At 46.3% G+C, this 141,157-nt stretch overlaps 4 protein-coding genes across 14 annotated transcripts; 3 read left to right on the top strand and 1 right to left on the bottom strand.

The window, feature by feature from the left end:
* Positions 1 to 4,200: 4,200 nt before the first annotated feature.
* Positions 4,201 to 12,204, top strand: LOC133220482 (endonuclease domain-containing 1 protein-like). Of its 2 annotated transcripts, none has more exons than XM_061368659.1 (3): positions 4,201 to 4,350; positions 8,038 to 8,356; positions 10,524 to 12,204. In XM_061368659.1, exons 2-3 carry the CDS (start codon positions 8,075 to 8,077, stop codon positions 11,067 to 11,069), a joined length of 828 nt encoding a protein of 275 aa, XP_061224643.1. In that variant the 5' UTR covers positions 4,201 to 4,350; positions 8,038 to 8,074; the 3' UTR covers positions 11,070 to 12,204. The 2 variants fall into 2 exon arrangements, with proteins under 2 accessions (XP_061224643.1, XP_061224642.1); XM_061368658.1 differs by lacking the exon at positions 4,201 to 4,350 and adding an exon at positions 6,309 to 6,457.
* A 6,802-nt stretch (positions 12,205 to 19,006) lies between these two features.
* Positions 19,007 to 35,835, bottom strand: LOC133220480 (interleukin-2 receptor subunit alpha-like). 2 transcript variants are annotated; one of them, XM_061368657.1, is made up of 8 exons: positions 35,424 to 35,835; positions 24,109 to 24,294; positions 23,766 to 23,891; positions 23,320 to 23,547; positions 22,074 to 22,115; positions 21,022 to 21,069; positions 20,145 to 20,208; positions 19,007 to 19,098 (listed from the first exon to the last, which is right to left on the bottom strand). In XM_061368657.1, the coding sequence occupies exons 1-7, from the start codon at positions 35,482 to 35,484 to the stop codon at positions 20,165 to 20,167; spliced, it is 735 nt and encodes a 244-aa protein (XP_061224641.1). In that variant the 5' UTR covers positions 35,485 to 35,835; the 3' UTR covers positions 19,007 to 19,098; positions 20,145 to 20,164. The 2 variants fall into 2 exon arrangements, with proteins under 2 accessions (XP_061224641.1, XP_061224640.1); XM_061368656.1 differs by lacking the exons at positions 21,022 to 21,069; positions 22,074 to 22,115.
* A 19,067-nt stretch (positions 35,836 to 54,902) lies between these two features.
* Positions 54,903 to 70,697, top strand: RBM17 (RNA binding motif protein 17). 4 transcript variants are annotated; one of them, XM_061368655.1, is made up of 12 exons: positions 54,903 to 55,047; positions 56,795 to 56,935; positions 59,095 to 59,211; positions 60,534 to 60,700; positions 62,561 to 62,655; positions 63,919 to 63,975; positions 65,806 to 65,947; positions 68,044 to 68,195; positions 69,226 to 69,299; positions 69,640 to 69,738; positions 70,220 to 70,292; positions 70,413 to 70,697. In XM_061368655.1, exons 2-12 carry the CDS (start codon positions 56,813 to 56,815, stop codon positions 70,514 to 70,516), a joined length of 1,203 nt encoding a protein of 400 aa, XP_061224639.1. In that variant the 5' UTR covers positions 54,903 to 55,047; positions 56,795 to 56,812; the 3' UTR covers positions 70,517 to 70,697. The 4 variants fall into 4 exon arrangements, with proteins under 4 accessions (XP_061224639.1, XP_061224636.1, XP_061224637.1 ...); XM_061368652.1 differs by having other exon boundaries at positions 62,558 to 62,655; XM_061368653.1 differs by having other exon boundaries at positions 55,002 to 55,054; positions 62,558 to 62,655.
* Positions 70,698 to 82,218: 11,521 nt separating this feature from the next.
* On the top strand, positions 82,219 to 124,999 carry PFKFB3 (6-phosphofructo-2-kinase/fructose-2,6-biphosphatase 3). 6 transcript variants are annotated; one of them, XM_061368650.1, is made up of 17 exons: positions 82,219 to 82,373; positions 109,795 to 109,920; positions 110,253 to 110,349; positions 110,823 to 110,889; positions 111,013 to 111,087; positions 111,395 to 111,451; positions 113,429 to 113,553; positions 114,335 to 114,542; positions 115,062 to 115,208; positions 115,542 to 115,646; positions 116,610 to 116,739; positions 116,946 to 117,008; positions 117,166 to 117,230; positions 118,648 to 118,818; positions 119,904 to 119,926; positions 121,778 to 121,828; positions 122,778 to 124,999. In XM_061368650.1, exons 1-17 carry the CDS (start codon positions 82,358 to 82,360, stop codon positions 122,782 to 122,784), a joined length of 1,533 nt encoding a protein of 510 aa, XP_061224634.1. In that variant the 5' UTR covers positions 82,219 to 82,357; the 3' UTR covers positions 122,785 to 124,999. The 6 variants fall into 6 exon arrangements, with proteins under 6 accessions (XP_061224634.1, XP_061224630.1, XP_061224629.1 ...); XM_061368646.1 differs by lacking the exon at positions 82,219 to 82,373 and adding an exon at positions 104,364 to 104,802 and having other exon boundaries at positions 121,781 to 121,828; XM_061368645.1 differs by lacking the exon at positions 82,219 to 82,373 and adding an exon at positions 104,364 to 104,802.
* Positions 125,000 to 141,157: the final 16,158 nt, after the last annotated feature.

Raw genomic sequence — 141,157 nt, 5'->3', positions numbered from 1 at the left:
ACATAGATCGCCCTGCTTTGAACACGAGGATGGACTGCTCTCTTTAGAATCTGATAGTAAGAAAACTGAGGTAGGTATCGAGAGAACATCCTCAAAGAGAATCCAGATCTGCATTTCAATACACTTTCCTTTATAAGGGTTGCAAGTTACATGTCTTTTCAACTATGACATGGAAAAAAATATTGGAAGCACTTCATGCACAAATCTCTGGGGTCCCAACTGGGAGAAGACTGGAGGATCCAATAGGATTTTTCCATGAATGACCTTTACAAGTTGAAGAAATGGAGGTTTCTCTTACAGGCCGGACCACATGAGAGCTGGCCTGCAGGATCCCTCATTCAACATCACTAACATCACCTTTCGATGCAGAAGGTGCACATGTAGGCACAGCCTACACTGATATGAAAGGCAGAATAGTGCCAGTTACTAAGCATTAAAGCACAAATTTTATACAGATCAGTGAAATGGAAAACCATGACCTGGTAGAGCTCAGGAGAAGGATAAGTTCATGGCTTCTTCTGGTTATTTCTGGTTATAACAACCAATTCTTGGTTGCAATATTCCTGGACTCCTGATGCCAATATTCCTGATGCCAACCTCATGAAGTTTAACCATGCCAAGTGCAAGGTCCTACACCTGGGTCGGAGCAATCCCAGGCACAGCTACAGGCTGGGCAGAGAAGAGATTCAGAGCAGCCCTGCAGAGAAGGACTTGGGGGTGCTGGTGGATGAGAAAATGAACATGAGCCAGCTTCAGTGTGCGCTTGCAGCCCAGAAAGCAACCGTATCCTGGGCTGCATCAAAAGGAGCGTGACCAGCAGGTCGAAGGAGGTGATCCTGCCCCTTTATTCTGCTCTCGTGAGACCTCACCTGGAGCATTGTGTGCAGTTCTGGTGTCCTCAACATAAAAAGGACATGGATCTGTTGGAACAAGTCCAGAGGAGGCCACGAGGATGATCAGGGGACTGGAGCACCTCCTGTATGAAGATAGGCTGAGAAAGTTGGGGCTGTTCAGCCTGGAGAAGGCTGCGTGGAGACCTCATAGCAGCCTTCCAGTATCTGAAGGGGGCCTATAGGGATGCTGGGGATGGACTCATCATTAGGGACTGTAGGGTAGGACAAGGGGAAATGGGTTAAAAGTTAAGCAGGGGAAGTTTAGATTGGATATAAGGAAGAAGTTCTTTATTGTGAGGTTGGTGAGGCACTGGAATGGGTTGCCCAGGGAAGTTGTGAATGCTCCATCCCTGTTGGTGTTCAAGGCCAGGCTGGACAGAGCCTTGGGTGACATGGTTTAATGTGAGGTGTCCCTGCCCATGGCAGGGGGGTTGGAACTTGATGATCTTAAGGTCCTTTCCAACCCAAACTATTCTATGATTCTATGACTCTTATCTACATTTTACACACATTATATTTTTATACATATATATATGTATATGTATATATGTGTGTGTATATATATACTTAGGAAAGTTTTCCCAGATTAATTAAAACTGTGGACAAGTGGAAGAGTTTGGCTTCATTCCCAATGCTCATTCATTCACAACTAAACTGGACTCATTTTCCTCCACTTCCAAAAGAAAATCACCCACATAAGGATATTAAACAAGTTTCACTGTAAGAGTTAACCAGGGTCAGCTTTTATTGATGCCAGTTCCATGGGAAAAGTCCTTATTATCCAAGGCTGGCTTGCTGCAGATTGGTCTGCTTGGGAATTCACCATCAGGGCTTTGGAAATCTCTATGTTTCCATTGCAGTTTTGATATCACAGCTGCGTATTGATTGTATTATCTGAGCTGGTATCTGCTTTGGCTGCTTAGTGTTTCACTGTGGGTATTTTAAGTCCTTTCTGAAGAAACAGAAGAAATACGGTTTGATTGCCTGTCCTCTTCCTTTCTCTGTATATAACAACTCTTTGTGTGCAGTGCTCTTACCGTGATCTGATACTTTACTGTCTGAAAAGCCAACAAGGGTTGCCTGGACATCAAGCTCAGCACTTTGCTATTCTTCAGAAATACCCATCAAACGCTGTTTTAAACTAGAGCCACAGAATCCCATTGCTTCTATATATTGAGACATGTTTTCAATGGCCAGTCTTCTGCACTAACAGAATGTAGCAGTATCAGACCCAAAGAGAAAGGACAGAGCTCAGGGAGTGAAACCCAGTGCAAGGAACTGCTTCCCCTTGATGCTTTTACTGGGCTGCAGGAGGGAGCATTTGCTAGATCAAGAAAATAAACCCTTGTGGTTCAGTATCTAGGGTAAGATGCACAGCATGAGGCCTGGGGACTAGGCGTCTGTATAGAAATGCAATAGTCATGTTCCCTGCAGCTTTTAATCCAAGTGTATACAAAACACTGTCAGACCCCTTTATTCTAACGTGCATCTCAGGATAAGGGATCCTTCTTAAAGTCCTTGACTTTTGTCACACCCATTTCTGATGGTGTTTGGTCATAATTATTTGCAACCTTTAGTCCCATTTCCAGCCCGCTAATACTGTAAGAAACCAGTGTCTTTCATCCAGCTGTCCTTAGAGTGAATACAAAACAACCCTTCTCATTCCCTCTGCCCTCCGAGTTCATGGAGAACACCCTACCAAACCCTACTCTCTGTATCCATCCCCTCAAATCCCTTTTACGCATTCCTAAGGGGAGAAAACTGTCTTCACCAAACCTCCTTTACGGGCAGATTGGGATTCTATTTGAATCAGCAGTGGCTGTACTGGGATCCTGCTTGAACACAGGCTCAGCAGTGGCTGGACTGGGATCCTATTTGAACACAAGCTCATCAGTGACTCTGTTGGGATCCTATTTGAACACAGGCTCAGCAGTGACTCTATTGGGATCCTATTTGAACACAGGCTCAGCAGTGGCTGCATTGGGATCTTATGTGAACACAGGCTCAGCAGTGGCTGTACTGGGATCCTACTTGAACACAGGCTCAGCAGTGACTCTATTGGGATCCTGTTTGAACACAGGCTCAGCAGTGGCTGTACTGGGATCCTGTTTTAACACAGGCTCAGCAGTGGCTGTACTGGCATCCTATTTGAGCACAGGCTCAGCAGTGACTCTATTGGGATCCTATTTGAACACAGGCTCAGCAGTGGCTGTACTGGGATCCTATTTGAACACAGGCTCAGCAGTGACTCTATTGGGATCCTATTTGAACACAGGCTCAGCAGTGACTCTATTGGGATCCTATTTGAACACAGGCTCAGCAGTGGCTGCATTGGGATCTTATGTGAACACAGGCCCAGCAGTGGCTGTACTGGGATCCTATTTGAACACAGGCTTGGCAGTGGCTGTATTGGGATGCTGTTTGAACACAGGCTCAGCAGTGACTCTATTGGGATCCTATTTGAACATAGGCTCAGCAGTGGCTGTACTGGGATCCTATTTAAACACAGGCTCAGCAGTGACTCTATTGGGATCCTGTTTGAACACAGGTTCAGCAGTGGCTGTACTGGCATCCTGTTTTAACACAGGCTCAGCAGTGGCTGTACTGGCATCCTGTTTTAACACAGGCTCAGCAGTGGCTGTACTGGCATCCTATTTGAGCACAGGCTCAGCAGTGACTCTATTGGGATCCTATTTGAACACAGGCTCAGCAGTGGCTGTACTGGGATCCTATTTGAACACAGGCTCAGCAGTGACTCTATTGGGATCCTGTTTGAACACAGGCTCAGCAGTGACTGAATTGGGATCCTATTTGAACATGAGCTCAACAGTGGCTCTGTTGGGATCCTATTTGAGCACAGGCTCAGCAATGGCTTGTACACCAGCAAGAAGAGACTGAGTTGTGCCCCCAGAATCTGTAGCATGGCATTAACAACTTCAGTTACAAAGCCTTTGCAACAGACAAGGGAAAATATATAACCTGGCCATATTGATTTTACTCTGAGAAGCTGTATAAGAGCAGACTATGAACATCCATGTGTACCCAGAGACAGGCCAGAGGCTCTAATGCCACCAGAGATCTGCTGGGAAGAGAAATACAAGTGCATGCTGCAGCAGTTGTGGCAGTGCCCCACGGGGAATGGGGAAATAGAAGGGGAAGTCACCAGACACGGTTATCTGCCTCTGACACGTGATGCCGCAGGTCAGCCAACTTGGGAGAAATGCTGAGGAAACAGCAAACAGCAATTGTCACCCCATTTTGGGGCAGGCGGGAACAAACATCCCCTGAATAGCAGCAGAAACCCTCTCTTTTCTGTGAGTTTCCCTTTCTGTGTAAAGGGGCAGGTTGATGACGGGGTATAAATCACAGTGGGGCTCTGGAGGGGTCAGCCAACTGTTTCTTCAGGAAGAAGAGTGAAGCACCAGCTCAGTTGCTGGTCCTGAGACTCTGCTTCAAGGTAAGCTCTTACTCCTTTGTCACCATTGACTGCGGTATTTCAAGTGCCTCTTTAGCATCAGGATAAATACATCAAAGTGTGGACTGTAGTTGCTGAGCTTTAGCATCCACCTTCCAAGGAGAAAGTGGGAGATTTTGCATGCACCATGTTTTGCAGCTCTTTCTTTATCATTTTACATTAAGGAGGGCAAGGACAGAAGGAATAACTTGAGAAAGAAACTCAAGAATAGAAAAGTAAAGGTCTGGAGAATATGAGAGAGATTCAGAGGCAGAAGAGACTGGAAAAAGCTTGGAAAATGTCACCACAAGAGCTAATAATGCTCATGGTCTTTGAAAAAATTATAAAATCAGGTGGGATCCCAGAAAAAATAGCACTTCTGGTGATGCTTGGATCAAATTCTTAAAGAAGGAAGACTATTTCCAAAGGGAATAAACTACCCTACTATGAACTGGCACTTCCAGAAGCTGATGCCATTACATCTGAAGCCCTCAGCAGCTGGGGCAATGTGCCACACATGTGGAAATGTCACCGAAACCTGGTGGGATGCTGTGAAGTGGTGTCAGTGCTCCTGCTGCTCACCTCCTGTCCCAGACAGATGTTGAACCTGGCTGTGCTGGGTTCAGCAGTAGCAGTCATTTTTCTCTTTCTTGGTAGCTGGTGCAGTGCTGGGTTTTGACTTTTGGGCTGGGAACAAAGCTGATAACAATGTTTTGGTTTGGCCAAGGACTCTGTGGGCCTCATGCTCTGCCAGGGAGGAGGGAAGCTGGGAGGAAGCAGACAGGACACCTGACCCAAACTGGCCAAGGAGGTATTCCATACCACAGCATGTCATGCCCAGGAGGGAACTGGGAGTGACCTGGAAGGGCAGAGTGGACTGCAGGGTTGGAGGAGGTATCAGTCGGTGCTTGGTCGGGCTGGGGGGGCAAGTTATCGGTCACCTGGTGCTGAGGTGTTGTATTCTCTTCCCTTGTTATTTCCTTTATCATTGCTATTATTGGTGGTAGCAGCAGTGATTTGTGTTATACCTTAGTTACTAAACTGATCTTATCTCAACCTGTGGGAGTTGCATTCTTTTTGATTCTCCTCTCCATCCCCCCGAGAATAGGGGAGGGCAAGAAGGCGGGGGGGAGTGAGTGCACAAGCTGTCGGGATGGGATTAAACCACGACACTGGCCAAGGATGCTTCAGGAATGATCAGCATGGGAAGGAAGCTTTAGGAACAGATGCACAAGGAGGTGCCTGACGGTGAACTGAGATGTCTAAATGTAGGAAAACAGATACTGTCTTGCTGTGTTTTTTTTTTTTATCATTCATCTTGATGGTGGCAGTTTCTCCTGCCTGTCTTGAACATCAACTCGAGGATGAATTATTGCCCAGGCTCCAGCAAGGTCTTGTTTAGCTATGAGTGAACACCAGGCATTGCTTGTATCTGATGCACTAGATACAACCAGGCATCGGTTGTCTCTGAATACCCCTTCCTGCAGCACAGGAGTCTGCTAAAAGTTGTACAAGATGCACTGAAGATGCTGGGTGCAGTCCCCTCCTGCTCTGAGGGTGCAACCTGGCACTTCTCTACACCTGATCTGGCAACATCCCATATCTAATGCATTGCTGCCTATTGATTACAGCATGCACCGAGCAGATGGGAGTTGGGTTTGTCTCCTCTTCCAAGTACAACATTGGGAAAGGGTGGATTTAAGGTCTTCTTTTGGCCTATTGACAGAGTTTGACTCCAAGCTGTTAGGAAGACTTGATTCAAGGTTATCAGAAATAGCCACACAACACCTTGAATAATTACATTTCAGTTGCCAAGTCACCTGGAAAAGTCACATCCAACTGTTGAATAAGGGAGGGGGGAGAGGGGGGTTACTGAGTACCATAACTCCATCCGTGACCTTGCAAAAGACCTCTGGAAAAGCACGTGTCCTGGCTCCAGCCTTGGATAAACTCACTCTAACAACTCTGCCTTCCTGGGGACCATATATAAACTACCCTGAGGCCACAGCCAGCTTCAGTCTATAGCAGAGGCATTTGAATGTCCTGTTCCACTTTGGGGCTGTGAGCAGAGTCCTGTGAATAAAGCCTTTATGTGCTGCTCTTCCACACGGTAGGTTGGATTTTCTATACTTGTTATTAAGTTACTTAGATGTATTTTAAGCTCATGGAGGGGGTGGTGGAAAAGAAGGACTTTTCAGTAACTTTTCTTCCTGCTTTAGGGCAGATACAGTCATGTTCTGCAATGTATTGTGATAAACCACTTCTTGAGGTTCACTTTTCTGTTTTCAGCTTGTTGGTCATCACATTCCTAATCCAGAGCTAGTAAAGAGATAAAGGACCAGATGTCCTGGATTAGAGCAAGGGTACCCTGAATCCAGTGGAATTTAATAGATGAGGGTCAGGGAAGAGTATAAGAAAAGTGCAAACGTGCAAGGTAATTTTCCAAGCCTTCAGTAGTTCTCAGCTCAGCCACTTTCCCAGCTAAGATGTTCTAGAGGCCAAGGCTGCTTTCTCTCCCATGAATCCTTTTAGCTGCTAGTCCTGCCTTATTTAAAATGCTCATTATTTTAAAGCTACTCTGTAGCTTTAAAATGGAACTATCACTGTTACCCCAAAGTATCAGAGAGAAGATAAAGCACCCTGCATGGCTGCCAGCATCACAGGGAGTTACTCGGTTTTCTCCAAAAAGAAAGAGCTTGCTGACTGCTAAAAATCATTTCAACACCCAAGAAGGACAAAACAGGGCCTGCTTCTGTTGGAGAAATAGAAAATCCTGCCCCAGTGCCTTTTACAGTACAGGAAAAAGCAATCAGCAAAGCTAAAGATGTGGATCAGCAGAAATCCTGTGCAACCATGGGAAGAGCTGCCCCTTGGTATCTGCATTGCTACAGCAACAGGCAGAGTGCTGAGAGGACACAGGTGTCATCCCCTGTGCTTCCCTCATCCCCTTCTCTTTCTGTATCCATGTATCTGCAACTTCATTGTCTGGGGTTGGACAACCCGAAAATGCAAGTTGGGGTGAAAATGGCATTCAGGACCCCAAGCTGGACCCCTTTGGGTTAAACATCTGACCCAGCCATAGGGGAGATTAATCCTGCTGCAAGCACAGAAGAGCTGCCTCTCTGTGTGAACTTAGATGGGGCCTGAGACCTGTAGGAAGTGCAGCATCACTGTTGTTTCCCTTTCAAATCCCCGTGAGACTAAATCTCAGCTCAGCACTGTAGGTGGCTGAGCAGAGTATGTGCCTAGCTGCAGGTCCTCTGCTGTGAGCGGGTCCTCAGAACAAAGGGAGTGAGGTGGTATTCAGAAATAGGAGCTTCCAGCCCTATTTCTCCAGTGCTAACAGAAAAGTTGAGCTCTTGGCCAACAGAGGTAGCTTGGAAAAAGTGGCTTTGCCCCAGGACCTTGCCTCAGTTCCCTAAAAAGCTTTGCTGTGTGAGCTGATGTGACTTTGGATCCCTTCTTGGACAAGCTAAATGCTCTCACTGCTGCCTCCTCTAGGCACCTAAAACCTATTTTAGACTTCACCCTCATTCCCCTGTTGATGTTTCCATATCCAGGAGGGCAGAAGTTGTCCCTTTCTTGTTCTCTCCCCGTCCCCTCCTCTGCAACCATATCCCACAGGCACAAGTTACTCCAGGCCATGATGAGCCTTCCCCAGGTTGATTGTACCTCTGCATTGCCCTCCAGGTGAGCAAGAGCCCCTTCACTTGAAGTCCTCCCCGTGATGCTGTTGCTGCTGCTGCAGGTCTTGGCGAGCTGCTTCTGCCTGGGACACAGTGAGGTGGTGAAGTCCTTTGAAAGCTCATGCCCTCAGTTCTTCTTCCAGAAAACCCCCCCAAATGAAGCCCTGGAACCAGAGAACCCAGCCTGGATCTGCCAGCGTTACAAGAACCAGTATTATTTTGCCACCCTGTATGACAGGAGCAGGCGTATTCCCGTATACTCTGCTTACCTCTACCAGCCAGCAGCTGGCAAGAGACCCAACACATGGCTGGTTGAGCCGCAGGTGAGTGTTGTCTCTTGCAGCACATCACCCTACAGTCACTAAAAGGTCAGCTGCAGCAGTTAACCAAACACTTCCTTCTCCTCCCATCCACCCCACACACATGCAAATGGGACTGCTGGATGGGATTCGTCTCATCCGACTTCAAACACCTTCACCACATGGTTCCTCTGATGCATCTGAGACATGAGCAGGAGGATGAGATGAGTCATATCCTAAAACTGCCCATTTTGCCACATTGACCTCTTAGGAACATTAAGTCACATTCCATTGCATTACATTACATTACATTAAAGTCAAATGACCCCTGTTCCATAGTGTGGTGGAGACCAAGTAATGGGGCAAAGACATCCAACAGCACCTAAATGTGAGGGATGAACAGTGCTGAGCTCTGATCTCTTTTGCATCCCTGACATAGCTTATTTGCTTCTAGTTGAGTCATTCTTGCTTTGTAAGTGGCATGAGAGAAGTGCAATGAAGCTCAGAATAGGGTGAGATGACACAGTGCAAAAGTATAGGAACAGGCTTTCAGCACTGAGAGGGTTAAGTTAACACTGGGTAAATGCATTGAGTGATGTTTCAGGCAGTGAGAAGTGAGTAAGAATCAGCATCACTCAAGTCAGAAGTGCACAACCTCCATCCACCTGTAGTTGCCGCTTACCACCATTGCCTCAGGCTTGGTTCAGAAGCATCCACCAGACACAAAGATCTCTGCAAACTACAAAGCCCTCCCAAAAGTCCTTCTGACAGACTTCAGCCTTCAGTAAGAAAACCCAAGCAAGTTACAGAACAGAAGAAGAGGAAATTCAGGTCCTTGCTCAGAACACAGAAGCAGTAGGGGATTTAGGTGAAAATGAGCCACAAAAGAAAGCCATATGCCCTATTCCAGAGGAAGGCTAAATATGTTTCTTTAAATATGAAAAGGTGTTATGGTCATGAAAGAAATCATTTGCACTTGCTACTCATAGGAACTCAAGCAGCTAATACAGACCTGCCTAGGAACTCAAGCAGCTAATAGGGTACTGCAACTACTGCAGCCTCCACATTTAAGGTGGATAACACATTCTCTCTTTGCCTCCTGGACCATGGTCCCAGGCCATCTGTGAAATCTGGGAATTAGTTAACTTCCTGCAGAGGGTTTATGCAATATTTATGTTTCCCAGGTCTCCTGGGGTATTATGAGCTCCTTTAAGAGGCTGATCATTTCCAACTTGCTTTCAGTGCTGCTGCAGAAGGAGCACATCTGTTCTCCCTGGTCCACATTAGCCCTGAGACACACTGTTAGCCCTGCAGTAGTAGATCCCACTTGCATTGAGATATTTTCTGTTTGCCGAGTGAAAAAGCTTCATCTTTGCAATGCACTATAGCCCTTCCAGGGAAACTCACCTCTGGGACTGGTTTCTCAACGCATCTCTATGTGTATGGATATAGAGGAGGCAAACACTGGTGTTTCAGGAGTGTGGTACTGCAGCAGCAACCACACATAGTTCAAGTGAGGGGCAAAGACTGAGGGGCAAAGAGGAGAAGAAGAGAAGGGGCTGAGTCCTTCTCATCTCCCCTGTGGAAGGCTCCATGGCTCTTCTGCTCATCCGTGACCCATCCTGTCCACCTTCAAAGACTCCCTAAGACACGCAGTGTTCAAAGAGGGTATCTGTGTGCTTGTTTTCCCTGAGCTCATAAAAGACCAGGGTGTTGACAGATTGGTTTAAAAAAGGCATGAAAACCTTTCACAAAGCCTGAGCAAAAGGGCAGGACTGGTGATAGCCTGATCAGATGCAGGTGATGAAGGTTGAATGTGATTGATATGGGTGAGAGGCACTGGGGAGAGTCCTGAGCAGATGTAGGATGTGGAGATGGGAGGAAAGGGAACCAGATGTGGCAGGGGAGGTGTTTCACCCACATCAGCTTTCAAACCTGGGAAGTAAAAAATGCTCACTGTGTCATGCGTCTACCCACAGTCCCAGGTTGGATTCCAAAGGTCGCAAGTCAAATCAAGAGCAGTCAAATTCTAAGCTTGTGTCCTCAGGGAGACGCAGCTTTATGATTTCTCTCTGATTCAGGCATTTTCATACCCTGAGATGAGTGCTCAGCGCTCACAGACTGCTACTCCAGGGAAACCTGCTCCATTACTCCCAACACTAACCCTTTTTCCCGTTCTTTACCTCTTAAGCTGATTGGCCCAGCTTATCCCAAAACTATGGAAAGAGAGCGGACCCTCTTGAATGACTTCAACATCAGCTTAGAGGAGATCGGCAAGCACCAGGCTGTCCTCCAGGACTACAAGAACCTGACTGGTTTGAACCGGGGCCATTTGAACCCCAACAGCCACCACTCTGACTCCAACAGCAGGACAGCAACCTTCACCCTCACCAACATCGTGCCCCAGAACGAGAAGCTCAACGGTGGTGCCTGGAACAACTACGAGCAGCAGACGATGATCAGGAACACCCAGGGCTGTAACAACACCTATGTTGTCGTCGGTGCTGTGCCTGGGAACAACTACATTTCCAAGGGGAGGGTGAATAAACCCAGCTACATCTGGGCAAGTGCCTGCTGTGAGGTGAACACCAAGCATAGGAAGACTTGGGCTGTCATTGCTGAGAATGATAGGAATGAGGTGCAGCTCCTCACACTGGAGGAGCTGGAGGATACGTTGACCCAGCTTTATGGGAGAAGCCGGGTTTCTCTGTTTGACAGTGGCTGTCCCCGGAAATAAGCCCCACTACACATCCCAAGGCTTACAGGCATTGTCCACATGCCCTGTGCAGCATCCATCCTGCTTCCTTCTCCAGTGGTTTTCCAGCTCTTATAAAGGAGTACTTGCCCTGGCCACTCTGGAGGGGCAGGCTGGACAACAGCCATGGGCAAGGAGATCAGAGTTCTCACTGACCCTAGAAGAGCTTTGTTTGGGCTATTTTCCCCTTTATCTCCATGCCCATACACAGCTAATTGTTCATTCCTCTCCTTATTAGATATCACAGGTAGCGTGCTGCTGACTTGTCCCTCATCCCCTTAGGAAAGGTATGGGACTAGGACAGCCCAGGTTGCCCAGAGAGGTTGTAGATTCTTCATTGCTGGAGATACTCAAAACCCAAATAGACATGGTCCTGTTTGAGCAGGGGTCTGGATGAGAGGATCTCAAGAGGTCCATCCCAACCTAATGATTTAGTGTGAGGTGTCCCTGCCAATGGCAGGGGGTTGGAACTGGATGATCTTAAGGTCCTTTCCAACCCAAACCATTCCATGATTCTGTGATTCATCTTTAGACAAGGAAAGCAATGAGCCCGAGGATTGCTGAAAGTCTGTAAGGATGATTCTACAAATGCATTCTGACCAATAAAGCAATGACAACAGCAAAGGATAAAGGGAGAGAAGGTGAAGAAGTAACACAACTAAGCACAGGAGCAGCATTTCTCGAGGTCTGTAAATAAATAAAACATGGAGAAAGAAGGAAATAAGCTACATCTAATCACTGGGCTCTCTAACCCTGAGCTTACACAGACACTGTGTTTATGTATATCTATATGCTAGCTGGTTGTTGTTGGCTTGCTTTTGAAGCCTGCACCTTGAGAGCAGGAGCTGAGGTTATCAGCCAGCCAGGCTCAGGGATCAGATGTACAGCAAGCTTTGACCAGTCAAAGATACGTTTCTGTGCCACACTGGTTGGATTATTTTCTTCTCTGCACTCATTCTGAACCTTTCCTGCATATTTATGTGTAACTCACTTTGTTAAATGCATTCAATGGGTGTAAGGTCAATGTGTGCCATGTAATTTAGTTCCGGAGTAGTTTACAGCATGAAGTATTTGCTCCATTGCTGCACTGTAAGGTCACCTTATATATAAACTGTAAGTTAGACCCCTACATGCAGATGTGTCCGTGTGTGTTGGGTACCTGAGCTCTGCCCACAGCCAGCAGAGGTCCAGGAGTGGCTCAGCTGCATGAATAGAGGCATCCTGGACCACTTGAGATGCCCTGATAGCTGCAGCCAGAGGCCAGGCAAGTTCTCCAAGGGCATCTCCAGTGGCTCTGGACACCTGAGAGCAGGGAAGCTCCCAGCACACACCACTGTCAGCTCTCAGTAGTACCATGGACTCCTGTATCTCCAGCTGCTATGGTGAGAGCAGCAGTAGCATTCACTTGTGCCAGCTGTGCTGCTCTTAGGCACGAGAATGCTTTTTAGGAGAGTAACTTAGGAACATCACTCACACCCCCCTTTGCTGGGTGGCCCTTGTAGTCCCGGGCCCCTGCCCTGAAGCATTTTTGCTCCTTGGTTCACATGCTGCCACAGACCACTGATGGGGGGAAACTATCAAGTGCTACCTCCGTTTGAGGGACCTCTGCAGACACCACTGCGGTTGCTCATGGACTTCCTCTGACTCGCTCATCTAACTCCTCATGCCTGCTGAGACTTGAAACCACACTCATCCTCACCATTACCAGCCCCTAAAATCCCCCACTCCCCAACCACTTCCATTACTCACCCCTCCACCAGCTCCCTGGGCTCTCCCCAGGACCTTTTCACTCAGTGGTACCCAGAAATGCCCTCCCCTCCACAGCAAGCATATGAAATACATGAGAAGCCAAAAAAAACCAATGGATGAATCAGCTTGGAGGCTGCCTTCCAGCAAATAAGAGGGATGCTTCACACAGCACCTTAGCTTGGAGCTGAGCAGAAGGCTGCTTCAGCTCCAGGGGCATCCTTACATCCATGATTTCCTCTGGTTTCTGCTGACCCTGGCTATGAACGAGTAATAGGGATATCTGGAGAGCCCAGAGCCAGTCTATGCATCATGTGTGCATCTCTGGTGGGGTGGGAAGCTCCTCTGTCTGCTGCACTGAGATGGGAAGGTAATTCCATGTCTCTTGCTACTAGTGGATAGCTGAGATTTTAGAAAGGAAAAGTTTGTTTTCCCAGAGGCTATAAGGGGATGCTGGGACCTAAATCCTGTTAGCCCTGTTGCTCACTGCATCCCCTGCTGGGGTTGTTGGAATGGGTATGCAGCTGGCAGAGAGTCCTATCACTAAGTGCACTTCACTGCCATGGGCTGGATCATGCAGTTTATTTAGTCCTATTCCAGTGGTTCAAACGCCTTGAACTGAACACGCTGCCAGATCCTGTCCCAAAAGAGATGGCAACAAGAAAATCACTCAAGTGGCATCATCTGGCCTCTGCTTGAGAAAGCAGCTGGGCAAAACTGCCTTGATGCATCCAGGTTTGTAGCAGCTATAACATTTTGCCAGAGTAAATGCAATATGCTTATTTATAAATCCCTGCAGGAGCATCTCTGGCTGCCACATGGGGAAAGCAGGCGGGGAACACCTCACTGGGGCTTTGCCATCTCCATCTCCAGGTTCTACTGGGAATTTCCTGTCTTCAGTTAAATGTGGATCTATATAATTAATAGATACATATACAATATCCATTAACCTAGCTGCTTTATCTTGCCAGGAGCTATTAGAAGAGAGGAATGTTCAGCTTATCGAAAAGCAAACATCTCTATTTTCCCATGTATGCATTGCTATTGCATGGTTACCAAAGAAGCTGGAAAGCCTGAAGACCAGAAAAACAATTCTCCCTCCTGATTCTTCATCCAAACGTGAAATGTTATTGTTGAGGAAAGATAAATTGTGGATCTTTGCACCTCTACATCATCTTCTGTCTGATCTTTAGTGCCTTTTCTTGATTTAAAGGGCTAAAGTCGTGATTGGCAACTCCTAGAGCAAAACCCAGTGTGGGATAAAGAGAAGGGCCCCTGCACTAAAGGCCTTAGATAGCAGAAAGCTCTGTTGAAAGCTTATGAATATCTCAGATCAGATATGAAGGAATTAATAACACTTTAAGCTGGGGTAAGAAAGTTAACACTGACTTAACTGCTGAAAGGATTTGTGCTGAGCCTGTGTGATTTCACACCACTCAGGCTATTTGATGGGAATGCTTCTTTTTCACGTGCCATAATAAAGCTCATCTGGTTCTAACCCCCTGCCACGGGCAGGGACCCCTTCCACTGAAGCAGCTTGCTCCAAGCCCCTGTGTCCAACCTGGCCTTGAGCACTGCCAGGGATGGGGCAGCCACAGCTTCTCTGGGCACCCTGTGCCAGTGCCTCAGCACCCTCACAGGGAAGAGCTTTTTCCTTATATCTAATCTAAATCCACCTTCTGTCAGGTTCAAGCCATTCCCACCTGTCCTGTCCCTACAGGCCCTTGTAAAGGAAGACTTGTTTTAACAAACTGCCACATGTGCAAATGGGGGTAAGCACTAAATTACTCCTGGGGCTTTGAGATCTTACTCTGCATGTTCAGAGCACTGGACTGGGACTGACATCAGTTCACAAAGTCACCTCAGTGCCACCGTATCCAACCCAATCAAACAAAAATAGAGTTATCTTCCTTTCACTGAGCACGGTGACTTAAGGCTAAAAGGCGCAGTATAAACTCCTTCAATTTTGGTATTTGTTATCTTACACTGCAGAACTTTATGAAGGATTGAGGGAGTTCGAACAGGACGAACACAGTAAGAATTGAAGGAGAGAAACCTTTGGTTCTGAGCAGAGCAAGCTGGAAAACAGGGCTTCTTGTGCACAGGAAATGTTATTTCAAACTGTGCTTTCAGTCTGAATCAGAACAAAAGGCCATGAGCTTCCAAATTCCCCCTGAGATGGAAACTCTGAGAACGGTGGTGTGTAAATTCTGGAGCAGCGTTGTTGTGATACCCACCTCCCGCAATGTGATGAGCAAAATCAGCCTTCTCATCAGCTTGCTGCACGGCTACCACCAGATTCCCTGGTCGCGATGGTTTGCTGGAGGTGGAGGTTTCCTGAGGATAACTATGGTAATACATCCCTAGGAGCTTCCCTAAGGATTGATGGGGTCTAGGCATTGATCTAGAGCTCTCATCCTTACTGGATGCACAATTGATGCACAACTGGGTCCTGGCCATACATCATTTGCCCAAGGAAGTTGTGAATGCTCCATCCCTGGCCATGTTCAAAGCCAAGTTGGATGAAGCCTTTGGTGAGATGGTTTAGTGTGAGGTGTTCCTGCCCATGGCATGGGGGTGGAACTGGAGGATCTTAAGGTCCTTTCCAACCCAAACCATTCTATGATTATATCATCAAGTGGTTGAAAGAACTGTGTTAGGAGGATGGGGAAGGTGGAGGCTGTTAGCGGGGTAGAAGAACCAGTTTCCTTTCTTGGAAAAGGCCCAAGCCATTTATGCGTCAGCACTTTGCCCTGCAGCCATGGGCTGCACCTTCCTCCCACATGGACCTCCCCACTGTTGGGATGACACCTCCAGAGTCTCCCGACAGAGGGGGTCATAGTGGGTATGTATATGAATGACACAGCTTTACAAATGAAATCTAGTTAGGGAATACTTCCTTGAATTTCTTGGTTGCTCCAAGCCCCTGTGTCCAACCTGGCCTTGAGCACTGCCAGGGATGGGGCAGCCACAGCTTCTCTGGGCACCCTGTGCCAGCGCCTCAGCACCCTCACAGGGAAGAGCTTCTGCCTTATTCTAACCTAAGTCTCCCATTGAAGTTTGAACCTGTAGCCCCCTTGTCCTGTTGCTGCAGTCCCTGATGAAGATCACAGCAGATACCTATCTTTAGGCAACCAGATCAATCTGTAGGTGTTCCATGTGAGCTGCTGTCTGAGCAACCAGTAGTGTGAATGGAATCAATGGCTGATGCTGTTCATGGGATCTGGAATACTACCCAGCTTGGGTGGACATCTGCATGTGATGGTTGAATGTCTCTAGGCTCCTCTTATCTCCATTGTGATGGGATCAGCTCACATGGAGACACCTGTATGAAGGGACATTGAATGATGCATAGCATTGTGTAGGCTGATTCTTATAATGCATACCTCTGGAAAACCACATTTTCTATGCTTGTGTCCCTGGCCGTGGGATAGGAGTATGTGTATTTCCACCCTTTGGGGATGGTTAGGGTTAAGGGAGCTCCACTGCTCTTAGATTGTAAATATTGCTTCCATCACCTATTTTGGAGATACTGTTTGCCAGAGATCCTCTTGCCTAAGTGTTTTTAGTTAGCATTTTAAAGGTTAGCTGTGATCCTACATGTGTGAAGTGAGCTTTAGCACAGCTCTTTAGAATAAACCTTCCTGGGATAAAGTTCCTAAGTTTTTAACAGCTTTTGTAATGGAAAATAAGTCATGTCTTTTTCAAGGTGTAGATCAAGAAGAGGAAGAACAAGCTGCCTTTCAAACACCCACAACAGTTTATTGTTATAGTTTATTAGCTGTTCCATGCTGAGAAAATCAAAGTCTACAAACGAAAACATCAATCACATCTCCTGTAACATTAGTGAGAGCAGCCCTGGGAAAAGCACAACAGCGTTGGTGTCCCTTTGGCCACAGCCTCTCGTAGTGGTGGCCATTTGCTCTCAGGCTGGGTCCCCCTGATTTCTACTTGCTCTCTGCTTGTTGTATTGAAGGCTTAAGCCTCCGATGCAAGCATTTCCCTTAAGGACCAGCAAGGCCTATTCAGAGGTAAAGTATGGCTCAGCTTCCTGATGAAGTACAAATACAGCTCCCATGCTGGAGGTGACCTGGGCTCAGACTCCCTATGTACACATTAACAGCTAGGAAAATTGAACCCCACAATAGCTGCCCAGTCTCTGACCTGCTATTCCTTACCGATCCCTTACCAGCAGAGTGTGTCCCTTCATTCCCAAGAAACAAAGATAAAATGTGGAGAGAAAGCCCCTGGTGAGGAAAGGAAAAGCCACCGAGCAGCAGGAGCCATCTGACTGCTCATGTTACCTGCATAAAAATGTGCATGCTAGGAGTAAGTGAGTGAAATATCAGCATTGTCCAGCTGCAATGCTTAACAGAGGTATGTTAGCAATAAGTAATGTGCACTGATTGAATGAATCAAGGGAGCTCACTACCACTGCTTGCAGCCTTCAAAGCAGCTGAGAGGTGTGAAAACCTGTCGTCTATAGTGTAAATACAGGTTGTTGTTTGCTCCCATACAAACTAACCGCATGTAATAGGCCATTACACATCCATCTTTATAAAGATATATAGTACAAGCAAATTTTATTCCAGCAGGAATAAAAACAAAAAGCCATGGGAAGTATAAATATCAAGGCTTCAAAGGGAAAATAACTCAACAGGAATGCAAACCAATAAAACACACATACACTCGATCACAAAATAGGAAACTACACCAAGATCCCATGCCTCCTGAATTATAAGGAAGGGATTCATCTCATTTTGCTTTTGTCATATACCAGGTAAAAATATATACCTAATCTACTCAATATGGCTATCATTTAGGTTCAATGCAGAGAATCAGGTGCCTTTAGACCATAAGTCATTTGGCCTGTGTATATATCTATAGCTGTATACCTGTGTGTGTATATATATGTGGCCAGTAAGAATTTCCAGTTCCGTAAGAAACTGAACTTATGTGCAGAGGGTAAATGGGTTTGATAGCCTTTTCCAAGAGGATATCCAGTGATAGAAGGAGAAAAGAGTGGCTGCATTTTACTCATCTGGTAGGGATGGACAGGGACACATCAGGTGTCCAGCATCAATTTGTGGGCAGAAGATGGTGTGTGGGCTGTATTGATGGTACCATCACCTAACATGCTTGGGCAAATGGTCCATATGTAAGCCTGGTCGCTTAGGAAAGGCTGCAGTTATATTAGCAACACATCTGCTATATGGTAGGAGGAGGGGAGTGGTTTTGGGAAGCAGTTTCAGACAGGGCTCTTTCCCCGTCTATCATTGATGGGATGCACACACACACCCCACACCCCCAGTGCTCTGTAGGTGGAAAGTCCCTCTATCCCCATAAGAATTAAGCTGTGATATTTTCTGCCTCCTTCACATGGTGGAATATGAATGTTCAGGCTTCTTCCTTGTTTGCCAGTGCTGGTATCACAGTATCACAGTATGTTAGAGATTGGAAGGGACCTCAAAAGATCATCTAGTCCAATCCCCCTGCCGGAGCAGGAACACCTAGATAAGGTTACACAGGAACGTGTCCAGGCGGGTTTTGAATGTCTCCAAAGAAGGAGACTCCACAACCTCCCTGGGCAGCCTGTTCCAGTGTTCCGTCACCCTCACTGAGAAGAAGTTTCTTCTCAGGTTTAAGTGGAACCTCTTGTGTTCCAGTTTGTACCCATTTCCCCTTGTCCTATCATTGTTTGCCACTGAGAAGAGCCTGGCTCCATCCTCGTGACACTCCCCCTTTATATATTTATATGCACTAATAAGGTCACCCCTCAATCTCCTCTTCTCCAAACTATAGAGACCCAGCTCCCTCAGTCTTTCCTCATAAGGGAGATGCTCCACTCCCTTAATCATCTCAGTTGCCCTGCGCTGGACTCTCTCCAGCAGGTCCCTGTCCTTCTTAAACTGAGGGGCCCAGAACTGGACACAATATTCCAGATGAGGTCTCACCAGGGCAGAGTAGAGGGGAAGGAGGACCTCTCTCGACCTACTAACCATCCCCCTTCTAATACACCCCAGGATGCCATTGGCCTTCTTGGCCACAAGGGCACAGTGTCGGCTCATGGTCACCCTGTCGTCCACTAGGACCCCCAGGTCCCTCTCCCCTACACTGCTCTCTAACAGGTCGTTCCCCAACCTATACTGGAACCTGGGGTTGTTCGTGCCCAGATACAGGTCTTGGAGCCTCTGGTACAGTCAGGTTTCTTCTGTGTCAAGTCATCAGTTTCATGAGTTTGGATCTGAGCTCTGCAGTCTGAACTCTATAGCAGGAAAAAGACTTTACTAAAGCTGGGAAGAAGCACATTTTCTATGGTTCCTTCTATATTTACTATGAGAAACCACACAGTGCTTTTCTCAGAAGACACTACTTAGGATCTCAGTTACTATTTCATCTAGTATTGGCTATTTTATTACTTGCTCCACCACTGAACCAGTGAAATGTAGGCTATTCTTAACAATTTCCCGCCTATCATATTCCCAGAAACCCTACAATGGCCCAGGCAATCTGCACCATGTTTGCCCATCTTCACTAAAACATGTTTCAAACTGTTGTCTACACTTTCCATGGCTTTATCTGACTTTGAACTGAAGTAAGAACACTGCAAATGTGCTTTCACAAGGACTCCCCTTTCAAGCAAAATCCCCATTCAACTCAGAAGCAGACCCCACTACTAATTAATAGGGAACATGAAAAGTAATAGGAATGAGGATTAGCAAAGAACTCCCAAATGTCAAATAGGGACATCTTGTATTAAGTAGGCTGGGGAGTCTGTGAAAAGGAACAGCCTTGGTGTGTCTCAGTGTAGTAATAGAAACAGTGAGGAGGCTAAAATAAGTCTGAGGCACAAAGCTGTCATGACACGACTGAGAAATCAGGGGGATGAAGGAAGAAAAACTACATGGTCATGGTGGCAGATGCTCCACCAGCCTCCCCACAGGTTAGCCAGGGAGAACAAGACTGGTTGATTGTGTAATCTATCTGAAACCAGTTTATTTGCATGATTAACCTTAATTTCCCCATGGCATTCATTTTCCACCCATCATCTGAGCTGCCATTCTCAGTTCCACATTGGCAGGGACCGAGCATGCTTTTCTGATTTCAAAAGCTCTGATTCTCCTTTTCTTGTGCCAGTATTTAGTATCTGAACCAGACAGCCCAAAATCAAGGGTCATTTATTTAACATCAAAGAAGGTATTCAGAAATCTAAGTGGCGCACCAGTGAGATGGCTGATCCGGGTGGTAGCTCTTCCAGTCCTAAGGAATTTCATTTTAGATTTCCCATTTTCCTGGTTCCATCCCACTTACTGTATTCTCTGCTTGGTGAGTCACATGAAGACAGCAGGAATAACAGGCAGAAGAAAAAAGACAGCTGTTGAAACATAAAATCAACATGCTTAGCACATAGTGTCTCTGCCCATGGCAGGGGGATTGGAACTGTGTGATCTTAAGGTCCTTTCCACCTCAAACTATTCTGTGATTCTGATTCGATGGTGTTATCTTATTGCACTTAATACAACTGAGAGAAACAAGGGAGGCCTGGGATAGGGTCTCATCTTGCCCCTATGCCCAGAGGCAAGAGTTCTTCCATACTGTTCCATTGCTTTGCTCCCTGGGACAAACAGCACCCAGCCAGATGGGTTTTGGCAACTCAAGACTGACCACAGTCAAATAACCAGGGTCTACTGATGCTGCACTCTCTGGCATAGTTTGCAATATTCCTCCTTCCCTTCCTTTATTGCCCTCCTTTATTCCTCCTTATTATACTCTGCACTACAGTTGTCATCAGACTCCAGCTGGAATCAAGAGCCCTTGTGCAAAGTCTTGAGTATATGCTCAGTATGAGACAATTCTATTTTAGCAGCTAATGGCTGAATAGAGGATGGGGAAGGGGGAGAAGAAAAATCTCTTCAGACTGATCTCAATGCAGCAGTTCAGCTGTGAGGAAATATTTTATTTGCCCATCTTTTTTTGTAAATATAAAAGAAAAACATCATTTAAATATTGACATTTTTTTTTCCCCAGCTGAAGTTATTCACTGAATTCACAGAAAGCCTCAGAGGAATAATCTGAAAATTGCTTCATTTAAAAACTAGACTTTAGTGTGATCTATTTTCTTTTACATTGAATCAGAGAATTGTTAGGGTTATATCTCTTATAAGTCTTTGAAAACAAAATGCCATACCTGTGACTGGCAGTATCACAGACGAGGAAAAGAGTGGATGAGTAGAACCTGTGAAGACAGACAAAACCTTGAGTTTTGTATTGATTTGCTCTTCTGCTAAAGAGCATCAAAGCAGTGATGATGACGGAGTCAGGCAAGAGTCAACTCGCTCCAGCATGGAAGCAGCGATGAGGGTAGAGACTGACAGCTCTTCTCCCTCTGCACAGAAGGCTTAATAATTGCCATGTTTGTTTCTTGGCCATCAATAGATGTTTCCAGCCTGGATATCAATGTATGTGCTGAGCTGCTATCTGCTAATAATGGGCATGAAGTGAGCAGTATCTTCCAGGGAATGGGATCCAGCTAAGGTCTTTATTTCATATGAGACTGGGGAGGATGCCTTTCAAGGTGCCAAGCTAAGATTTGAAAACATAGCTTCAAACAGGACCTCTTTTTCCCTAGAATATAAGCCAAAAATCCCCTTGTGCAAGAAATTTGTGTTTTTCCCTTATCTATTTCATTGTATTTTTCTCTTATCCTGAAAGAAATCTCTGAACTTGAGCTACTATGAGATCTGGACAGTTTTTTTCATGAGAAGCCCTATAAGAGATGCCTCTTGATAAACCTCTTACTGGTGAATGCTGGTGGAAGAACTGAGAAAGGGGAGGACATTCCTTGTCCAGCTCCATTACAGACAACAATCGCATCATAATAATGAGAAAGGCAACATTTTGGGGGTGCCAATATTTGATGCACTGATCACAAAGACCTGATTTCGCTCAGGTACGAATGTATTTTTGCAGGGAAATTGAATTCTTGTTCTGTTGAATTAAAGGGCAATTTCATCATCCAGTTTCCTGTTCTTCATAAACCTAATTTTAAAATCTGAAGTATTTGCTATTTCTGACTGTTCAATAGGTTGTGTCATTTTCTAGGACTGGAATGTTGATAGGTTATTTCAATCATAGCAAGAATTGCCTTTATCCTGGTAGTACCAAGTGAAATGATCAATGGGGGGAAAATGAGTGTGGTGACCACTCAAAAAACCAAACAAGAAATTGTGACTGCTGTACCTGGAGCACTCTGAACCAGGCACCACAGGGAAAGAGATGGACCTATGAAGGAGAGAAAGTCCTGCGTTAATGCTCCAATAGTGTGTCCACTGAGGAAGGTGATTCATTCTTACAGTCCCCTCTGTTGCTTATGAAGGCAGCCCAACTCAGATGTGGGCACTTATCCAACACATGTCAACAGTTCTGCAAGATTTATTTCCCCTTAAAGTCCCAAGTACTGGTGGAAAACAGCTTTTTCCACTCTTTGTTGATAGGAAATTCCTCTTGCATTGACCTTGCATTGGCTCCCACCTCTAAAACTCAGCCCATTGCACCCCCCTGCCTCAGAGGAGGGTGGAAGGGTAATGGAAGGCTGAGGACTGTAGAGGTGATGGGCATCTGGGTCCTTTCACAATCAATAGCTCTGCCTGACTCCTAGAGAGAGCCCCAGACCATCAATGCTATCACAGATACTTGGGAAATGGGTCCTGTTTGTTCTCTGCATATTGAACTCCTGCACTGTAGAGTTAGGAGAGATGCCTTCAGAACAGGTAGATAGTTTGGGTGGAGTGGAGGCCATATAAAGGTCTGGCTTGGGTTTGTTTTTTTTTTTTCCATTAATACATCTAAAGGCATAAAAAAACAAGAGGCAGAGGTTCTGCAGCCTCACTTGAGAGGCTCCCCGAGCAGTGAAACTCAAGATGCCAGCCCACATTGGCACGAGTCTTGCTGACTTTGGAGCCATAAAGTATACAGTGCAATACTGGTGGGCTTTTTGCTGTCTCTTTGTTCAAAACAGTATCCTGGGTGCTAAATTAAGAACCAGTTTAAACATTACTCAGGTGTAGCTATGAACTATCTAAACTCTGGATCCCAAAGCCCTAAGCAATCTTGAAGAATGCTTAGATACACGTTTTGGAGTACCTTACTGGGAAGTGACAATAGACAATATAGCTCCCAGGATGAAGGAGAAAGAGAAAGGCTTATTCTCCTATTTTCTCCCCAGTATGTGACAGTGTGGCTCTATCTGCTCACAAATTCCTGCAGTTTTGCAGTTAGTATGAAAGGATGCATGACAAAGTAGGATGTAGCTGTATCATTCCTGGAGATGTCATCCTCATCAGTCAGAAATGCCATCTCCATCAGTGCCAGAGCCATGATGTCCCTGATTTCTCCATCCCAAACCCCAAGCAGGTTGTTCCTTACGACTGATGTGCTGAGTTGGAACAGGTCAAGCATAGACATGATTCCGAGGCAACTGTCTTACCTGGCTCAACAGTCTGTGGCAGCCACTCATTGCTGTCATTGGTGCATCGCATGTCAAGGGGGGTCCAGCTGATTTTGCCATTCACCTTCTTACACTCACGAGTGCCAGAGGTGGGAGGTCGCTTGTCGTACCCGCTCTGGCATTTGAAATGTAAGACTTGTCCCACATAATAATGTTTGCCCAGGCTTAAAGAGGCATGTGGAACAGTCTTGGGAGGACCACAGAAATCTGGTGGGATCACAAGGCAGCACACAGTTAGAGCAGCTAGATTTTTCCCTGCTGCTTTTGTTACTGAAACAACACGATCTGTGATCTTATAAAATACAGACTAGCAGGATATGTTAGGATACAGAATGCTCATTTGCTTGTACCACATCACTTGTCATTATTCTTACACTGCTTCCATGGAAATGGGAGATGTGTTACAGTAATGAATGGGCTCTTACCTTTCTGGTCAGATGCTGAAAGGTTTACTTGCTTCTGGGGTGCAGGGGTCTTCTGTGGTTTTCTTTCTGGTTTCTGTGTAGCATCTAACTCCATTGTGGGAGCCGTTGACAATAAAACTTTCTCATCTGTGGGAGAGGTCATATTGCTGGATTACAGCAGGACCGGTAGCAGAGCAAAGCCACAGCACCCAAAGTTATAGAGGCAGAATAGAGTTGCTACAAGTTCTAATTAGCAAGAATAAGCATAAAAGATCACATGTTAGAGTGATGCCCAGATGTGTCTTACATAAACTCATTGGAAAAACACCTCTAAAAGTGTAGGAAAAGGACAATCATCACTTACCAATGCATTCAAATTCCTTGTAGACCCAAGAAGCAACCTGCCCTATACTCTGACACTGAATTCCCAAGTACTGCCCTCTTCTTCTTGTGTAGCCCTTGTCACATTCATAGTACAGTTTGGTCCCCAGTGGATACCTTTCAGCAGTAACATCAGCAAATTCGGTTGTTGGAAGAGCTGGGCATGCTTCTGCAAACAGAAAGCTGAAAGTCAGGACAGCCTGTGCATTCACCCTGTTCACCGAGGACTTCCCACATTCTTCTGTCTTATCAATACCAGATCATGGCCAGAGCTCAGTGAAAGAAGCCTAATTCTGCTCCCGGCCACAGGGTTGTAATCACAGCAGAGGGATGAAACTGGATGCCATGAATGGAACATGAAGGTAGCAAAGCATTGTTTCTGTGGTTGACGCTAAACCAAAGAGTGGCTCTGAAAGTCTGGTGAAACTGTTAGTTACTTTAAGTGAACGTTTTCCATTTCCATTTTAGAAAAATCCCACCATCCAAAGACTCCTTCCCACTGGAGCTAGTTGTTGGCATTGATTTTCTAAATATAAATTTGCTCAGGCTGCAGAAAAACCCCTTGGGAGTGTCTCCACAAAGTGACAAGAAGCCTGCATTTGTCCACACTTCTTTAGTTAAGAGGGGCTGATTTGACTCCCTTGTGTTTCTTCTAAAGGAGAAAGGATGCTGGAGCAGGGATGCTCTACAGCAGCTGGGAGCAGTGGTAAAAGGCACCAGGTCTACCTGCCTCCTCCCCTGCATAAAGCAGGCTGTTGAGCCCTTCCTTTCTGAACCCAGCAAATGAACAACATGAAGCACTACCAACATTTTCTTAATTAAGCTGTACATTCAGTGTGGGGAGGCACAATAACGAAAACTAAGCCATTAAGACTTGCAATCATCTATAAGCAAACATTGGAGGGGAAGCAGACTCTCAGTTTAGTCTGAGCACACCAAAGAGCAGCTTGCTGTGAAAGAAGTTTGCAAACCTAAATATAACTCGTCCCAAAACAAGGACGTGAAGTGCTGTGTCATCAGCAAATCACGTCTAAATATACTTCTCAATCAGTTGTAATGAATTAAGTGAGATCATTTCAGTGCACTTGAAAAGCTCACTGAAACTGAGCTGGAGACCCAGAAGTTGAGAAAGGCACTACTTAATGATTATTTAAGGCCTAAAGGCTAAGAAATTAAAAGATAAAGCAGGCTGGTTGCATTAGAGATGGCATTTTGGATCTTTGGGTGCATGATCTGTGCCCCTTTATGCATAATAGTAACAGCTATTATGAGCAGAAATCCTTGGTCATCATGTTTTCACACCTTCTACAGCCATAACTAATGCAGCCTTAGCAACCAGCAAGAATGACTGCAAAATGGGCCTTGAATCCTTAATAGTTGTTCACCATTTGGCATCTGCCCTTGACTTCTAAAGTGCCTTCTCCTCGAAAGCCTTGCCAACAGCAACCCAATCAGTGACTCCCAGACCCAGTCCTGTGATGCCCTTTTCTTCCAGAAGACCAACCATTCTTCCAGAGCCACCCGTCGTTTTCTCACTTTGATGCTTTCTGCCCTTTCTACTTTTCATTACCTTGCTGCTTAATAAAAGTCACCAAGTTTGAAGAAGGCAACAACTGCTGTCAGCTAACCAGCCAAGCTGTGTAAGGGGTATGTTACTCCCCTCTTATCTTGGTGTTATCAAAGGATTTGCCTTGTAAACTACATCAGACTGTGGCTTCTAGAGATGTGACTGTACCCGAAATAGTTAACCACATGGTTTACCACAGACTGTCGGGTGATTAGAATTGAAGGGTTATCAGATTAGCAGCACATTGAGATCATGTACTCTCACTTTCCCTGAAAGCTAAAAGCATGTTTCCCTCAAGACTTCAAAAGCCTCTTTGAAGCAGACTGCAGATCTGAATCTTAGCACCAGGCACTCAAGTCTACAACTCTTTGGTCTCTTCTTAAGAAAACCCACAGCACTGAGTCTATTCATCATAAAGGGCACCTGTTGTTTTAACCTATGAACAAATGGAGTTTGGGTTCTTCTGAACTTGCATGTCAGGTAAGGATTGTGCAGTAGTGCACATGGGTGACAGTGAGCAATACCCCTCAGGCTGATGCTCTTGGATCAACTCATCCATGTTGCAGCTGGATCTCACGCAACACTTCTAGGATCCAGCTTTGTCATTTCATCCACATCATGCAAATTCTCGTCTTCTCACACCAAGTGAGACTGCAGTATCTACTTCTTTGGCCTTTACAGCCATATTCCTGTCTCTGATCATCATCCGGAAAGATGAATTTCCTAGGTCTACATTGTGACCTTCTGCTTGCTTCCCTCTGTTGACTTCTAACTGCTTCACTGATCACTGGGTATTTTTGTTTGTTTTTTTTTTAGAGAAGAGATTCAGAGCAACCCTGCGGAGAAGGACTTGGGGGTGCTGGTCTATGAGAAAATGAACATGAGCTGGCTTCAGTGTGCGCTTGCAGCCCAGAAAGCAACCGTATCCTGGGCTGCATCAAAAGGAGCGTGACCAGCAGGTCGAAGGAGGTGATCCTGCCCCTTTATTGTGCTCTTGTGAGACCTCACCTGGAGCATTGTGTGCAGTTCTGGTGTCCTCAACATAAAAAGGACATGGAACTGTTGGAACAAGTCCAGAGGAGGCCACGAGGATGATCAGGGGGCTGGAGCACCTCCTGTATGAAGACAGGCTGAGAACATTGGGGCTGTTGAGCCTGAAGAAGAGAAGGCTGCGTGGAGACCTCATAGCAGCCTTCCAGTATCTGAAGGGGGCTATAGGGATGCTGGGGAGGGACTCATCATTAGGGACTGTAGGGTAGGACAAGGGGAAATGGGTTAAAAGTTAAGCAGGGGAAGTTTAGATTGGATATAAGGAAGAAGTTCTTTATTGTGAGGGTGGCGAGGCACTGGAATGGGTTGCCCAGGGAAGTTGTGAATGCTCCATCCCTGGCAGTGTTCAAGGCCAGGTCAAACGAGGCCTTGGGTGACATGGTTTAGTGTGAGGTGTCCCTGCCCATGGCAGGGGGGTTGGAACTGGATGATCTTAAGGTCCTTTCCAACCCAAACTATTCCATGATTCTATGATTCTATTCTAATATTTGCTCCCATTTTCAAGAAACTTTCCCTTATCAACCATCATAACCTTTCAAACATTGGCTTCTCTTCCATGTTATACCTCCTCACCAATGCCTTTGATATTAAAATCAAAATAAAAATATTAAAATCAAAATAAAAAGTATTAGAATCAAAGTAAAAAAATACTAAAATCAGCTTTGGGGTTTATTATGGAATCATAGAATGGTTTGGGTTGGAAGGGACCTTCAAAGCTCATCCAGTCCAACCCTCCTGCAGCAATCAAGGACATCTTCAACTAGATCAGATTGCCCAGAACCACATCCACCTGGCCTAGAACTTCAGGCATCCCTGTTGTATGGATGACAAAAGAGCCAAGAGATGGGAAGAAGTCAGGTGTCCTTATTTCAGCTGAGATAGAGTTCATTATCTCCCTAGTAGCTGGTGCAGTGCTGTGCTTTGGATTTAGTCTGAGAACAGTGCTGATAACACCAATGTATCTTCATCACTTTTTGCTAAGTGATGCTTACTTGAAGGGATTTAAGGAACGACTTTGATTGTAAATTGAAGACCTTTTTACTTCAGATTACGAAGATTATATACGTTTTAGATTATGCCCACCCTCAGAGCTACAATGTGATTGGTTAGTTGCTGCTGTTCACGTGCGCAATACAAGCTCTTAATAGGTTAGTCTGCCTTTTTCGACACCTTCCTTTCAACCTTCTCACTTCTCAGTTCTTTCTTCTACTTCTCATTGTTGTCCCCTTTCATTCCTCTTCTTTTGCTCCACTTTTCTTGCTCAAGGTTAGTTCCCCACAGAGCTAAAATTGCAGAGTCTGGCTCAAAGTTAGCTCCCCAAAGGATTAAGGTCACTCAGCATACTCTGACTGAGTTCAAACTCCTCCTACACCTACTCTGATCAAGGACTTTTCAGTCTCATGCTCTGCCAGTGAGGAGGGGCACAAGAAGCCAGTCACTGCTCAGGGACAGGCTGGGCACCAGTCAGCGGGTGGTTAGTGACTGTACTGTGCATCACTTCTCTGCCTGGGATTTTATTCCTCTCTTTTTATTCATCATTATTGTTATTATTGTTATTATTTTAATTCTCAAACCCATGAGTTTCACCTGTTTTCCAGTTCTCCTCCCTGTCCCACCATGGAGAGGAGTAAGCAGGCAGCTGCATGGTACTTATTTACCTGCTGGGGTTAACCCACAACACCAGGGAACGAGGGAATGGCAGTATAGGCTTTCTTCTTGCCTAGATCTCTGACTTTTTACATTTTTAGGGGACATTAACTTTGCTTTTTTTGCATCTTTTGGGGAATTGTTCAGTTTGTTTGAGTTGGTGAAATTAAAATTAAAATACTATAAAGGGCCAGCCCACATAGGTGTAACCTGCCTCATCACCTCTGGTAGCACAGCTCTGCTCAGACCAGCTTTCCACTGGATTCTGCATCCCTCTATAGCTGCTCCAGGGCTACACTACCTCTAGTACTGGTTTAAAAGACTGCCCTCACATCACCTTTAAATCTCTCCTCATTTCCCCCCCGCATCCTCCAATTCTCCATCCCCATCACAAGGTGCTGTGTGTCCCTATTTCCTTCTCTTCCAGTCCCAGTCCTCTCTGTCCTCCCTTTCCATAAGTTCTATCAGACCCCACCTACCATTCTTATCTCCTACACCCCAAAATTTCCCTATTACTCCATGTCTTTGCACGTAGAGGTACTAACATGATGTATTGAAATGGGCAAACAGAGAGGTTAGTGGAATTGCAGTCATGGGGTTTATCACTGCTATGGGTTGCAGGATTGTTAGAACACATAGGTCTCCTAAAGCAGCTGGGAATCCACATTTCTCCCTGTATTAGTGGATTTTTGGTGCCTACAGCATTTATGGAACTGGTTTCAAATACTATCATATAAGGGATGGAGACATGCCCTTGGAATTAGAAGGACAGTGGTGAATTCAGATGATAGACATCAATGAAACATAAAAATTCAGAAGCACTTATTGCATCTCCTGGTGTGATTCCAAAGTCAAGATCAGTAAGTTTTCTGAGCAAGCCTCGTCCTCTGACCCACCATATGGGTGGGATTCCTGCTATTCCAGTGCTTGATGCCATCTGACGTGTCTTAAGGCATCTGAGAATCCATAGAAGCTGGCAGCTATCAGATAGGAATTACTGGAGGCTGATGCCAGGCAGAATACCCTGCTAAATAAAGGTTAACTGTCTTTGGCTACCTCAGCATCCATCTTTTGGCTGCTCTCAGCATCTAGCATCATTATGTAGGCCCAGGGGAAAGATACCCACTAACTAAATCACCACCAGTTCTCTCAGTGCTTGGGTTTCTTCCCTGAGGTTTCCCACTCAAATACGTTACTGACCCAACACAAAACCGCTCACAGTAGACATACTGGATTAGGATTTATGAAGCTCTCCTGTGTATTTCTCTTCCATGTCTCAGTTGGCAAAGCACTGTTAGGCAAAGCACTGTTAGACAAAGCATCAGAACTACATCTTTGTCCAGAAGAAGCGAATGGAGAAAATGTATAACAGGTACTTTTAGTACTGGATAAACACTGACAGTGAGTCATGCAATGATAGTCTGAACTCAGAATTTCCTCTGTTCGTGGCTGTGTGTCACCAGCGCTGGCATTATTATTCTGATGTCAAGTTAAAGCATCAAGGTGTAAAAAAAGGACAATTTTCCCCTAAATACACCAGCATTAAGATGGGGTCAGTAGGAAACCGGATGCTCTGAAGAGGTGGGTAAAAGCAGTGGAAGAAACCAGCCACTTCACAAACCTGCCCAGTCCAGAGATGAAGAGAACCTCTCCCCAGAGATACCAAGAAATGAAACCAAGCCAAAATGAAGACATCTCCCCAGATGTACCTGAGAAGCTAATTCAGCCCTGGGGGTTCATATGCTGTCCGAAACTACGTGCTCTCAAAACAGAGCATGTCTCTTGAAGATGAAACTGATTTGGGTGAAGAGAAAGAATTGATACCAGCAACTGGATTGAAATGGTAACAAACCTTTTCTAACTTCAAACCTTATTCCCAAGGGGTCTGTTAACAAGCTCGCTACAGCTCTGCTGCCTTCTTTCCCTGCTAATGAATGCCCTTTATTATCTATGTGGCTTTGTAAGCTGGTAATAGATCCATAGATCCCAACTGTGGGGATGGATTGCAGACCTGAAACTTATGGTAATTTGCCTGTGAGATTTTGTTTAGCTATACTGTCAATTACACAGAGATTATCCCACAAAGTCATGGGAGCAGTAACGAGTTTGCAGTGTAAAGGATAGAAATACACTGCAGATGAAGTTAGTAGGCACAAATTTTAGTGCAAAAGGCAGCCTTATGGGGCAGGAAGTGGGTTTTAATGTTCCTAGCAGTGGAGAAGAGGCATGTCCTGTTCTAAGGACTAGGCAGTTCAATGCCTGCTGAGTTTGCTGTACTGGAAGATGGCTCTGTTGGAAAGACAGTGTAAAATAAACTGGAACATGAACCAGCAGGAGCTGTGTCCATTAACTCCTTGTAGGACCATAGAAAATTAGATAAGGGTCAAATGCACTTATCTCTTGGCTTACTCATGCTAACCAGCTGTTTGCCACTGACCTGGACAGTGGAATCTAATGCAAAAATACTTCCACACACAGCAAGGCAAGATTTGGTTTGACTGTGGACTGACTTTTCTCACGCTAAGCATTACTTAGCCTCAGGAACCTGCCTTCTTAGCTCCTTCTGTAACAAGTGAAACTGGGCAGACCTCTCTAGAGGACAGCAAACACCTAACTTAAGCTCTCCAAAGCAATGCTTCAAGGTGCTTCTGTCTTTTTATCAGCTACGGTGGTGGAAGGACACTCTTACATGCTCACATTGATAAGCAGAGTGGTTTAGCTAATGCACTGATAGCATTTTAAAGCTCACTTTGCTGTGAGCTCCCAGCAAAGCAGCCTGCAGATGCTGTTTCATCTTCTGCTGTTTCTTGACTCCTCTCTTCTTAAACACATTTATCCCCCTTCATTTCCAGCTCACTCCTGTTTTAAGGCATGGAGTGAATGCCACCCAGCCAAAAAAAAAAAAGCAGGCATTTCAATTCTATGGGTAGTCACTAGAAAGACACAGGACATGACTCACAGCACCTTATCTGCAATCTGGTAGATCAACTGTGCCCTGAAAGTGCTATGTTCTTCCCCTGGTTACAAAGGGGATTCGCATGTCCAGCTTGATGGAGAAGATGGTGCAGATGGCTGAAGTTAAGCAAGATGAATCTCATGCCTTCCCTGCCAGGAGGCTGAGAATTCAGATTAAAAATGGAATTGGAGTATTAAAAAAGAGGGAGAGTGTTTCCTAAGGCAGGAAGAAGGACAAGTTCAGTGCACTGCATAGAAAAGGTACCAAGTGGAGAATGGGAAACATCTGGTTTTCTTCTGCTTTTGTTTCTGGATGTTTATACCCTTCTTAGTTCCGTGGTAAAGCCACAGAGCTCAAACTCTTTAAAGACAACCACTGCACATGGTATGGTAGCAGAACACAGATTCTGGTTTTGAGAATATCATACATGAAAGCCTTGTTTTGGAGCGTGACATTTGGGTTTTGAACAGGTTTGGTTACATTTGTGCTTTAATCTGTGACTTCAGCAACACCCGCCTCTTCGCTGTTTTCATCTAAAGGGAAAAACACATTCCTGAGAAAGAAAATCTGCTTTTTAAAACAGCAGCAGAAATTCAGATCCTTTTCTTTGGCTGGAACAGTCTCAGCTTTGCCTTTTGTTGCATTGGAAGGGCCATAGGAAGTAACTGAGCTGGCTGGCAAGCACACATCCCAGTCTTGGGTAACAATGAGAAAAGGTCTGGTGGCATTCTTGATTTCAAATGTGGCTTTAAGACTCATCTTATTTGACTTGTGTCCTTAGCATGGTCATCAAGCTTTTTGCTGGAGCTCTTATGAGTGGGCTGGGAATTATTTGTTAGTGTTGCTGATTTTTCTTACACTGAAATGCATGAAGTGTTTTTCCAAATAGAGAGGGCTGTATATACTTCACCTTTACAAATGGAGAGGATAAAAATAAAGCAGCAGATGACTGAGTGCTGCTACCCTGGCAGGGCTGAGGAACAGGTTGTCAAGTGAAGAAAGTCATGGAAGAACTTTGGAAATGTGAGATTTGGATAAGCATCAGAGGAGATGGAGCAAAGACAACGGTAAGTAAGGTTGTTCCAAGATTCAGGACCAGGGTCAGGAGGTGAAAACCATGGGGAGAAAACATCCAGAAGCTGTGCTTTAGAGATGCAGTTAATGTAATGGGAAAAACAGGAGAGACAAAGCTGAACAGGTCTGATATAAGGAAGAAGTTCTTTACTGTGAGGGTGGTGAGACACTGGAACAGGTTGCCCAAAGAAGTGGTAAATGCTCCATCCTTGGCAGTGTTCAAGGCCAGGTTGGACAGAGCCTTGGGTGATATGGTTTAGTGTGAGGTGTCCCTGCCCATGGCAGGGGGGGTTGGAACTTGATGATCTTAAGGTCCTTTCCAACCCTAATTATTCATGATTCTATGATCGAGGTAGAAAGCAGGAAGACCAATAATGCAACACTCTAAATGCAAAAATCAAAGCAAAATCAAAGCTAGTGGCTTTCTAAAAGTAACTGAAGAGTGGATTTCTTTCTGTAATAAAAGGAAAGGGCATAGCATCCCATCTCTGATGAGGCAAGGAGAAGATTTCTCCATCTGAGGGCAGAAGCAGATACTGCAGGATCTCTGTCATAACATCCTCAGCAGGATCACAACTTATTAACAATTTCTTTTTAATTGTAGCTGTATATTGGTCACTTTGCTGCTGAGAGCACTGTAGCTGGAAAGTTTATAAAGGTATTTGCTCTCTGGTTGACCTTAGGAGAAACACTTGTACATGTTTGACAACTTTAATTTATTCCTCATTGCATTTCAAATCCATGGGAGCGAGCACTCATATGCAAGTATAATGGGGAAGAAATTCCTCTCATTTAAATGGCTGAGATCTGGTACCCATCTTGTGTGAATTCAGCTGAAGGAAAGTCTTTCTTTTGTGAGTTTTAATCCTTTCCAGGTTTAACTTACAAACCTATTTAGTGTATTCCTGTAAGATGAATAGCAAGATGGGAAGGTCGGAGGAGCATAAGTCAGGTGTTATCTTGTATTTGACCCTCACCTAGCATGCTTCAAGCCTCACTCATGCCTGCAGCTTCTAGGCACTGCTGCTGCGAAGAGTAAATGAGATAAATGTGATGCTTTCTCTGAGGAAATCAGCATTTCTCTTATCTTCTTTAGCACTAAGGTGTAGTTTAACTTATACTAAATAATCATCCCATGCCTTAGTTTCCCCAGGTATATATTAGAAGACTTTTCCCTCTCAAAGCATGTCGAGATCCAGCAGTGAAACTGTTCACTAAAACAAAGACTTACTGTTTTCTATTCCCCCTCATTATATCTATTCCTGAGAGTGCATTTTGCCAGAAACCCTCTTCCAAACAGCCTCTACAGCAGGAGCTATTTACAAAACTGAGCTTGCAGTCCTGAAAAGGCCAAGGCAAGAGAATACAAACAGCATTGTCTGTACTGAGGCATAGCTGATTTTTTGACCAGTTTGACCTAGCCACTTCCCCTTTTCTTTGCTTAAGGCTGTTCCCAAGTCTGCTTGTTAATCCCCCAAAGGAAATAAACACAATGGGCCTTAGAGCCACAACACTTCAGGCATCTCTACAATCAAAAATATTGGTAGAAGTTGGTGTTTTTACCTTAGCATATTATTTTCATGGAGAAATTAAAAGATATGTATCTATGGATAAATACTACATTTAAACATTGGGTGAGGCATTGAAAATAAACACAGGAAGCTGAGGAAAGAAAATCTTAGTGATACAGTGAAGAATGCAAAGCTATGCATTTATTTGCTCATCAGAGAATGAAATCACATCGAATAGCACAAAATGCAACTGCTCTGACACCCCTCCATTTTTTTCCATAAACCAGAAAGATTTCTGATAAACGAGACTTGCCAGCAAGAAATCTCATGCATAGTAATATGGAAAGTGTGATATAGGGAACCTGACTCATCCCAGAACCGATCCTATTTACATATCTCTGGCTGAACGTCTTGCAGTGATACTCTCGCACGCAGCACTGAAACGCTTGCCGTGGGCACCGGCACTTTATTTGGCAATGAAAATGCCCCATGGAGGAGAAGGTACGGGGTTTACTGGCAAAATACTTTAATGAGAATAAACTCACCTGCAGGTTAAATATTTATGGAGGCGCTTCCTGCATTAATGAGTTTGGTTGCAGCAACACAATGTTCCCTTGAGATGCCCAGCCCCTAGGCTAGAGGTGATCCAGCAGAAGGTACAGTACCAGTGTGCCTGAGAACGTGCTTTAGGCTGCTCATACCTCTCAACCTGGGCATCATCATCAGATACAGAAGAATTACACATTGCAGATGGATTGGGCTAGATGACCTTCCAACCCAAACTATTCTCTGAGTCTATTAAATAATCACATTTATAGAGCACTGAGAATGTAGGATGCTTTTTCTTCCCCTTTGAACACAGCAATTAAAACTCAAATACACTAATATGTCACCAGACCACTTCTCAGAGCACACACTTGTCACAATAAATAAGCCAAATATAAGCAGTATCACAATTTGAAAAAATGTGTAAAATTATGCTGAATGAATTAGCTGCCTCCGTTCACAGTTTACAGGCACTACTGGTTGGGAGGTGTGGCTGAGAGAATACTTGGTATCTATAGCACCAGTAGCAAACGTGGATGGTACCTTCTAAGAGCATTGCCATCAGTTTTACCTACACTTACTGACATTTCAGTGCCTATTTTTGTATTTCCTAAGCTTACATGCAGAATGGAAAAAAAACCCCACAAATTCAAAGAGCTACCTAAGGTGCACAAGGTTGCTTTGATCTGCCCACTGTTCCAATGGTGGGTTGGATGATACATGCATTACTCAGACAAAAAGCCTTCTGTAGTGCTCTGGATTGTCTGCAGTCGATGGCTTGTGGGCACAAACCCCGTTTCTCTTTTTCCTTAGAATAATAAATTCCTTAAGCTCTTAACATCTCTCCTTACCTGAAAGGAGTCAGGATGTCGCAAACATCCCCCAGCAGCCACCACAAGAAAGCAAATCGTATTTTCCCTCCCCAAAAGGCAGAAATAGTCTTTTACCTGGCCTGTTTCCCTTGACGGATCCAAACAAGAGCCACATCAAAAGGCACTTGAGCTCCATGGGACTTGTTCACATCTTTTCTCTGCAACACTGAGGATGGTGAAGTTTCTTAGACGTGATGGGCTGCTGCCAGCCAAGCCAAGGAGCCTTCTACTGCCTGGTTAGACTGGTGGGGAGCATCAGAACCCTGTGTGCACAGCAAGGACTTTGCTCTTTGGTCAGCAAATCATCATTTCACTGGGCTGGCTCTGCAAGAGAGAATAAAGTCTGCTCTTTGTTCAGGTATTAGTAGCTTTAATCCAGGAACTCAAACTTCATGCTCAGTGTGGTGGTGTGTGCTGTTGTGTGTAGGAAGTGGTTTGACACATCAGAGCTGCTGACTCCAGAGCTGTTCCACTACAGCTGAGGTCAGCAGAAGTGGGCAAGATTTTAATGGGTTTGTGGATTATTACATAATAAATTATAATAAATTATAATTTATATTAAAATTATAAAATAATATAAATTATAATTTATTATAATATATAATAAATTATATGCTGGACGTTTACTTCTCCTTTATAAATCTTCAAGTAATGAAGTCTTCCTAACAGGCATGCTAAGCAATAGATGTGATATGGTTTTTAACGCGTCCATCAGTCATAGGCACAGACACAGAGGATTGCTGGGTTAGTATCTCTGTTCAGAGACTCTCCTGTCCTCACTCTCAGCAGGGTGATGGACCTGTGAAAGGCAGTTGACACAAGGGAGACCCAAAACAGACCTTTTTGAGGTGTGAATAATGTGATATCTATGGGGAGAAGCACCAATCTGCATCTTCTTCCCCAGCATGAGAAAAGGTTTAGCAGTGCTCATAAGAGCAGCAAACAGAAGAGATGCTACAGCCCGTGTTATTTCTGTCCTGATGAATCTCCCTTCACCCTTTCCATGAAAGCTTTTGTGCAGCTTCACTGATGCAAGTGACAAGTTCTCTTATAGGGTCCAATGAGGCTTTGGCCAAGAGATTACTGCCCAAACCCAAAGGCATCAGGGCACAGAGAACATGTAAGGCTTATGGAGAAACTGCTGTGGGTAAAATGCTTTGCTCACCCTGGGACTCTATGCTCCAAATCCCCTTCCATATTTAATAGCATAACAAGAAACACTCATGCCAAAGTCCACTGAAGGACTTCAAGAGATTTGCTCTTGAAAATCCTATCTGCAAGTCTTAGACCCCAATTTTTCACCTTTTTCCAAGGTATCTGGAGATGCAGAACTGCATACGCAGAACCCCAGCCATCTGGGTTGGTAAAACATGCTTGTTATATTGCCCAGAAAGAAATCATAAAATCATAGTACAGTTAGGGTTGGAAAGGACCTTAAGATCATCCAGTTCCAACCCCACTGCCATAGGCAGGGACACCTCACACTAAACCGCACCACCCAAGGCTTCGTCCAACCTGGCCTTGAACACCACCAGGGATGGAGCATTCACAATTTCCATGGGCAACCCATTCCAGTGCCTCACCACCCTAATAGGAAAGAATTTCCTCCTTATATCCAATCTAAACTTCCCCTGCTTAACTTTTAACAAATTACCCCTCGTCCTATCACTACAGTCCCTAGTGAAGAGTTCATCCCCAGCATCCCTATAGCTCCCCTTCAGATACTGCAAGGCTGCTATGAGGTCTACATCACAGACTTTTAAGCACAATTTCTCCTTCTGTTAAACATGGGGTCTGTTCTTTGGAGGTGCATGGCTATACCCTCAAACACCCCCTTCTATTTCCTGCTTCATCAAACTATTTAATTTTATAACTATTTCCATGATGGAAACAGAGATGGGGGATGTTTTCTGCAGCTCTTCAGCTCAATCTGCATCTCTCAGCTGTTCAAAACCCTGCTGGTCAGTTAATGATGGCAAACTCTGAGCAGAGGGCAGCAGTTTGTACTGCACACACAGAACCTAAGAACTTTAAGGTCCCTTTCAACCCAAACCATTCTATGATTCCATGAACTATCCACTACCTGAAGGGGGCTACAGGGATGCTGGAGAGGGGCTCTTCATCAGGGACTGTAGTGATAGGACAAAGGGTGATGGGTTGAAACTGAAACAGGGGAAGTTCAGCTTAGATATAAGGAAGAAGCTCTTTACTGTGAGGGTGGTGAGGCACTGGAATGGGTTGCCCAGGGAAGTGGTGAATGCTCCATCCCTGGCAGTGTTCAAGGCCAGGCTGGATGGGGCTTGGGTGCCATGGTCTATGGTGAGGCATCCCCTCCCATGGCAGCGGGTTTGGAACTGGATGATCTCAAGGCCCTTTCCAACCCAAACCATTCTAGGATGCTATGATTCTCAACAAGCTGAATCTGCCCTTTGCTGAAAAAGGTCTATTTTTTGGCAGATGAGCTGAACATGCTCCCTCTTTCACAGCCATTTGCTTTCAAGCAGCAAATCTCAGCGTAGGTGGATAATAGCCACTAAGATTTGATTAGAAATGGTGAGGTTTCATCCTAGCAAGAACACACGATGCACAGTCAGGCGTACTGGAAGGAACGGTGACCCCAGGTGGCTAATTGCTACAGGCACAGCTTTCATGAGAAAGACCTGAAACCATTTAGGCCTTTGCAAGGTCAGAGGAGGGGAAAAAAACAGGTTACTGCTTGTGAGAGCAGTTAGTTAGGTCAGCTCTGCGAAACAGGCCAGCTTGCTCAACAATACCAGGAAAACCCAGTGCTGCTTCCTCAAGCGACCGACCCGCAGCAGAGCAAGGCAGAAAAGGGGAACGTGAGAACAGAGACCCAGCAAGGGGGAAAGTTATCCAGACACAGAAAAACCGGGGGGTTATGAGATAAAAACCCCATAATTAGCATTATAATTTAGATGATGAACATTAGGTGTTAGCAACAGAGGTGTGTGGCAGTAGAGGGGAGGTGCTGTGAAAACTCAGTGGAAACTGGGTGATGAAGAGGAATAGGAGCGTCTTGAGCACCTGGGAAGGTGTTACGGGGCGAAGATGGTCTCTATTGCTTGTTGTCTTCCTTTGATTGATCACCAGAGTTCTGCTGCTCAGAGAAGTCCTCTCTTTTAGGAGAGGAAGGAAAAGATCTTGTCACATAGCCGAGGTCACTACAGACGAGATGATGAAGATCATTTCTGTGCAATGCCAAGAAAGAGGCAGAAAGGGGGTTGCCAGGAAGTAAACCAGACACAGTTCCAGCCTTCTTTAGGTGTAGGCTTAACAAGGGCCTTCTGAAATCCTGCAAGTGCTTGTAAAACACTGCACAAACTCGTTTGGTCTGGACGTCTGAGTAGTGGAGGTTGTAAACTGGTTGTGCAGTGGATCTGGTGCAGTTTTGTCTGAGGGGAAAAAAGCAGAATCATTCAGAAGCTGGGGAGCAAGCAGAAATTCAGAGGTCTGGACCAAAGGACTTGCCCCCTTTGCATCAAATGAACCCAAGTGGTATTAAGTTTTCAGTTGGGCATTTCTTGTTTTATAGATCCAATGATGAAGTTCTTCCCTGTGAGGGTGCTGAGGCGCTGGCACAGGGTGCCCAGAGAAGCTGTGGCTGCCCCATCCCTGGCAGTGCTCAAGGCCAGGTTGGACGCAGGGGCTTGGAGCAAGCTGCTCCAGTGGAAGCTGCCTATGGCAGGGGTTGGAATTGGATGAGCTTTCCCTTCAGGCCAAACCAGCCTGGGATTCTGTGACATGATTCTGTTTATTTGCTTGTTTGTTTTCATTTATTAAACTGTTTTCATCTCAACCCATGAGTTTTCTCACTTTTACCCTTCCAACTCATCCCTCCATCTCACTGAGGAGGAGTGAATGAGCAACTTGTGGTGCTTCATTGCTGGCTGGGATTTAAACTATGACAACCTGCCAGTACCATTGGCCTCCATGACCTCCTCTGGCAGAAAGCTAAAGGACCCACTGTGCAAACAAGGGACTGCTTTTATGTCTTATACTGATGTCCTACCAAATCTCCTGTAGTTCTGTTATTGTGGGGTCTGGTGACTAATGGTCTGCAATCCCTCACCTCCATGCTACAGTTAACCTGCGCACATCCTTATCCTCTCCATGTTGAACACTCCCAGACCTTTGCAGTCTGTCCTTCTAAGGCCAGGCTCCATGATTGTGTCCCATGATTATTTCAGTTGCCTTTCTATGGACTTTCTCCAATTCCACTATATCCTTTTTGAGATGCAGAGACCACAATGGCAGGATTTCCCCTACATGTAGGCCCACCAAGATTTTATATGACAGCAAAATGATCTTCTCTGCCCATTCCCAACAACATCCAACATCATGCTGGCTTTTCTAGCTGTTGGTGCCATTCTCCAAAACCATCAGGTTAGTCTGCAGCAACCCCAAACATTCCTTAGTATTTCCCTGTGGGAATCAAACACCAAGCACATCGTTGCTACAATAAAATGGTCACTGAGCAGATGTGGAGGACACTAAGTTCTTCATCTTACTCTGCTCAGAGTTAGCATTTGGCTTGATATATTCTTGATATATTTCGTTTCCCTGTAGTGAGTATTGCCACAACTTCATGAACAAAGAGATGCCTACATTGGGTTCTTTAATACTTCCCCATGAAAATACAGCTGTGTAGTACAGATAAGTTTCTTCTCTAGATTTGCAATCATCATTCCTCTGGCCTGAGCAGGAATATTTCAGGACCTTAAAAGAAACTCATAAATGAAGCATATTATTGCATGATCAAACTTGTTCCTCCCTCCTCCTTTTGATTACCATCAAGTTATAGTTAATCAAGTATACTTAATCCTGTAAAGTGCACAAGTCTTAAGCCAGCCTCTGTAGTGAGCTCCTTAATCAGGTGCAGTGAGGCACCCTGTCACTTTGCTTGACTTTAATAAGAAGTTTTGTACTATCTGTCAAGTTAGGGGAATACAACCTATTATAAGGATAATAAGGTGAGTAAAAAATCGATTGGAAAATCCCTGAAAATAAAGTGGCCTTAACATGGTTCACAACTGTGTCAAATGGAAGAGCATATTGAGTGGCACCGATTAACCCCAGAAGAGAAGGATGCATTGAAAGGTGTTCCCCAGGTTGTAATGTGGGTCTTAGGCTATTCAGTATTTTCAACAGTTATCTGGATGATAAATGCAGACAATCCTTGCTTCCATGCATATATTAGAGTGCAGGAAGGAAACAGCCTGTGAAATGGAGCAGCGGCATCACTGATTCCATAGGTGGTCTTCCAGAAATGAATCAGGGCTTACATGCAGAAGACCAACTGGCAACGTCACACATAAAAAGTGTAAATCTAAATCTGAGATGTGCAACACGTGCAAAGCAATCCCTTATTTTATGCTGTGACAATAAAACCATGGACAGGCTGCTCAGCTGTGGGCACTACACATGATACAAAACATGGAGCAGCAGAAGAGAATAAGAGGGAAGCAATGGGAATGACAAGACTAGGAAACTTTTCCTAAAAGGAAGGACTGAATAACATGGGGCTTTCTGAGGAATGGTGATGGAGAAGGGGACAAGGTATCGGTCCTCATCAGTGAAAGAGGTGGAGTTGATAGGCAGGGACTAGATGACCCCTCGAGTTCTAGGGTCTGGTAAGGTTTGTGCTCTTCTTCCTCGATTTCTAGACAGCCCAACAAGCTGCAGCCAGTGCTCTAACCCTATGATTTACAGACAGAGAAAGTCCTTCTGCATTATCCTTAGCTCTTATTTACCATTTAACCCACCTCCAGGCAGTCTCAGAATCTGGCTGATTTTTGTACCAATTCTACTGTCTTTAGCCCAGGAAACAGCCAGACCTTTAGTTTTAAAGGGGTTTGTGACTAAATGAACAAATGCACATTCTGAATAACACAATGGCATTGTTGCCATAGAAGTCAGATGGAAACCCTACATAACATCAGTCTTGGACATCAGGTATGTAGTATCTGCCTTTGTCTAACCAAGAAAGCAGCTTTCTCCCCTATCCAGTAACTAGACACTAAAGGTGGGAGTCATACCACCTTTAGAGACTCACTGGAGACAAACACCAGAGCTGGCTGTCTAGACTCCTTTCATCACCAATGAACACAAGTAAACTCAACTAGGGTAGGACTGTATCTTAAAAAAGGTGTTTTAAACAGGTGGGACATGTCCTGTAAGTGTCTGGTTTCCCCTGTTGAAAATAAAGAGGGTCTAGATGCTAAATTCAGGCATAAATACCCTTTATGACAGGCATCTAAATTCAGTGATGAGCCTGGCTTCCAGCAAGTTTTAAAGCATATTAAACCATTCCCATTCCACCTTTACTCTTATGTTACCAAGTGAACTTCCCGTGGTTGAAGGCCACCATTAGAAATCCTTCTACTCCATTTCATAAGGCATCTTTCTACATCTTCTTTAGTTTAAGGAGCTGAGTAGATGCTTCTGTTTAGGAAGGCACAGTTCAGCGGGTTCAGTGAAGGCACAGTTAATCTCAAATGTATGAAGTTTGTTGAGTCAGCTCTGAGTTTACCACCCCATAGGAAGCTGCTTTAGATGTTCCAAGAACTGGGGCTAAATACTCTGCCACAGAACTAAATGTAAACGGTTGTGTTTCAGTTCTTGGCTGATCTTAATCTAGTGCTTTTTCCCTGGGAGTGAAAATAACCCCATCTGAACCATACAGATTTTGAGGATTCCTTGCAGAAATGGAAAAAGGAGAATTTCTAAATGCAAATGGCACTGGTAGGAAATACTTAGAAAAGTTCTTCAGCTGGAGTAACTTGGGGGTTTCTAAATCTAACCACTAACCAAGAAATGTTAGTGTGTGAGTGAGAAAATCGGTGTGGTCCTCAGGAAGGAAATAGAGAGTGAAAGAATGAAAAGCTGAACGTAGAAAGATCAGGATGCATTTTGCATCAGCCAGGCTAAAGAAACAGAGTTATTCCTCCTTGAGCATAAATTATTAAATCTGACCCTTTCATTCCCTGCAGAATAAGGGTTCATGCCTTGTTTTGTGCTCCTGATGAGGCTCAACAGCATCTTTTCGATGAGTCCCCACGCCTTTTGTTCCAGTATCAGAGCAATCCTTCACATTATTGCCAGAGTAACTCAGGCTGAGCTTATGCTACACAAGTCAGACCTCATGCATTGGGATATAGTTTTAAGATCATAATTTCATGTGGTTGCTTGAGGGTTTTCTCTGTAGGGTGGTTTTCTAACACACATTCAGTTGCCCTCAAATCAAGGATTGTAGCAATCGGCAACCAAGGGTTGTAGACAAAGGCCATCTAAAATGGGGCAATTAAGCATTGCTCTGGCTAAAAAGGGAGCACTGATACCAGTCAACAAAGCTGGAAGATAGAAACTTACTGGTGAAATATTAAATAAATAGCATCTACTGGTGGGTATCCTTTCCATTGGGTAAGATTTCCATGACCCATTTTGTTACTGTTTGCATGGACCAAGCATTATTTGTGCAGGGGGAAAAGGTGGGGTTGGGATGGAGACCTTGGGATTAACAAATGACCATGAGAAGAAAAGCTCTGAGTAACCCAGAAGGCTTGTGGGGTATTCCAGAGGACTACATCTCTTTCTCTAGAGGGAAGCATGACAAGAAAACACTTTGGGATCAGCAAGGTGGTTTTCACCTTTCCCCACATAATATTAGGTTTAGGTGTTGGTGTAGATGCAGACTTTGGAGCTAGTCACCCATTTGCCATCACAGTTAACAGAGAGGGGTAGGCACAGCTATGATGTGCCTACATCTAAATGCACCTAGTTTAGGTGTCTTCATATGGATAAGTTGAACTCCACCACAGAATTGTCTGCTTCTCTGCCCTGGCCCCAAACAAGCCAAATGCCCAGATGCTGCAGATGTCACATTTGGTCTGAGGATACCCACCAAACATCCCACTTGGTTTAAGGATGTCACAAACATACTCCATCTCCTGTAATGAGCAGTGAAAATTGGCTTTTGTTTCCTTGATGTCTATAACTGCCTCCCAGTGCTTGGCAAAATTAACCTTCATACCACCAGATTTATCCCCTTCACTCAGATGAGCTAGCATATTTGTCTTGGATCCAGACCCTTTAACCAGCCTTACTATCTCTCTATGGTGTTGCTCACAGTTTTGGGGCTGAGCTCTGGGCAACTTCACTCTTAAATGCAGTTAAAGGTGAAAGCAATGAACTTCAGCTGGTAAATCTGTAGTACTAAAAGGACCAAGATGTCCACACCAGTCCTAATAGTTGTGCTGTTCAGGGCATAAAATGCTCAATGCCTCTCCTGTGCTTAGGAGGAGAAGGAAAAAGAAAGGTGACCTAGGCAGGATGCAGTTGACTGTAAAATAAGCTAATGAAGTGCAGGAGTTATCTCCATAAAGCAGTTCATATTTCATGCCCTGTAGCTTTTCTTCCAATAAAACAGCAACTATTCATCAGGCTCCTCAACAGAATTATGCTTACCCTGAGGAAGTTCTCCTCTGATCCTCATAAATTGAACTGTCCACACTATAACTAGACCCTACTTCATCATCTGCATCATTCCAAGCCTGGTGATTGGCTTTGGAGGGTGCAGAGAGATCGCTCATGTGGGGCAAATGGCCTCAAACTTTCTTCCTAAGGCCAGGACAAAGCTCATTGCAATTAGAGAGCATTCAGTGCTGAAAATGGGTCTTCACCCCAAGACTCCAAGTTCAGACAGTGACTGCAATTGGTTTTAAATCTGATTGCATTGCTCAATCACAAAAGAGATGTGCAAACTTTGCTGGAGACCACTTTCATTGCATAGAATCCCATCATTTGTGGGACAGTGTCATGCTTCAAAAGGCATGTTGACACCTACTGCAAGCAAGGAATCGGATGGAAAAGCAATGCATGGGATCTTCTGTATCTCTTCTGGACATACACACACTCACTTCTCTATTGATGCCTCTGATTGTCACAGTTCAGCCCTTCTGAAGTCCTATTGATTTTGATCACTGCATGTTGATAATTGCAGACAGCCCTATAGGAGAACAGGGTCCTAAGGAGAAAATATTAATCTTGTAATTACATGCTCTGTCCAAAGGTTCATGCTTCCAAGCTCCTAAATTTCCTCATTTCTAGTTCTCATAGATCAGTATTTCCTCATCTGGGCAGTTTGACTTACAACTGCAACTTTCTTTTAATACAGGAAATGACTCAAAATTCTTTTAATACAGGAAACGACTCAAAATTCTTTTATTCAAAGTAGAAGAAAGAATACTGTGAAAATGAGGATCTGGGAGGGTGTAACATGGCCTCATGTCGTACAAAGGCTGATGGCACTTGAGCTGAAGCAGTGAAGAGAGGACAAAACTTCCTGGGGCTGATTTGCTGCCTATCAGTCAGGCACTCACCCAGATGCCCTCATGACCATCACATCTGATAAGACACAGGGTAGCACTCATAAAAAACCCTCAAAAACCCCTCAAAACCCCATTAGCTGTTTTCATGGTAAGCAAGTGGAAAGCCTGAAATATTCGATGTGGCTAATACAAACCAGGCACTGATCCTCCTCAATTTGGAGTGTTTTGTCAGCTCATTTAAAGTTAGAAGAGGAAAGTACTCCAGATGCTGTGCCAGATACGCGCAGCTCAGGTGATGCAGAAAGAACACATATAAATTGTAATAGAAAGATAGTATCTACCTGCTTGGCTGTTTAGTGTTCAAAGCATGTCCACCAAGATGATGGTATCTATATCATCTCTCTTCAGGGGAATAAAGATTAAGAAATCCAAGGTTTGCAGGAAGACATTAAAAAAGACTTTTCTTTCCCAGTTCTTGGCCTGGATGTTGTTACGCATAGCTTGCTCCCTTTTTTACTTTACCAAGTTTTGCAGTGTGGCAGTCTTTCTGCTGTGTCTCCAAAGGGCACTGCCATAGAGCTTTGCTAAATCAATCATAGAGGAGGAAGGGAGAAGATAACATGGTGAAACTGGACAAGTACCAAGATATGGCTTGCTTCAGCTTGGCACAAAACCAGCACCTCTTCTCGCTGTGGCTCAGTGTGACCAGCAGTGCCAGCCAGTGTTAACATAAAGTGTAGTTTTCAGCAGAAGAATTTCAGAAGAAAAGAATTCTTTGGGTTTCAGGAGAGAGGAAGCAACTGCACTTTTGTGCAATTGGGTTTGCACTCTGGTTGCTGTGGCATCCCAAATGGCCATGTACAGGCAAACCTGAGCTTCTCATGCTCCCGAGAAAGTGATATGGTCAAAGAGCTGCTGGTAGAGACTCATCACCATGAGCATTGCCAGGCGCTCATACCCATGGTGGCACAGCCTGGCTCTGCCTGTGGAAGGCTCCATTCCAGAAACACCCAGCTCCAACACAGGGCTTTAAAATCATAGCCAGCAAACATAACTGAGAAACCAGATAAGCCAAGACAGGGAGAGCTTCATGAGAAGGACCTGCTGCTGCAGGCAACAAGCACCAGAAAGATGAGCCCAGAGGGGATAGCTAAGAGCACCTCATCCTCATTTTGGCTCCTCCACTAACTCTAAATGTGGCCAGGGGATCACTTCCTTGCTTCCCCCTGCCTAATACCGGTAAGCTCTTGATAACAACAAATTGTTGATAACAATCTCGAGATGATTTAAGGTCCTTTCCAACCCTAACTATGATTCTATGATTGCAACTGCAGAGATGTCTCTGTGTTCCCCTGCTTCATGTCATGCAGCCTTTGAGTAAAGACAGTACTTTAAAAGTCTTCATTCAGAGCATCACCACCTAATTATGAATAGCTAGAAAACAACAGAGCAGAAGCTTAATTTTCAACCCTGTATTTAAAATGAAAGAGACAAGAGCTTCATTTGTTTTTGCTTCAGGAAGCTCTCCATATCAACGGAGAAGAAAGTCCCTTTCTGAAATAACAAGAAATTCATTAGCACTTCTTGTACTTTTTTAAGGTCACCATTATAGATATTTTTGATAACACATCCTTTTATGTGCATGTGGTCTGCTCTGATGGTGGAGATAATGCTGTTTACTACGCTATTATCTGAAGAGATGGTGGTGTTTTTTTAATGATGTCTTCCTTGTTTATCAGGAACAGAAGGATGGATTCTGCTCCCACCTGGCCATACCTCACTTATGGCTAAGGACTTGGAAAGACACTTGGAAAGACTGCAGAAAGAAAAACAAGAGATGTGGTGAACACTGTCATGCTTAAAACGTATAAGAGCTCAGTGTTCACGTTTCTTCATTTGACTTCCATGAAGCTGAGACCAGGTCATTAAGGACTTTGGGATACTCATCTCTGACTACAGTGTTCTCTCTTAGGCAACACTGGCGTTGACAGGCTGGACCTGAGCAGTGAGACACTGGCAAGGGTGCCCAGAGAAGCTGTGGCTGTCCCATCCCTGGCAGTGTTCAAGGCCAGGTTGGACACAGGGGCTTGGAGCAAGCTGCTCTAGTGAAAGGTTTCCCTGCCCATGGCAGGGGCTTGGAAATGGGTGATCTTAAGGTCCTTTCCAACCCAAACCATTCTATGATTCTATAGACTAGATTACCCACTAATTTAGTTGCTTATCAGGCCCTTTTCCAATAATCAGGATTCTATCTTCAAAGGAAGTGCCAAGAAATCCTATTTAGAGCAACGCAGATTTACCTTCCCTTGTCCCTAATCTTGTCTTTACTTCCAGTCACTGGGTTGTTTTATAACATACAAGATAAACTTTTTTCTCTCTTGCAGGAGATGGCATACTCTAAATAAATACACAGCTCCTCATTTCTTACTACAGCAGTATGTTGCGAATTTAGAGTTACCAAAAGCCTCAAGGGACACAAATGTCTTTGTGAAATTAAAACTATGAACAAAAATATCTCCTAGGATATAAGGCAGAATACAGAAATTGTCTCAGTAAATTAAGAAAGTGCTGTTCCATGAACTGTTGTCTAGAGATGATTCACCTCCTGGCCATAGCTCATGCTTGAAAGCTTACTGGGCACCTCAGTTTTAGACAGCTAAAATTAGGTGAAGTTGATTGTATTAGAATTGCATAAAACATCTTACCTGATCTATATTCATATATCCAATATATAGAGTCCTATTCTGAGATGGGAAGTATCACTGCTAAACAGCTGGCAAATGCTGCCTGGGGCTTGCTGAAGGTCAGAATCCTAAACCAGTCATATCATTTAGACCAGACTGGTCCATTCCCAACAGCAAGGGTAAGGATGTTCCAATATACCTGTCTCTGCATCAAGCAGCTCTGTGGTAGAGGCAATCTTGAAGGGGTGATGTGTAAGTCCTCTGGGACTACTCTAAACCAGCAGTTTTTCATTCAACAGGCTCTGAATATCACAGCTTTATCTTACCTTCAACATGTTCAAGGCCAGGTTGTACAGAGCTTTGGGCAACATGGTTTAGTGTGAGGAGTCCCAGCCAATGCCACGGGGTTGGAACTGGATTATCTTAAGGTCCTTTCCAACCCAAACCGTTCTATGATTCTACGATTTAATGATTATAAAATAACATAAAATATAAGAAATCAAACAAAAATCAAATGGAATAATAAAATAAAATTTTGTTTCCACTTGAAAACTTTGTGATTAGTGTCCTTGTGGTTTTGGTGCTGAAAACCCCTGACATTGCAAAGAAATCAGTCTCATTGTTATTCAGTGCAGGGTGAGCTTAGGGAATGGAATGGAACAGGACAGAACAGAACAGACTACACTAGGCTAAACTAGGATAGAATTGGAATAGGTTAGGCTACGTTATGCCTAAAACTCTGCATGACAGGTGATGCCCTAAGTCTAAGGTTGTTCATAAGAATTAGATATAAACCCGCAGCAAGTGCAAAAGGGTAACCTTGCTTATCTGCATATCCTCAGTACAGATGCATTTCCACAGAGATATTGCATCACTCAGGAACAACCTACAGTTCCCAGAATTTAATCTCAAATCCAGAACTGTGTTCAGTCCAAAAACTATACCTGTAAATTCATTCATCTGTTTTAACTGACAGTGAAAATTGCTGTCTGAGACTCCTTCTGTTTTGACTACTCAAGATACTTTCATTCGCAGAGAACAGATGCTCGGAATCCTTCAAACGGTCTCAGGCTGGGCTCTCACAACCATAGGAAATGCATTAGGGAGGAAAATTGAAGGGGTTAAATGATTCTAAAAGGGAACCAGCCCTTTTAGATGGTAAAAGGTTCAGTGAACTTAACCAGTGCTTTTTCCTGGCATAGAAACTTCAAACCTGGACACAAGTATAATAGCAAAGGATCTCCACTTTTGCACTTGATCTTTAAAAAGGATCACTTGAGCCTTAAAAAGTATCATCACATCATTCAAAAAGGAATGGAAGCTATTGAAATTTGGGGTTAATAATGGTTCAGCCAAGGTTTGGCTCTGATATAAGAGAAAGCTAAAAGGAAGATGTTAACACTAGAGTGAAAGCTTTCACCACAGGCACGCACAGTAATGGCTGGGAAGGCAGGCAAGCCAGCTCGTAAAGCTGATTTTCTCCTTCTCTTCCAAATCCTCCCTCACTGTTTGCCTTGGCTTCCAAAATCTTCCTCAAAGCTATTAGAGCTGATGACCAATGTAATGGAGTTTTAAGTTTTCTTTCCCCCTTTCTTCATTAGAAAATCACAGAATATCTCTAATTGGAAAGGACCCATAAGGATCATCGAGTCCAACTCCCAGCAAACATAAACCTGCTGAAATCCCTCCTGTTTACTGATGCCTCAAACAGTGGGATTTTAAGCATGTAAGAAGCCAGCATTTTTTGGCACAAAGACCCTCTTTACAGCTAACGCAGGGGGATTGGAATAACTTCCCATCCAAATCCTTCCTCTAGCAGAGCAGCACAACCCTTTTTTCTCCCTGGGTGACGACAGACATTCCATCTGTACCAAGTCTAGTCATGTGTAATATTTTCACTGTTACATTTGCAACGTGTTTTCTCAGCTCTTCAAACAAGCTTGAGACAGTGACGGTGGGACTAAACGGTCAGTTCCTCATTTATAGCACTTCTGTTCCCCACTGCTGGCCAAACAGACACCACCCCATGGTGCAGTGTCAATAGCAACGGAGCTTTCTTTTAGTTGTGATTGAAAATACTGAAATATGGGTGTCGGAAACTTCGTCTGTGACAAAATATTTCTGTTCTGAGCCATTTCTTACTCATTTTCATCATGGAACTCAGCCAAAATACGAAACTAGGTAAAAATATGAAGTAAATAAAAACGAGGTGAAAAAACCCAATGATTTGCTGGGGTTCGGGGTCATTCTATATATGGTAAAATGCACCGTTTTCTTCATTGCTTTCATAGCTGCATTTTCAGCTGTTCCCTTTGCAGAAAAAAGAATATTTCAAATGCCTTTCTAACTATTTTCGACTCTTTTAGGTTACTATTCCGTCAAGATTTGGGGTGTTTTTTTTTGAGCCAGCAAACCTAAGCCAATCTTTCCAAGCCAGAATAGCTTTTCTTCTGGCACTTTCCTCTACATAATTCATTTTGCCACATAGGCAACGCTGAAGGTCCTTAGGAAGATGGCAGTGATAATTAAACAGGTATTGTCTCAAGAAAATAGTCCAGGAAGGTGCTGCCAGGGCCACCACAATATATGTGGTGTGCACCAGGGGTCAGATCTCCACTTGGGACCTTCACCACTGGACACCACCATCTGATGGGATTTAACCACTTTTTAACCTGATTGACTCTTCTCTAGCAGCCCTGATGTGTTGCTTTTGTGCCACATTGTGGTCTCCACCAGTTCTCAATTATGTGGTTGGAACTGCTCTGTTCTCTTGATCCCCAATGGTTTTTTGGTGTGGGGGGGGGGGGTGTTCTGCAATCACGATTGCCATCCCATCCCAAAGACCTGCAGTTAGGTTGCAATGCACTGCCCTCTAACGCCATTTTGGCATGTTAGCAACCTTCATCCTCAGCAGAGATCTGTAATACATAGCAGAAATGATCCACATCCAGCAAAACCTGCTATCAATGCTTTGGGGAAATTATAAGAAATGAGGTATTTATAGGCCCCTTCTTCTTCTCCAGCATTGCTTCATTTTACACCTTCTGAGAGGTCACCATCAAAGAGTAAAATAAGAACTCCCTATTTACCTTTTCTATACCGTTTTGGATGCTTGATGCTTTTGAGGTCCCCTTTCACCGTCCCTTTTCACTCAACACATCTGATTTCTCTAAGTTTTTGCATTGCATTGCTGCACCTTGGGATGAGATGCCCAGGAGTGCAGATGGCCACCAAAAGGTGCATATGAATGTTAGATTTATGAGTAGGTTTTCTCCTTTTCTTTTAAATTTTAATGCTTCCTAGCATTGCTTTCTTGCCTCCTTCAGAGCACTGAGTAGGCATTTCTAGAAAATGATCCACAATGAATGCAGCATCTCTCTCCTTAATGGAAGCAGCTGATTTAGAGCCTGCCGCTGTGTGTGTTTTGTTAGTGCTATTTTCTCTTGTGTGCATTGCTTTGCATTCATTAACACTGGGTCCCATCTGCCATCTCATCACCCAGCCAGCATTATGCCATCCTTCTGCAACTTTCTGCTTTGGGCTTTTGGCTGATTATTCTGAATAACGTTGGAATCCATAGCAAGTTCCACCACCTTGGCTGTTCACCTTCCCAGGTTGCCTGTTGGTACAATAAGAGGGTCCCAACCAAGGCTTCTCACAGTGTATCAGGAGTTTACTTGCAGCTCCCTCTTCTACTCTCCAAGGAGTTCAGGAGACCCAGCTGCATCAAACTACTGAGAAAGTGGATAAGTTGGGAGAAAGAGCTGCAAGAAAATGTATAGAGCAGAACCAGATGGGATAAGAAAGCAGGCACAGAGGTAGGACTGCTGAAGCAGCGATCATTAGTGGGATTCAAGAGGAAAAACACCAACATGGAAAGGTTTAAATCCTAAAACAAAGCAATAAGGATAGTTGAAAGATCCAACTTCAGCATCACTGAGGGTCTGCTGCAGAGCACAGAGCTGGCCAATGCTTCCCCACCTTTGCACATGGTGGAAAAACCTTTGCTGGGAAAAGAGATTTCAGCCAGTTATTACTTGCCTTCAGGATATGTATTTCTGTGGATGAGACCATGAATGTCTCCCTCATTCCCAGTCTGTTTGGAACCTCTACACTTGGCAGCTGGGTGAGATTTCTCTACCTGCCTGCAGCCTTCCTGAATTGAATGACATGGATTTTTTGGGGCTTCATTGCTCCTATATGGGTGTGTACCAAGTGCATTGTGGCTATCATTCCTGTGGTGGATAAGTTCTGATCCATGCCTAATGCAGTTTCCAGGCTAAACCAAGAGCTGCTTCTCTACTTGCTAAGTATCTGATTCATTTCTTTAATAGGCAGTTATTTATAGGTCTAACAATTTAGCCTTTGCCTTCCCTGTTGTGACTTGCTCCTAGGAGGAACTGCAATCTCCCATTGTTATGATGTTTTCCACCTTTGCAGACTCTGACCTCTTTTTAGTTTCTCGCAATGATTGTCATGCTGTGCTACTGCTCTGTGACATTTCAACCCATGGTGATTTCTCTCAGCATCTTTTGATGCAATTAATTGTTTGATTTCTTCCTTTAACATAGGATACTTGGGTTTTTCTCAACAGGATTCTGTCACTATAGAATCAGTAGTCAAGTGTCCTGGTGATTTTCTTTCTTCCTTATATCCTTATATCCAATTATTTCCTGTTAGGGTGGTGAGGCACTGGAATAGGTTGCCCAGGGAGGTTGTGAATGCTCCATCCCTGGCAGTGTTCAAAGCCAGGCTGGACGAGGCCTTGGGTGATAGGGTTTAGAGCGAGGTGTCCCTGCCCATGGCAGGGGGGTTGGAACTTGATGATCTTCAGGTCCTTTCCAACCCTAACTATTCTATGATTCTATATATATATTAATATTTTAAATCCTTCCCTAAAAAAAGCAGACATTGCTATGTCAAGAAAGCAAATGAAGATACTTGGAAGATCCTCCATAAATAAAGTTAAGACAATTTCTTGCTGTATTTAAGAAGCTTTCACTGTTATGAAAATAGACTCATCTGCAAATGCACAACCTAGGAAGATTGCCTCAGTAGAAAGCAGCATAACGAGGAAGGGAAGATTCTAGTATAGTCCAGAACTTGAAATCAGATCTTTCTGAAGTAGTAGCTTTACTTACTAGCACCACTTCTCAGCTAACTATGGGGAAACAAACTGCATAGTAGCACAGTGGAAAGCAATGCTAGAGGTAGGGACTTTCTGATGAAGATTGGCTGAGAAAGTTGGGGCTGTTCAGCCTGGAGAAGAGAAGGTTGCGTGGAGACCTCAGAGCAGCCTTCCAGTATCTGAAGGGGGCCTATAGGGATGATGGGGATGGACTCTTCATTAGGGACTGTAGTGGTAGGACAAGGGGTAATGGGTTAAAACTGAAACAGGGGAAATTTAGATTGGATATAAGGAGGAAATTCTTTCCTGTTAGGGTGGTGAGGCACTGGAATGGGTTTCCCTGGGCGGTTGTGAATGCTTCATCCCTGGCAGTGTTCAAGTCCAGGTTGGACGAGGCCTTGGGTGAGATGGTTTAGAGCGAGGTGTCCCTGCCCATGGCAGGGGGGTTGGAACTTGATGATCTTAAGGTCCTTTCCAACCCTAACTATTCTATGATTCTATGATTCTATGATTCTATGATAATACAGAGATAGTGCTTGCAGTACTTTGAGGTTGAAGGGACAATGCTATCTGCTTTGGGGTTGGAGGTTGTGCTTTGTTTTGCAGACAGTGTCGCATGTTTATTTCCATCACTTTATCACGTAGTGGAAGTGGCCGTAATTCTTAGAAACCTCAGCTCACCCAGTTTGACACTGGCATGAGCTGGAGATACACATGCCCATTAACACAAAGTAGAAAAGCCGTTCTCGCCACTGTCAAAGAGAAAACACAGAATAATTAGCAGGAGCTTTTGGGGTGAGCCGCCTGAAGCAGATGGGAAATCGGTGTGGTTGGGTAACATCCACGCTTACCCAGCTACAGAATATTAGGGATTATTTTGGAAAACAAAACTAATTTCTGCAACTAGATGATCAGAGAAATCAACCAATCCAGCCCACTTCAGGCCAAAATGAAGGGGATAAATGCTTCTAATAGGCAGATACTTTGCAATAACATGATTACCTGGTGACCTCAGTGATGGCACAGTGCAATGGTAACAAGCATGCCTGAATAACAGATGGGGACGTTTGGAATACACTTGATGTCAAATGACTGTAAGTTTTCTTTCTTCCTAACTTTTTTATTATGACTGTGCTGTCATACTCAGTAGAGCTTCATATTATTGTCTCCATTTCTCCCCCCAAAATTAAGGTTTGCTCAGTAAGTAATTGGAAATGCTCAAGGAGATGAGCTGTCAGGTTACGCATTCAATAAGCTGCCACAATTTCCTAATGAGTTAGAAATACAATATAGAGATTTGTGATATACAGGGACAATACAGTGTTGGGCAAATACAGTCCTGCCCTCTGCTGATGGAATTCCTAAATCTGCTTCAAACTCCAGCACAGCTCCAACTAAACAAGGGCAAGTGGTAGCTCATCATACTGCAGGGACATAGCTGTTTCCCAAACCCCTCACAATTCAGCTATAACGAAGATTTCTTCTCTCCTCAGCAGTGACACAGGCTTCTAAACCTAAAAAACCTCTTAATGGACATTCACATTATGAGTGCAGAACTAATATGAGGGTTTGGTATTGCTGTTGCCACTGGGATTTAAAGTGGCTTTCTTTAAGCGAGCTGCATGGATTATCCGATCGTATTTGCTGTTTGGTGTTAAATAATCCTGCCAAAATAAACGTTACTTTGTGTTTATTGCTGTTTGTCTCTATTCCCATAGTTGCATGCACCGTATAAAAGGGTTATTGCAGGGGGTCATTATAGAGCCAAACATCACATTCAGAGGGTGAGATGAGTGATTCACATCATCTCCTCCACAGTGGGTCTGTGATTCCCATCACTGCACAGGACTCAGAACTGGGGGAGACCCCAGACTTGACGGAGACCCCAAACCCCACAGCGTCACTGTATTGCTTCATTGCACGACCTTCGAGTCACATCAGGGACTGGATTCCAGGTGTGAGGAAGCAAAGAAAGCTCAAGCTGCTGATTACACTCGATGTGCATCGTGAAAACCAAAAGGAATTTGGATTTCTTTGGGACTAAGGAAGCCAGGAACCCAAACTTCCCACCCAGGGTGAAAAATCGTGTGTGCAATTAGCTGCCATCTTTCTTCCCTTGCCAAATTCACACCCATATCCTACTTCCCTGCATTAGGAAGTTGATGTGTATGGCGGCTGAGGAGCAGCAGCCGGGGCTCAGCTGCGCGTCTGACACCTTAAAGAGGGCTGCAGGAGGAGGTCAGCACTCCGAATGCTTCCTCCACTCCCTTCTTTTGGGGGTTAGAGCTCTTCTTCCCACCCCAAAGCTCCCGGCGAGAGCCCCCCCCCCCATTCCCAACACCAGCGAGCGGAGCCGGAGGGAAGGAGGGAGGACGGAAGAAGGGAGCCGGCGCTGCGCCGCCGCCAGGGGGCAGTACAACAGAGGCGCTGCCGCTTAGCGCTCATTGGTCGAGAGAGGGCGTGCGGGCGGCAGTGCGCAGGTGCGGCCCCTTCCCGGCTGCCTCAGCGGCCGGCTAATGGCGGCGGCGGCGCGGTGACGGGTGAGCGGTGGGTGATGGGCCGCGGCCGGCAGTGCCAGCCCGGGGAGGCGGTACCGGGCTCCGGGAGGGTGTGCGGACGCAGGGCGGAGCGGGAGGAGGGCGCCAGGCTCCTCTGCAGCGGCCTCGGCAGTGCGGCTGCTCCCGTCGGAGGGGTAGCGGCCTGCGAGGGGTGGTCAGGGCCCCTCAGCGTCCCAGGCCTCGGTCCCTCTGACCGCGCTTGAGGGGGGACATAAGAGCCTATCGCTCTGTCGGCGTGGTGACAGCCCCTCTGCTTTGTTCCATGGTGTGTTCCCCGCGGTGCACCCCATCCCTTCCAGGCGCTGCGGCACAATGTCGCTTTCCCGCGGAGGCAGCACCTTCCCTGTATTCCCTATATCTGTGCGGGTAGCATCACGTATCCGAAGGGCATCGTATCTCCCATATATGCATCATATCATATATCTCATATATTCATTATATTTCATAGAATAGCACCGTTCCTACTGCATTTATTCCCTGTGGTGGGTGGGAATTCATGTCGTGCCCCGTCCTCATCCTGTGCCCCTGTATGTTATAAGGTGGCTCTGTATGTTTCACTTGTGTGCACCTATGTGTAATAATCTCCACTAAGTGCAGCCCTCCTTTTCTTGCAGTGAACTCTGTTCTGCTGAGCCCTGGTTGTTATATTCCATTGCAGGATTAAATTCTTGGGTTTGTTTTAAATTCAGAGGTATAATATAGTTGCTGTATCCAGGACTTTTCCCACGGGCTTAGGTGAATGCAAGTTATATCTGCAGCAACCATCATCTCCCGTATGTCAGGCGGGTGCCCTCAAACATAAGTGTCTGTCAGACCTGTGGGGTGAAGATCTTGCTGATGAGTCTGTAAGCTTTATCTGCAAGGCCATTGATCAGTTCTGTTTGATCCTGCACTAAGTTAAGAGGTTAGTTTTGGGGTGAAGATGCTGTGATCCAAGCCTGAAGATGCTGTGATCCAAGCCTATCAGAGACTAAATATTGAGCTTTAAAAAGGGCCTTTAAACCGGTTCAGTGAGCTTATTCCACAAATGATAGACCTCTCGTTGCACTCACATCTCTTTTTCTGTTCACCTAGATGCAATATCAAAGTGATGCATTTCATGTCATGTCTTTGATATTGTTACCTGGCTAATTTTATGTATGTATGCATATGTATGTGTGTGGGGTGTGTGCACATACAGATGTAATTCTATGTATAGGCCTTTAAAAGGGCCTCTGAAATATGTGGAAACAGTGACTTAATAATACTGTGGCAAGTGTATTTAGTATAAGAAAGATCTTCCTTTACAGTGATGCAAAAATTAGTGACATTTAATAAGATGATTGTAATGCTGATATGTTTTGAAGGGCAGCAGAAACAATAATTCTTTTGTGTTTGATTCTGAAGTCCTAAGGCTTGTGTGATACACAGAGCACCACTACTCTAAAACCTGAAATTGCTGATACCTAATGCTACAAACATAGTTTTAGGAGCTTCCCATCACTTCTTAATGCTTGAATAGTATTCATTACTTTTCAAACAGTTGCTTTTAAACAGCCTTACTGTAGTTATGTGTATGTGCTACTAGCTTAAGTAACATTTGATTACTTCAGATTTTCTCTGGCTCTGAAAACAAGTCATTATCAGAATATGGCGTACAAACAAACTATGGCATACAAACGAACTATTAGCAAATAAGCCCTGGCATAGGTTTGTTGTGTCATCTGGAATTTGTCCTCTTGTTTTCTAGTTTTCAATTGAAGAGAAAATGTCACTTTACGATGACTTGGGAGTTGAGACCAGCGATTCTAAAACAGAAGGCTGGTCCAAAAACTTCAAACTACTACAGTCGCAGCTGCAGGTGAAGAAAGCAGCTCTCACACAAGCAAAGGTATAGTCCCTTTGTGGTTTTGCTTTGTTATTAAAGCTGCTTTTCTGTTTGGAGCACTGAAGAAGGTTTGTGACCTTAGAATACCAGTTTGGGATACTTTTGCTGGGATTTGGCTGTGAGCTTGTAGCAAGGAGCATTACAAAACAGAGGGGACGAGAGGAAAGGTGCAAGTTTCTTAAAGTCTGTTAGAGGGAAATACCAAAATTAACATGAAAATTGAACCAAGAACTGATCTGAATCTTTTAAGTAACAGAGCTAAAAGCTGATCTTCAGATCTAACTTTAAAGATAATGAGAGTAAGTTGGGTTTTTATTTAAGGTAAGGGTCATACTGTGATTGATGGTTGGCCGTGCTGCATAGAATCACAGAATAGTTAGGGTTGGAAAGGACCTTAAGATCATCAAGTTCCAACCCCCCTGCCATGGGCAGGGACGCCTCGCTCTAAACCATATTACCCAAGGCTCGTCCAACCTGGCCTTGAACACCAACAGGGATGGAGCATTCACAACCTCCCTGGCATTCCAGTGCCTCACCACCCTAACAGGAAAGAATTTCCTCCTTATATCCAATCTAAATTTCCCCTCTTTAAGTTTTAACCCATTACCCCTTGTCCTACCACTAATGTCCCTAATGAAAGTATTTCCAATGTGCCTAAAGGGAGAAAGAGTTCAGGCTAATTCCCTGAGCCTGAACTGTGACAGAGCCATTTTCTCTTTTTATTGCTGTATTTCGTCCTCCTTTTTTAAGCAGTGTTGATATGTTGGTTCAGGGAGGACATGTGTGTGTTCTTTGTGTTGTGTAGCCTCTAAAGTGAGATTACTTGATTAAAAATAAGTAGCAGCTTAGATACTGAACACTTCAGTAGGCACAGCATTTTTTTCATTGGACTTACTCCTGTTTTATGCCACTGAAGTTGAGGGCAGGATTTAGTTGGTAACTACAACAACCTGCATGAATGAAATCTAAATTACTACTCTATTGGATCGATTCTTTGTGTAACTGGTATCAGTATATGCACAGGCTAATAGAAGAGGATTAGAAAACTCAGATTTCAGAATAGATTAATACATTTTTTCAAATGATAAAATACGAAGAACAGGAGATTTTTGAAATAAGTCTGAGCCCCTTAAAAAACCCACTTGGTTCAAACTCATCTGAAAAGATTGTCTGAACTTTTAAGGGGTGTCTTTCTGGTCCTAGTCCAAGCCTAGAAGCATTCATCTACCACTGTATGTTCTAGTGCATACACAAGCAAACTCTGATCTCAGTTCCTTAAGAAGAGGAAAATATGCACTGGTTTCATGGAAGCATTCTTTGAAATATTCCATCAGATCTGTATTTATGTAACAGCTCTTTAAACATAGTTGACAAGCATCTGACTTGGAACTGAGAGCCTTTGCCACCACTAAAACATGACATAAACTTAGTTATCCATGCCAAGGTCCATTACAAATCATAGAATCATAGAATGGTTTGGACTGGAAAGGACCTTAAGATCATCCAGTTGCAGCCCCCTGCCATGGGCAGTAGACCATGTTGCCCAAAGCTCTGTCCAGCCTGAGCTTGAACATTGCCAGGGATGGGTCAGCCACAGCTTCTCTTGATGCAGCCTGTGCCAGTGCCTCACCACCCTCACAGTGAAGAGTTTCTTCTTTACATCCAACATAAATCTCTCCTGGTTCAGTCTGAACCCATCACCCCTTGTGCTGTCACTACAGTCCCTGATGAAGAGTCCTTCTCCAGCATCCCTGTAGGCCCCCTTCATATACTGGAAGCTGCTCTGAGGTCTCCACACAGCTTCTCTTCTCCAGGCTGAACAGCCCCAGATGTTCTCAGCCTGTCTTCATAAGGGAAGTGCTCCAGCCCCTGATCATCCCTGTGGCCTCCTGTGGACTTGCTCCAACAGCTCCATGCCCTTTTTATGTTGAAGACACCAGAACTGCACCCAGAGCTCCATGTGGGGTGTTATGAAAGCAGAAATTACTGTATTGTTGGTAAACTGAAGAGAAATGATTTATTGAGCTTTGCACAGTGGAGAATTTGAGACAGTGGTTTTCACCCTTTTACTACAAAAATTGGAGTTACTAGCTACAAATACATAAAACTAGCTGCTGATTTCTCTTTTTTTAGACATTCTGTGTTTTGGTGATGTTTTTCAGAGTCAGAGAACAAAACAAAGCACAGTGCTTGCTCCAGTGATTGACTTGAAACGAGGAGGCTCTTCTGATGAGAGGCAGATCGTGGACACACCACCTCATGTAGCAGCTGGCTTAAAGGTAAGACCAAGGCAGCTAAAAAGTTCGTCTGTAAACTAATGGTTTACAGTTTGAGTTACTTGAGTGCAGTCTATATTTTTAGTTTTCCATCATCTTTCCTAGTAGTCAAAAAAAATAACCATTTTCTGAAATTGATTTCCTCTGCTCAAAGAGTCTTTAATTGATGAACATTTCAGTTTCATACAGTCTTTCCATGGGATTACCAATATTAACATGTAGTTAAAATCAAAGTGTTCCTAGTGTATTTCTTCTGATCAGCTTGAAGGTACTTTGCAAGACAGCAGTGTGGTCAGGTTAATAATGAATGTAATTTAATTGTGATTACACCAGTGTTGGAAATGGACCTGTATTATCAGTCAACTTCAAAAAAAGCCACCTAACCTTTTAAAATGGATTTCTTATGGTAAGGAATCAAAAGAAACTTTCTCCCTGAAACTTTTTCAAAGGTGTTGGTTCTGAAATAGAATCCCAGACTGGTTTGGGTTGGAAAGGACCTTAAGCTCATCCAGTTCCAACCCCTGTCATGGGCAGGGACACCTTCCACTAGAGCAGCTTGCTCCAAGCCCTGTTCAACCTCGCCTTGAGCACTGCCAGGGATGGGGCAGCCACAGCTTCTCTGGGCACCCTGTGCCAGCGCCTCAGCACCCTCACAGTAAAGAACTTCTTCCTTATACCTAGCCTAAATCTCCCCTGTTTAATTTTGAACCCATCACCCCTTGTCCTGTTACTACAGTCCCTGATGAAGAGTCCCTCTCCAGCATCCCTGTAGCCCCCTTCAGACACTGGGAGCTGCTCTGAGTCCTCCATGCAGCTTCTCTTCTCCAGCCGCAATTTTCTCAGCCTTTCTTCATATGGGAGGTGCTCCAGCCCCTGATCATTCTCCTGGCCCTAAATAGTTCTTTCAGATGAGGGTGGAACAGTGTGTGAACCTCTGTGTTATATTAATAGCAGCTGATGAAAAAGACTGATGAGATTATGTGGGAGGACCCCTTGCAGATGGTTGCAACAGCAAGGTGCCCTAATACTTCTGATAATGAATTAAGAGGGGTTGAAAAACCCTTGTCCATGGTGACGTGCTGCTGCTTTGTATTTGGTAGGGGGAGTGAGTGTGGGCAATTTTTTATTCATGGAAAAATTTGAGGTAGTGCAAGCCTGGATGGGATGTTAGTTTTAAGTGAAGCAAATATTTCTTCTGATACCTGCCATTATTGAAGTCAGGAATTGTGGTTTATGGTGTTGAGAGTGAGAAGGAAGTGTTAAAATAGTGGTTTCGAACTGGATGTTCAGATACCAGCTGACCAAATCCTTTTTCTTTCTTTAAGGATCCTGTACCCAGTGGTTTCTCTGCAGGAGATGTGTTGATTCCTTTGGCAGATGAGTATGATCCCATGTTCCCAAATGACTATGAAAAAGTGGTAAAGCGTCAAAGGGAGGAGCGACAGAGGCAACGTGAGCTGGAGAGGCAAAAGGAGATTGAAGAAAGAGAAAAGTAAGGCTTTTGTTTAAACTTGTGACAATTATATAAAGAACAAGCATATCTGTTTAGTTTTATCCCTCTAAACAGGGAAATTCTTAAAGCTTTTCTGAAGAAAACTGCTTTTAGAAACAAGCACAAGGTTTCAGTATGTTGTAGGTTGTAATACTCTTGCTAAATCGACTGATAGTGCAAAAATTACAACATTTATCATGTTAACAGCCTCTTTACCTGAAAGGTATGTGTCAGCTTTCGCTAGATCTGCTTTATTTTGACAGTAGCAGCAGGATTTCTGTACTTAATGCATCATTATCAGACTTTGACCTTTAGAGTATTCAGTATAACTTGACTACAGAAATACCTTCCAGCACTCAGTGATAAACCATCATTTCTGGGTTTAAATACTACAAAATGATACATAATTTTAAAGATACATAGTTTTAAAGATGTAGCTAGCACAGCCTATGAGAGGCATAGTATTAACAGTCTGCATTCAGTTCAAGTAAGTTAATCGTGTATTTATTACTTCTTTGTACAAAAGACAACACTACTTACTTGTAATTACCTTAATACCATTTCCATGGAGTAAGAAACCTCTCTAATCATATTAAAGAAGTTGAATACAGATTTGATGTCCTATTGAAACAGGTGGTAAAATGTCTGCCAGCAAGGCAGTAAGACTGTATTTGCCCATTTTAAGTGAAATTAATAAGCCAGCTTCATCGTGGTATGAATCATCTCAAGTCTGTGGAATTACAGGAGGGTTATTCTGCTGCCCTTTTTAGATTGTGGAAATTGATATTTTTAGCCATTTGGCCTTCTCTGTTCACTCTTGGTTCTATCTTCGTTGATCTGGTGGAGGAGGAGTGCCTCAGGCTCTCTGTCAAGATGTCAGAAATCCAAGCTGTCATTTCCACAGCTTCAGTGTTGATAGCTGTTCAGTCATGCTTGTGCTTGTTGTATGTGGGCCAGAAGGGTAGTGTTTATATATAACATTAGAGAGAGGAAGTGAAAAACACATCATACACTTTGATTTAAAACTGGGGAAACAATCTCAGCCAAGCCTGCATCAGCTGGATGCATTGTAATAACCTGAGTGACAGAACAGGGTGTAGGTTTGGTTTAAATTCACAGTGCAGAGATTCAGAACAGCTGAGCTGTTTTTAGCATCCTGTAGCACAGTTTTGATGGCTGTGCCGTCAGTGAGATCTGATTTACGTTCCACACTGTGCTCCTCACAGTTTGGGAAAACTACTTTTCCTTTTTCTGAGATATTAAAGTGAGTAATTTCATAATGACAGTAAATAATAGCTGAAGTGCAAACACTTCTTGAAGCATTTCTCACCTAATGTTAAATATGTTTCAGTAGACTTGTTGGAATCTTATTTAATCACCAAGCTACTCAATAATCAATGGTTTTGGAGTTTTTTCTAGTTAACTGAGTAAATGATACTACTTTGTATAGCCTGTGGTGGGGAATGTAGAAGGGATCTGTTCAAAGCAGGGTGATTAATTAACGTCTCTGTTATCTTGTGGGCTATTCCACCCAACACCTCTTCCTTTGTAGTCATTCAGTCACTGTAGTCAGTTTGCACTAGATTTATTCAGGTGCTTCCTCATTTTCATACATTCTTCTTAGCTGACTTGCAAGTCGAAGATGATTTTGCTTTGGATGTATCTTAATCTCACAAAGCATACTCCATGAAGATAAAAGCAAAGAAACAAAAAGTAAAGGTTTTTACTCACACCTTCATGGAAAACGTTATAAAATGCCAATTAGAGTGGAGCAGTATAATTCACACTGCAAAGGTGGTATCACAGATTAAAGCAAAGAGTTAACTTTGATGGTTTCTAACTTACTATGTTTCCTAGAAGACGTAAAGACAGACATGAAGCCAGTGGCTTTTCAAGAAGACCAGATCCAGATTCTGATGAAGATGAAGATTATGAAAGGGAGAGACGAAAAAGAAGTAAGGGAGCTGTTTGATTTTTTTTTTTTCCTTGATGGGGAAAGAGGAGAAAAATAAATGGAGGGAATTCACAATTCTGCCTTTAGAATAACCCTGGCATTTTATTACAACTGTAACTGTCCTCATGCAGAAAACTGTTCTTTCCCTGCAGGAATTGTGGAAAGACTTTGGTTTGTAAATAACCTGGTTTAAGTTTCTGCATGGTGTAGGTTCCAGGAAAGGGGTGAAACATGAGATAAAATCACTGTAAGAGGGTCCTTGTTGAGTTTTAACTACTAAAGCTGACTATTCCTGCATTTGTTATTTCATGTCCTTAGAACTACTTAGATGATGTGGATCTGGGTGATGAGATAGGTCTTTGCATGTCTGTTCAGCCTGGAGAAGAGAAGCTGTGTGGAGACCTCAGAGCAGCTTCCACTATCTGAAGGGGCTACAAGTATACTGGAGGAGGACTCTTCATCAGGGACTGAAGTGATAGGACAAGGGGTGGTGGGTTCAAGCTGAAACAGGGGAAGTTCAGGTTAGATAGAAAGAAGAAGTTCTTTACTGCGAGGGTGGTGAGGCACTGGCACAGGTTGCCCAAAGAAACAGTAAATCCTTAGCAGCGTTCAAGATCAGATTGGACAGAGCCTTGGGCGACGTGGTCTGGGGTGAGGTGTCCCAGCCTATAGCAGGAGGGTTGGAACTGGATGATCTTAAACTCTTTTCCAACCCAAACCATTCTGTGATTCTATAAAATTAAACTTTCAGCACCAAAGTTACAGTAAATAATTCAGGGCTGTTGTTACTCTAAAAAAGAAAATTTCTGACAAGGGACGTGACATGTATTTACTCTGCCTTGAAAGTTATGAGACTACGTTAGAATATTGTTCATTAAGAGGCTTTGTACTTCACTGGTTTGAAAGTGTAGCTAATTTTGAACAGAGCGTCTTTCTCATTTGGTTTGATTGAGCAGTTTTAGAGCTAAAGGTTTGTTTCACTCTAGTCTTTAACTTTGAAATCCTGTGAAATATGTCTGTGACAGACATGACATGTAGTAGTACATCACTGCAGTTTGATGCTTCCCTTGATGCGCTTTTCATTCAGCTCCAGCTCACCACTGTTGAAGCTTCTCAGACTGCTCTCTTGCTGCTTTTCCCTTGATAGAGATGTGTGTTAAGAATTGGCTGGTGAGGAGCCAGGAGCTATCTTAAGATTCAGTGAAGCTATTTCGAGCAGCAGAATATAATCATACAAATGAGTTATCTTCCATTTTGCTCATAGGTATGGGAGGAGCTGCCATTGCACCACCCACTTCCCTTGTTGAGAAGGACAAAGAACGTAAGTACACCAGAATCCTGTTCTCTGAAACTTGGCTACGTTTATTTCTTGCTCAGCTTTCTGTTGTCCTGATGTTGTTCCCATACAATTCTTTGGCAGAAGAACTTCTACCAGTTCTTTGCTCATGGGGGAAGTTGTGGGGATCCTGCAACGCTACTGTGCTTCACATCTCTGTTCTAAAGGATTCTTTCTGTATCACTGGAGAAGTGGTTTGGCAAGCTGGTCTATTACAACCACGCTCAGTTACTCGTGATGTGAAAAGAGAAACGTTGCAGACAAGTTCCTCTGGGTAGACTCAAAACCTCCACAGCATGGAGAGGGAATTGATCTATTGCCTTTTGCTTTAGGAGGTACTTTATGAATATCTTTCTGAAGGGGTTATGTGCTACAGGCAGAACTTGGTGAATTTTTGAGGGATGCAGTATTTGCCAAAGAGGTGTGTGTGCACCAGGTTTCTCTTACCCACTAGATGGCACAATCTTACTATAAGAACAAACCCATTCCCTCTTTTTGCATGTCGCATGGTCTTAAATTTGTCAATTAAAATATGGAACAGCGTGTGGTGTATGTTAAGAGATAATAAGGGAGAAGAATCTTCTGTACACAAACGTTCCTTTGGGAGTCCTGGTTTTATTCATGAGGGCATTCCACTTTACCAAAAGCTAAGCTCGTCCGTGTGGTGGTTGATACAATAGTGAAAGCATTTGAAGTGTGCAAACATTCAAAACAGAAAGAGGTTGTTTTGAGTAAATAATGAAGAGCAATTGAGCGGTGTCAAGGAAAAGTAAATAGAGGCTGGAAATGGTAGAAATATCCTGAGGGAGAGAGCTTTTTGAAACGGGACATGACCTCACAAGGAATCCTTTGTACAGTTTGTTACTTAATGCTCAAAGCTGGACTGAAAAACCTTAGAAAACACTGCTGTAGCAGAAGTCCCACAGACCAGTCCATCTGCTGCTTAAACAGGGACTGGGCTTTGCTCATACACCATCCCAAAGCGTTACATCTGATGTTTTATTTGGTAAGGGACAACTCCTGGTTCAGCGGGAAGTAATCTAAGACTATGTCAGTCTGGAAGTCCTTAAGTCCATTGAAAAGTGTGTTCATGATATTTCCTTCAGTGTTCTGTGGGCTTTTTTTCTTTACATTTGACTTGTCAGTGGAGGGTAGTCCAATAATCTCATCAGTATGATTGAGATACCTATATATAGATACAGAGACAGATACTGATATATCTCCACACCCCAGGAAGAGTTTCAATTCAGGAATTGTCAGCTCTCTTCAGATTGTATAAATATTTTGCTTCGAGCTGCTTTCATTCTTTTTTAAGACTTTCTTTTTTGTGTACATCTCCAGTGCACTTTTCTTCCCAATCCTCAGCCCCCAAGCTGTATGCATTGATCTGGTTTTGTTGTAATTCTGTTCTTGATGAATGAGGCTTTCAAGTCTGTTTGCCCTCTGTGTGGATAAACTCATAGTGCAGGTGGCCTCTTAATGTTTCTTTCTTCCATTTGATAAGTAAGAGGTTAATAAATGCATTACAGACCTGTGGATACAAACTAGCTTTCTATCCAATGAGTAGAATCAGGATAACTCCTGTTTCTAAGAGGGAGAGAGGAAAAGGGATGTTAAAGCAGGATGTCCAAAGGAAATCTTCTGATTTGGATTTTATGTGGAAGATTTTTGTTAGTATCAAAGCAGAAGAAGGTACAACTTGCATCTGTGTGTAAATGTGGTAAACTGAAGGCACAGTACTCCAGTACTCATAACAAGTAGGTGAGATCATGCAAAGTATTTTACTGAAAAACCAAATGTTTCTGTTTTCTTCAGCCGTAGCATCGTTTCCATATGAAGAGGAGTCGAGACCTCGGCCACCATCTTCCAAAGCAGCTATTCCTCCTCCAGCATATGATGAGCCAGAAAGACCTCGCTCCCCCACGGGACCTAGCAACTCTTTCCTTGCTAACATGGGGTAAATGATTGACTTATGCTCATCTGGTGGAAAAAAGGTGGTGGGAACCAAAAGTTTAAATAGCTTGTCAACAGAGAAGAACACATCCCACCACATGTCAGAGTGCATATAGCTCTGACTGGCAGGATACAGGAAAAGCTGTGGGTTTACTTGAGGAAGGGAAATGCATTTGAGGTGGTTGCATTCAAGGCTTTGCTTTTAAGCGAGTTCTGAAGCCACACTCTGGCATAAAGTGTTTATGGCTTTTATAAGCCAAGCTGTGTAGTACACAGGAAATCACAGATGGCATGCTAGTTCCTCTGGGGGTTTTTTTCCACCTTTGTCTTCAGTGTGGTACATACCGGGGGGAAATCAGCTCTGCTTAGTTTATGTCTTCAGAAATTCAAAGCATATTTGCAGGAATGTAGCAGCTGTGGCTGCAGATCTGCCCAGTTACTTTCTGCCTTGAATTATCATCATGTGTAGTTCTTGTTACTACTGTGGAAACAAGGGGAAGTTGAATTCATAGCTAAAAACATCTTGAGCTCTCAGTTGAAAGGTGGAGTAGTTAGATGTGGTACTCTTAGCAGTTGCACTGGGTGTTGTGGAAATGCAGCCTCAGTGTAGTCAAACATTATTACACTGCATTTCCATTTTGGAAATGATTCTAAATGCATTTTTTAATAGAAACACTTTGTGCAGCAAAAGGATAACCAAACTCAGGACTATTGGATAAAGTGATGCATTGTTACCACCTCTAGTTAGCAATGCCCCAGGACCCTCAAGCCTTCACTTCACTGAAGGAAGTGCTAAATACAAGATCTAACCTGCTTTATTTTGACCACGCAGTTAGCTACTGCTTATTCTATTACTTAGTGTTATAACTTTTCACCATGACAAGAGCCAGACTTTGTGGCCTTTTGAAGATGTCTTTGTATGTTTCATGTAGTATGCTTAGAAAGTAGTCATGTAGTCACTGATTACACAGGATCATTGTGATTTTATGTGTAATTTTACATGTCTTTAGATAAAATGGGGGTGAGTGAGCATAGAATATTTACTATGGTTTAAACTAGTAAACCATGGCATGGTTTTTGTGTCTTTAGCTGTGGTCTCCAAAGAAATGTCAATATGTTTAGGTATATTTTGATTCTGAGTGTTTATTCAGTGGGAATTCCAAAACCTGTCACTGGAGGTGCTTTTTGTAAGGTACTTAAGGCGGGATGGTTTTAAACTGAAACAGGGGAAGTTTGAGTTAGATATAAAGAAGTTCTTTCCTGTGAGGGTGCTGAGGCGCTGGCACAGGGTGCCCAGAGAAGCTGTGGCTGCCCCATCCCTGGCAGTGTTCAAGGCCAGGTTGGACACAGGGGCTTGGAGCAAGCTGCTCAGTGGAAGGTGTCCCTGCCTGTGGCAGGAGTTGGAACTGGAGGAGCTTTAAGGTCCCTTCCAATCCATTCTATGATTTTATTGCCTCAATGTGTTCTTGAAAATTCAGAAAGATGAGATGTGTTTAAATTAATACCGAGGATATTCAGATTTGTTAGAGAATGGGCTGACAAAGCTCTGTAGTCTGGAGCTTATGCCAACTTGGAACAAACAGCAGAATCTGATTAATGTGGGAGTTAGGTTGTTCTACATCTGCGTTTTCTCTCAAGCTTTTGATACCAGCCACTGACAAAGAGAAGAAACTGAACTAAATAGACCTTCATCTGATCTCATTTGTGATCTACTGTCAGCAGCCTGATCTAGGGGAAGGTGTCCCTGCCATGGCAGTGGGGTTGAACTAAATGGTCTTTAAATGTCCCTTCTAACCCAAACCATTTTATAGAGTATGATGCTGACTTGCACTGTGAATGGAAGTTGGGTTGTATCAATAAAAGTATGAGCAATTTTATTAAGTCACCTTCTCTGACAGCTCTTCCAAATAATTCAGGGGTAACACTTTTCATCTTCACAGGGTGCTGTTGTTGCTAGGTTGTTAAGTCTTATAGAACCTATTATGTTTTCAGTCTTTAGGTAATGAGATTTTTAGGAGGTAGAATGTTCAAGCACTTAGGAAAAATACAATGTTAATGTTTTGTGGAAGAAACCTTTACTGATTCTTTTTCTCTTTGCAGAGGGACAGTGGCTCATAAAATCATGCAGAAGTATGGCTTCAGAGAGGGCCAGGGGCTGGGAAAACATGAACAGGGGCTGAGCACAGCACTCTCAGTGGAGAAAACAAGCAAGAGGGGTGGCAAGATCATTGTTGGTGATTCTACAGAGAAAGGTAATTTTGTCCTATACTAATAAGTTTGTTAGAAATGGTCAGGGGAAAAAGAACAGTTCAGGCTCAGTGGATGCTCCTGGATTTGTTAAGTTTGCCAGCTGTCCTTGCAGAAAATACTGGTTAGACTTGGAAAAATGGCTCATATTCCTTCTTCTAGGAATTCATCTTTTTTAAAGTGGTCCTCTTTGTTTTTAGCTCATCCTTCCCTCACTCCCTCCATCAGTTGTCCTCCTTCAGTGTTTGGAAGTTTAGGGTTCTCTTCAAGAGGTGATCCTGCTCTGTTCCTGCTGGCTTTCTCTCCCCATCGCATGCTTTGGATACTGCTCTCATTCCTCTGGTGTTTGATCTACAGACAAGATGTAGCTTTACGAGAACAGCACCTGTGCCTGATCACAAGTGTTGAAAGTCAGGAGATCTGATTTTTAGTTCTTAGGGAGTCTGATACTATTCTGAACTGATGAATTATTATGAAATAGTACATTGCCAATGTTCAGCTTAATTCACATTTTGCAGAAGTGATTTTTTCCTCTTACCGTTTTACAGGTAGAAATACTATTCTTACAAGTTCAGAATGACTATTCTTCACTAACATGAAACTACATTTTGTGGGTTTTATTCCATTGTTTGATAACAGATCATGATAAAATCCCCCCTATAAGTTTAAATCACAGAATCAGCCAGGTTGGGAAAGCCCTTTGAGCTCATCCAGTCCAACCGTTCCCTAGCACTTGCCAAGGCCACCACTGACCCATGGCACTGAGGCCTCGTCTCCACACTGTGTGAACACTTGCAGGGACGGTGACTGCAGCCCTGCCCTGGGCAGCCTGTTCCAATGCCTGAGCACCCTCTGGGGCAGGAATTGTTCCTCTACTCCATCTAAACCTGCCCTGGTGCAGCTTGAGGCCATTCCCTCTTGTCCCATCCCTTGTTCCTTGGGAGCAGAGCTCAGCCCCTCCTGGCTCCATCCTCCTGTCAGGCAGTTGAGCTTTAATCTTCAGTTATTTCATGATTCACTGTTCTGTCTTCATAGAAACGGGCAAAAAAGCGGATTCGAACCCATTGACTGAGATACTGAAATGCCCAACTAAAGTGGTCTTACTAAGGGTAAGTTGGGAGTAGGAGAACATGTCTTTGTGCTTGCAGCATCTGTGGTTGAAATGTGTAAGTCTGTGTTCCTCTTACAATGACTCTGTAAGTTTAAGTGGTTTTGAGCCGCATCTACATGGTGAAAACATGTCTGAGATACAAGTTGTGACTGTAAATCAGTAGTGCTTTGGATTATACAGTTACCTTGTCTTAATAGTAGGGAACTCTCTGTGGCTGTTACTGTTGAACAGAAGCTTAAAGTATTTATGGTCATGGTTGAATACATCTGTGGTTTGTCTACATAATGGTCTGTACCAAATACATCCCGGTGAGTTGGGTTTGTTCTTTTGACTTTCAGAACATGGTTGGTGCTGGGGAGGTGGATGAAGATCTAGAAGTTGAAACTAAGGAGGAATGTGAGAAGTATGGCAAGGTTGGGAAGTGTGTCATCTTTGAGGTAAGAGATAATCTGTCTCTTTTAGGCTGCTCTGAAACCAAACTGAACACTTGTCCCTCACAACTGGCTTGTTACTGCCTGGGAGAAGGGGTATAGATTAGGAGATGTCACATGTTCCTTTGCTGCGTTGTGAACCTGGATTTTCTGTATCTGTAAAGCACAAACTTAGTGTCAGCAACGAAGTTACATGACAGCCTTGTCTTGTAAATCCTCTGCACTCCAGAATGATTTGGGGTCATTGGACAGTTGGCCGCTAGTTTATTCTCACCTGACTCCAGGACAGTGCTTTCTGTGAAGACTAAAGTAACAAGGAATGAGTCTGTCTTCAGCAGATCCAAAAATCTCTGGGTATTGTGCTTTTGGAATCTTCTTAGTATGTTCACTTCACTACTTCTGTGAAGAACAACAATTTAAAACAGTATTTTTACTCCTGTTCTCGTTCTGATTTGGGATATTTTGTTTGTTTTCTGTTTTGTTTCAGATTCCTGGTGCCCCTGATGATGAAGCTGTAAGAATATTCCTAGAGTTTGAACGGGTTGAATCTGCCATCAAAGGTAGGATAGTAAATAGCGTCCTATGAACCGCAGAGCTAACTCCTGTAGAGACATTGAACGCTCTCCCTGATTAGTGAACTGAACTGGTGCTTGCTGACCTGTCACTGGTTTCCCTTTTAGCTGTTGTGGATCTAAATGGAAGATACTTCGGAGGCAGAGTCGTGAAGGCTTGTTTCTACAACCTGGACAAGTTCCGAGTACTGGATCTGGCTGAGCAAGTTTGATTTTAAAACTCCTGCTCGAGGTGGCACTGTTTTGGCAATCACGTTTTCAGCAGTAGGCTGGGAATAAGGAAGAGCAAAGTAGCTTTCCTAGCAAACTGGAAACAAGCCTCATTGAATGGATTTTTCACATTCGTTGTGACTTACATTTTTCTTTTTGTAATATAAAGCCCTTTGAAAGTCAGATTCACGTCTGTGTGGTTTTGAATTGCACAATTCCGCTTACTGCTCTGGGGATCTGGATTGTTTTGGAGCTTTCAGACGACGTGGTTCTCTTGAAAACCCACTGCTGACGAGATGCTTTGTCTGTATTCCTGCTTTCCTTGTTCTGGTGCTTCATCATGGAGTCCCTGTGCTGCCTCCACAATAAGTGGGAAGCTCTGTAAAGGGACTATGTGCTGTCATGCTTCTCTTCCCTGATGGTATCTCTCAGAGTTACATTACAGGCTTGCACACCAGAGTGATTTGGGGTTGTTGGACAGTTGGCAGCTAGTTTGTTCTTACCTGACTCTGGGACCATGCTTTCTATGGAGACTAAAGTAACAAGGAATGAGTCTGTCTTTCTTCCCAAATCCAAAGAATATACATGTTTAACCCAGGGAAATGGAAGGAGGAAGGAATTTAAACTGCTTAGCCATTTGAATCTGAATGAGTGGACTGTTTGCAGGAGCTTTGTGCTGTCAGACAGTCGTTGCAGAAATACCCAGGGTTAACTGATGACAGGTTGTTACTCAGATACTACGGGTAGAACTGAGGGAAACTCATTCTTGTGTCTCAGAATCTCAATTCCTCTAATATCACACATAACTTCTTGTTTCATTGATTCTAACCTGGCCATTGTTATAGCTCTGTATTTCTATATTGGAGGTCAAGTAACACCGGGGTTACTTTTTTTCTTCTGAGGGGTGCCAGTGGAACAGTTCAAAGCAGGAGATGATGGAGGAGAATTCTCATGTGTAATATGAAGAGTACAAACTAAACGATTACACACTAGTTTTTAATAATCTAATGTAAAATCATAGCTAGCACTCTGCTCCTGATTGATGTTTGCTTTTTGTTTGGGAACAGTATGGGACAAAGAGCTGGCAAGGGGTGGCTATGCAGTGATGGCAGTTGTCTGTGTGCTCCATTGCACCTAGGATTATGCAGATACCAGTATGGAAGTGATCTCTGAGGGCATTTAAGCTGTTTGAAAGGTGATGCTGGATGTCTTCTTCCTGTTATACACATGTATTGGGGGGAGGGGGTATAGACCTGTAGTTGATCAACGCTCTGAATATCTCCATTTATTGGCCTTTTATTAAGTTTGGGCTGCAGATCTATATGAGAAACCCTTGGTCTTGTGTTTCACTTATTTTGTCTGTGTTCCACCAACCTCTGTACAACATTTGCTTGTAAAACAGAAATCAGTTTTTAAAAAACCCTTGTATTTTACTTACTGTGTGTTGGCTTCCTTACTACCCTCTTGTGTTGCACAGGCCTGCTCCACAGTCAGTGACTGCTGTGATCCACCATGAGACAGCCTCACTGCAGCAGAGGTGAAGAACCAGCCTGACTAATACTAAAACCACAGGACTGGGGGCAGTAACAGAATCTAAATCCTGTTGTTGGCTCTGCTCTTAGTTTTCTGTTTGAGCAACATTTTAAGGTCTTTGCTACTATCATAGAATCAGAGAATGGTTTGGGTTGGAAAGGACCTTAAGATCATCCAGTTCCAACCCCCTGCCATGGGCAGGGACGCCTCACACTAGACCTTGTTGCCCAAGGCTCTCTTCAGCCTGGCCTTGAACTGTGCCAGGGATGGAGCATTCACCACTCCTTTGAGCAACCTGTGCCAGTGTCTCACCACCCTCACAGTAAAGAACTTCTGTGTAATAAAACAAAGAAATTACCTAGTAATTACCTAGTATAAGTTAGCATATATAAGTTAGTCAAATAACTTGGGAGGCATGCTGTAGAAAGTTAAGCACTGATAACAGATTTAGTGTGATCTGAACTTAGCTTGAAATATAACTCAGCTTTAAGCAACGTGATTTATTTATGGCTCCTATTTCAGCAAATCTCTCTGTTCTGAGTTACTGACTGTAAGCTTTCCCTGATGTATACAGGCTATTTTATGTCGTCTTACCAGCTGTTCTGCTGCTTTCTATGTAATCCAGCTTCTGAGCTTCCAGTTTGATGAGATGCAGCTCTTCTCTTTGCTGAGAATTATTTTACTAGTTTTGAACCATTTAGTTCTAAAGCTCCTTATTGTGGTTAAAGACTTACAAGTAAAGTTTACCCCTGGAAATGTAGGAGAGAGGACTGGTTCATTTAGTGTTTTGTATAGGAGATACATGCTATAAATGAAGCATTTCCCTGTACCATGGGCTCACTAAGACAGAAGTGTCAGCAGACCTACACTGCTGTACTTTAATCTTTTTGTGGGTGCTGTACAAATACACAGCACTGGTGGTCTGTGAACAGTTGTCCTTAGGTGTTTCCATACCTAAATAGGGGTGTGGAAACCTGGAAAGGCTGGGGTCTTAATCAGACCATCTGTACCATGGATAACGTAGTTGGGAAGCATGTTTTGTAGATGCACATTCTTCCACTTGGCCTGTGTTGATGTGTTGGCTCCATCTTTCTTGGGTATGGCTGTATTTTGCATGCCTTGAAAAACTGAGTTCTGAATGAACTTCTCTATTCCTATTCCTACCTCTGGAATCTTGTCACTGACTTACATCTGTTTCTAGCAGCTGCTCAAATTAACACCTCCAGTGCTTCCTGCTTACACATCCTTTTCTTTCCCCCTCCACGATTCAACGGTGCCCTCTCAAAAGGCTCAGCAGCACTTAATTTGGAGTTCTTCATTGCAGCTACAAAGTTTTACTTGTTTCTTTGTCTTTGCATATTTGATATTGTGCAGCCACCTTTTTCTGTGAGGTTTGTACTTGTAACTATGGCCTGAAGCAGTCTTTTAGTTTCTCTTTCCATGTGGTGCCTGTAAAGGTAAAATGAAGAGGAGGATGATGGCCTATTAAGATAAATTTGCCTCATTGGCAGCATAGGATTGGTTATGCTGCTTCAGGTGAGGCTCTTGGTATTTTTCAGGCCTGATTTCCTAGCGTTAAGCTTTAATCATGTTTGAAGTACCCACATAAATACTCTGATTCTCTGAATACCTGAGTCTCCTGTTGAGCTCAGTATGAACTGCTCATTACTTCTGGGAATCTAGATTAGATGCCTACTTAGGAGAGATTTGACAGTGTCCTGAAACTTAACAGCAAGCTGAGAGGGATGTGTAGGACGTGTCAGCCTGAGCTGAATGAGGTGTCCCTAGTGTGTTGCTAACCCTGAAGTCTCCAGAACAGGGATTTGCATAGCAACATAACCATTTGCTGCCTTATTTTCTTCCTAATTCATAACACTGGCTGCTATTTTAACAGTAGGGAAGTAATGACTTTGCTTTTGTTACTGTTATAACCCCAGGGTTTCATCACTGAGTGGTAGCAGCTATTTCAGAGTCCATCATTATGTACATAGGTTATAATAGCATTTTCTTATATGCACTGTTCTACACATAACCCATGTTGAATCCGTTTCTCACTTGCCTGCTCGGTGTCAGACCAAAGAAATCTGATGAGATGGAGCTCACAGGGAACGTTTTTAATCACAGAATCCCAGCCTGGTTTGGGTTGGAAGGGACCTTAAAGCTCCTCCAGCTCCAACCCCTGCCATGGGCAGGGACCCCTTCCACTGGAGCAGCTTGCTCAAGCCCCTGTGTCCAACCTGGCCTTGAACACTGCAAGGGATAGGGCAGCCACAGCTTCTCTGTGCAAGTTAACATCACTACTGTTAAAATCTAAGCTTGCTTGTCTAATGTGGCATGGAAAGTGAGAGTTGTTGCCCTAGAGAATGTGCTGTTGAATGCCTGTACCGAGAGGGAGGGAGGCAGGTACAGAAAGTGTCTTGCCCAAGGTCATGCAGAAGGTTGATTGAAGAGTTGGGATTGCACCCTATTGCCCCATACTTGCAACTACGCAGCCAAAAGCCACGTTCCATAAGGAGCTGCTTTTATTTTTAACCAGCTCTCAGCCTTGAATTCTGAATTCTGAAGCAGATCCAGCTGAGAGGAAGGAGATGTAATTTGTGTGCTGCAGTCTGTAAGTGCTTGGCTTTTGAGGTGCTTACCTGAAAACGGGCTCCTGTGGTAGGTTTGTCTGAGTGTGTTGGGGTATTTTACCCTTTGCAGGATGAAATGTGCATTGTAACCTCATGTAGCTTCAATAAAGATAGAAGGAAAAATGGGGAAGGCTTCAAAGAGGTCCTAAAACCTCTTAAATCTGTTTTGCTCCTCAAGCAGAAGTCTATTGAGCGAGTACTTTCTGTCCTTACAGCACTTGGTGCAAGAGGCCCTTAGCAAGGCATGGATTCATCCCATGTTAAATCAGATCCCAGGCCTGAGGTTGTTCCTCCCCAGCTGCAGGACTTGGCACTTCTCCTTGATCTTCATGACATTCCTGACAGCCCATTTCTCCAGGCTATCAAGATCCCTCTGGAGTAATCAGGCACTCCTCCCAGGTTGGTGTTATCTGCAGACCAGCTGAGGTTACACTGCTCCATCACCCACATCATTAATGAAGGTGTTAAACAGGACTGGACCCAGTGTAAAACCCTGAAGCACACCACTAGTTACTGGCCTCCAACTAGACTTTGTGCCACTGATCACCGCTCTCTGGGACCAGCCAGTGTTCAGTCCACCTGGGTGTCTGCTCACCCAGCCTGTACTTCAACAGCTTCTTTATGGGAGACAATGTTTGAAAGCCCTATGAAAGTCCAGGTAGTTGTTATATGCTGCTCTGTCATTGTCTACCAAGCCAGTCATCCCATTGTAGAATGTTACCAAGTTGGTCAAGCATGACTTCCCCTTGGTGAATCCATGCTGACTACTACTGAGGATATCCTTGTCCTTCATAAAAAGAGTTTCCAGGATGAGCTGCACCAGAATCAGTTCTCTGAAGACTGGAGTAGAGTGAGAGCATCCATCCAGCTGAGGCAGCTTACAGCTGCACCTAGCACTGATGTGTTCCTGACCAAGTGCAACTGCAACCCTCTTCCATTTCCCAGTAAAGCAAGAGCTTGTAATCAAGAGCTTCCTATATTGCTCACAAGCACTTTCTGTACCAGTAACTGCAGTACTATGTGGTAATGGTTGACTCCTTCAGAGAATCCGTGCCTTTAGGTGCTGAGGCAGTTGTCCTTAAGAGAGGAACAAGGACTGATTGTATTAGCAGTGCTCTGCCTGTTAATTTGCTGTCAGCTGAGTGATGAAAGGATACAGCCTGTCTGCAGCTGGAGCCTTGCTTTGCTGCTTTGAAAACCCTTGTGGTTTCTCTGGTGCTGTCTGGATTTCTAAGCCTCCATTAGCATTTCTGTAAGGAAGGAGACCCTTCCAGAGAGACAAGCATGGGGTGGGCTGTCACACCACGGCTCCTAGGACCATGCACTGGCCAGGCTCCAGCTACTGCTCTTTGGCAACCAGCGCCTGAGTTTAGGCTTCCCCCTGTGCCACAAGGAAGAATGGAGGTTCTGTGGAACTCTGGATGTGTCAGCGAGGGGATGTGGCTGGCTGCTGTGCTGTGGAAAGTGGGGTTTGTGAGTAGCACCTGGCCTTGGGAATACAGGACTTCACTCTTGCCCTGTGATGCTGAAGATGCTATTCTATCTGCACAGCAGTTAAAGAGCATCCCAGAGCCTTTATCATCTAATCAGTTTAGTTTATGTGGAACTTCATTATTTCCCATGTGTTCTCAGGGCCTTTGCTGTCCTTTGAAATCCCCCCATGGACTTTCAGAACTGTGAAGGCTTTGAGGTTAGTGCTAGACTAAACCCATTGGCAGGGAGGCACTGATGGGCAGCATCATAGTCCAGAGTATGATGGCAACTACGAGGCAGCAGGAACAAATTGGTCCTTGCATCTGCTCTATGAATAAGGTTTCTGCTGTCCAAGACTCCAGTACTGGTTTCTTCTGAGTCCTGTACACCAGATCCAGATGGTTTGGGGAGTTTAGCATAAAATGTGAATGTTTTGTGCTTATTCCTAGAGTGGTAAAAAGCATGGGCAACCCTGGTGCTGTGTGACCATGGAGGAGCAAAGCAATTCCTACACACCACCACTGACTTCTATTTATGGCTGTAGAATGGGCTTCCTGGGTCCAGCTGGAGGTCAGGCAGCTCCTAACACGACACATGAGATTTGGTTGTGTATTGTATGCGAAGCTCATTTCTGTCCTCCTTTGGCCCAAAACTGCATTTCAGGCAGGAGGTTTCACCTGTGATGTAGTTGAGTGGATGGATGCATTTGCTTTTCCTTTCCTTGAATATTGGTTCACCGCAGTGTCCTGGAGAGACAACTGTTTGAGCTACGGAGGTGGAGGGGTGATGGTGCTCGGCGTAATGCATGAGAGATGATTGTGGGTATTTTGAGGTATTAACTCAATAACCAGTCTGTATGTGTGAGGAACAGACCTCGTGAATGTTCTTATCAACACACTGCAGAGTGAGCTGGAAAATGAACCTGTTCCTCAGAAGACTGTGGTGACATTCCATGCCTCATAGAGGATGCAAAAGCTGGCCATTATAGGAGGTGCTCCTAACGTCAGCCAGCTCCACAGCCTATGGGCCTTAACCCCTGGGCGGCTCTGGATGTTGTTATAGATACTCCTGTCTTGTGTCCAAATGAGGAGCTGCTCCTTTCTCCTCCTCAAGAAAGGATCTCTGAACTCTGAGCCTTTCTCTCAATGAGCACTTAGGTTGGTGAGATCACCCTTCTGTCCCTGCAGGTCACAGGGTTGGATGTGCCCTGTGATTTTACCTATTTACAGTGACAAAAGCTTTTGTGCCACTCAAGATGCAGCTCAGCAACTTAATGCAAGGAGGAGAAAATGCAGGGAAGGACTTAACTGCTGGAGAACAAAGGTGGGCAAAGCTAAAATCTTGCACTCTTATAAGAGAAATGGATGCCAAAGTCCATATGTGCTTGAGAGCTTACCCAGAGCTATGCAGTGGCTGACAGTAAATACAGATGTGGCCCTGTAGTGAGCTGTGCTCCTGGAGCAATCTCTGCATGTGGTGGGACTGAGCGTTGCTCATGGCTTTCTGTACACAGGAGCAAACTCACAGCTTTCCATAGCAATGAGCAAAGTCCTACTTGAGCAGGGGGAAAAATGGACCCTGAGGTGGAAAAGCTGCAGTGGAAGAGCAGCGAACTGAGAGCCAAAGAAAGCATTGCACTCAGTGGGAGAAGGGATAGTGTGGTACTTCTGCACATTTTTCCTCTCATCTCTGTTTTCTGATCCCTGCTGAGCTCATGATTGCGGCTTTATGGATTTTCCTTTCTTTCCCTTTTTTAGCATCAGGAAACAGAGAAATCCCAAAACCCAGGGATTCAAGCTGGGTTTCATTCTTATTAGTATGGATATGGAAGAGACCAGCTTTATGTCTTATGTCCAAGCAGCATTAACACACCCTAAGCTTTCAGCCCTGTAGACGTGGGCAGAAGGGGACGAGGAACTGGAAGCTCTGCTGCCCTGGACCATATCTACTGTGCAGGACACCTCATTGCCCTGCTGCGGTGCCTGACCGCCCATCTCTCCAGCACTGCTTGTTCATTATAAGATAACCCAGCTGATGCTGGGGATGCCTAAAGCAGGTACCAGAGATTTTGCAAGGATGCTTCCAGCAGCACATGCATGAAGGCCAAAACAACCTCAGCTGTATGGAAAACAGGATCTTTTCCAGGAGGATGACTAAAGCTTTCCTTGCTTCGCTCCTGATTCTTATTCCTCCTGTAGCAAGAATGTGGGGGTTTTCCAAAGCAGGTTTTAAGCATCTTCCCACTTCAAGCACACCCAGAGGAGGGACACCATAAAAATGAATTTATGGCATACCAAATCAATACATATATTGTTGGGTTTTTTTCTGATTTAGAAGAAAAGGGATTAACTACATGGCAAGGATTTGCCTGTGTGGAACAGCATTGATAGATTGTTGCTTTGGATGCATCAGAAAGATGGAGATGTTTCTCCAGATGCGATGTTTTCTCTTCAGTGCCAAGTGGTTGTGCTCAAAATCTCAAGGGTGGAAATCAATGGAGAGGGAAGACTGAGTTTTTTGCATGGAAAGAGCAACACCACAGTTAGAAACCTGCTGTAGGAAAGCCGCTGAGGTACATGACAGTGGATGGTGCTGCTGCAGTATTCCCTGCGTGCAGGTCATTCCCAGGGAATGCTGCCCCGTTCCTTCCTTCTCTCCAAAACCCTGATAACTATTCAAAACAGGAGAGCAGGATCCAGAGCTCTGCAAGAGACAAGAGCACCTCTTCCTAAGTCTTTAACCTCCATCTCTCTAATCCAATTTGGTCTTGACACCTTTATGGAGCACTTAATCTCTGTGATATGAAGACGCCAGCTCTAATACCAGAGGTTAGTGAAAAGTAATCTGTCTAGGTCAGGCTGTAGGGTATGTGGAGGCTGGTTATAGCTTCCAAAAGCTTATCATTCCCAGTCCTTGCTGCATCTTAAACCCTGATGACCTGGTTGTGCTGCCTGCTCTCCCAGCAGAAACAGCATTGCCATTGCAAACAAGAGGCCCGAAACCAACTTTCCCTTCAGCAGGGCAGAAACATTAGGCTGATTGAGATGTGGAGCTGGGTACCAGGTGTCTGGGGCTGTGGGAGGGATAGCAAAGGCCTTGAGCTGAAAACAGCAGCCTCAGGGCTATACACAACTCACTGATGGTCACCGAAGTGCAGCCTTAGGTGTAAATGCATCATCTCAGATGATGAGAGGAGTCCTAGAGACTGCTTAGGTGTAAATGCATCATCTCAGATGATGAGAGCAGTCCTAGAGACTGCTTAGGTATAAATGCATCATCTCAGATGCATTTACACCTCAGTCCTAGAGACTGTTTAGGTGTACATGCATCATCTCAGATGATGAGAGCAGTCCTAGAGACTGCTTAGGTGTAAATGCATCATCTCAGCAAGAGCTGAGCAGTGGGATAAGGGCATGATGCTGGCAGGGGGGGCAGCAGCTCCCTGCAACGTGTGACCAAGGGGGTGAGGCTCAGAGCCTGCCTGAGCACTCACACATCTTATAAAGGACAAGATAGGATTATGCAAGCTGGATCGATGGTGTGAGCATGTCCCATGACATCCCAGCACCAGCAGTTACCAGCACCCTCATCCTTCTTGGGCTTGTGCCACACAAGCCATTCAGAAGGTTATCAATATTTGAAATGAGCTGTTTGCATTATGATTTGCCTGTAGTGAAGGAGATCCCCTGAGTGATGCTCAGGCTGAAAGCACTGAGTGGCTCCAGCCCAAGCAAAGCATCCTTGTCTCGCAGACTGCTCCCACCCATTATTGCACCACTAACTGGAAAGGGAGGCCAGCTCAATACTGATTTCCTGGCTGGGCAATCACTGACACAAAGATCCATTCCTCTCTGTATAGACAGAGATGTCTCTGCTTCTCCTAGGTACGTGCAGGAGTCCTGAGCCATGTAGGTCTCTCCTGTACCCCTTGATACAAAGCCTGGTTGTGCTCACCTATAGATTCGGTGCCAGGCAAGTTACATCTCCATCTTTATCCTGTCCAAAGAGGGGTTTTGGGGGTTAAGGATGAGGCTGAGGGCTGCAGTTACAGCATCTCAGCCATAAAAATGGGGTTTTAAACCTGGGGGAAAGGTAAAAGGACTCTTTGCTGGGTTAGTTGTAACTAAACAACTCCTCTAAAATACTATTTGCCTAAAGTATTATCATGCTTTTGTTTTAGAGCCAGCATCCTACAAGACACAGCTGGGAAAGGTCAATACAAACCAGTAGGATTCAAATATCCTGCAAAATTCCACTGCTGGGTGATTTTTCTCCAAGAAAATGGTTTCCTGCTGCAGCCTGTCCTGCCATGTTCTCCAGGGACAGGGAAGAACCAGCAGCTCTAACTGGTTGCAGTGGCTGGATGGAAGCCCAGCAGCCCATGCAGCCAGGTCTGGTGTGCTTCTGTCCCTCATGGTGCTGAGGATGCAGCAGCGTGGGAGGATGCTGCAGTGATCGGTCCCAGAGCAGGGAAAAGGCAGCGATGCCATGTAAGACATTGATGTCCCTGCTGGAGTTCCAGCTCTTGTAACAGAGCCTGAGGGGTATTTTTTGGGTGCTCTCAACCCACTGCTCAAACAGGCTTCTCCAAGGGGAGACTGAGTCAGATCTGTTCACTGGAGCAGATGGAGAGCGCTCACCTTGAGCACCAGTAAGGTCAGTGGGGCTGCAGCCTGCACTAGCTGGGCAGGGAGGCTTTAAACCACCACAGCCACTAGCACAGGGATGCTTTGAGGAAGGTCTTGGCAGGAGAAACCCACAGGGAGCAAAGACACAGCAGAGAGCTCATGGTGTGGCTGTTAACCACCAAGATGGGGTCCACACCTGCGTAGCTGGAGTTTCTCTTGAGCTAGCTCCAAGCCAATGCCTCTTTCTACATCCAGGGAGGAAAGTAAAGGAACCACAGTGAAAATAAGCCACTTTCTCATGTGAGAATGCCCACCTTTGCATCCTGCTGCACCCTGAGCTGCAGGTTGGATGGGAGAGATCAGGACACACAGACCTGACTGTTCCAAATACCTAGGCTCAGCTCACAGCTTATCTCAGCTCTCAGTCCGGATGTAATTGCAGAAGCTGGCTTTGCACATCCTCAGCATGGGGGTTAGCACAGCAGGATCTGAGCCTCCAATTCATAGAGTCTTGGAATCCCACACTGCTCTGGTTTGGAAGGGACATTGAAGCTCCTCCAGCTCCAACCCCTGCCACAGGCAGGGACCCCATCCACTGGAGCAGCTTGCTCCAAGCCCCTGTGTCCAACCTGGCCTTGAGCACTGCCAGGGATGGGGCAGCCACAGCTTCTCTGGGCACCCTGTGCCAGCGCCTCAGCACCCTCACAGGGAAGAGCTTCTGCCTAAGAGCTCAGCTCAGTCTCCCCTCGGGCAGGTTCAAGCCATTCCCCTTGGCCTGTCCCTACAGGCCCTTGTCCCAAGCCCCTCTCCAGCTTTCCTGCAGCCCCTTTAGGCACTGGAGCTGCTCTAAGGTCTCCCCTTGAGGAGCCTTCTCTTCTCCAGGCTGAACCAGCCCAGCTCTCTCAGCCTGGCTCCAGAGCAGAGCTGCTCCAGCCCTCGCAGCATCTCCATGGCCTCCTCTGCACTCGCTCCAACAGCTCCACGTCCTATTGCTGCATCCAATTGCCTTTACCTTGGATGCTCCAGCCCGTGCAGGGGCAGACAGGAGATACTGAGCTTGAGGCTCTGAGTTTATGCCTTCCTATTTGAAGCAGTTGCATTTTCCCAGCTTGGCCCAGTACTACCATAGAGAAGACAGGATCAGTGCTCTGCTGAGCTCAGAAGGCTGGCAGAGGGGATGTGGGAGGCCAAAACCCCATTATCCCACACATATCCATTACAGTCAGTTCTCTCTTGGTCCTACCAGGAAAGATAAACACCACCACAGACAAACCCAAACCCCACTTCTCAGTGCCTTCCCCCTCTTTCTAACAGCATCAGCTCCTCATGCTGTCCCTATTGCCCCCCTCGCAGCCCCACTGCCTCCGGGAAGCAAGGGGTTAAAAGCTCCGAACCAGCAAGCACACTTCCTCCTCTCTGCAGTGCCTGCCTCCCAATGACGCTGGTTTCTGCCTTGCTTTGCCCAAATATGTCCGTTTCCTCCTAAAAGAAGGAAGAAAGAAGATAGAAATCAAGAAGAAACAGATCTATAGAGAAGAGCAAGTCATCGCCACGGTGGAAGCCTGCATCCCGCCGCCCCATGCCGTTCCGCAAAGGTAAGATCGGGGTGTTCAGCATCGCAGAGGGCTCTCCTGAACTTGGAGGGGGGATCTGTGGGTCCAGGGCTCTGAGGCTGGGTTCCGTGTGGTGTCTCCTTGGTGGGAGATGGGAGCACCGGGTGCTTTGCTGCAGCGTTGGCTTGCAGCGGAGGATGCGGGACATCGTTGATGCTGGTGGGGATGGGCCTGTAAAGGGCAGTGGTTTCCCCTCTGCATTTCCTTGGTTGTAGTGTTTTCATCTCCTTGCTGCGGGGTATAAGCTGCTCTGGGTGATGCTAGTGCTGAGGAGGAATGATGTTGCCAAGCAGGGGGATGCTGCTGGGGGTTGTTTTGGACATGCAGGGTGAGAACTGGCAACCTGCGGGTGTTCGTGGTGGCCTTTGGGGGATGCTTAGCTGGGAGCCTGGGAGGCGAGGCCGGGGAGGTAAATGGGTTTTGAGAAGGGTATCCCAGCTGGGCAACCCTCTTTCACATCAGTGAGCTCTCAGATCTGCACCACAAACCATTTCTTTCACCCCAAACTCCATCCCATCAGCTGGCAGCAATTCCCCTTTGCCATCCTTTGGCTTGGCAGCATGGGGCAAGAAGGACCCAGCTATGAGACCTAAACCCCTGATGCTCCTTCTGTACTGCACTGCAGTGGGGATGGATGAGTTTTCCAGCCTCTCCAGACTGCTGTGAAGCAGAGGTCCTTAACTTCACCTCCTCCTTATCCCAGAGGGGTATCACAATGCAGGCACGGTGGCAAACAGCTCATGACAGCCCCTTCTCCTAGCAGCAATACGGGGAGGAGAAACAGAGGGGAAAAGTCTTCTTCACAAGACACAAAAGCCAGGGAAGCAGGGTTAAGCAGGGATGTGCAAGGACACAGGGAGAAGACGCTGCTCAGCATCTAACCCAGATGCTTTGCTGAAGTAGATCAGTGTCTCTGGACTGGTGTCGTGCTGGGGCAGAGGGTACCACTGCAGGGATGTCACCCACGGAGGGTACATGGGAGGGAATGAGAACTGGGGAGGGAGGGAGGGCTGGGTTTGGTCCTCACCTCACCCTGCTCTGGGGAGGATGCCCTGGGTATGTGGGGATTTGCCCACAGTGATGCTCACATGAGATTTACGTGGGCTGTTAAGGCTCAGTGAAGGGCGATGTGTTCACACCCTCGCATCTTGACAGTGCAACACCCTTCAGGTCTTGGTTTAAGCTTAGGTGGCAAATGGGTTCATATAGAGCAGGAGAGATGCTGGGGATGGGGGAAGAAAGCAGTGTGTCAGGATTTAAAGGCACTGAGCCCTTGGGGATGAGCATGGGGAGCTGGGGGGAGCTTTATGCTGGAGAAGAGCTCACGTGGCTCTGTTGCAGCCTCAGCAGGGAGCTAGTGGTAGAAATGACAGGAAGGTCTCTGGCCCTTGGGAACACAGGATGGGTTTGCAGTAATGAGGATGTATTTCCATGCTCTATTTCCATGTATTTCCATGCTGTCCTGCCCAGCACACGTGAATGGGGAGGACCCATTTGTTGGGCACCGTGCTGTGCTTGCTGTCACCACTGGATACCTGGGACTAAAGCCTTGCTGCGAGCAGTTCTTGTACTGCAGCCGTTGGGCCACGCTTGCAGGCATGGCTCGTCTACAGACTTCCTCTAGAGGTCAACCTTGAAATGCCAGAGGAGCTGCCAGCTGCTCCTTGCATCCTCTTGCAGCGCTGCCTTGGGGAGAGGTGGAGAGGCCAAAGTGAATGGGTTTTGTCATAGAACCCCAGACTGGTTTGGGTTGGAAGGGACCTTAAAGCTCACCCAGCTCCAACCCCTGCCACGGCCAGGGACCCCTTCCACTGGAGCAGCTTGCTCCAAGCCCCTGTGTCCAACCTGGCCTTGAGCACTGCCAGGGATGGGGCAGCCACAGCTTCTCTGGGCACCCCATTCCTTTCCTTTGGGAGCCTTTTGGGAACAGCATCTAACCCCAGGGCTCAATCACTGCTCCCCGGATCCAGGTTGCACAGACAAGGGTCTGGACTATCCCATGGAGTAAAATGCAAACCCCACCACTAGCTCTGCCAGTTCCTTGCAGCTTTGGCATCACTTTCCTGGCTCTCTGTGACAAGTCTGTGCTAGGTCCTCATTATTTGGCTCTGTTCTGCCTCCTTTCTCTTGGAGCATTGTCACCAGTGGCATTGCCCCAGGATCTGCCCTTTGTGTCTATACAACAGTTTCAGTACAGCCAACCACAAGGCATTTGGCAGTTTCAGATGCTCAGGGGAGGTGTTTCTAGCAGTGATGGTCAAGGACAGATATAAGGAATGAGCTTAGGGCAGGAATTAATATCTTACAGCATCGCTGCACCAGCCGGGAGCGCTGATCCCCCAGTGATGCTGTTACCCTGGCAAAGCCCCATCCCCGCTGCAGCTCTGCTGGCAGGACGAGTTGGGAGCTCGCACCTAAAATGCCCTTCACCCTGTCTGGATAATGTGCTTTAATTCCTGTGCTGACACAGGGCAGCCGAGGAGCGGGCAGGTGATAAGCAGCAGGATAGTGCCAGAGAGCGGGACATCTGTCATTTGCTGAAGGACAAATGAGGTCCTGGGGCTGTTGCTGGCTGGGAAGGAGCTGGAGATAAGACTGAAAGCCAGTGAGGAGAGATTGAACGTGTGATGCTGGGAGCGACTGGTTCCCATTAGCAAGCTGGCAAGGGCATGACCGATGGTGCAAGGTGCTTCCCAGCTGGAAAAAGCCTGACACCATGAATGTATTATCATAGAATCATAGACTCGTGGAATGGTTTGGGTTGGAAAGGACCTTAAAGCTCATCCAGTTCCAACCCCCTGTCACTCTTAACAATACTTCTCTTTATTAGGCCTTTTTGCTTTCTGGTAGCAGATCTTAGGACAACTTCTGGTCTCGTTTCTGCTTGCTGAGATCAAGGAGGTTCTTGTTGGCAGGAGCAAAGGTGCCTTTTGCACATGAGTGTGAAGGGAAAGGGCAGGACAGCACCACATCCACACGTTACTGTCCCTGCTGCGCACCCCCTTCTCTATCAAGCACTTCCTGATATCACAACTTCAGATAGTCAGACTGTAGCACCCTCTGATGGGAAGCTATCTGCTTTTACAGTGATTACAACTAAGGCAGAGATTTGCCTTTCTTCAGCTTTTTGGTATTAAAAAGGATAGGTTTGCCCCTTTGGGATGCTTTCTGGCTTGCTGGCAGTGCTGCTGCGCTTGCTGGTCATATCCCCCATCGCTCCTCGATGGACTTTCCTGGCAGCATGGAAAACTTTTTGTCCAGAGCTTCCCATCAAAGGCACTGGGGGGGTTTATGGGCACTGAAGGTGCAGAAAAGCAGGTACCTGCTCACTGCTGTAGGTGTCTGCTCACTGCTGTAGGAGTCTGCTCACAGTTGTAGGTGTCTGCTCACAGTTGTAGGTGTCTGCTCACAGTTGTAGGTGTCTGCTCACTGGTGTAGGTGTCTGCTCACTGGTGTAGGTGTCTGCTCGCAGTTGTAGGTGTCTGCTCACTGATGTAGGTGTCTGTTTGCAGTTGTAGGTGTCTGCTCACTGGTGTAGGTGTCTGTTCGCAATTGTAGGTGTCTGCTCACTGCTGTAGGTGTCTGCTCACAGACTCAGGTGCCTGCTCACAGATGCAGGTGTCTGCTTACTGATGTAGGAGTCTGCTCACTGGTGTAGGTGTCTTCTCACTGGTGTAGGTGTCTCCTCACTGGTGTAGGTGTCTGCTTGCAGATGTAGGTGCCTGCTCACTGGTGTACATGTCTGCTCACTGGTGTACGTGCCTGCTCACTGGTGTAGTCGTCTGCTCGCAGTTGTAGGTGTCTGCTCACTGGTGTAGGTGTCTGCTCGCAGTTGTAGGTATCTGCTCACAGATGCAGGTACCTGCTCACTGGTGTAGGTGCCTGCTCACTGGTGTAGGCGTCTGCTCACAGTTGTAGGTGTCTGCTCACTGATGTAAGTGTCTGCAGTTGTAGGTATCTGCTCCCAGATGCAGGTACCTGCTCACTGGTGTACGTGTCTGCTCACTGGTGTAGGTGTCTGCTCACTGGTGTAGGTGTCTGCTCACTGATATAGGTGTCTGCTCACTGGTGTAGGTGTCTGCTCACTGGTGTAGGTGTCTGCTCACTGGTGTAGGTGTCTGCTCACTGGTGTAGGTGTCTGTTCGCAATTGTAGGTGTCTGCTCACTGCTGTAGGTGTCTGCTCACAGACTCAGGTGCCTGCTCACAGATGCAGGTGTCTGCTTACTGATGTAGGAGTCTGCTCACTGGTGTAGGTGTCTTCTCACTGGTGTAGGTGTCTCCTCACTGGTGTAGGTGTCTGCTTGCAGATGTAGGTACCTGCTCCCAGATGCAGGTACCTGCTCACTGGTGTAGGTGCCTGCTCACTGGTGTAGGCGTCTGCTCACAGTTGTAGGTGCCTGCTCACTGGTGTACATGTCTGCTCACTGATGTGCGTGCCTGCTCACTGGTGTAGGCGTCTGCTCGCAGTTGTAGGTGTCTGCTCACTGGTGTACATGTCTGCTCACTGGTGTAGGTATCTGCTCACAGATGCAGGTACCTGCTCACTGATGTAAGTGTCTGCAGTTGTAGGTGTCTGCTCACTGGTGTACGTGTCTGCTCACTGGTGTAGGTGTCTGCTTACTGATATAGGTGTCTGCTCACTGGTGTACGTGTCTGCTCATTGATATAGGTGTCTGCTCACTGGTGTACGTGTCTGCTCACTGGTGTAGGTGTCTGCTCACTGATGTACGTGTCTGCTCGCAGTTGTAGGTGCCTGCTCACAGATGCAGGTGCCTCCTCACTGATGTAGATAGATGTCTGCTCGCTGCCATCTGCTCAAAGGGCAGGAGGAAACACGTGGCCCCATCTCTCCTGACTCACCAGCTCATGCCTGTGTCAATCCATCACCTTGTTTTCAGTTAGCACCTTTCCTGGAAGGCTGGAAACCCCCTCCTTGTCCTGCTTTAACCCCTAGGAGCTATTTCTTGCCAGGGTATTTTCCCTCTGGCTTTTGGTTTCATTGCATCCCTTTGCGCCTCAGCGGCTTCTTGAGTGCAACACCAACAAATGACCCAAAGGAACAGGTGCCTGTCCCCCCATCACACCCCACACAGCACGTCCCTGCAGCTCCAAGAAAGCTCTTGGGGAACATGATCCCTCCGCTGCCTCTTTGACATTACACTTTAGCATTTAGTCATGGAGAGCTTCTAATGGGTTTAAGGAGCCGCTGTGATTAGTGGTTGATGCTCTTGGTGCTGTGCTCCATCTTTCATGATGGAGGGCATGCCAAGCTTTGGTGGGAAGGGGACACCCTTTGCAGGAGGTGAAACCATCACCCGACTTCAAGCTGTTGTAAAGGTGGGATCTGTAAGGGCCCATGGGGGTTTTGGGCAGCCTGATTGCTCCCCAGAAACCCTCTGGTGAGGAGAGATGGGTTCTTCCCTCCTCTCAGACTTCCTTAGTCTGGGAGCTGAAACCACGTGAAGATGCAGTTGCTGGTAGCACATCCTCATCTCCTACCCCGGGAGCAGGCAGACATGGCTGGAACCTGCCTTCCCAGGGCCAAGTAACTCAGGATGCTGGAAGATGGCCTCATTTTGGTGTCCTGCCTCCCTCCTGCATGGAGGGGGAAGGACTTTGATGTATTTACACAGTGAGCAACCCTGGTGCTTTCTATCCATGCCACCAGCTGAAGACCAGTCTCAGTAGCCTTGTTATAGAGTCACAGGATCCCAGCCTGGTTTGGGTTGGAAGGGACCTTAAAGCTCATCCAGCTCCAACCCCTGCCACGGGCAGGGACCCCTTCCACTGGAGCAGCTTGCTCCAAGCCCCTGTGTCCAACCTGGCCTTGAACACTGCCAGGGATGGGGCAGCCACAGCTTCTCTGGGCACCCTGTGCCAGCGCCTCAGCACCCGCACAGGGAACAGCTTCTGCCTTATCTCCAACCTGAACTTCCCCTGTTTCAGTTTGAACCCATCACCCCTTTTCCCAACGCTACAGCCCCTGATGAAGAGTCCCTCTCCAGCATCCTTGTAGCTCCCTTCAGACACTGGAAGCTGCTCTGAGATCTCCATGCAGCTTCTCTTCTCCAGGCTGAGCAGCCCCAGATCTCTCAGCCCGTCTCTGTAGGAAAAGCCCATCTGGCTGCACTTGGCCCATGAAGAAGGGTCCAACCCCTCCATAGGAAGCTCAGCAGGGGCTTGGGCTTTACCCCAGTGCTGAGATCCCCCCTCCTGCCACTCTCAATGTGGCATCCCACCACCTCCAACATTCTCTCTGGCACCAGGAGCTGTGCCGCTGGCATGCCGAACCGTTCCCTAACACACCCTCGGCGATGGAGAAACTCACCTCGGCATCAGGACAACTCCAAAGGCTGCAGATCAGATGAGCAGGGGTTGAGGGACGTGGGAGGATTTCCAAACCAGCAGCTGGGAGGCGGGATCCCAGTTTGCCCAGTGCGTGCGTGCACACACGCAGCCACACACGTCTCTGCAGGGCACCCTGCTCCTTATGCCCTGCATAACCCCAGTGTGTGGCTGATCACAAGCACAGGAGGAGGGATGAGCCCTGGATGGGAATCAAGATCAAACCCACACACGCAGGTTGAGATTTCCATTGTGGTTTTCCCCTATGTTTATGTTGGAAAGGACCTTAAGACCATCTAGTTCCAGCCTCCTGCCATGGGGAGGGAGATCTCACTTTAGACACCTCCTAATACCTGGGCAAGTTTTCCTGTTACCTACCTGAATTGTTCCTTGCTATAAAGAACATCTATTGCTGTCTTCATAGCATTCTTTTTCATCCTGCAAGCTATTCCCATATTTTCTACTCCACTTTTCTCATTCCTGGAGCACAAAATCACTCTTGTGCTCTCCCATGTATTCCATTCTGGAAGCATCTCCTTGGTGCTGCCCGTCCTAGGTTAAACCTCTTCCCAAAAGCATGGAGCATGGAGTGGGACATGCCCTTCCCTAGCGCTGAGGAACCAGCACCATCCGGGCCAGAAAACCAAACCTCCTGCACGTTCTATGCCACCTTCCTGGTAAAACAGCCCGGAATTGGACTTTCCCATTGGATTTTCATTATGATTTTCTCCAGGCTCATCATGCTGCTTGTTCATAGTTGGCTGCTGAGGCATTTATTCTCCTTCTTCTCAGTCCTTCAACCCTCACTGGATGGTTTCCAGCTCTATCACTTGCCTCAGGGGAAACTGAGGCACGGCAGGGTGCAGCTACACGCTGGATGCCACGGTCATTGTGGCTTTAGCTGCTCTTATCCACAGATCCAGGTCACTTTGCATGGATCCTGGCTGCGCCAGTGCATCCTGCAGTGTGTCTGCACCAGGTTGGTACATTTTGGCGTGCATCACTGGTCCATACCCTACCACAGTGCAATGTGGAGCTTCAGTATCAACCTATGTGGGTAGGAGCAGGGTGTTAAACCCAGCTGGGGTTATTTGGGTTGGAAATCAGGGAAAGCTTTGCTCAGCCCTGGAGCAGGTTATTTGAGGTGGAGAGGCAAATGTCTCCCTGTGAACCAGATTGGGGAGAAATGATGCTCCTTTGGGGTCGGGGAAGGGGCGATGATAAATCCACCGGGAGAAGGAGGTGCTTCCATGTTGTTGCACAGCCCCAGCCTGACTTTGTGCTCTCCTGATGGGCCTGGCAGCCAGCATCCAAGCAAGGACACGGCAGGGTTGGTATTAAACAGCTCTGACCCTTCGGACAACCTGATTTCTCCCTTGCCTTGACGCCGGAGCCTGTTTGCTCAGCCTGGCGCAGGGCAGCGAGCTGGGCCTGTTTCCTGATGTGTTTATGACTTGTTGGCCATAGCAGCTCGCTGGCACGCAGGGACACCGGGAATGCCGGGGATGCCGGAGCACGTGCCAGCCCCGGGAAGCGGCACGGGCTGTGCATGCTCCATTCGCATGCACGCAAGGGAGGGAACGCTGCCAAGCTCCGCGTGCCTGACCCAGAACCGTCCCAAGCAGCTGCAGCCTCCTCCAGAGACAGGCGAAAGGGGCATGAGCGGTGCCAGAGGGGCTGCTGGGCTTCCCGGGTACTTCCAGGAAACATGGAGAACAGCTAAGATGGGTAAACACCAGGGATAACAGGCTGGGACAGGAGGTGTTTGTGTCCTGATGTACTGCGGGAGGAATAGGGTGTTTTGCCTCCTGCACGCAGATCTGGCTGCAAGCCCCAGAATGGATGCGAGCTCCCTGTTTTGGGCAGGATATTCCGGCCGCTTCGGCATAGGCAGGAGGATGGGTTGTGCTGCGCGTGTCTTGCTCGTGGCTTGAAGGCCGCTGAGTGATTGGCAGGGGTGATTTCTGTGCCTTGGAGACTGGATTAGTCTGTCCCTAAAAATATAAACGGACACTGCCAGGTTCCCCTGCACAAGCAGAAAGTGAAGGATCCTCAGTCAGCAATATAAGTTTATTTGGAGGAAAATTCTCCTTTCATAGAATCCCAGAATGGTTTGTGATGGAAGGGACCTTAAAGCTCATCCAGTTCCAACCCCTGCCATGGGCAGGGACCCCTTCCACTAGAGCAGCTTGCTCCAAGCCCCTGTGTCCAACCTGGCCTTGAACACTGCCAGGGAAACATCCCACCATTGATGCCAGTAGGAGACTTTGGCATGCCTGGTGCACAAACTGGGGGGTTTGGCTTGCTTTTTTCTCCCACTCACTGATTTTCTTATGGATCTTCCTTATTAGTAAGGGAGTTCTAGCAGGGACACTGCTGAGGCTGTGATTTGGGCTTGGGCAGACTGATGAAGCTCCTCCACTTCCAGCACCATGGGATGCTGCTCCGCTTTGTGCCAACACCAGTGCTCCATGCTCTGAATCCATGCTCTGAAAACAACATTCCCTTTGCAAAAAAACCTAAATATAATAATAAAGAAGGAAAAAAACCCAAACTATTGGCTTGTTTTCCAACATGGGTCCATCTCCCAGCCAGATCCTGTTCATAGATGAGGATGTGGCTTTGCGGTGGGAAGAGGGACTCAGAAGTGGCTTTGCTGCCAAAATCTCTATGTTGTTGAACTGACCTGAGCAGGAAGAGTTGAGACAGAAGAGACACCTGCCAAGGAGTGATTTCTGTGTTTGTTTCTCCAAGGTTGATTTGCCAAAGGCAAATGGATTTCTGCCTCCTTCCATCCATGGAGAACATACACATAGGGGAATGCAGCCAGGAAAGCCTTTGGTCCTCCTAAACATGAAATCAACTCTGGTTGCTTCAGTGTTTTCCCCCTTTCTTTCTTTTCATGCTTGTTGGCTGCAGCTGAGCTGCTCAGGCACAAGTCAAACACATTGGCATCATAGACAGGAGAGCAATTTAATAAACCATTAAATGTTCCATGGCTGTTGCAACAGCAGCAATTTGGGCAGCTTCTTGGCAGAGAACATTAAGGTGGGAGGAAGTCTTTTTCTGGGTATGGCTTTACCAGTCCAAATGTTGGAAAACCTGAGCTTGCCTTTTCTGGCTTGGCTTTGGATGTGGTGCTTGTAGCTTACAGCAATGGGGTTGTGTGGCCTTGATGGGTAACGGCTGCAAACAAGACAAGACAAGGCAATGTGGGATGTGGCTGGCATGTGCCAGCACCGAGTCTTAGTCACCCTGTTTCATTGATGACTGACTCCATCTGAATGCAAAAGGACCAGATGTTTGAGTAGCATCCGAAGGCAGCAGAGGCATGGGCTGCCAGGAATCAAGGTGGTGGTATGTGTGCTCTTGCACGTGTGCTTGTCCAGGCACGGGGGGCTGGATTGGACCCTCTCCAAGATGGGTTTTCAGTGTTATTTAGCTCTGAAATGAGTATCTGTGTTTAAGGAGGTGACACATAACACATCCATGTCCTGCAGATATGGAGGACTGCAGCTACTGACCCTCTGGCAACCCTTGCCTTCACCCCAGACCCATGCTGGTGGCATCCCCATTAGCCACAACAGCAGAAAGACCTTGCTTTTGCACAGCCAGCAGGTTTGGGAAGTGCTCTGGGCTCTGCCCATGCAAACTTCCATGGGTCTTGGCACCTTCATGGGCACAGACTGCAGCTCGTGGTGGCTTAATGCACAAGTCGGGAGACACAACCATCCTACAGAGCACCACAAGCACATTCACCCAGGAGTGGCAATGAGATGCCCATCATTTATGTGCCTGAAACAATCCAAACCTGGATGGTGAAAGCACAACATGAAGCAAAGGGAGGTCATGCCTTCAGCCCGAGCCTGGCTCTCTTTCTTTATTGGGAAGTTGGCAGGAGAGCCTGCCCGGGAGTCGGGTGCCTGTCAAATCTCTTGTTTACTCAAGCCTATCTCTAGCAGTTGTTTTAATTCAGCCTGAGCACTGGGTAAACAGCAAGGCTGGGAAATGTGAACCTTCCCTCTGACCTTACCGTTGCCACAGGCATCAACCCAGGAGGTGCAAGTAGAGAAGCGCAGAGCCACTGGTGCGGTGCAGGGTTGCACATGGGCATGGTGGGGATGAGCACACGGAGTGAGCCCATTTCTCCTGGAGTCATTTGTTTGGTTTTCAAGGAGTGAGAAGCTAAACTTGAACTCTGTCTGGGGCACTGGGTTTGTGCTGGGATTCCTTGGTGGCAGAAATACTGAGACAGATGCAATGAAAGCGGTTTTCCCCCTTCTCCATCCTATTTGGTGGAGATAGCTCATGGTGAATGGAAACATGTGCTTTCACCACTGCCACCACCACAGAGAATCATAGAATGGTTAGGGTTGGAAAGGACCTTAAGATCATCCAGTTCCACCTCCCTGCCATGGCAGGGACACCTCACACTAAACCATCTCACCCAAGGCTTCATCCAGCATGGCCTTGAACACCACCAGGGATGCAGCATTCACAGCTTCCCTGCGCAAACCATTCCAGTGCCTCACCACCCTCACAGTAAAGAATTTCTTCCTTCTATCCAATCTAAACTTCCCCTGTTTAAGTTTTAACCCATTACCCCTTCTCCTATCGCTACAGTCCCTAATGAAGAGTCCCTCCCCAGCATCTTTGAAGGCCCCCTTCAGATACATGGCTCTGGTTCTTAGCTCAAGGAACAGCAGTTGTTTTGAGGGGAAAATGGGTCACTTCCTAGCTCTATGAAGCACAGCATCTTCCCTTGTGGTTCCTATCAACCTGCCAGGGGGATGCAGTTTGCACCCAGTGCTGGTTTGCAGCTGCATGTTAAACTCCAGGGCAGAAATTTAAACATTAAGGTGAATTTTTTCATTTCCTATTTTTTTTCCAAGGACTTGTTAGCAACTTGTCACTGTGGGCTGGAAAATCTAAATGCACTGGAGAAAATACGTTGGCAGGAAGCTCCCCATATTGTTTCAGCTTGTCCCGAAATTGCAGAGAGATTTTCCACTAATATTTTCTCATGTCTGATGGAAAATATCAGGGAAATAAGGAATTCTGAAGATATTTTTGGATAATGTTAGCCGGTTTTTTTTTATTATTATTTTTCCCCAGCCAGGTCTCCATGGCATGGAAAAGAGTAGATGAAATGCATGAATTAAAAGCATCTGCTAGGAATTAGATAAGTGAAAATCTTTGCCCTATAAGCAGGAAAAGAAATAGGAAAACCCTGATAAGGGAATGTGGTTATTTAACTTCTGCATTCCAGCAACCTGTGTGATCTGATTCCAGTGATTTGGCTCCAAAAATTGGTTAGGAGGGCTGTTAGGAAACCAGATAGCTGAAAGGTTCCCTGGGGGAAGCTTTGACTGCAGGGAGTTCCAACAAAAGGGACAGAAAATCAGAGTATTCTCAGTTTCAACCTATTGACCATACACTTTCTCTTCGTTGTCTTGAAGCAGCTCCTGCAGGTCTCAGGCTTAAGAGCACATGATAACAGTCCCCACCTCTTAATGCCTTGTGGTTTTCCATCCATTGAATGGAGAGGTGAACCCTTGGGGAGTCTGATTCAAGGAACAGCTCAGGCTGAGGAGTGGCGTTGGTCTCACGAGTGGCTCTTCTTGGCCACAGTTGAAGTGTGTAGGACTCTGTTGGACAACCATCACCTGCCATTGCCTGTATCATCCCAGGCTTGTAAGGAAGCAGGGTTAAGCAGGTTATAGATATGGCAGACGTGCCTATAAGGGTGTAGGTGGAAGGATCCTCGGCACATGTGCGGTTTCAAAATGCATCTCCTCACCAAAGCTTTACTCTTCCTCCCTACATGGGAGTCTGGGGTGAACAAGGAATTGTGCTTTGTGTCACCTCGTGCTGGAGCACACCGAGATGTGTGTTGGGTGGATTTGAATGCAGAGAACACTGAGGTCTCCCTTTGTGCTAAAAACATCTCCAGGACATATCTCATCCTGATTTACAATCAATATCCACAGCAGGGCAAGTGTGTTGCTCTGGGAGTGCTCATTTCTCTCTGCAGATGGTAGAAGTCAAAGGTGACCAGTTCCTTGTAGACACCCAAAATGACACGAATCAGGGTGGATGCAGACACAGCAGGAGCCCTTCAGACCTGGAACATCTCCTTGCTGCTCAGCATCCCTCGAGGAACATTTCCATTTGAGCCTTCCAAGCAGTGCATATACTCCTGGGATGCTGCTTACTGGGATGGTATTTCATCACCCCTTGATCAAAAGTCCCTGTATTAGAAGCCAGTATTAGTAGGGAATGACAGCAGGGATAAAAAATACCCTTTTTCCTAGGCTGTGATTAATCCAGTGCATGTTGCTCCTACAAGCACCTCCTCCTCAACCAACAAGAATACAAACCATCACTTTTCTTCCCAAAAGCTTTCCTGTTGTAGCTTTCTGCATTACTTTGAAGAGATTCCCCAGCATCTCCTGAGTATCTGGCTTCATGCCATCATTGCCTACATCTCTTTAGAAGCCTCTTGGTTACCATGGCGATGCTGAGGTTGCCACTGGCCTGGGCTTGTTGCATCAGGAGGTGAGTCAGCCTCAGAATGAAAGGCCACAGCCTTTGCCATTGTTTGATTTAATAACCTGCAACGATGAGATAACGATCCAGGCTGTTAATGAAAGGTGGGTGTTAATAAGACGTTAGGAAATAGTTCAATAGCAAAGTCCATGGGATAATGACAGGATGTGATTTCCAGATGGTGACCATTTTCAGCTCTAAATGAGTTGAATAGTCTCATCCATAGGAGGGTTCATATCTGTCATTGAGGCCCTTTAGGCAGGAGAGCTGCATCCCAAACCATAGGATCACTGAAGGGTTTGGGTTGAAAAGGACCTTGAAGCTCCTCCAGTTCCAACCCCTGCCACAGGCAGGGACCCCATCCACTGGAGCAGCTTGCTCCAAGCCCCTGTGTCCAACCTGGCCTTGAACACTGCCAGGGATGGGGCAGCCACAGCTTCTCTGGGCACCCTGTGCCAGCGCCTCAGCACCCTCACAGGGAAGAGCTTCTGCCTAAGAGCTCAGCTCAGTCTCCCCTCTGGCAGGTTCAAGCCATTCCCCTTGGCCTGTCCCTACAGGCCCTTGTCCCAAGCCCCTCTCCAGGTTTCCTGCAGCCCCTTTAGGCACTGGAGCTGCTCTAAGGTCTCCCCTTCAGGAGCCTTCTCTTCTCCAGGCTGCCCCAGCCCAGCTCTCTCAGCCTGGCTCCAGAGCAGAGCTGCTCCAGCCCTCGCAGCATCTCCATGGCCTCCTCTGCACTCACTCCAACAGCTCCACGTCCCTCTTGTGCTGCTGCCCCAGAGCTGGATCAGGACTGCAGGGGGGGTCCCCCCAAAGCACAGCAGAGGGGAAGAATCCCCTCCTTTTATCTGCAGCTCATGCTTCTTCTCATCACAAATGCATCACTGGTCTGGGAATGCAGCTCTTCATTAACTTCATGGCATTGGTTCCTATAACAATCTGTGCTTAGAGGAGGGCTGTGATTTTAGCTCCTTCCTGCTGGATCTCCAACTTGCTGCATCACTTTGCAGCACTGTGCTAGTTTGGGCTGGGCTAGAGTTAATGTTCCTCGTAGTAGCTGGTGTGGGGCTGTGTTTTGGATGTGTGCTGTGTGTTTGTGCTGATTTATCTGGAAAAGGCTCTCCGGTAACATATGCCAGGCTTATGCCGGCGGCAGCAGGACAGGTAATATCTGATCTGGCAGCTGGGATAGAGTAACCCTGTAAACACACTTGGATTTCTGTGCTGGATCAGTGCCTTGGGGAAGGTTGTTGTGGCATCTTGCTTAGGGAGGAGGTGATCCAAAGTCGAGTAGATTTACACCCAGGACGTTCAGTGGGCAATTTCACACCCTTAACATCACAGGGCAAATGGGGAGTTCCTTGCACATAACTAAAAGTACCTGGGAATAGGAGGTACAACCCAGTGTCAGGCTAATGTGAGTATTGGCCACTCAGAGCCACTGACAGAGCTAAAACCTGAACTGTGCCTCTCTGACTGATCCTCACCCTTTCTTTTGGGATCAAGCCTGAAATCGGGCAGTCAGGTTTTATTTCAAGGAGAACCAGCATCAGATTCCCGAGACTGGAATATCCAAACCTCTTGCCATTTCATTACCCTCTAACCACTTTTTAAACCCTCATATTTCATGGAATCCCAGGCTGGTTTGTGTCAGAAGGGACCTCAGAGCTCATCCAGTTCCAACCCCTGCCACAGGCAGGGACACCTTCCACTGGAGCAGCTTGCTCCAAGCCCCTGTGTCCAACCTGGCCTTGAGCACTGCCAGGGATTGGGGCAGCCACAGCTTCTCTGGGCACCCTGTGCCAGCGCCTCAACACCCTCACAAGGAAGAACTTCTTTATATCTCATCTAAATCTCCCATCTCCACAACCCATGGAGTCAATTATGTTTATGATTTAGCCCTGTTTATAAACCCTGTTTATGGGGTGAGTTTTGTTTTGCACTGCTCTTGTAAGGTCAGGAACTTTCACAGGAGGTTGCTCAATCCTCCTGGACCTGTTTCGGAGCAGAGGTGCCAACGCTGGGAAGTGTCCCTGCTCCAGTGGATGTTGTGGGTTCAGAACGTTATTTCCAAGCTTATTCTTTTATAGAATGCAATTCTTAGAAATTATAGATGAAATCTCTTCCCTGTGATTTTAAATAGCACTGATTTTGGAGTCTCCTTTGGGATCATCAATGCTGCCTACTCAACACCCATTTTACACCTCCCCATCTCTAGCTTTCAGCTTTCCTGTGTCTTTTCCTGCCCACGGCAAGGGGTTGGAACTGGGTGATCTTAAGGTCCCTTCCAACCCAACCCATTCTGTTATTCTATCATTCCGTGATTCTTTGACTCCATGATTCCCAAGGACCTTTCAAAACCTGAGCACAGCTGGGGACACCCACCTCCCTCTGGGGATAATGGAGGGATGCTTGAGCGATTTTGCTTCTAATTTGATGAATTGTGATTAAATCCAGGCTCTCATCTTTCCTTCTTCCCCATATTCATTATGGCCTGCAATGCATTTGCAACTCTCCCTTTTCCTTTCCCATCCACCCTTAACTCACCCAATTATAACCAAATGCCTCTAGTTAATGCACAGATCAACAGCTCAAAAGAAACAGGGTTTGAACCCTCATCCTCCTGCTTGAAGGTCTCCTAAATGAAAAGGGATTTATAAGAAATACATTGGTTTTAGCAGTTCTGATGGCAGAGTATGACAGAGGGTTGACTTCAGGCAGAATTTACTGTCCCTGAAAGAGGGCAACAGAGGGCAAGTGTCAGCACAGGGGAGCTCAGAGCAGTGGCAAACAGGTCCTGAGGCTTGAATTGGTTGAAAAAGCAGTTTATAAAGAGTATGGAGAGCCCCTTTATTGCCAGTGGGCAGTGAAACGATGGGGTTTTTCCCTTGCCCATCATTGTATACCAGGTCATGTGCACAAAGAGCTGATTCTTGCCCCTTAAGGCTGAAGCGTTGGGAACCGCAGCCCCGTGCATTTCTGCAGCCTCTCTTGCCACGGAAGGCAGGATGAGCTCCTGGTGTGGTGTTTGACTGGGGCTGATACAGCGGGGTTGAGCCTCTGCAGGGATTTCCCTCTCTCATGCTCAGTTTCTCCATGTCTGAGACTGAACCCCTGGGAATTTTCCCTTGCTCTGCTTGCGGCTATTTGTAAGTAAAGGCATGTGAGTGGCAGCCCCACATGCATGCTCTGATGGCATTTCAGTGCTCGGCTGTTAGTAATGACTAGTTCCTTACAGTTGGGGAAGGAAGACGTTTGATGAGCACATAAAGTACAGTGAGAGTGCAATAGCTGCAAAACTGGACAGCTTGTCCCCGTGGAGGGGAATGGCTGTTTGCATCAGTGGGTGAAGGGAGGGAGGGCTCAGGGGAAACCTGAGCACACGATGTGCTTTGCTCTGCTCCCAGTTTCAAACATGAGAAGTGTCAAACCAAGGCTCTCCTCTGATTTCAGGGTAGGGGATTGCAAGTGTAGGGCATCCCATAATCACTGTAGGAAGCCCCAAATTGAAATAATACAGTGAATAAATAATTTTGCCTGGTCATTGTTGCTCTTCGGCCAGCAGTGGTGTCCATGCTGCAGGTTTGATGCTGTTGAGGAGGAAAAGGAGTGTGAGATTGCAAGGGTAGTGGGGAAAAGGGCAAGAAATGAGGAAGGGAAAATGTCAGATTAAAGAGAACCCCAGACTGGTTTGTGTTGGAAGGGACCTTAAAGCTCACCCAGTTCTAACCCCTGTCATGGGCAGGGACCCCTTCCACTGGAGCAGCTTGCTCCAAGACCCTGTGTGCAGCCTGGCCTTGAGCACTGCCAGGGATGGGGCAGCCACAGCTTCTCTGGGCACCCTGTGCCAGCGCCTCAGCACCCTCACAGCAAAACCTTTTTTCCATGGCAGAGCCCCTCAGTGTGTCACAGGGGCTGGTGCAGGAGCTCATCATGGTCCCACCAGCAGCAGGGTTGGGGCAGGCGGAGGGAGAGGGTGAGATGAGGATTGGGAGCTGTACCTCAGTGATGTAGGTACAGGTCGTACTTCACTCCTTGTTTATGTATTGAAATACTGTGGTGGGCAACAGGGAGGTGCAGACATGAAGGACCAAGATCTCCATCTTCTTCTCCAAGCCTGCTTATACCAGGCCTTTGCAAAACCCTCCCCACCATGAGCCTGACCCTCAGCAGCTTTGCAAACTCCGCACAAAGAAGTGCCATTAGCAGCAAAACCAGCTCAGCATCCAGTGGCTGAGAGGAGGGCCAACCACTTGGTTTCCTCCTTGACCTTGCTGAAAACCCCTGGTTCTCCTAATACGTTACAGCCAATATTCTCAGCTCCTCCAGGGTCCCACTGATGGGTTTTTGGGATGTTTACCAGTTGGTTTCTTTTACCCCTCAGTCAGCCCAGAGGAATGATGTTCTCTGTTGCAAGAAGGAGCTGCTGATGCACTAACAAGAATTCGGGCACCTGCTGCCTGACTTTTGCAACCTTCCTCCTAGGGTAGGGAGAACTGTTTACATCCGTGTACACTGAGGCTGTGCTGGAAACTGCTGCCCTGCAATGGAGCACATGTATGGCTGCATCTGTAGGAGAGTTAAGGCCCTACCTCGAATCCTGTGTTCAGCTCTGGGCCCCTCACTCTAAGAGAGACATTGAGGGGCTGGAGTGGGGCCAGAGAAGGGCAATGGAGCTGGTGCTGGAGCACAAGTGTGATGGGGAAGGGCTGAGGGACCTGGGGGGTTCAGTGTGGAGAAGAGAAGGCTCAGGGGGGACCTGATGGCTGCCTCCAACTGCCTGACAGGAGGATGGAGCCAGGAGGGGCTGGGCTCTGCTCCCAAGGAACAAGGGATGGGACAAGAGGAACCGGCCTCAAGCTGCACCAGGGCAGGTTTAGATGGAGCTGAGGAACAATTCCTGCCCCAGAGGGTGCTCAGGCATTGGAACAGGCTGCCCAGGGCAGGGCTGCAGGCACTGTCCCTGCAAGTGTTCACACAGCGTGGAGACGAGGCCTCAGTGCCACGGGGCAGTGGTGTCCTTGGCAGTGCTGGGAATGGTTGGGCTGGATGAGCTTAAAGGGCTTTTCCAACCCAAATAGTTCAATGATGCTCTATGGTGATGTATATGCATGGCTCCCAGCCAAAGTCTCCAAACTCCAGGTGCAGGGCTGGACCGCGCAACTCTGATCCCACCAGGAATCACGCACCACGTCCCCAACATGACACATCCTAAGCAGATGGTTCGTGTTGCACTGAACGTAGACACGAACGTGACTTCTCCTTTGCTTCCAAGTCTGCTTTAGAAGGGGAAAAAAAAATCAAAGAAGAAAAAAGGAGGATGAATCACGGCTTAGTCAGAGTTGGGGCTGCCAGAGAATCACTGCTGTTGCCTGGAGTTTGATGCCAAAGGAAGGGTGCTGGGGGAAGCTGGCCCCTTGGTTTTGGTAGGTTCTCCAAAGGGGATAGGGAATTTAGTCTGGGATTGTGATTTTGGGATGCATCCAGAGCCGAATGCCCCCATTCAGGATGCATTGCTCTTTGGTGGTTGAGCAGCAGGGGAAAAAGAAGGGAATTGAGCAGTTTGGGCTTTGGTGCTTTGGAGAAGTTCACAACCTGCAAACCCCATAAGAAACTCATGTCCCATTCTGACAGAAACAGGGTTTTTCACCCTTTTCTCCCAGGCCCCCTCCTTTGTGCTGCCTTTCCCTCTGCACCTCACTGCACCTCTGCGTCCTTGGGATGCTCAAGATCATTTTTTTCCCTGTCTACCACCAAGACCCTCAGTTTTCAAGCCCAGTTTTCATTTAGACGTTCTTCATTTAGAGAGGGACATTTTTACAGGGGTGTGTAATGATAGGACAAGGGAGGCGTGGCTTTAAGATGAAAAAATGCAGATTTGGCTCAAATATAAGGCAGAAGCTCTTCCCTATGAGGGTGCTGAGGCACTGGCACAGGGTGCCCAGAGAAGCTGTGGCTGCCCCATCCCTGGCAGTGTTCAAGGCCAGGTTGGACACAGGGGCTTGGAACAAGCTGCTCTAGTAGAAGGTGTCCCTGCCCGTGGCAGGGGTTGGAACTGGGTGAGCTTTAAGGTCCTTTCCAACCCAAACCATTCTATGGTTCTATGATTACATTTTCACTATTATCCCTTTGCACATATTAAATCCCTGCATGTTCCTGTGATGGGGTAGGTAACCCTCACTCCATGTCTTAGCTAGTGCTGCCGTGCTCACCGCCCCTTTCATCATTACTTATAAGTAGTAAGGATGCTCCTTCCAGCTGACCTCGCTTGCAGCAGCTGGGTGTTCATGCCTTTGAAAACCAGGCCATGTATTTTGGAGTCAAAGCTTTCCGCTCCAGTTATCTGGGAGTTTTTAAGCCAAGAATTACGAGGTGGATCTAATCTGAAGTGACGGTGGATCTTCATTCAGGCAGGGTTTTGCTTTCGGGCTCCTTTCCATGTTGTGGGGGCTGTGGTTTCCACAGTGAAATCCTGCAGGAGGAAGGAGGATACCCAACCTCTGCAGCATCACGTCGGGTTTATTCCTTCTGCTCATGTTTTAGCTGGAACTGGTTTTTTGTTGCCCTCCATGGAAAAAATGTATGGGATTTTGGAATAACAAACCCTGTCCTTTCCCAGGCCAGGTTGGACAAGCCTTGGAGCAACCTGGTCTAGTGGAAGGTGTCCCTGCCCATGGAAGTGGGTTGGAAATAGATGAGATTTAAAGGTCCCTTCCGACCCAAACCAGTCTGATTCCCAAGGATGGATTTTGTCCAGGCAGCACCTCTTTGTGACCCCCCATCCCCACCTGTCTCAGCCAGAGCATCGCTGCTGATCCCCATCTCCCTGCCTCCATCCCAAATCTGCCTCCCTCATAGCAGTTAATTCATTATTCTCTTTTTGCCTGTGAATACTCTTTCCCTGCGTAGGAGAGGGAAGGATTGTGCATTTTTTTTTACTCCATCCATCTTGGCTCCATGTAAGGAGAAGGCCAAAAATATGTTCTTTCTACATCTGGTGTAAAAATATAAGCCCTATATAATGAAAAAAGGGAACAACGGGTGACTTTAAGTAGCTGAGATGTTACTCATCAAGATTTAAACTCACAGACAGGCTTTGCTTTATTAACATTGCTGCTTCGGGTGGTGTTACTGCTGGGCTGACAGAGGCAGCCTGATTTAAGCGGGGAACGTGACTGGGGGCAACTTGGCCATGGGAACAATAATAATTAGGCTAAAATAGTAATGAAAACCATTAAAATAATTGAAAGAAGAATAAAAGTAATAAAGAAGTAAGGGAATAAGTAACAAAATAATAAAATATGAGTAAGAACTTAATAAAAAATATAATTACTGATATATACATAAGATTAAAATAGTAAAGTAATAAAATAAATAGTAAATATCAGAATAACATGTATTTTATTGTTATGCATAATTTCAGAGGTAATAAAGTGATAAAGGCAAGAAATAATATAATAGGGAAACATAGTAAAAGAAAGAATAATAAATAAAAGTACCAAATAAGGTAATAATAAAACTAATGAGACAAATTAATAATTTATTAAAATACAAGTGATTAAATAATAGAAATGGTAAATAGTAAAATAATAATACCATAAAAGGACAAGTAATAAAGTAATAAAAGCATTAAATAGCAAAATAATTAAATGTAGTGAAATCCTATGGATAGTAAGTAATAAAATAATAAAAATAAGAGACAATACAATTATGGGAGTAATAAATATTGAAATAATAGCAGATAATGTAATAGAAATAAAAACAAATTAAAATAACAGATATCACGATAACAAGATGTATTTAAATATAATAACGATAATAATAAATATAATAACAGAATAACATAATGTAATTAATAAGGCAATAAACTCCATAACAACATGGTTAAGGAGACCCCAGCGCAGTCAGTAACCAATAGACAGCGCTCATTGACCCGCCTGGGGGGCGGGGCAAGGCGAGCAATGGGCGGGGCCAGGCGAGCAAGGGGCGGGGCCTGTGGAACGTTCCCGGCCCCCGCGACGTGAGCGACGTGCGGATACCCGGTCCCTGCGGGGCTGGGGGGGGGATCCCAGCGCGGCCGGGACCGAGCGGGCACCGCAGCATCCACTGAGCCAATGGTGCTGCTCGGGGTGCTTTCCTTTTGCGGTCCCTCCGTTGAGTCGATGTGATTTAACCCCTGGGTTTGCGTTCTTGTTTCTATTTTAATCGTGTTCTCTATTTTTTTTAATTTATTGTTAATTTTACCTTTATTTTTATTTTGTGTTTCATTATTATTTATTTAATTTTACATTTCCTTTTTTTTTATTTTTTATTATATATTACTTATTTGATTTTACCTTTTTAATTTTTATTTTATTTTTACCTTATTTAGTTTTTATTAATTTTAACCTTTATTTTATTTTTGTTTCATTCTATGTTATTTAATTTTACCTCTTGCTTTATTTTTATCATATTTTTGTTTTAGTTTTATTATTGATTTTATTTTACCTTTTGTTTTTATTGGATTTTTTCCTATACTTTTTTTTTCTTTATCTTTTCCTTTTTCTTTTCCCTTTTCCTTTTTTTTTTTTTTTTTTGTAATTTCCATTTATTTTCCTTTCCCATTCAATTCCATCCTTCCCATTTCATTTCATTCCCATCACACCGATTTTAACTTCCCCCTTTATTTCCACCATCCTTCACCCATCTCCATCCCTTCCAAGCACCGCTCCCCGTGTCCCTGTATCCTGCCCTCCCATAATCACAAAGCCTCCCCGGGCCGCACGGCGCCTCCTTTGTCCCCGCTGCAGTGCGGGGGGCCGGCGGCAGGCGGCAGCGCGGGACGGAACCAGCCCGCCCGAAGCCCCCCCCCTTTCCCTTCCTCCTCCTCCTCCTCCCTCCGCCCCGGAGGGCGGGCGCGCCGGCCCGGCCTGCCGGGATACAAATAGCAGCGGCTGCTGCCGCCGGTCCATCCTGAGTGGAGCCGGGAAGCGTGAGCAGCAGCAGGAGCCGGAGCCGGGTCCCAGCCCTCCCCCGTCTGCTCACGCTGAGATTTTTCTTTTTTTCCTCCCCCTTTTTAATTTATTTTGATTTTTTTTTTCAAAAATAGAAGGGGAATTAATTTATTTTTAGCATTTTTAATTATTCTTTTTTTTTCGCATCCAGACCACGAGCACCGGCCGGACTCGCCCGCGCTTCCCCCGCGGTGCGCGCACCGTTCCTGCCGGCTTTGTGCGCTGAAGCCCCGTCCCTCCTCTTCCTCCTCCTCTTTCTTCCTCTCCTCCTCCTCCGCCGCCGCCGCCGTGCAGCCTTAACGCGACTCCGTGGAGCATCCGAGAGCGCAGCAGCGGCTGGTCCAACCCTCCCCGCAACAAAAACCCTTCCGTTTTTGCTTTCGCTGCGCGTTTTTCACCCTTCCCACACTCGCACCACGCGGAGCGCCCGCTGCCTCCGTGTTAACCATGCCCATGGAGCTGACTCAAAGCCGCATCCAGAAGATTTGGCTCCCCAATGACAACCGCCCGGCGCTGCCCCGCCGCTGTGAGTACGGCACTGAGGGATGGAGGGATACGGGGGGGATTTTGGGAGCAGCCCCCCGGGAGGTCTCGATGCAATGCCCTCTTTTTCCCTTTCCCAAAATATCCCGTCCACCTCCTCCAGCATCATCCCCGTGTCCGCATCCCACCCGTTGCCAGCCCGTGACTCACTTCCAGCACGAGGAGATGGAGGAAGGTGCAGGGATCGCGCCGCTGCTTCCCCTGGAGCGGGAGGCGTTGAGACACGCGTGTCCCAATTTCATCCCCTCTCCATGTCCCACGTCCATTACCCCCCCCCCCCCCTTCAACCCGTGGGAGGATGGACGACCAGGATACCACCTCTGTTGGGATTCCCGGTGCCTGACATCTTGCTGTGTGATTTAAGGGGGAAAGCAGGATCAAGTCAATGAATTGAGGGGAAGAAAAAGCCCAGCAGCTGCTTTGCTTCACCACTTTACCCTGTGCTGTGTTTGGGATGAGGTGGGGAGACTTGGAATCATAGAATCGTGGAATGGTTTGAGTTGTAAGGGTCCTTAAACATCACTTAGTTCCACCCTCCCATGGCAATGGGGGAATGCGATAGGGGGTTTAGGATGAGATAGGAGGCAGGTGGAGGGGAGGGCTAAAAATGCTGAAACCTGTGCAGTGATTGCCCGTGTTTTCAAAGCTTGGGATGCACCTGGAGTGATTCAAACCAACCTTTGCGCTTAAAATAATAGTAAACAGTAATCAATGCTTTGGCATCCCGGTGTTACTAGAAACCAACTCATGAATCATAATCCAGTGCAAAAGCTGAGGAGACAGCTCTTTTAACTCGCCCAGCAGCCAAACTGACAGCCTGCCAGTTGTGCAACTCCAAACAGGAATCCGCAGAGCTGCGGGAGCCAGGACGGAGAAGGTGGCACTTTGCAGCCTGGCGAAGCATGGAAGTGGCTCGGGCGGTTGGGTGAATCAGTCTTTCCGATGCCTTTTTTTTTTCCTGAGGCAGGCGTTTGAAACAAAGCCGCTCCAGCCGTTTATTTCCCTTGGCCCGAAAGTTCCCAGCTCCCCCTTTTTAAGATGTAATAATAATTAAAACTAAATATCCCCGTGGCTGTAGGTCGGGCACGCAGCGATGTTCGCACATGCTGGGGGAGCTGCGTTCAGCAACAGGCTGAACATCTGGGTTGCCAACGGGGCTTTGGGTTTAGCGAGGGGAAATGTCTCCTGGCTTAATGCTTTGCAGATGGAGAGGGTTGGTTTGGTTTTTCCCGAGGAGTGACACCTCTAAAGGGAATCCTTTCTATATGCAGAGTTTTATTGGGTTTTTTGTTTTTGCCACTTTATTCATCTGGTTTCTCGGAGCTCCGAGAGAATCCCCTCATGGTGGACGAGAAAACTAATGCTTTAATATATTAAGGCATCAAGGGGTTTATTAGTGCTATAATGTGCCTTATAATTATACTTTCTCGGGGTGGGAGCAAGCCATGCAGGGCACTGTTCAATGGGAGCATTGTGGGCCTTTTTTAGGGTGGTTATTTTTGGACTCGAAGTAGCTATTTTTAAACTCGAGGTGCTGTCAATTCCTTACAAAGCCGGGTGGAAATGGGAGCTATAACGGAGATGCGAGGTCAGCGTGGTCGGCCGGGTGGGGTGGAGGAGGAAGGAGTGGAAGCATCCCTGGGAGCATCCTCAGCAAGCTCCCGCTTAGCTACTCCCTGCGGGGGGGGATAATTAGTCCGATTGTCTGCTTCTTCATCAACGGGAGGCTGGAATGGATGGGGAGCGATGCCTTCATGTGGCCTTTTGACGGCGATCCATTAAATTGCTGTCAAGCTGCACGTCTCTCACGTAGGGGCTGGGAAAGTCAAGTCGTCGCAAGCGGCTCGATGGGCAGGTCCAGGAGAGGGGAGGGGGCTCGGGATAGGGGATGCTGAGCAGGAAAGGGGCTCCCGGAGCCTTTTTTCCTTCCCATCGCTCCAGCTCCATGAGGGTAGGAGAAAATACATCAGCAAAGGCACAGCTCGCAGGTGTGGTACCAATTAACACACGCGTGTTTGTGATGGGGGCGCAGAAACGGGGTCGCTGTGGGTCCGCGAAGGTGTCCGGGAATTGCAATGGGAAGAAGGTGGAAAAGGGGGGGGATGTAAGAGGATGTGGTGGGAGCGGGAGGTGCAGGGAACTCTTAGAAGGAGACAGTAAAGTAAGGAGGTGGCTGTTTTATCCAGGCTTTTGTAGAAGAGGATTTCCTTCCCTTTTGTGTTTTGCATTCACCCCGATGAAGCACATCGGAGCCGATTTTTCTAGCCGGTAAAAGGCACAAGTGTCTGAGCTACTTCTAAATATGCTCATTGAGCCTTTCAAAAGCCATCCCTGACCTTGACTTACCTGGATAGATGTCGATAACGAGTAATGAATGCGCATTGAAATCCCTGATAGCTTTCCACCAGTGGTGAAAATAAATGATGAATTAGGTCTTTGTGAAGCGCTGAGAGCAAAACACTGGTTTCTGTTTCATCCCTGATGCAAAGTTTCCTGGAGGCTTTTGTGATTTAACTGGGTTTAGGCTCAGATTCCCGACAAAAAGTGGTGTGCTCCATGCCCTGGTGTTTTGGGAGGTGCTTCCCGGGTCTGTAAACAGATGCTGTTGCACGGTCCGGGGAGAACCAGCATCTTTTGTCAACAAACCAAATTGAGGGGGAGATTCCTCAAATACAGGTGTTTAACCCCTTGGAGATGGGATGTGTGCACAGCTTCCTGGAGTTAAAGGGACACGAGCAGTACCTGGCAATATTCCTGTTCTGGAATGCTGTTATTTTAATGGCCTGAAATCCTCTTGGCTCCGTTCCTTGAGATCCTTTGTCTGTGGGCAGGTAGGGAAAGGAGGAGTGTCTGTATTCAGGTATTATTCCTTCCCGCTCCCTTTATCTAATAAGTGATTGTTTTGCATGCAGACTCATCCATAGGTTGGTTGAGGATGTGAGGCTGGACACACTGCACATGTATCTGCATACATGTTACATGGTCCATGGGGTGTGTGACCTAGATTCATCCCTTGATACCCCAGTACCAAGAGAAATCACTCCTTGCTGCTGGAAGCAGTAGGAGCTGGTTTGGGCTTTTGAAATGTGGCACTGGGGAGGCAGGTCACGCAAAAGGAGCGGATGTGAGGGCAGCTCCAACCTGAGGAATGTGGGATATTTAGGGGGAAAATACAGAAAATATTTTGTTAGATAGTTTTCTCATCTCTTACTTTTCTCTATCTTTGGTGACTTAATGATGGGTGGCTCTGCTCTGCTCCACTGGGTACCAGTGCCAAATCTGTGACCTTGGTTTCTTTAAGCTCTTGGATTATTTTTTCTTGGAAGAGGGGGGAAATTCCACGTGTTTTGCATACGCTGTGTACCTCTTGTTTGCCCTTCTCAGGTCTACACTGAGAATAACATGCCCCATCTCTACCCATGGGGAGCCCCTTGCATCCCCAAATCACTGTCATTCTCTCCTGATCTCACCTGCGGGAAGCTGGGACAAGGCAGGCAGAGCGCTCTACCCAGACCGTAATTAAGCTGCGTTTTATGGCTCTGCCACCAGCCACTCACTCCCTGCATTCCTTTCCCATGAGGTCTCCAGGCTCACCGGCTGGATTGAAGGGTGGCTGAGAAATCCCCTGAGGGTCTCGTCTATTCCCGCCTTTGCTAGGAGGGCTCTTGGCGTGTCACTCCGCGTGAAAGGTGGCTGGCTAATCCAAATTCCATTAGGCATTGCTGAGATCTTCCTTTCCCCCTATTTAAAGTGCTTGGCTTTGTGCCTTGGCCTTTCCTGCATGCAGCACCATGTGAGAAGCAGTTCTGCAGGGCAAACCCTGGAGAGGAGCAGGGATGCTGCCACGTGTTTATGTGGTCCATGGGGTGTGTGGTCCAGATACATCCCATGGCTCTGGGAGCTGGTTGGGGGGGGCTAAAATAATTTCCCGAACTGCATTCCTACTCCTGTAACCTCAGCAAATATCTCTAAAGTGAACCTGGAATTTATTTCTTAAAGGATTTAGATAGGGAGAAGCAGTTTACCTGGGCATCCTGGTGGCTGATCTGCCTGCATTTTGGTCGTGCCATACAGGTGAATTGGAGAGGAGCTTCTTTTCACTTGCCAAGTCATCACTAGGTGATGCTTCTGGATTTATTTCCAGCTGTTTGACATGAACTCTCTTAAAGCTTAAAATGGGCTTATGAGGAAAAGAGGATAAAAGGGGGGGGGGGGGAAGGGAAAAGGAATACTTTTAAATGCTGGTGGTTTGGTAGTCATTGTGCCCTGCTGTTCTTCAGAAGCAACAGTTGGTTGCATTTGCATGTGTATCAGCTAAAGAGCCAGCAAAAGTTTCTGGGAGGTGCTTTCTGGGTGAAGATCTTGGTGCAGACCTGGCATTTCAGCATGGCAGCTGTGTGTGAAGTGTGCTGCTACAGAGACTGGACCAAAGTCCTTGGCCATCCTTTAGCTTTTTACAGAATTAGCCAAACCATGGGCATGGGAGGTTTGCTTTGGTTTTGCAAATGAGGAAACTGAGGCACAGAGGTTCTGTGGGGAGTTTAGGGCTGTTGCTGGTTCCTTTCCCACTTTGCCACTATCAGGATGTTCTCCTTGCTGTGGTTGCCAGGATGTGACTCCTGTCTCTTTCATTGAATCTGGGTTAGCATGGCTTAGCTGGGGTAGTTGTGTCTCACTGTTGGGCAGCTGTGGCGCAGTTCGCCATGCTCTGACATATGCTCATTCAGCAGATGCCATTGCAGAAATGAGTCAATGGATTCACCTACTCAAGGCTTTCATTGCCCAGATGTGTGAGAGGGATGCACAGGAGATAATGCAGAGATGATGTGCATGGGGAGCAGAGGCTTTGGACTTCCTATTGCTGCCTAAGGTCTTGGGGAAAGGCTGGGTCAAGAGCAAGTGCCTTGTAGGCTTGCTATAAGATGAGCTGGAGGATTAATGGATGCTCATGTTGCTCTTTGTCTCTTCTTTGTAGCCTGTGGGCCACAGCTTGCCAATTCCCCCACTGTGATAGTGATGGTTGGCTTGCCAGCCCGCGGGAAGACCTACATCTCCAAGAAGCTGACTCGCTACCTCAACTGGATTGGTGTTCCAACAAAAGGTGAGGCTTGCACTGGCTGCCTGGGGAAAGCATGAGCTCTGGCCCTCAGGAGTTGCTCTAGGAGCTCAGTGCCTTGAAGACTGAGGTAGTGGGAGCTCTTTCAAAGATCCCATGAGCCTAATATCCATGTCCTCCCATCCCAGTCAGGTTCTCCTTCAATTTGAAGACCAAGGAATGTCCCTCAGCTTTTTGCTGTAAGGATCCCACTTCTTAAGTGGGAATCTAAGGATGCCCATCACTAGAAAGCGTTGTCTGCAGGATCTACAGAGCTGAGTGAAGCTATGCTGACTGACTGCTCCTGGTATTGATGGTTTTTTGCCTTTTCCACACAGTTTTCAATGTCGGGGAGTATCGCCGTGAGGCAGTGAAGCATTACAGCTCCTATGACTTCTTCCGCCCTGACAATGAGGAGGCCATGAAAGTCAGGAGGTAAGCGTGGGTACTGTGTGCATGCTTGTACTTGGGTCCTAAATGAGTGGTGAAGCCCATGGTTACCTGGCTTGTTTGATGAGTGGTAAAGAGAAAGGCTGGGCTTTAGCTTCAGTTTTTCCTGTCTGCCCAAGGAGGCCTGACTTGGGTGCCAAGAGCTGAAAACTGAAGCTGTATGTATGAGCTTGGTAGCTTCAGGCTCACCAGTGCATCTTCCATCAGTGGTACCCCAAATCTGCCTTCAGGCTTAGTGGTGTAGGATATGAGGTTTGGCCTTTGCTGCTTCATCTACCATTGCCTCTGCTATGAAGACCAGCACACTGCTCAGCACGCGTCTCTTGTGGGGTTTTTTAGCAAGGCATGTCTTTCCTAAATGTCCCTGGGGATGAGGAGGTGAGGAGGAGGAAGTCGATGCAACTGGCTGCCACAAGCATCTCTGAGAACATCGGGGTCCTGTGTCTCCTCTTTTGCAGGCAATGTGCCCTGGCTGCTTTGAGGGATGTCAAGCTGTACCTAACGGAGGAGGCTGGCCAGATTGCGGTAAGCTCAGATGCACTTCATGGGGTTTGACAGCAGTCCTGGTCCAGAAGGCACTGTGCGCTGAGGGAGGACTCGGTGGGAAATGAGGCACCCTTGGTGCTAATCAAATCTTTTCTTTTAAAGGTTTTTGATGCCACCAATACAACACGGGAGAGGAGAGGGATGATCCTAAACTTTGCCAAAGAAAATGGGTTCAAGGTTGGTACCACCAGGCTGCTGCTTGTTTTGCGTAGTCCGTGTTAGTATATGGTTGGGGTATCTTCTTTTGCTGATGTATTGTACTCACAATGCTCCTGTGTAAGGGAGATTTCATTGCTGGGTTTGATTGCAAATATTAAACTCTTCCTTCGTTCCCATTACAGAGCTCTGCAGAAGAAAAAGATGGGAATGGGGCACAGGGAGAGCCCTTTGGTCAAAGGGGGGGGAGTTTGGGTTGAGCAAGGAGCTAGCTGAATGTTACAAATGTTATTGCTGGCTTTCAGCTGAGCTTTGCTTTGCTTTGCAGGTGTTCTTCATTGAATCTGTCTGCAATGATCCCACTGTAGTTGCCAGCAATGTTAGGGTAAGTGTGGAAGTGTCATCTGTTTTCCCTCTCTCTCTATATATATATGTATATATAAGAGCAACCTCACATTCGCAATCCCTGTTCCTCATGGGGGACTTCATCCACTCAATGGCTGTTAGAGGGACAACACAGCAGGGCACAAGCATTTGAGGAGGTTCCTGGAATGCTCTGAGGATAAATTCCTTCCTTGAGTGACAGAAGAGCCAACAAGGAGATGTGCTGTGCTGGACCTTGGGTGGGGAATGCCTTGGCTGCAGTGACCATGAAGTGGTGGAGGACAAGACCCTTAGAGTGGTTAAAAGGGCAAGCAGCAAACTGGTTACCCTGGAGCTGAGGAGGAGCAGGCTTTGAAGGATCACCTCTTTAAAGCTCAGGAACGATGCATCCCAATAAAGAGGATGTCAGGCAAAAATGTCAGGAGGCCTGAATGGATAAACAAGTTGTTCCTTAGGATTGAGTGCGCCCATAGCAAGTTTGCTAACACCACCAAGGTGTGTAGTGTGGTTGACATGCTAAAGGGAAGGGATGGGATCCCAGGGGACCTAAACAAGCTGTGTAAGTGATGCTATGCAAACCTCATGAAGTTCAACAATGCCAAGAGCAAGGTCCTGCCCCTGGGTTGAGGTAATCCCAAACACAAACACAGGTCGGACATAGACTGTATTGAGAGCAGCCCTGAGGAGAAGGACTTGGAGGTGTTGGTTGATGAGAAGCTCAACATGACCCAGCAGTGTGCACTTGCAGTCTGGAAAGCCAACCCTATGCTGGTGCTTCCCTAATGTGGTTAGGGGTTTAAATCCCATCGAAGAGCTGTCAGATTTGGTGTCTTCACCCACGTGCAGCTTCCCAACATCCATCGGAGTCTGCTTTGAGAAGAATATCAGATCATCTTACCTAAATCTTGGAGACTACAGTGTAAAGCATTTCTTCCTGGCTCCTTTGGGAGCTGTTGGATCTTTGGTTCCCCACCAGCAGAACTCCTTTGCCCGCTAGGCTTGGCTAGGGTAGGTAGAGTTTAATTGGTCTACCTGGGCATGATTAACTTGTATGAAAGCATCCTTTTCTCCACTGAGCTGTGCTCCAGCCTTATCTCCAGTTGCACATCTGAACTTTGTGAGCCATATTACAGTGTCTGGGAATGCATTGCAAGATACTGAAAGTATGTGAGAAGAGTTTTGTCCTGCCCCTGGGTTGGGCTCCACAAAGGGTGCTGGGTTAGGGCTGGAGTATGGCTTTTGGTCTTGCTTGGAGCTGGTGTCCCATGATGCTCTTAGTGCTGAGACTGGTGTGGAAAATATGCTATCGCCGCTGTGTGTCACTTGGTTGTGTTACCCTGTTAGCTTCAGAGTTGCTTATAAAGTTACTGATGTGTAATGCTGCTGCTCAAACCCAAATCTTTGGGAAGGATCACCTGCTAGGAGTATTTCAGCCATAACTTAGTCCATGAGAGTTCTCAATACTCATTCAAGTTGCCACTTTCTAGCCTCTTTCTAGCAGATAATGCACAGGAAGGGGTTGAATGTTGTGTTGCTGCCTCAGGTGATGGACACCCAGGTTAACCTCTAACTCCTGGGAGCTTTATTCACTCAAAAGGCCCAGGATAAGCATCTTGTCTAAACACATGCACTTAATTCTCAGCTTCAGCTGTTTAAACCTGATGCTTTCCTTTAGCATAAGAAAGCTCAGTTTTCCCGCTGTGTTGGGTGGTGAGGTCCGACCCCAATTCTTGGGGAGAATGTGAGTGGACTGATATGCATCTATACTGGTCACACAATGGTTTATACCAGACTTTCTCAATGTGTGCTTAGAGTTTTGGGTCTAGTCTGCTTCTTTTCTCTCTTCTGATAAGCAATGACTGTAAAGTGGCTCAGCTGATAGCTGGCTCTTGGCAGGACTTTGAAATTGGAGATTAGCATGATCTGACTTGGAAAGTTTCTTAACCTCTCCTTGTGGTGTGTTTTTCCCTTCTTGCAGGAAGTAAAATTGTCCAGCCCCGATTATCGTGACTGTAATTCAACCGATGCCATGGAGGACTTCATGAAGAGGATCAACTGTTACCAGGCCAGCTACCAGCCACTCGACCCTGATGACTATGACCGGTAAGAGATTTGGAATCCTGCACTGGCTTGAATTGAATGCCTTTGTTCTCCCAGGAGAAGACTAATGAATTATGGAGCTGTATTTCACTCTGTCTTCAAATACATGGCTGCACTAGAATAATATATGGCCAAGCCTCACTATGAATTCAGGTTCCTTCATTGGAAGTGCTGGTTTTTCCCAGCCCTGTGCTGGGGAGTTGGGTGCTGAAACTCTCTCAGGCTCTTCTGGGCTCAAATGTGCTGTTTTCAATCTTGTTCTACCAGTCTAAATACAAAGGGTTTGGGAAAATATCTGGGTTTGAGCGTTTCTGAGGTGTTTTTGTCACTGTCCACCTTAAAGGAAGGACTGCTTGGGCAGGCTCAAACCACAAGGTTGAGCAAGCCCTGTGGTTTCCGCCTAGCTGTGTGCCCTGGGAGGACCTTTGCTGTCCTGCATGACCATGCAGGCACTTTTCCACTGCTCACAAATACATCTGTGTGCCCTGAGTGGATTACCCCAGTTCTGCTGAGCCCTGTTCTGGGGAGGAACATGCTTCCTGCTGTTTGTGTTTAATCTTCTTTACTGCTGCAAGGCAGGAATGGTGATTATACCAGTGTTACTTAGCTCTCCATGAATGGCTATTACTTGCTGGCTTCCAGTTGAAAATAGCCTGCAGGAAATCCTTTTAGCTGAGTGATTGTGTTGACTGAGATGCCTCAAAAGGCTGTTTGTACAAGATGGTGTTTCTTTCTTCCTGTTTTCTTTACTGGCATCTGCTCATCCTCGCTGTGCTTTCCCTAGGGAGCTTTCTCTCATCAAAGTCATCGACGTTGGCCGGCGGTTCCTGGTTAACAGAGTTCAGGATCACATCCAGAGCAGGATCGTTTACTACCTGATGAACATCCATGTCCAGCCCCGCACCATTTATCTCTGTCGGCATGGTGAAAGTGAGTTCAACCTCAAGGGGAAGATTGGAGGTGACTCAGGCCTCTCCAACAGGGGCAAGAAGGTGAGAGAGAAGGGAATGTTGCTCTGCGGCTTCTAGGAGTGATCTGGCTGTTGATGTTGTGCATTGGGCTAAGTGATGTATCTATAGAGGTCGTTAAATTCGGGTTCAAGCACAACCTCAAAACAAGGCATTCCAGCCACCAATGTTGCATGTAGTTAGGGGTTAACAGAGGCTACAGAAATCTCTAGGAAAAAAGGGTATGAATGTCTTCATTGAGCTTCTTCAGACCTTGCTCAGTCAGGGCAGGATGCAGGACTGCTGCCACCCTTCGGTAGGGATAGCTAGCTCCGAGGATGCTTTCAGATCAGTCAAGTGCTTCTAGGGTAGTTAATAGCTACCTTGGCTTGCCGGACCATTTTGAAGCCCAAATGGAGTCATTTGAGGTGTGACTGTATAAGGAGATACCAGTTTAGCTCTATGACAAATAAGCAGGGCTGTGGTAAAGGGTAGCCAGGCATCTAAAGTGCCCTGTTGGGAAGCTGTGCATCAGGAATCAACCTCTTGTTTTATGTCCCACAGTTTGCACGGGCACTGAACAAGTTTGTTGAGGAGCAGAACCTGAAGGACCTCAAAGTCTGGACCAGCCAGCTAAAGAGGGCAATCCAAACAGCAGAAGCTCTTCAATTGCCCTATGAGCAGTGGAAGGCACTCAATGAAATTGATGCTGTAAGTATCTTTGCATTAGGATCATGTTGGTTGCTGCTTGGCAGAGAGTGATAGCATCTTGCTTTTTGTGGAGAGATTTTTCCTTGCTGTTGGAAAGAGTGGTACTTCTGCTGCAGTACTTGCAACTTGTCTTCTCATCTTGGCTCTGCCTTGTGTAGGTGCTTCAAGATTAGCTTGAATGAACAGATTAGAATGGTTTCTGCTTGGAAGTGCTCTGTAGCTGACCACTCAGGGCTGTAGATGCTGCTTTGGAGAAGGTTTTGCATGTTGGGTGTGCTGATGTTTTTTAACTTGAGCATGTCCTTTAACCTCATGGATGTCCTGTACTGGCAGGGGGTGTGTGAAGAAATGACGTATGAAGAAATCAGGGAGCAGCATCCAGAGGAATTTGCTTTACGTGATCAGGATAAATACTACTACCGCTATCCTTCTGGGGAGGTAGGTCTGCAAGGAGGCCTTCAGAGATATGACTCCTTATCTTACTTTAAACCTGGCCTTCTTGTCCTCATGCTGTCTTCTACATTCAGAGCAGGGGAGCAGCAAGAGTTCCAAGAAAGTAGAATCAAGAAAGGTCAGGGCACCTTTTGCATTGAGCTCTTGTGAAATCATGGTATGTGAGCATCTCATTGAGGAATGTATCACTTAACAAGTAGCCCCTATGAGTTTAGTAGTGGAAGGAGACTCTGGAGATTTCCAAGTCCAACTTCCTCCATTACATCCACTCCAAGTGTTGCACTGCCCCGGTTTCCTTTTTCATTTCCAAAGAAGCGATTTCTACCTCTGCTCTCAGTATCATTCCCTAAGGGTTGATGCTGATACCTCTGTTTCCTGGCAATCTGCTTTCAGGGTGTGACACAATGAAGTGGGAATTGGCAGGCTGCATGACACTTCAGGTTGTGAATGGGGCTTTTTATCCCCATATTAAAAGTCGCCCCTAGAGGCATTTGGGAAAGATCTTTGGCAATATCGTGACAGCCTGTCTAAAAGGAGAATGTTTAGGTGTCTGTGGTTCCTTTAGGCTGCCTTTCAGGTTCTTCATGAAGTCCCTCAAAACCCTCATTTTGGTGGGTTTTTTTTAATGTTGCTTCAGACTTTTCAGATCTTAAAAATCCTGTAGAAAATCAGTTTTCAATATGATAGACACTGCTCAAAGCCCCTGTGCAGTTGTTGCTTACCTGAGTTACAGTCCTAGACAGTTTAGTAAGATGTGAATGGCTTTCTCCTCTGACCCAAAGAAATAGTCATGTTCCAGATTAGCCTGGGAAGAGGATTTGTGTAACTTTGCTTGTTTTTAGCAGTAATTGTGTTGGTTTGGTCAGAGACGTGAAACCAATAGATGTACCAAGACAAGGACCATTGGTTATTGATTCTATGCCATATCTCTCTTTTCTTCTGCCTCAGTCCTACCAAGATCTGGTGCAGCGCCTAGAGCCGGTCATCATGGAACTGGAGAGACAAGAGAACGTCCTTGTGATCTGTCACCAGGCTGTCATGCGCTGTCTCCTGGCATACTTCCTTGATAAGAGTGCAGGTGAAGTTCCTGTCCTTTGGAAGAGGATTGGTCCTTCTGGAGGAGGGATGACAGATGGGGCTCTTAGGAGATAAGAGATGCGTTCACATCTGCTAAGGGTCTGAAGCATGTATCTCTTGGTTTTGGGTGGCCTTAGGTATTGATGAAGTCTAATCTTGCTTTTGAAGAGGGGATGGGATAACTCTCCTGCTTTGCTTTCTCTGCAGATGAAATGCCCTACCTGAAATGTCCCCTTCACACAGTGTTGAAGCTGACCCCGGTGGCCTATGGTAAGGGGAGCTTTATTAACATGCCAAGGGGTTTGACTTGTCCCTCTGCCTGAATGCAAGCTACCTCTGGGAGAAGAGATGGGGTCTGGGGTGGAGTCATCCTGTGCCTGGTGGGTTTGCTGATGGCCTCTCTGTTTCCTCGTGCTCCTTTCTGCAGGCTGCCGGGTGGAATCCATCTCACTGAACATTGAAGCTGTCAACACCCACAGGGATCGGCCAGAGGTGAGTGTGGCTTTTCCTCAAACCCATACCTTGATGTCCCTCTCCTTTCCCCTACAGTGAGCAGGAAAAATGCCCAGGGTGGGCATGGGGAGGTTGCTCAGCTGAGTACTCAGGAGTGCTGCTCTAGGACCAGAGCATCAGATGGGTTCTGCAAAGATGTGGCCTGTTGTGGGTTTTCCAAGGGAAAATGACTATTGCATGTGCCTGCTTCCTGGTGTTTGCTCAGACTAAAGCTGGCCCAGGGAAAGCTCCTCCCTGGTCTTTGACTTTCACCTGTGTAGTCGTCCACTCACCTGAGCAGGGAATAGGACCATGCATGGAGAAGGTGACTTCTCCCAGGTCTCCCAGCTGGCTGGCAGAGCTTGGGTTCAACAACTGCCCAATATCTCCTGTTTCCATGGTTTTTTTAACTGGCGTGCCCACAGCTCTATGGGATTCTATAGAGTACAGGGTGGTGGTGCTGAGCTGGTGATGGTATGAAGCAGGGAGGCCCTTCATGTTTAGGAAAACTCCTGTAAGGTCAGGTCCATCTGCCACGTGCTCCACCAGGAGCTCAAAAACCAGAGTAGGGGGATGCAAGCTCAGTGTTAGGACTGGGCAGTAAACCAAAAGGGACCCCATGGACCATGGTAATGCCCATGTCTTAGCCACTGGGACCTTTCCAACTTGCACTTAGTGGTGGTGTAGCCCAACTGGACGTTGGGTGGTTGGAGCCGTCCCCTTTTGGCACACATCTCCTTTCCTTCACTTCCCAACCTTGGCAGGCACCATAGGTGGGGAAGCCAGTCCTTCCCCTGCCATGGGGGCCATTGATGTCCTCCACCACCCTTGTTGGGGATGGCAGGAAGGATGTGGGTAGGATGGAGTGAGACACACGTGAAGCGCTTGACTCCCACTGCTCGGCTGCGCCTCCATTCCACCTGGCTTGTTGAATTGGAGCTTGGCGTGGTGCTGATGTTTGCTGGCTGCTCTGCCCTCACTTCCCAGTCTTCCTTATCAGCCCAGGCTGGCTTGTCCTGCCTCTTGTTGCTTTCGCACCTCTCCCTGGGTTGGAGGGATGAGCTTTGAGGAGGAAACAGATGGGCACCTCTGTTGTGCTAAGTCATGCTTTTTTTTGGCAGTCTGTATTTTTTTTGAGGAGAAAGCCTGTCTTATTTCTCAGTTCAGGGCCTTTCACTTATTTGTTTTCCCTCCTTTCTTGGGCAGTCGTGCTGTGTTCTTGAACACCTTGTGTCCAGAGCCTTTCGCTGCATCCTGTGTACATTGACAGTGATTTGTTGGGAAAAGCAGAGGCTGCTTTAAACACAAAAACCAACCTGCTTTATTTTTTTTTTTTCCTTTATAACTGTCGCCTTCTTACCTTTTATTTTATTTTATTTTTATTTACTTTCATTTTCTTTGTCTCACTTTAATTTAGGAAGGAAAGAAGGGACCTAACCCGCTCATGAGACGTAATAGCGTTACCCCTCTAGCAAGCCCAGAGCCCACCAAAAAACCTCGCATCAACAGCTTTGAGGAGCATGTGGCTGTTTCTTCCGCCCTGCCAGGCTGTGTTCCTCAGGAAGTGCCCTCGCAGCTGCCGGGACAAGTTAGTTGAACTCTTTTGGTTTGCTTTGTTTTGTTGCTATTCTCGTTGTTTTGTTGTTTGTTGTCCTCCTGTCGCTCCTGAAGCTGGGGACCGGCTTGCACTTGTCGCAACCTGTGCTGATGCATCTTTCTCCCATGGCTGCTGTCCCTCCCTGCCTTGTGTTGGTGCAGGAACATCCGGTCACTGGTGATTCTCTTGGGTTTTGAGAGTGTCATAAACCACCCCTAAAGCTCCAGGGTGCGTTAATTTGGTGCCTTCATTATCTGACATTTGTGCTGTCGACCTCCTGAGGAGCTGTATCTCAAGTGGGGCTCGTGCCTTCCCCCTGGATGCACTTGGCTTTGCTGTAGAGCTGGGCATTGCAATAAAGCAGATGTTCCTGTGCTTCTCTCAAGAAGGAGCTCACAAAACTCATCTTTGGCTGAAGAGGTCTCTTCCTTTCTGGAATGATGGGCGAAATGGACCAGAAATGAATAGGAGCCTCTTGGCATAGTGAACTCGGTTGCCTTCTGCAGCCTTGGGTGAAACCCATGGCTAGCTACTATGATGCTCATGTGTCCTTTCCTCTTTCACCCACCCATGAAGGGATGTAGAAAGAGATAGCTTGCTTGCTTCACACTTCTCCAGGAACAACCCCCGCTCCCTGTGCTCATTAAGGAGCTGGGTTGGTACCAGAAAAGTCCATATACATATATATACACACATAGGACCCCCTATGCCATGTTGCCCTTCCTGCCAGCTTCCTGTTGGATCTCACTGAGCCCCTCTTTGCATTATCTGTGTTGTCTGGTGTCCTCTTGGCTAGATCTGGGGCAGGTTAGGAAGGTTGCTGAGTTCCTCCAACAGCTCTAGTTGGTGGCTGCTCTGCATGAGCCTTACCACCCCAAGCACCAAGAGGGAGAGCTCAATCTTTCTTTTGTCTTTAAGGCTTTGCTTGGGCTGGTTGAGTCTTGCACCAAACCCTTTGCCAGCTTTGGGTTTGGAAGCTTTTGCTGTTGGTATGCCGCTTGCTCCATCTGGTGTCATCTGCCTGGTCTCTTGTGTGGCATTACTGACACCTCTCTGTTCTCTCTGTCTCTCTGCAGCCTTTACTAGGGAAGGCATGCCTGTAAGTACCTTCTTGCGTCTTATTCCCTCTTTTACCCCTTTTTCCATGTCTCTTGCCATTCAACCGCTTGTTTTGCTGTTGGTGTGAAACCCGGCCAAGGCATGGGCTTCTTCAATTTAGTATTTGTGTGTGGGGTTTGTATGCATCTTAGGAAGGATAAAGAGGGAGATGATGGGTGCTGCTTTGTCCAACCCCTAGGTATTCTCACTTGAGTAAATGTCTTAATTTTGTTGAGAGATAAAGCAAATTATCATTTGCCCATTATTGATAATGTCTAAATTCCTGACCTCCTCCTTGGATAGGCACAGGGTGGGAGATGCTGTTAGGCTTTCCTGGAGTTTTCTCCTATGTGATAGCATGGTGTACTGTAGGTGATAGAATCGTTGGGAAGGATAGGCCTCCTGGGTCGAAATTCTGTCTATGAATGGTCTGAGTAGGTTCTGACCTCAGCCCCCAACAGGGTTTTATCACTGGCATGGGAGTGTGTTTCCTGGAGCTGGACTGATCCTGGGTCCTGGCATCTGCAGCTCTGCAAGCCTGGATTTTGGGAACAGTGAGTCTGGACGCCTTAGAGTAGATGCAAGGATATTGTTGTCTTCCATCTCTTAAGAAAGCAAGATGCCTTGAGCTTTTAATGTGCTAATTATGAACGATTAAGGCTTTGACAGTTTGACTTAGTGCTGTTCGGCCTTTGTGTAATAGGGATAGATTTGAAGCCTTCAGACTTCATTAATTCTATGTGATCAGGCTGAGAGCAGAAGTTATTGAGCTGTGCTCGAATGTCTTCTCAAAGATCAGGGAGACTTTGGATCTGAGCTGAGGCTAGGGCAGTGCCCAGGGACCTTTTTGACCTCTATAGACCAGTTCAAATCAGCCTATGGGCATCCCTGTCCTGGTTCATTTTGTGGGCTGAAGATAGAGGGATCTGCTACAACACGACAGGCCAGAACTCAGCCCTGCTTACACATAATGACTGGTGAACCTCATGTTTCTTCCTCTTTTGGAATAAACAGTTTTGAGAAGCAGGATGTTAGGAAGCTCACACTTGCTGGATGGGTTGGGGAAGGTCATCATGCCCATAATCTTGGGCAAATGTAGAGGTTGTTTTGCTCAGCATGGCCTGCATTCCTATGCTACTTCCCTTGCTGCTCATGGGCACAAAAGCCAGTGAGAATGTGTCTGGTTGTGGGTTGTTTTGAAAGCATTTTTGTTTCCTTGTCCATCCCTCCACCCACCCTTTTCCCATCCATATTGTAATGAATAGCAGTGCATGCTCAGTGCTGGCTGGGACACTGAAAACATGCTCCAATGCTGAGTCTGGGAGATGGCTGCATCAGGGTTTGCTAGACCAGGAGCTCTGCTGGAGTAGGCAGGGGTGGTTGCCTCTATCTGCTAGTGTGTGACTCACAGGCTGCCACTGAGGGACTCATGAAGACACCTTAAGCCACCTTGGTGGTATTCATGCTGCTGATACCTCTTGGAGGCTGTTGTCTTGTACACATGACCATCCCTCACTCTGTCCCACCACAGCGTGTATGGGGTCAGGGGAGGTGGAAGGTATCTCTGTTTTGTACCATAGGACTTGCTTGGCAGTGGGTGCTTTGTTGTATCAGCCCTCGCTGCTGGGGTCTTGACCCCCATCCAGGAGGACCAGGGAACACTGGAGAAGCTGGGGCCATGGTTGTGTGCCTCAGAGTCCTCCTGGCTGGGGGATTGAGCTGATTTGGGGCCATTGGGACTAGTTGGCATGATGACTTCTGTTCCTTTTGCTTGGTTTGTGATCCAAAGTGCACTTTTTGACAACGAGCTGATCCCCTCCCTTCTTCTTCCCTTCACTTTTCATGCTTAAAGAAGACCCGTTTGTCACTTTCTCAAAGTTTTCTCTTTACTAATATTTCCAAGGTAAATGGCTGTGATGCATGTGGCTTCTCCCAACCTTCCTCTTGTCTCCTTAGATAACAGCTCAGCCTGCTCTGCCTCATAGCCTGGTTATATTCCTGGTGTTTGCAAGAGGCAGTTTAGGTAGTAAAAGCAAAAGGTTGAGAAACCTTCCTAGCTGCTTCCTAGTCCTTTTCTTCCTGCCCTGTTTCATGTAGTTGTGTGAACTGGGAAGTGTCCTTGTTGTGACCATCTCCCCTTGATTTTTCCCCCCCCCAGCCACTGCCCTGGGGGCTGGTCCTCCTTGTGTTTAGTTGGTTGTCTCTAGTTTTGTGGTCCCTACCGCATGCTGGTGGGTGCCCACTGTCACCACTCTGCACCAGGGTTGTGTCCAAAGCAGCTCCTAGGGCCTGTGAAAGCTCATGGAGTGTCACTGGGTGCTCCTGCCATAGTGGTGTCTGGTCCCCATGCTGGCTGCTCAGTAAGACTGGTGGGAGCAGCCTCTTCTTGACAATGCCAAGGATGGATAAATGGTAACCTCCACCTTGGCAGGCAGGGGGTTGACGCTGCCCACCCTCAATGGGAGCAACAGAGATGTTTAATTGGGCTCCTTAACACCAGTGGTCACCATCACCTTGCCTTGCAGGGTCCAAAGAGCAGCTTCAAAAGTGCAGACCAGACAGGGTGGGAGGGTTGCCTGGGGTTTTAGCTCAGTTTTTAGGGATATCTCTGGTGAACTCCCACTCTGTAGTTAAACCCAAGTGATGCTTGAGGGGTGTGGATAGCAAGTCAGTGCATCCCCCCCCAATCTCTCCTTGGGTGGACAATGTCCTCTCCTCTGTGATGGATGCTTTTGTAGTGACCCGTGCCGTGGCTTTCTGTTACTCCCATTTGTCCCCTTGTTGATATCTATATAGAAGATGGGTCTGACCCAAGCACCACCCCAACCACTGTTCTTCCCTTCTCATTTCAGAACATGAACACCTCGCAGAAGCTGTCGTGACTCCGATGGCACTGTGGCAATGCCACTGGCGACGCCACCAGCTTCCCATCCCATCGCCATTTCCAAAGCTTGCTTATAAACCAGTCTCCTCCATCTGCAATGAGGTTGACCCTCGTCTGTTTCTACCCGTGCCCGTTCATCTGCAAACCACTCTGCTGAAGAAGGGGAGAGATGCAGGAGAGCGGAGGAGAGGAGCTGAGCATCCCGGGGTCACCACCAGATCTTTAGGCTGCAGCATTTGCTCTCCTCTCCAGCATCCTGTTAGATCCTAGCAAGCTGTAAAGTGCTTCCTAGCGCACAGGAGTTTAATTTCCTTCTGCAAGCAGTTTTGATCTTCTTTTGTAGAGACGACTGGTACCCATCCTTCTCGGGGTGGGGTGTGTATATATGTGGATGGTGCGGGGTTAGCAGAGAGATGGGGGGAAGGGGAGGGAATAAATGGGTTTTGCAGTTTTTTATGATTATTATTATAATAATTATGATTAATTCCTTTTCAAGAAGTTGTTTAGCCAAGCTACAGCCTGTCGCACTCCAAGTCTGGCTCACCCAAGCCTGCGAGCACTAGGAAGGCAGTTGTGTGAAGTCCTTCACAGTAAAAACTTTTGGGTTTAACAAGGAAAGAAGACCCCAAAACACCTTTTGTTTTACTCAATACACCTTAAAAGGGGTTTGCAGAGAATGTAGATCTGCTTCTAAAACTGGTTGTGAGCTGCCAGTAGCATAGGGGAAGCCACACCAGTGGTGGTTTAGATGATGCTTTCATCTTGGGGAGCACCATGGAATGGTCTGAGTCAAAGCATGTTGATATGGGAGGGGAAACTGAGCACTGGTTGAGGTGCTGTGCTGGTACTTCATCTCCTCTTTGCTCTTCCTTAGAGGAAAGTGGAGATTTGGGGCGGTTTAGGGGTCAATCCCTGTGTCATTGCAGGTGGACAGGCTGAGCTAGATGCATTTTGCAGATACACAGGTCTTATGGAGGTGGCCAGAGGTCTGGCTGGGATGCAGAAAGCCACGAGAAGGGGACAGTTTTGTCTGTGTTCTCTCTTAATTTTACATACATACATGCACACACGTGTGTACATGTGTATACCTGGAAACCGCTTGGGTTTTGCACTTTATTTGTGGCAGGAGCATAACCATTTTAGTTTTTATCTAATTGTGCCCCGTAACAGGGGAAGCCTGAATACAGGCAGCTTCTTTATTTTGCATGCTGGAAAGCTGGGACTACAAAACTAGTTGCAGCATTCGAGGTGTGGGGGTGTGTGTCTGGGGGCGAGGTCTTGACTTGGACTCTATCAGCCAACTCCCAGTGGTTTGATAGGCAAGATCCCTTCTTGGCATCCCTGTCCCAGGCTGTGAGACAGCAATTATATGGCAATTAACCACTATTGCTTTGTGCAAAATCTGTGGATTTTGAATATTAACTTCTTTTTTTAGGGTTTTGGGTTGTTTTGCTTTCTTTCCTCACTGCTATAAGCACCATCTTCATCCTCATCGTGCTTTTTGGCTGCATGGCTGAGTTGGAAATGGGAGGCAAGGGCAGCCAAGTCTTCCTGCAGTTCCCATAGCCTTCCTCAGCCCTTTATGTAGGAAACAACATCCCTACAGCCAGGAGCAGAGAGGTCTGGGGAGAAATGATCTATTTTTTGGCATGTGTATGTTTTTTGGGGGGGTTTGGTCTGTGCTTTCCTTTGGGAAAAGGTGAACCACAGTGCCTAGAGCTTCAGCCTCATGCTTGAAGCAGCACCAACAGCGGGAGGGGACCAGAACCACGCTCAGTCTATATCCCACTGGAGGAGATGGTCTCCAGTGCCCTGCCCGTGTGAGCTTGTGCATATGTGTATTATATTCCTGTACAGATGAAACAAAGAACACTTCCCCTCCTTGCCCTTTTTAGTTTTAAAATCACATTAAAAGCAGCCATCTCCCTGTGAGCAGTTGACATCTGCCCTTTTGGTTTCTCTGCCTTTGAGAGAGAGAGAGAAAAGTGAATGTTTTTGGAAGGCAAATTGCTTTTTTTTTTCCAGCCTCCTTCCTCGAGGAGTCTTATCTGTCTCCTCCTGCTATGAAAAGATAAGCCCACAAATGCAAACATGACGTCTGGCTGCCCCGTGATCAATCCTGTACACATGAAATTCTGCAGCTGTTTTGGTGTGTATTTGTGTGTATATTTATATATATATAAATATATATATAAAGAAATAGCAAAAAAAATGACCTTAAACTTTCTCCCTTTGGGAATAATAGAAGTCTCCATAGGTCTACAAAACGATGAAATTTCAACCGGGTGTTTTTTTTCCAGCAAGGGGGAAAATTGGTCTTTGAGCAGCAGAAAGGTCCCTTCATACTGGAGGGGTTGGTAGGAGGTGGGATGGTGTCAGCCCCATCCCATCGCACTGCCCCCAGAAACTGGCTGCCCATCGCTTTTGGTTAATGGAGCCAAGGACCAGGCAGTGATGGTGGATGGGGAGGAGGGACTTGTCAAACGACATGGAGGATTTCTTTTCCCCCCACCTGTTTTGTTTCTTGGTTTTATTTTCCTTTGTGATACTTGAATTTATTTTTTTTACTTTTGGTTTTTGATAGCAAAGCACTCTTTATTTATTTAATGTATACTGCAAAGCTTGGAGAGAAGCGGGTAGTTCCTTGGGGGAGTTGATTTGTGGTATGTGAACAGTTCTGTATATATGTCTGGAATAATTGCCTGATATAAAGCTGTGCCACCTTAAAAACAGGGTATGCCTTTCAGAAATTTGTATATTTTGCAGTTGCTGGACCAATAAAGTATCTTGTTGAAATACAGACATGACCTGGTTCTTCCTTCTCTCAGCCCTATCACAAGCCTATAGCTTGTGCCATCCAGTCCTGCCTCACACATATGTTCCTGTCCTGCATAAACCAAAGTGGGTTTTCTGAAGATCCGTTTGGGTTCCATTGCTTGATCCTTTCTTTCTGACCACGTTACAGCAGTTTTAAGGTTTTTATTATGGTGAATGAGGAGCTCATCTGTTAAGGTTGTCATTTCTCCAACCAAGTATTAACACCTACTTAGCAGATACTCAAGCTCTACTCACTACAGCACTGTTGAATATACAGGTGATGTCCTGCCTAGATCTTCACCTAGGCAGCAAGTTGTATAAGACCAGCCACTTACTCAGATCTAGTACAGTTCCTAAAACCAAATACCTGCTAAATGAAGCCTAAGGGCTGGACAAGACCTGTCCTCTGAGATCAGGGCTGTCTTTGCCCTGATGGCAGGAAAATGGATGCCTCCCTCAAGCAACACTAAAATTCCCTGCAAAGTTGGTAGTTGCCCTTTTTCTTTCCTGAGTTCAGGAGGAAAAGATGGGGAGGAACAGGGAAAGGTGTGACTTAGTAGGGATGCTGTATAGCACATCATGGGTCTATGCTCCCCATGCAGTAGGATGCTCATCCCCCTCAAGCAGTTGTGCATCTGAAAGCTTGTTGGGAGCAAAAGGGACAAAGAGTTGTGGACCCCACTGTGCATTGCAGCTGAGCTCTGTGCTTAGCCACTGCTGGCTGATGTACAACCCTTGCTCTCATCTTCCCTGGGCTTTCTGAGCAGGTTGAACCTTGCTTTGGGCTTGCTGTGGTGCAGCTGGGATGCTCGGGGACCATCTGCCTTCTGGCTCCCGATTGCTCCCGACTGGGAGAGGGGAGGTGTCCCTGATTTTAACCTTGAGGCATCTGCACTAAATTCTTCCTAGGTGTACGTGCAGACAGGGGAGACTTGAGGGCAATGCCCATCCCTGCAAGCACCCCGAGGGCAGGGAGGGCCTGTGCCCCAGAAACCACAAGATTATTACTGTTTTTCAATTATTTGTCTTTTCAATCTCCAGCAACCCGTCTGTCTCCTTGACCTAAGCACGAAGCGCAGCCTTGCACTCGCCTCGCAGAGAATCTAACATGGGTGATGGAGCTTTGATAGTGCCACCAGAGGCAGGGTGGGCTGAGATTCCATGTAGCCATAACAGCAGCACTGCTCCTCTGCCTTCCCTGGGCTGTTCTGAGGCTGTGATAACCTTGTCCTTGTCAAGGAAGCACAGGGGAAGGCTTTGCCTCCCAGGGGTAATGCTTCCAAGGCTGCTCTGTGAGAGAACAGACCCTTCAAAAAGCCTTTATTCCTTTGAATGCTGTGTTCAGTTCTGGGCCCCTCACTGCAGGAGAGACATTGAGGTTCTGGAGTGGGGCCAGAGAAGGGCAATGGAGCTGGTGCTGGAGCCCAAGTGTGATGGGGAAGGGCTGAGGGACCTGGGGGGTTCAGTGTGGAGAAGAGAAGGTTCAGGGGGGACCTGATGGCTGCCTCCAACTGCCTGAGAGGAGGATGGAGCCAGGAGGGGCTGGGCTCTGCTCCCAAGGAACAAGGGATGGGACAAGAGGAACCGGCCTCAAGCTGCACCAGGGAAGGTTTAGGTGGAGCTGAGGAACAATTCCTGCCCCAGAGGGTGCTCAGGCATTGGAACAGGCTGCTCAGGGCAGGGCTGCAGTCACCGTCCCTGCAAGTGTTCACACAGCGTGGAGACGAGGCCTCAGTGCCATGGGTCAGGGGTGGCCTTGGCAGTGCTGGGAACGGTTGGGCTGGATGAGCTTAAAGGGCTTTTCTAACCCAAATGATTCTTTCTGCATGTGCAGATGCGATGGGGCTTGTACCATGCCATTCATGCAGGAAGTCCATGCAAAGGAAGAGATCCACACAAACTTCCATGGGCCAGTTCCATCCCAGGCAGCATTCTTTTCTTCCATGTGAAGCATCACATTTGTAGCATCACAGAGAGGTGTTGCTCTAGACAAGGTGGCTTTAAAGGTTATGCTTGACAACGGACACATTTCCCTGCTCCCAGTCAAGTCCCATGCTTGTTTTAGAAGGATAAATAATCCCCCACCTCACTGCTAGCAAACCAGACCAGAGAACTTGTGATTGCTAAAAACCAGCAAAGGACAGACCAGTCACGCTGGCTGACTCAGCTCTGATTGATGGCTCAGGAATGTGTCTGATACGTGCAAGTGCTGGGGATTAAGTAAAGCATAGGCAAACCTTTCCAATGCAGCATGTTGGATGAAGAGCAGCTCACCTGCCTCCGGCTGGGGAGGGAGGCACTGCCATCACGCCATGGGATTGCAGGAGGGTTCTTCAGTTTTCTTTGTTTCCCACTTATGAGAAACAATACAAAGAAATGGATATTTTGGGGCCTGCTTTGCAAGGGGAAGCAGATTGCTGGCTGTGGCTCTAATGGGAATTGTTGTGAGGATAAAGTTCTTCCCTGTGAGGGTGCTGAGGCGCTGGCACAGGGTGCCCAGAGAAGCTGTGGCTGCCCCATCCCTGGCAGTGTTCAAGGCCAGGCTGGACACAGGGGCTTGGAGCAAGCTGCTCTAGTGGAAGGGGTCCCTGCCTGTGGCAGGGGTTGGAACTGGAGGGGCTTTAAGGTCCCTTCCAACACAAACCAGGCTGGGATTTGCAACAACTTCATGTAACTAAATGCATTTGTGCAGTTTTCCTACAAGTATGTCCCAGGAAGGCATATATGTCTACTGAAATAAGGAAAATCTGTTTTGCAGCTGTGCACAGACCTGTGTGAATCAGCATTTCGCTGATATACACACACCTGAACTCTGCAAAGTGTCTGGTCCCTTTACCATCCCCACAGTGGGCTCAGATCTTCATTTGTGGCTAAGGGAAGGCTGCACAAACATGAGTATTTGACCCTTGCATTTGCCTTGCTTGTGTGTACATCCCTATCTTCTCTCCAGAGTGTAAAACTTGCTCCCAGCAAGTTTATGCCTCCAATAAAGCCCTCCTGCTGCAGAGCCTAAACCCTTCTCCTCCCACCTCATCCCCTTGCCCTGGCACCACTGATCTCTGCCAGCCTCCCCTTTCAAATAGACAAGGGTCCAACACTGGTCCCATCCCTCAAGGCCATACCTCGAACCCTGTGCACAGTTCTGGGCCCTGTGTTCAATATCAGAGATATTGAGTTGTCTTTAAAGGAGTCACCACTAGCTGCTGGCTCCCCTTCTACCCACCTGCCCATAATGGCATTGAGAGCCTCTTCTACCCCTGGCCATGCATGCCTTGGCTTAGATAGAAAACTTACCAGGCTGAAGTCCAGCTCTTTCCAAACCACACAGACTTAGAGTGGCTTTCGAAAACCTCTCTGAATTTAAAAGAGGTCCTGTAAAAGAGGGTTCATCTAGAAGGAAAGGACACCTAGAAGATAAGAACAGTAGCCACACCACCAGCAACACCCATCCAGTCTAAGGACTGGAACTGCTCAGATGCTCCTAAGCTCTGTGAGTTGGTCCTGCTGGAGAAACCTCCATCTGTAGCTCCACTGCTACCCTCTTGATGTTGCAGAGCATCCTCCTGGTCCTGCTCCCACCCTGTGCAGCAATGAGGAGCAGCCATCTGAGCTGTTTAGAAACACTTCTGCCTTTGAGCTTAGAAATAGCTGGGGCAGTGGCTTATACCTTGTGACAGCCCCTTGCAACTTCCTGGCTATATACAGAGGTTTTTCTTTCACACAACAGGTCCCTTGAGAAATCAGATTGTGTCATTTTCCCAGCCATGTGCTTTTCCTTTCTAGTATCTTTTCTCCTGGAGTATGACCTGTTCTCTCTGGACAGTCTGGCCTCTGACTGCAAAACTGCTGTTCTATGCAGCCATGGAAGGACTCAGGAGAGACCTCGAAGGTTTGGTCACTTGGCTTTTGTGACCACACAGGAGTGGTTGTGGGAAGGAGCTGGTTAGAAAAAGTGAATTGAAACTGATTCTAGTCACCAGTGCAAGAAGGAATTACATTATGAGGTTGGAAGAATAGTGATGAGTCAATACCAGAATGGTTGACACTCCCCTGAATTCATGCCGTGTCTACATTCACAAAGTTGGCTTCATGTCTCATGTTCCCCCTGAAAGTGCCCCATTACATCCTGTTGATGCTCTGTCCTGCTCTGTGGTCCACCCCCAGGACCTGTGCCTGGTCATAGGAGAAACCAGCCCTTACTGCCACTGGGGCCAGGCTGGGCTCTGTGCCCTGGGAAACCTTCACTGTAAAGTTTGCTTCATGCTTTGGTTGTGGTCTGATGGACCAGTCAACCTGTGTCAACATTAGACAGAGCAACAGAACACAAAGGAATCGGTTAATGGTGTACTGAGTGCTGCCAGGCCTCAGATCTCCTGGTAGGCTCTTACCTCATGAGCCATCACTTGAGGTCCCAGCAGCTCCAACTCAAGTAATGATGGGCTAAATACCTTGAGAAGTCTCCTTGAATATTATCTCCCACAGTCCTAAGGAAAAGCTAATTTGCAATGTGATAAGGCCATGACCAGGTTACTGGGGCTGGTGAGCTTCATAACAAGCCAGACAAAAGCCAACCAACACATATGTCCACCCAATTTCTTGGCAAAGTGAGAACATAAGTTCTTGCTGATCAAAGAAGACTCAGAGCTAACAGGATCTCATGGTGATGAGACAATGTTCAGGATAACACAGGCTTTCTGAGTTGGTTCTTCTAGTACAAGCTACTTGCATCCACTTGTAGTCAGACACCCAGCAAACGTTATTTGGTCTCTACTGCTACAAGAGGCATCTGAGTGCTTTCTGTACTGAAATCAGTGTTGGCAAAACTTTGTACCAGTTGGTGGCCTGGTGCATAGAGAAGCGGGTGGCAGCAGAGGTTGTGACCAAAAAGCACGGCTGAATTGGAGCTAGGAAGAGAAACAGTAATTAAGACCTAACGAATAATTACCATGGTGGAGGGCAGCTCAAGGATGAGCACAGCTCCAAATCCAGAGATTTCTAGCTGCAGCTCAAACCCCACAATTAAGCTGTGATTTTGGTCATTATGAGGAGGTATTTCCAGAGCTGGGTCTTGACTTTTGCTGTCTTTATCCCCCAGTGGGATAAAGACAACTGACACATCATCAGCAGAAAGAAAACCCAGCATTTTGATAAATGTCATCCAAACCAGACTTGGGTTAGCCTACGTTAGATGCCTCCACCAAAGCTGGATGCCAACCTGTGGGCAGAGCTGCCTTTTCATGATGAAGAGAGAAGAATGCTTCCTGGCTCGTGGGTGATTTAGGAGAGGTAGCGGGTACCTAAATATACTGATCATCATAGCATCATAGAATGGTTTGGGTTGGAAGGGACCTTAAAGCTCATCCAGCTCCAACCCCTGCCACGGGAAGGGACACCTTCCACTAGAGCAGCTTGCTCCAAGCCCCTGTGTCCAACCTGGCCTTGAACACCACCAGGAATGAGGCATGTCCTTTTTTGGGAGCAGGATTCCCACCATATGGCAACATGGAGAAACAAATGTCACCATGCATCTCTGGTTCTTGGTCCACCTCTACCCACTCATTACTCCAGTGCACTGATACACTTGTAAGAAAGGAGGGGAAGGAAGCTGTAGCTCTGATATGAATAGCTGGTCACTCCATCCACTCTGTGCTGCAAGCATGCTGTCCTCAGAGATATATCTACAGGCAGCTCACACCATTGACCTAGAATTCAAGGTGCTGGCACAAGTGTTGATGTCTGATTTCCTTCCTGCCTTTCCCACTGGTGGTGCTGCAAGGACTATGACCTTGTTCTATGGCTGCTCTTTTCCCTTCCAGAAAGTATTAATGTCACCCGCTCGGATGCGTGACAACACCCTCCCAACCAAGCACCCTTACTCACTCTTCCTTCTGCCCAGCTTTTACTCAGCTGTGACAAGTGGCAGACGTGCTCTCTTGCCATGCATCCACCTTACTCTTCCCAATTGCTTCATCCTCCAGCATTCACTAGGCTTTTGGTAATGCACCAGGTCTTCTTGCCCAGTGCATTCCATGCTATGTGTAGGTATCTCCCAAGCCTGTCCTCCTTGTGCAGTACCCCAAGGCCATCTTTAATCCTTTGACAGGCTACAGACACCCTGCTCATTAACCCACTCTAATTGCTCAGCCACCACCAGCAGCTCCCTGTGAACAGTTTCTGCTGTATGGGTACAAGATATCAGGGGTTTTGGGTCTGCACTGGTGGCTTTAACCTACTGGAGAAAGGTGAGAGAAAAGACCTGAGAGTAATCCTCAGGACAGGTTCCTGGAGGAGGAGGTGGCCCTTTCTATCTGAGATGAACCCATCTATGGTGCCAGAGTCATTGCCATAAAATCCCAAAGTCTTTCCAGCCACCACTTTATCTTTTTACTATTTTCTCCAAGCTTTCCCTAAGAGGATAGAATCCATTTGGGCACAATCTCCATGACATTTTTGCACCATTACAGGCCCCAATGGTATGGATAAGCCCACTTTTAGAAGCTACTTGGGACAGGGAAATGATTTTCTTATTTGACTATAACTTACTCAGCGGTGACTGAGTGCTGTATAAACATAGCATAATAAAATAATAAAGTGCTAATATTCTCCATAATAAATTTGTAATAATGACAGAGATACTTTTCCAGGCTTGCTAAACCAGTGTGCAGGTTTATAGGGAGTATTTTTACGTGTGCCATTGCACAGAGACTTCTTCTGGCACAGTTTTGTGCATGTCTGGGTCTGTTGAGGAAGTGAGAGTGGTCTATCTGCACCCCATACATAAAATCACTTCCAAGAGTCAGCAAACCTGAAGAGAGATGGGACAGGGAAGCAAGTGAATTTAAGTCAGAAGAGTTGTAATACAGTGTTTGCAAGATTCATGGTTAAAGCTGGCTGAAAACCAAGGCTTTTGGTTCACCAGAGATGTTCTCTTCTAAATGTAAATGAAAATGAAAGTATCTTCCTGTCCAAATGAGATGTAAAACTGATAGTTTTCTGAATTTCCAAAGTTCCTTTTGACCCCATGAATAGACATGTCATTTTTCCTGTTTTGCTGAAGGCTTTTTAAGCAAAGTGTTGTCTTTTTTTTTGACAAAACATCCCTTTGTTATAGAACACTGTACTAGATTGACTTGTAGTAATGCTGGAGGAAGAAGAAGCACTGATGAGAGACCGGGGCATGGCCCTTCACCACTCACTAAATGGGGTTTTCACTGCTTAATCTTGCACAGGGCTGGATGCCCACCTCATCCACAAAACAGGTCACCTGCAGGCACCTCCTGAAGACCCAGCAGAGAGCAGCTATGGGCTCAGGGATGCAGATAGGACTCAGTGTGGTGTCTCTGGCATCTGCTGTCATCCCTTAAAATGGTCTTGGAGCTGCATGGCCAACAATGCCTCAGATAGGGATCAAGATTGGAGGGCCAGGCTCAAACAGAAAGTCCATCTGCCTGTCCTCGATGGTTTTAATGCAGGTATTAATCACCTTCCTATCTGCTAAGCTGCTCAGAGCAGCTTAGCATGGGGTGGCACCATGGTGTTGGGCAGCCAGGCTTCTGCTCATGGGCTGCTGTTGCAATAGCTTGGTTGTGTGTCTAACCTTGTAATGTGAGTTTTGCAGCTTCTTTGGGAGCTTTTAATGGGTTTATTTATCCTACACATGTCAGTGCCATGCATGGCACAACATTTCCCTTTCTGGTTGCACTGGTGGGGTTTTGTGCTGGTCTGGGAAAGATTATTGGGCTTCGTGGCTTGTATTTGGCACAGACATGGGTGCTGCAAAGCATGAGCCTTGCCAAGAACAGACAGGACCCCCCACAATCATAATGTCCAGCCCATCCACTGGGATGTAGGCTATCCATGTGAGATAACAGTTCTTATGTCTGTGCATCTTAAGGTCCTTTCCAACCCTAATTATTCTATGATCTCTTGTAGGTTATGGATCAAAGTCATAGAATTATAGAACCACAGAATATCTCAAGTTGGAAGGGACCCAGAAGGATCATGGAGTTCAACTCCCTGTTCTCCTCTGAACTACCTAAAGCTAAATCATCACTGCAAAAAGAATAATAGATAAATACTGTCCAGGAAGTCAGCATTTAGAGTGCAAAGGAGCACAAGTAAATTGGCCATCTGCTTCAAAAGGGGAAGCATTTGCCCCTGTGCAAAGGTCAGATGAAATACTAAGCAGCTGCCACATCCCTCTATTGTTTCGGAGCAGTGATTTGAGATAAGCGGCTGCAGGACCCTTTGCTAGAAGCGGTCTGGGTCCAGTTTCATAGGAGGATGTTCAAAGGCAGGCTGCATCACAACCACCTTGAATGCTTCAGTACATGAATGCCAGAGATCAAGATAGCTCTGGATGAGCAAACCTTTGCTGAAACGACTTAGGAAGAAACCCACTGAAGGAAACGTGACTAATGTTCTCCAGATATGTTTTAGACAGATCCCATTAGCTGCAGCATCACCACTTTGGTTTATCATCACCTCCTCTTGCAGCACATGAGACAATGCACAACACTGAAGCATCCAGTTGCAAAACAGATCTATTCCAGGGTGGAAATCCAGTAGCATGTTCACTCAAATAATTAACCAAGGGACCAAAGCAAATGTGCATGAAGAGCAAATGAAATCATTGTGGGTTGGTCATGGCAGCAAGAGAATAAAACTGTCAAGGAGGTAGTTTCCTATGCTGGCTGGGATTATTTATAGCTGTGCTCTCTGTAGAGTTTATTTGACCATGCATGGAGCATGGCAGGGGTTGTGGTTACTGGGAGAAATAAGCAGTGTTTAAGTAGGGCTGGGAACACACAGAATCAGGCAGGATTCTTATGGGTGAGCTTTTTTCCTAGCTGAAAGCATTGGTTTGTCAGAAATTGAAGCTTTCTGCAGCAACATGCGAGGCCGTGTTTGCATTTGCAAACCAACAGGGTCAGGGCAAGGGCTGTGACTGTCAGTGGTATTTTGGTGTATACCTTCATGTGGTGCTGGCCTTGGCTAACTGGGGCTGTGGCTGATGGGTGCAGGGGACAGCATGGCTCAGGGATGCCTCCTGGGTCATAGAAAAGCATGACACCACTAATATATTACCATAGAATCATAGAATTCTAGCCTGGTTTGGATTGAAAAGGACCTTAAAGCTCCTCCAGTTCCACCCCCTGCCACAGGCAGGGACCCCTTCCACTGGAGCAGCTTGCTCCAAGCCCCTGTGTCCAACCTGCCCTTGAACACTGCCAGGGATGGGGCAGCCACAGCTTCTCTGGGCACCCTGTGCCAGCGCCTCAGCACCCTCACAGGGAAGAGCTTCTGCCTAAGAGCTCAGCTCAGTCTCCCCTCGGGCAGGTTCAAGCCATTCCCCTTGGCCTGTCCCTACAGGCCCTTGTCCCAAGCTCCTCTCCAGGTTTCCTGCAGCCCCTTTAGGCACTGGAGCTGCTCTCAGGTCTCCCCTTCAGGAGCCTTCTCTTCTCCAGGCTGCCCCAGCCCAGCTCTCTCAGCCTGGCTCCAGAGCAGAGCTGCTCCAGCCCTCGCAGCATCTTCCTGCTCTCCTCTGGACCCAGCCACTCTATACCCACTGCTCAGCTTGGGTACATGCACAAGCTGGGGAGGCAGAATTCTCCTGTCCCAAAGGACTCTTGTACAATAAATCAGAGTGCTCAAATTAGCTCCTTATTTGAGGCACACTGAGCAAAACCTTGACTGCAGATGCAGTCTGCAAGATTATGTGGTTTATACATAATGGGGTCTGTGAACACAGCTGAGGGCAGCAGCCTCTTGTCAAGAGGCCAATGTCCCTCCATGAGGGATGAAATGGGTAAGACTGGGAGCAGCTGGGTGAGAAGTAGAGAGGGGGCCATGTGAGTGTGATGCACATCATGGCTGTGCAATCTCCATTCTCCAAAAGCAGCCCCCCAAAAGGCACGATTGAGGGTATTGTACCGCTGGAAGTTGGCTGTTGTGCTTGTCTCTGAGCCTGCACGTGTATAAATCACCCCAAAGCAGGTCTGCCCCTCGATGGATGGAGAAGATGTATTATTATATGAATCATTACTACCATCATTGTTGTCTTTGTTACTATTAATATTACCATACCTGGGAGTGGTGCATGCTCATCTGTATATATTGGGTCAGAGAAGGATCCAGGCTGCGCAGTGGATTCAGTATTGCTCTTTTGGAGTCCAAACCCTGAATTTGGTTTCTTTGGCCAGGAGGGATCTGGGAAAACAAGAGGTAAATCACCTCATTCCTCATGCTCTGCAATCCCCAGGCATCCTTCACTGTCCCCTGGAGGGATGCATTTCTGTTATAGCCTTTAGCAAGAGTCTCATACCTGCCTATATCTCCAGTAGTCTGGGTGACCAATGGATCTGTATAAGGAAGACATCAAAACTCAGGGTTTAGATTATGAAGCCCATTCTTTTTCAAACATCTGCCAAAAGAAAACCAAGTTGGAAATGATGCCAACATCCTTGTTTTTCCTCCATGATCCCAGTTATGGATTTCCTGCAATCCTGAGAACTGGCATTAATCAATCCTGAGCAAACAGCATTCCCACAGGGCACATCAACCTCACTCTCTCAACCTCACTTTGGTCACTACCTTCTAGTTTAGGATTGGTTGGGGTTGGGGAATTGAAGCAGAGGTGATGTCTAATAAGGCAGTCAATGGATCAGTGGAGTCACAAAACACAGAAGAACCCATAACTGGTTTCCAAACAGGATATTTACCCCGTCTTTAGCTTCTTAACATTGCATTTATTAGTGCTGATGCTATGATTTACAACCTGTGCCTTGCCTGACTGGTGCTGCAGCTGGTAGAAGTTTGCAGCTTAATTGTTGCATTGCCTAATTCTCCACCAGGTTGGAAGCCTGATGCCCTAAGCAGTGAAGTTGTTGGATTTCAGGTGCATTTTGTCTTTTTTTTTTCCTATTAAAGCCTGTAGAAAGCATGCAGGTTTGTCTCCTCCTTTGCAGGAGAAACTCGGGGGCCAGACAGAGGCTTTGAGGACAGCGGTATTTAAAGCTGTGGGTAGTTAGTTTCTGCCAGCAAATGGAGTCCTTGCACATGTGGTGAGTGGAAGAAGTGAGTGAGATTTGCATCTTTGCCTGGCTTGGAGGCGAGAAACAATCTATGAGCATGGGGTAAGAGGGGAGGCAATGGGAGGATGTCACCACATATCACAGATAGACATTACTAGTAACCAGTGCATGCTGCATGGCTTAGGCAAAGCTCATGCTTAATTTACCACCAGACAGATGTTGGATAGCTCACCCATTGCTTGGTCACAGGGCTTGAAATCTCCTTTTACTTCTTTGCTGTTGCCCAAACAGAAGCAACCAGAAGCACTGGTCTTATGATCTGTCTTTACAGATGATCTCCTGAAGAGGTTTCTTAGTTAACTCACTTGAACTGATGGTCTGGCTGAACTTCTCTCTTGGCCCTGTATGTCTGAGAACCTGGATTTGGTCCTGCCAGTGCCCCACATCTAAATCGCCTGGGATGCTTTGGGTTACCTGCAACAGGATTCCCGGTACATCTTTGTCTGGCTTTGCTCAGCAGATGGATGTTCAGAGGTGCCAAACAGGCTGACGTTCCTAGCATCCCCAAAGACACCAGTGCCTTTGGAAACTCAAGTCCTCAAGTCAGTAAATTACAGACCCATTAAACCATGAGGGAAATACCCAGAGGCTGACCGAGGCGCAACCATTATTGCACATGGCTTTAAGTGGATATGGAGCTGCAGATATGCCTTTGCCATGCTGAATTAACAATCCAGATGGCTTTATGCAGAGGCTGTGCTCTGGGAAAGCAGTGTGGGTGGAAGGGGAGGAGATGAGGAACCAAACCATACCCAGTGTTTAGGGGCATCGATCTAACAAATTCCTTGTTAGCTAGTGTTTGCTTTAGAACATGCTGGTGTTCATTAGTTATGCAAAGCTGCTTGATTATGAAAATCAAGCCTCAGATCAGCCAAACTAACCTGTCATGAAGTCCACAAACAAACAAACAAGTGTTTAGAGAGATGCAAAACCCACCCTCTGCTTGGAGTGCCTGAGCTGGGAGAAAGGGCATGGTTGCTAGTCCAGGACTGTGCATCAAGTCCTATCTGATCTCCCAGACAACACACTGGCTCCTTGCCTCCTCCTTCTCTTGCCCAAGGGATGTTTTGACTCCCGCACTGCGCAAAGAGAAAGACATATGTGACCTAAATCAGGTTTTACTTCTGCTCACATCCCTCCAGCTTGAGTAAACAGCAGAGGATGTGACTGAGAGCACATACAGTTGGTGCCTCATCAACGCCTCTTCTCTGCTCCAGGTTTTCTTCTCCCTTCCCCAGAGGTGAGTTTGACTCACTCTGTATTTAGAGAGATGCTTCCCCTTTCCCTACACTGCTCCTTAAACCTCCCTGATCAGCCCATCCCCACCTCTGCAGCTTTTCTTGTTCACCAAGTAGCTTTGTCTGAACCTTCTTCCCAAGCCAAACCCCACCGGTGGGCTGGGGAAGGATGAGAAAAGGCCCAGATTCTGACAAAACAAACACAAAGGAGGGCTCACTAGATCAGCCTGAGTGCCAGCCCCACCCTGGGGTGTGGAATAAACACTGGCAAGTATTTATTCATCACTCAGCATCCAAATATTTGTTTCTCTTTGTCACAAGGGCACACATTCATGCTGCTTGTCAGGTGCTTTCCTTCCCAGTGAACCTGGGCACACTTTTGTCTGCTAAGGCAGGGGAGAAAAGAGATTCTGACTGCTTTATATGTTATAAATACACTAAGATTGCCAGCAATTTGATGTCTAGATCCACCAGGATATTTAGTTTTGATCTTCCCACTAAATACTCTTCATCACCTCACATTCATCTATCATGCACATTCATATTCATGCACTTCCAAATGTTTGCATGAATATGTGTGTGTAGTGCATGTATTTGCTGGAAATGATAACCTGGATGCCTTGGCATTAATAATGCATAAGGCTGATGTTTGCAGAAGTGAAGATGTGGCACATGATGCCATTTAAATCTTTGCATACACACATACACATCTTTTCTCCATCTGTCTAGTTATGAACATGCCGGTATATAGGTGTGCTTAAAACCAATACGTTTTCATATGGGGATGAGAATGAATTAAGTTATCGTACAGTCATCGTAAACATAATCAGGACCATTTAATTCAAAGTCATATGCCTCTTGTATTTACATCCATATGAATCTGATGCACACATCAATTCCGAGCACCTTGATGCAACTACCAAGAGGAGAATGAAACGTCCTTTTACCACTAAAGAGAAGTTCCTGGTTGACCCTATGACCACTAAAGTGCTTCACCCACTGACAGACTGAATTAGGTTGCAGGTAAAATGTGGAGCTGTGTCACCTGGGAGGAAAGCTTTCAGTAATGATGAGCACACACAACATGTGATAACTACCCTTTGATCTGTCCCAGCTTTATGGGTGTTAGGGGAAATGTCTTTAGGGCATGTGAGTTTGAAAGGGTGACCATGGCGATTAGATAAGGGTGTTTTAGTAAGAAGCTTGGTTTCCTGCCTAAAATGGTCATGATGACCTGCGATGTGATGAATAAGAATGGATGGGCTGCTAAAGATTCAAGAAAAAGCCCCAGAGGAAGGATTTTTCAGTATCTTTAAGGGTTTAAAAGGGAGGGGATTTTCCAGCTAATCTGAGTAGTTTATGGAGCTGGCATTTCATCCAAAAGTGATTCTCCATTGCCCTGGTGAGAATTTGAACTGGCAACTTGGAGAAGCATTAAAACAACACAGGGATTCTTGTTCTGGCCCAAGTCTGGCTGCCCCTGTGCTCATAGGTAATTAAGGACATGTTTTATCTTTATCAGTGACAATCTACTTTTATAGTCTTTGTGACAGTAATTTGCTAAGTAGACACAAGACTTTACTGAGATGTCACTGCAGCACCTGCAACATGCTTCAGTGCCCACATTGCAGCTTAACTGCAGGAGAAAGGCAGGTGATGCTCAGCTCCCAGTGAAAGCAGGGCCTTTAGACACCAGTGACAGTGTCCATGTGCTGTTGACTCATTGATTGGAAAGGGAGCTGGGGTCAGGCAGCTCTGGAGTTCTCTGCTTTCTGTGTTTTAAGATGGATAGAAGGCACAACTCATCTTAGTCACACCAGAAAGTGTTTTAATATAACACATAGAATCAGAATTGTTTAGGTTGGAACAGACCTTGATGATCTTAAAGTCCAACTGTTAACCCAGCACTGCCAAGTCCACCACTAAACCATGTCTCTAAGGGCCTAATCTGCACGCCTTTTAAATCCCCCCAGGGATGATGCCTCAACCACTTCCCTGGGGAGGCTGTTCCAGTGCTTGACAACCTTTTTGATGAAGAAATTTTTCCTAATATCCAATCTAAACCTCCCCTGGAGCAGCTTGAGGCCCACTTGAAGTCATCTTTTTACTGTTTGTTGCTATGGGCTCTTAATGTGCTCTTCTTTCACAGGCATACTTACCCACCAGTAAAATAGACGTAGAGTCTTGGAATCACAGAATGGTTTGGGTTGGAAAGGACCTTAAGATCATCCAGCTCCAACCCCCTGTCATGAGCAGGGACACCTCACATCAGACCATGTCACCTCAAGGCTCTGTCCAACCTGGCCTTGAACATTGCCAGGGATGGAGCTTTTACCACTTCTTTGGGCAACCTGTGCCAGTGCCTCACCATTCTCACAGTACAGAACTTCTTCCTTATACCCAACCTGAACTTCCCCTGTTGAAGTCTGAACCCATCGCCCCTTGTCCTAACAATAAATTTGCATTTTCCAGCCAAGAAACCTTTGTGGTCCCAGACCAAAGCCATCACAGGGTATGGTGCTCCTCCAGCCATATGACATGTACATGACCAGTCACACAGCAGGCCAAAAGAATACCTTCCTCTCCCTTTTTCCTGAAACCATCAGAACTATCAAGGAAGTCTGGGAGGTCAAGGTAGGTTTTTCAGCCAGGTGTGTCAAGTTCCATTGAAGATATGGTGTGTTCTATCAGATAAGAGGAGCTATGATGGCTCCTGACCTGAAATCCCATGGCACAGGCTGTCACAAGTTCCAGGAGGTCTCATGGTAACAGTGTCAGTCAGCGTGCTGGGGCTGACCTGCAGCACTTCTATAATTGGAGACACACCTCTGAAGCTATAAATGTAATTGCCTCTTGAGAGATTACTGAGATCAGAGAAAGAAGGCCATCCGCTGCTTTGTGACTGTGCTCAACCCTCTAAATAGACTCGTAATGACGTCTATTGAGAAGACATTATATGTGGCTCTTGTCCAGAAACTGGTTTCTTCCATAGTCCATAGATTACTGCTCTTTAACCATCAGTCAGACCCTCTTACCATAGTCTCAGTTCTGATAAAGCTCTCTCTGAACTTAGCAGAAGTCAATACCTGTTCTGCACTGAAAGTGGGCCAGCTTTCAGTGACGAGGTCTTGCGGTGTTCTTCTGTGGTGGTTTTGCTGTAGGAGCAGAACAGAGGGAGGCAAGTCTTTTTTGGGAACCCC

This window comes from Neopsephotus bourkii, unplaced genomic scaffold (assembly GCF_033783945.1).
Source record: "Neopsephotus bourkii isolate Nb327-2 ecotype Australia unplaced genomic scaffold, CSIRO-AGI_Nbou_v1 NB_1434, whole genome shotgun sequence".
Classification (NCBI taxonomy): domain Eukaryota; kingdom Metazoa; phylum Chordata; class Aves; order Psittaciformes; family Psittacidae; genus Neopsephotus; species Neopsephotus bourkii.
This window is presented reverse-complemented; position numbering and strand designations above follow the sequence as displayed.

What these genes read in the sequence shown, in the direction of transcription:
- LOC133220482 (XM_061368659.1), top strand. Translation starts at nt 8,075, where the DNA reads ATGCTGTTGCTGCTGCTGCAGGTCTTGGCGAGCTGCTTCTGCCTGGGA. An exon ending in CATGGCTGGTTGAGCCGCAG is followed by an intron (nt 8,357 to 10,523) that starts GTGAGTGTTGTC and finishes TTACCTCTTAAG; the next exon opens with CTGATTGGCCCAGCTTATCC.
- RBM17 (XM_061368652.1), top strand. Translation starts at nt 56,813, where the DNA reads ATGTCACTTTACGATGACTTGGGAGTTGAGACCAGCGATTCTAAAACA. An exon ending in TGGTGATTCTACAGAGAAAG is followed by an intron (nt 68,196 to 69,225) that starts GTAATTTTGTCC and finishes CTGTCTTCATAG; the next exon opens with AAACGGGCAAAAAAGCGGAT. An exon ending in GGTTGAATCTGCCATCAAAG is followed by an intron (nt 70,293 to 70,412) that starts GTAGGATAGTAA and finishes TTTCCCTTTTAG; the next exon opens with CTGTTGTGGATCTAAATGGA.
- PFKFB3 (XM_061368645.1), top strand. Translation starts at nt 104,724, where the DNA reads ATGCCCATGGAGCTGACTCAAAGCCGCATCCAGAAGATTTGGCTCCCC. An exon ending in GAGGCCATGAAAGTCAGGAG is followed by an intron (nt 110,350 to 110,822) that starts GTAAGCGTGGGT and finishes CCTCTTTTGCAG; the next exon opens with GCAATGTGCCCTGGCTGCTT. An exon ending in CCAAAGAAAATGGGTTCAAG is followed by an intron (nt 111,088 to 111,394) that starts GTTGGTACCACC and finishes TTTGCTTTGCAG; the next exon opens with GTGTTCTTCATTGAATCTGT.
- LOC133220480 (XM_061368657.1), bottom strand. Translation starts at nt 35,484, where the DNA reads ATGGAGCTCAAGTGCCTTTTGATGTGGCTCTTGTTTGGATCCGTCAAG. An exon ending in CAAGGAATTTGAATGCATTG is followed by an intron (nt 23,892 to 24,108) that starts GTAAGTGATGAT and finishes CCTCTCCCACAG; the next exon opens with ATGAGAAAGTTTTATTGTCA. An exon ending in GCCACAGACTGTTGAGCCAG is followed by an intron (nt 22,116 to 23,319) that starts GTAAGACAGTTG and finishes TCTCCTTCATAG; the next exon opens with GTCCATCTCTTTCCCTGTGG.